This window comes from Sebastes fasciatus, chromosome 7 (assembly GCF_043250625.1).
Source record: "Sebastes fasciatus isolate fSebFas1 chromosome 7, fSebFas1.pri, whole genome shotgun sequence".
NCBI classification, from domain to species: Eukaryota; Metazoa; Chordata; class Actinopteri; order Perciformes; family Sebastidae; genus Sebastes; species Sebastes fasciatus.
In genome coordinates, this window is record NC_133801.1 from 29,650,951 (window position 1) to 29,777,108 (window position 126,158).

General features: G+C 40.9%; 4 protein-coding genes across 6 annotated transcripts; all 4 read left to right on the forward strand.

Moving 5' to 3' along the window:
* Positions 1 to 901: 901 nt before the first annotated feature.
* poldip2 (polymerase (DNA-directed), delta interacting protein 2) lies at positions 902 to 16,875 on the forward strand. 2 transcript variants are annotated; one of them, XM_074640245.1, is made up of 11 exons: positions 902 to 1,140; positions 8,768 to 8,849; positions 10,190 to 10,287; positions 10,399 to 10,498; positions 11,804 to 11,879; positions 12,183 to 12,290; positions 13,095 to 13,231; positions 13,401 to 13,427; positions 13,611 to 13,736; positions 14,100 to 14,179; positions 14,381 to 16,875. In XM_074640245.1, the coding sequence occupies exons 1-11, from the start codon at positions 956 to 958 to the stop codon at positions 14,493 to 14,495; spliced, it is 1,134 nt and encodes a 377-aa protein (XP_074496346.1). In that variant the 5' UTR covers positions 902 to 955; the 3' UTR covers positions 14,496 to 16,875. The 2 variants fall into 2 exon arrangements, with proteins under 2 accessions (XP_074496346.1, XP_074496347.1); XM_074640246.1 differs by having other exon boundaries at positions 903 to 1,140; positions 8,774 to 8,849.
* Positions 16,876 to 19,645: 2,770 nt separating this feature from the next.
* lrrc75a (leucine rich repeat containing 75A) lies at positions 19,646 to 84,144 on the forward strand. The gene is made up of 6 exons (XM_074640242.1): positions 19,646 to 20,022; positions 20,360 to 20,952; positions 34,512 to 34,640; positions 50,673 to 50,785; positions 76,404 to 76,677; positions 77,514 to 84,144. Exons 2-6 carry the CDS (start codon positions 20,701 to 20,703, stop codon positions 78,138 to 78,140), a joined length of 1,395 nt encoding a protein of 464 aa, XP_074496343.1. The 5' UTR covers positions 19,646 to 20,022; positions 20,360 to 20,700; the 3' UTR covers positions 78,141 to 84,144.
* A 3,438-nt stretch (positions 84,145 to 87,582) lies between these two features.
* On the forward strand, positions 87,583 to 100,343 carry crk (v-crk avian sarcoma virus CT10 oncogene homolog). Its single transcript, XM_074640182.1, has 3 exons — positions 87,583 to 88,168; positions 90,066 to 90,652; positions 95,983 to 100,343. Exons 1-3 carry the CDS (start codon positions 87,949 to 87,951, stop codon positions 96,118 to 96,120), a joined length of 945 nt encoding a protein of 314 aa, XP_074496283.1. The 5' UTR covers positions 87,583 to 87,948; the 3' UTR covers positions 96,121 to 100,343.
* Positions 100,344 to 103,141: 2,798 nt separating this feature from the next.
* ywhae1 (tyrosine 3-monooxygenase/tryptophan 5-monooxygenase activation protein, epsilon polypeptide 1) lies at positions 103,142 to 115,894 on the forward strand. 2 transcript variants are annotated; one of them, XR_012594587.1, is made up of 6 exons: positions 103,142 to 103,439; positions 106,302 to 106,501; positions 107,178 to 107,284; positions 108,295 to 108,501; positions 109,792 to 111,595; positions 111,809 to 113,464. XR_012594587.1 is itself a non-coding variant. In XM_074640183.1 (6 exons), the coding sequence occupies exons 1-6, from the start codon at positions 103,376 to 103,378 to the stop codon at positions 114,675 to 114,677; spliced, it is 774 nt and encodes a 257-aa protein (XP_074496284.1). In that variant the 5' UTR covers positions 103,142 to 103,375; the 3' UTR covers positions 114,678 to 115,894. The 2 variants fall into 2 exon arrangements, 1 of the variants encoding a protein (XP_074496284.1); XM_074640183.1 differs by lacking the exon at positions 111,809 to 113,464 and adding an exon at positions 114,619 to 115,894 and having other exon boundaries at positions 109,792 to 109,928.
* Positions 115,895 to 126,158: the final 10,264 nt, after the last annotated feature.

The window sequence follows — 126,158 nt, forward strand, 5'->3', positions numbered from 1 at the left end:
ACAATTTACATATGAAAGAGAAAGCACATCTGTTTTAAAGGTCCCATATTGTAAAAAGTGAGACTTCCAGGTCTTCTCCATTATAAAGCAGGTTTAAGTGCTTTATAAATACTGTTAAACTATCAAAATGCTCAATATACGGAGAAATACACACAGCCCGTATCTAGAAATTGTGCGTTTGAAACACGCCGTTAGGATTTCTGTCCATTTGTGATGTCACAAATATACATATTTAGACTTTTACGCGGTTTAAAACGTAAACATTCTAAATGAGTCCCAGTTTATTTCCTGTTGCAGTGTATGTGAATGACATCAGCTGACAGGAAGCAAACATGGACCCAAGCTGTTGCCTAGCAACACAATTCTGTTGCAATTCCATTGAAACGCACTAAAACGGAGCGTTTCAGACAGAGCATGAATACAGGTATATTCAGACAGACAGTATGAGGAAAATAATGTGTTTTTTGAACATTACAGCATGTAAACATGTTCTATTAGAAGATTCAAGATTCAAGATTCAAGAATTTGATTTGCCATTTGCACCTATAAGTACATTGGAATTCAGTTTTAAGAAAAGAAAAAAGGTAGAAAAGGCACAAGGTAATTACAGTGCAAAATAAGTAGCACATTCAACTCAACACAATAAATAAATAAATTATTAAAATATAAAATGCCCTCAGTGTAGTCAATAAATAAACTAAACCTCTGCATAGGAACGATACCCCCAGAGTACAAATATACAGTGTATATGCTCCATGACCATGTTAAAATAACTTGTAAAAGAAACACAAAATACAAGAATGAACCTGACAATGAGCACGATATGGGACCTTTAAAAGAAAAAAAAATGCAATTTTGGCATACAGATCTCGTAAATACGACTCTCTAATCGTCCCCTGAAGGCATCACCCCGTCCCCTGCTGTAGCTGCGTAGAGGAGCGTGCTGTCTGTAGAGATGGCGGCCTGTGCGTTGCGCCGCGGCTTGCTGAGCTCCGTCACCAAATACAACAAGAAACACGCTCACAGGATACTCAGCGTGGTGGACAGCAGCAGCGGCTTGGAGCTGTTCAGACCGCGGGTTCAATGCCGGAGCTGCGGGCTGCCCAGCGGCGTCCAGCAGAGGAGGTTCATGTCCTCACGGTAAGAGACGGAGACACTGTCCTCCTCTGTGTCAAAGCTAACATGCTAACATGCTAAAGACTTTAGCTCAGTAGGAGCTCTTCAAGATGGCTCTATAGCGACACAGGCCACGTTGTTGTTGTTGTTGAGTGGACAGCTGCCTCGACGTGGTGCCAGCTTCATGAGCGTGGTGTGTAAACATGAGGGGACACTTAGAGACAGAGAATTAGAGAAAAGGACAGTTGTCCTCTGCTGCTCGTTAGCTAATGTTAGCATGGTAGCCTGCCAGCATGGGTTGAGCAACACCTGACAGTCTGATCTGATCTGACCTGACCTGACTGCCTCCAACCTGCTCAGGCCATCTGTGTGTTAAATCACACAATGTGGAAGATTCTTCTGTAATGATATTTGGCATGTTTAAGAAATATGAACAACAGTGGAGTTATTATAATCTGAGAGGAGTGATGCAACAGTCTGTACATTATCTAACTATACTGGTGTACACTATATCTGTATCTTATCTAACGGTGTCTAAATGAATGCATTGTTTATTGGATGTTCTTACTTTTGTCTAATGTTGTAGAGTTTAATCACTTATTGTTTACACTGCTAGATGACATGACCAGTACATGTCAACTAGTGTACTGGTCATGTCTTGCTGGGCTTTTATCAAGCCCAGCAATTTTACTGCAACAACTCTGCTAATGGGAATCTGTTATTATAAAATTCAATATTAGATAATGAGATACTTTGTTCCCCCCCCCACACACACACACTTGAAAAAGTAAACAAAAGAGCACATCATTAAGATAATCTCACTGTGCTCACCGATCTACAATATCACATGATCTCTGTATTTAATACACTGATCCAATAATATGAAATATTAACAAAGAAAGATTGAAATGTGTGTCGAGCTGAACCCATGAAACTTACTTCCTACCACTCGTGCATCTACTGATTATCACTGATTTTTCTATTAAAACTTGTTGATTTCAGTGTTAAACAACACAGTCATTGATACATCTGTGGCATGACTCTGATGGTTGAGGTTGTAGAAAATATTATTTCCCTGTCAGACTCTAACAATAATTGGCCTCAGATTCAGCAAAGCCCAGGGCCCCATTTCAGAAAACAGGTTTAACAAACTCTGAGCCTGAACTCTGAGTTGATTAACCCTGAGGTGGAACAGCTGATCAGAGTCAGTTCATCAACTCTGAGTAGGTTGAACATGAACATAAAAAGCCATCATCAATAGAGCTCTGATAATACGATTCACCATGGCAGAGCCTCCATTTTAATCCAGTGGATGTAGAGATATGAATGCATGTAGATGTGGACTGCACACACTAAACATTTATCTTTAAAAAAAGATCGAAGCAGGGAAGTTTTATTCAGTGTGGTCCATTAATGCATCTTTTACCAGACTGATATTTCTTTAATGGATGATAAAGTGGTGGAGTCTGACTGTGTATTAGGCTGTAGCCTACATTACATTTTAAATATATTTGTTCAGCTCTGATGGGGACAAAACACAGGAGCAGCAACTGAAGATGAAAAATATAAAATATATAGATCAAAGACATAGAGACATTGAGACATGACTGAAAGCAGTCTGATCCAGTAATAATGTGTTTGTGGATTTCAAGGTTAAATAGAGTAGATTTTAAAATATAGACATCTATTTTGATCTTGGCTCAACAGCATTCAGTGGCTTTATTTCAGGTACTTCAACAAATGTAGTACATTTAAACACGTCACTGAAATACTGCTAAAACACATTCAGACAATACGCAGCCTATTTAAAAAAAACTCACTTTCTAACTCCATTCGGCAGCTGCTCAATGATCCTGCTCACTCAGAAATATTAATATGTAATCTACAATATTATTATTTTCCATCAGTGCGACCAGTCACATCATGAGTGATAGAGGTCTTTATTCATTGATCCTATGTGTCCAAGCTTCATACTGATTTTTAGTATTTAAACTGAGATTACACATTATGTGCAATACATTTTAGTGGAACTGCTCTAACAAACTGACTGTCTCAGTCTCTGTGTTATAAAAAGTGAACTTTGATAAAAGAAGGGCATGCAGAGCTTTTATTTTGAGCTGAGGATGACTTGATGCAGTGTAATATTTGAATATTCACAGAAATGATTGACAGCGCATAAAAACGGTAACTCTAGATAGTCCGGAGTAACAAACTAATACCTTTTTTAAATTGTGACGCGAACCTTCGCTAATTAATGTGCTCCAATGCGTGTTTTGATGCAAACTGAGTGAATGCAGAAATCAAGCAGCGTGTCTGACCCAGAGTTTAAATTACCTCTCTATCTGGAACTAAAAATCCAGAGTTCCTCTCATCTCAGGCTTAACTAACTCAGAGTTTTCACTAATCAATCAATTATTAATAAAGCAGATTTTTATACATCATATCCTGCTGGTAAAGAAGAGAAGAAACTAATTATAACCCATGCTTGTTCTAATCAACAAAGCAACTTTAAGAATATATTTTGTGCGATGAAAAATTCTTATCGGTCAGATTTTCAGTAACATTATTTCTGTTTTCTAATACTCCCATTAAATGTCCCTGCCCTCTGTCCCAAGATGTCATTACACAGGCTGAGTGATTGGCTTAAGATTTGCAGCATCATTTTGTTAATATCTATTTAACCCATCTGTTGATTTTCAGTAAACTTTGTGACTTGTTCCCTACAAAAGGGCTGGTTAACAGGCAAAAGTGTACTTTAAGTAAATGCTACACAAATATTTGGTCAGTTGCTCGCAAAGAGGTTATGGGAACTTTAAAGCTCTGTGTGTTGACTTTTTCGTTGTAAAATATTCACATAGAAATGTTTTTTGTTTTTTTTTTATTTACAAATACTGTACTTGACTCCTACAGGACGTAACAAAGCATTTTACTTAACATAATTCCCACTAGGATGGACCTTTTTCATGACAGACATTATGACTTGTCAAAGTAGGAGAAGCACTGGTGTAATTGATGACTGTGAATCATTTCGGTGTCCCTTTTGAGTCATTATTGAATTGGGGTGGGAGATATTAATATCTTCTGATGTAATTTTATATCACTATATATCGATACATATTGTGATATAGTAAATATTCCGTTAATAGACAACTGGAATGTCTGTTTTTATTTAATCCAGTAAATTTGATACCTGAGAAATGAAGGTACTTCATCACATAGATGCAACAATCCCATATAAAGCACTCCTGCTCATTGACTTGCAACATTCCTTGCAATAGTCTAATATGACTAGAGATATTAGCGGGAGAGCTGCTTGGTATAAACGGTACAGCAAAACTATATATCGTCATATTGCCCAGCTTTACCAGTGTACCAGCTTGCACAATACTAGGATCCTGGAACTGGAACACCTACATGTAATGCTGCCCTTATTAATCTTTTTGGCTACACTTATGTGTGTTTGGCAAGACACAATTACACAAATTAGTTTTTTTTCTTGACAAAGTGCAACAGACTTGTGGTAGGTCATTGTGGGATGTTGTTTTTGCTAGCCATTTCTACAATCGGCACAAACACCAATGTTGTAGTATTGACTGAGACCACTGCATGAATGAAACCTAACTCACACACCATGACCAAGCTGTTTTTCTGCTTCACTCAGCCTGGACATGTGATTGGAGTTAACAGATTTAGTGCTGTAATCTTTAGTAACACGGGGACAGTCATGGTGACTCTGCACACTGATGATAATTTAGTCATTTAGCCCAGACATTTTTTAGATTATCCGTCATTTCTTTGTTGTTATGTGGGTGGTGGTGGTGGTGGTGGTGCAGCAATGTATGTTGGCTACACTGGAATAAAATGATCTTGGCTGTGGTCCAGTGCAGAGAGAAACCAGTGGGTCTTGTTGTTTCTGTAGCTGCCTCCATCTGATCAACCAGAAAAAAAAGTTGCTGTAAGAAATCTGGTTGGATCATGACAGAAAGTTTTCTTGTAAAATGTGAGAGAAAGTTAAGGTGGGTGACTGAGTGCCCCCTCAGTGGTTGGAATAGCAGCAGTGATTCACCACCAGCTTGTATCTCTCGCTTTAGTTTACGTAACCTTTTCATTATGTAATCATATCTCCTGTCGTGTTGCTGTCGTTGCCAACCTTTCCCCGACATGATGACAGCTCAGTGGCACAATGACCTGGCTTCACTCCCCAGTACAGAATGAAAAGGGTGATATGAAAGGGTGAGTTTCTGTGCTTATTGGCAGGGCAAGTTGTTGACCAGCGTTAGCTGTTGGCTGAGGCTGGTTCCAGGGTTTGCAATGGGTTGGCTATATTTAGATCTGATTATGTCTGGCCACACAGTGTATTGACATTTCTCCGATTGTTGCCGAGGTAGAAGCAACAGAAGAGTGAGTTCATGTTAAAATGAGCTGAAGGGACGCCCCGATAGCTCAGTTGTTGACAGACAGTGTTACTGTTATAATCAGCAGTCGACCATTTGTCATTCACAACACCCATTGACATTTATCGTTTATAGCACACAATTTTTATTACTTCTGCCCAAAATGTCAATCAAAAACCACGGCAACCGACTACCGTGCAGGCGAATGTCTGCACAAAGTCAAGAGTGTTTGATAGGGTGGAAGTAATAAAAATAGCTTGGTCATTTTGAGTTATATCTCTAGGCAATCTCGTTTTTTTTATTGCCATAATTCTGAGATGTGTTGCATCAAACAAAGCTTTCCTAATTTCTCTTTAGGTTGCATCAACACTGTCTATATTCAGTGCAATGGAAGGGATTCATAGTGCCACCTCAGGGGAGCTCAGTCAGTGTTACTTGACATCCTATGAATAAACACATACAGTAGATGCAATGCTGCATTCAAGAAATGTTGGAAACCCTTGATTCATTTCAGAAGAACTGCAATAATACAGAAATGCAAGTAGGAAACGGGCACGATCTTTCAGCCCCATAAATATTTGACAGCTGTTATCTGCCATCTTATCAACAATGTTCCTTTTAACTAGGGCTGTCAATCTAACTAAATATTAATCATGATTAATCGCATGATTGTCCATAGTTAATTGTGATTAATCGCAAATTAATTGCACATTTTTATCTGTTCAGAATGTACCTTAAAAGGAGATTTATCAAGTATTTAATACTCTTATCAACATGGGAGTGGACAAATATGCTTGCTTTATGTAAATGTACTTATATATTTATTATTGTAAATCATTGAACAATGACAAATATTGTCCAGAAACCCTCACAGGTACTGCATTTAGCATAAAAAATATGCTCAAATCATAACATGGCAAACTGCAGCCCAACAAGCAACAACAGCTGTCAGTGTGTCAGTGTGCTGACTTGACTATGACTTGCCCCAAACTGCATGTGATTATCATAAAGTGGGCATGTCTGTGAAGGGGAGACTCGTGGGTACCCATAGAACCCATTTTCATTCACATATCTTGAGGTCAGAGGTCAAGGGACCCCTTTGAAAATGGGTTGCCAGTTTTTCCTCACCAAAATTTAGCGCAAGTTTGGAGCGTTATTTAGCCTTTTTAACAAATTTGCGTTATCGCGTTAAGTTTGACAGCCCTACTTTTAACATGTTTACAAAACTCAGAGAAAACTTGGTGTACAGAATTTTATAATGTTAAGTTTTCCACACCTTTGTAGTAATTTAAATGATTAAACATATACATACCCTGAGGGGGGTCTGTTTGACCAAAAGATTTCAACTAGACTTTTGCCCAGTGGAGTATTTTTTTGTACCTCTAAAAGCCCTATGAAGCCATGTTTGAGCGAGAGGATCCCCATTTTGTTCGTATCGTGCAGAGGCACCAGGATTGAGGATTCACATCCTGCTTTCCGTTTTGCTGATTGACAGTTGGTGGAAGTAATGCACCAACAAACATCGCGATGCGCCAATAAAGGCAGTAAAGAAGACGACTGCTAGCAAGGAAACATGGATGTGAAGACTGCATGATGGAAAATATTTTTAAACATCAGCTTTGCAAATGTTTTTATTTATGGTGATTGGCTGTATCGAAATATGGTCTCCATCTGCATTGACCTGACGTTATTCTGACAAATCACCGCAAAACTATGGGCCGCAATCATGAAACGAAAAAAGATGAAATACAAAACTTTTTCCCTCCTGGTTGTTACTGATTGTCCTGAACACAGGACAAGTGATTTACAGAAGAGATATAAATGCTGTAGCAGACAAACAAAAATGCAATTTGATTTCAGTTGGACTTAAACCATATTTCTCGTAGTCAGGTTACCTCAGGTTATGTGATTATTCTTGCGCAATACCCCCATGATACGCAAATAACCTGAAAGCAACCTACAGTGTAATATTAAATCCCACTGTCCATAGATCCACCTCATTAATCCCCACTCTTCATCTCTGTTGTGAAGATTAGCTTTGCAGGGAGCCCAGAAGTATGCGTGTTATTTATTTGAAGAGACCAGCTGTTGTTGTCAGCGGTGATATCTACTGTAAGTCTGTGTGTGTGTTATGAGGCTGCAGGCGAGGACATAGAGATTAGAATGGTTTTCCTGTTTGTTGACATCTGACAAGTCGAGGTGTTTTATTCAATCTTGTCAAAGTTGTGATTGGGATTACGACTGTTGAAGGGAGGCAGCAGGATTTTCCCTATAGGGATCAATGTAATTCGCCTCCATAGGAAGGAAAATCCTGAAGTCTGTGGGATTTCCTGTCGGGGCTCCTCTGGAACTTAAAGACTGTTTGTGTTTGTTCATATAGGATGTTGTTTTGATCTCTGTCCCCATGTTTTGTATACCAGCCCAGTCGCACAGCAGTTCGTGAAATAGTCACAATCGTTAATCTATTGATTCGTGTACATAGACACAGGCTTATTACACGGCTACTTACTTCTTTCACAACAAGGACCTGCTAAATGTACATAATACCGCTTATTACACTGCTACTAACTTAAGAACGGTCCGCCAGAGTCCGACATCAGAACTGCGCCCATAGCAACGGTCTGCTATAAAGAAATAACAGACCGTAAAACGCCGTGTTTGACCAATCAATATCAAGTATTCAACACAGCCGTGTAATAAGATTGAGATCGGGGTGGATGGTTGGGTCAAAAAACACACGACTTTCGGAGACCAGTGTTCGTGTCCCGTGTGAAACCGCAAGTCAAAGTTGATTTATTTGTCACGCAAGTTCTGTACTTAAGTTACAGCACTTCTGGTGTTTAACCCAAACCGCAATCTTTTCCGAAGCCTAACTAAGTAGTTTGTTGCCTAAGCCTAACCAAGTCGATCTATTTCTAAACCTAAGTAGTTTTATTTTGAAAACACTAGAGCGGAAATTGACACGTGCGTCACGTGTTGCTGGACATTTGTAGGAAAACGCATGAAAAATACGTTGTTGAAAGTCGTGCTGAGCGTCATCAAAAAAGGGGAAATTTGTGTCTATGTACACGAATCAAATACATTAAATTTTGTGACTATTTCACAAACTGTCGTGAGACTGTGTTGCGTATACAGATCTGTATGTTAGTTTGTGGTCATATGTTTTTCTTTTAATGGCTAAAGTTGGTTACACATGCACACACATGCACACACATGCACAGGGTCCAGTGTGTAATGGTGTTGCCTGTTTTTGGCAGGAGCAGGCCTGAAGGGAAGATCCTGGAGACAGTGGGAGTGTTTGAGGCTGTGAAGCAGCACGGCAAATATGAAACCGGACAGGTAAGTCACTTTCAGTCACCAAACACACGCACGCACACACACCATCACAGATGGGCCTTCTCCCCCATTAGAATATTTAGACTTATTTTTGAATATTACTGCACTGTCCTGCATGGGGCTGTACCGAATGTCATTTTTTTTTTTTTTTTTACATTTGCAGCTTCTATTGAGGTTTTGAAATTAAGCTTGAAATGTCTGTTGTCATATTTTATGACATCAAAGGATTTTTTGTTATTGTGGTTATATAAATGTAATTCATGGTACTGGTAGATTGCTGCTAGACAGCGCCGTTAATGCAGGTGCGTGCCTCCCTTTGTGTGCGGCGAGCGGGAGAGCAAACTGTTTTTGACAGCATTGAAAATGTTGTTTTTGAAAAGCTAAACACCAATTAATATGAATTGAAGCAGAATATTTTGTTAGATAAAAGCATGTTGTGAATTTTGTGAGGACTGACCCAAATGCTTCGAAACTTCGACCATTGCCATGGTAATCGACCTCCAAATCAGTATCGAATGCTTTGGTTTTTATTTTGATTTAAGTATGTTATAATAATGTATAAATCCCCAAATAGCCCATGAAATCAGGAAGAATCCCAAAACATCATTCATTATTCATATTCAACATGAATTATTATTAGTTATTCTCAGATGGATATTGCTGTTTGTTGTGTGTACAAGTGCGTGTGTGTACAGTAGTGTGGCACCGTCACAGGCACTGAAACAGGGGAGATGGGGACAGACAGACAGACATGCTTCGAATACCTTTGAACATTTCTCACCAAAGCCTCGAAGCTCAAAATATGGTCTTCGGGACAGCCCTCAATTTTGGAAATTATTTCATATTTATTTTTTAATAAATTTTGGCTTTTTGATTTTACAACGCTCTGGAGTTATTGGAAATGTTTGTATCACACGAGTCAGAACAATCCTACACCGCCACCACTGGAATCTAATTCTACAAATAGTATATTAATGATATTAGCGTAGCCTCACCTTTATCTGCAACTGTGCAGAAATACCAGCCTTAAATACAATGAGTACATGTGCAAAAAAACAAAAGAAGCTGCACATCATTGGTATGTTAATTTAGAATTTGAATATCAACGTTATGAATGAAACTTCCAACTATTTGGTACAGCCCCAGGCCTACGTTATCTGGTCTGTTTTTAAGTTTTGATAAATCCGTAACTTTGTATTGTTATGATAGCACACTCACAAGAGCACTTGCCTGATCCTGTCAAGTGAATGTAATCCCATCTAATTTATGCTTTATTAAACCTCCTACAGATATAATCTCACAGCAACTCATCCAATGTTTTCTTGTTGTTGTGCTCTCCTCAGCTGTTTCTCCACAGCGTGTTTGGTTACAGAGGCATCGTCTTGTTTCCCTGGCACGCCCGACTCTATGACAGAGACATCACCCCTCCCATGTCTGAAAGGTAAACCTCCGTCTCTGGCTGCAGACTGCACCAAACAGGCTTGCTGGCGTGTTTTGTGGGTGAGACTTGTATAACTGAGTTCCTTTTGTCTCTCTCCCTTTCTTCCTCCAGCAAACCTGAGCCTCCAGGAGCCCACGGCTCCAAGGAGGTCAAGGGGAAGACTCACACCTACTACCAAGTCCTGATTGACACTAGGGACTGCCCTCACATAGTAAGTCACCGTACACACAGTATGCTTTTGCTTTAGGACCACCAACTACCTTATACTTCACATACATCTTTATTGCCCTAGAGATTTTTAGAGGGAGTCCAGACAGTCAAGCATCTTTAGATGATGTTGTGTTGAAGCTTAATAACAACAGATCATTTTGTAATTTCAGTAATGAGTCATTTTGCTGTTATTTAGTATATTTACTGCATAGTTTTAAATGCCAAACAATGTTGTTCATGACAGGATGAAAATGCCTCTGAATCATCACTTTCACCATGGAACACTAATACTAACACTAGAATAAACTCCAAACAGGAGTCCTTTAGGTTGTTACTAGGGATGGGTACCAAGTCTTAAATTGGTACTTGTTTCTGATTGGTCAGAACAGTACCGAGCCGCTACTGCAGCCGTCAGTACCGCTTTTTGAACGTAATTTTTCCGTTCTTTTAACGATCAGCAGCAGTCCGTTGATAATAATGCAGTTCTTGGCGTTGTGCAACTGCCTCGTTGGTGTGTTTACAATCTGATGTTACCTGTTTTTGAAGTAACTAACTACCTGTGCACATATATTGAGTCACGTCTTTCAACATATGAGCCTCCATCCAGAGGAGAAGACTTGTTGTTTTTCTTGTATAAACCATGAGTAAGTTAGACATCCAGTCACCAGTCCAGATCTCACACACTTGTCACAAGAACCTGATGAGCAGGTTGGCACAATTGTCCCTCGTGGTGAACAATTAACAGTAAGCCAAAATCACTTTGCCAAAAAATTCAATCTAAATAATGGGCACATTGATCACACATTCTGGTATCGATGAAATCCTAATTATTTAATTCCTAGTTGTTGCACTGTCACTCACACAGGCCAGTGGGACGGATATTTGCTAAGAGCATGTGACTGGTCTTTGGGTTAATACCCAATAGAGGTTGTAATACACCTTAAACAGGAATACATATTTTTTCCTCTTACTTGTTGTGCTATTTATCAATCTAGATTTCTTGTGACAGCGCAAGATGTAAACATTAATGGTGTCCTCCTCAGCTGAGCTGTAATGTTAGCTAACTCAGTGGTGCTAGGTGAGCTAGCAGTGTCGGTTAGCTATAAACTATAAACAGAAGCCTCTCGTCAATGGGTAAATGCACACTTCCTTCTGTGTGGTGATACGGTTGGCGGGTGTAGTTCGGTATAAAGTAGTTCCTACATGAAACTGCTCACAACAAGGTCTGTGGATTATCTAGCTCTGGTTGTTCCTTCGTGTCTGAGTCACCAGCTGTGTGACTGTTGGTATGTGTTGTGTTTGACAGTCTCAGAGGTCCCAGACAGAGGCAGTGACGTTTCTGGCCAACCATGATGACAGCAGAGCCCTGTACGCTATCCCAGGTATGTAAACTGGTCAGGACGCCAGACTTCATTGATGCATTACTGACATTATGTTGGCCACATAATATCATTGGTGGTCCCTGTATATATCCTGAAAAAAACTGAAATGGAAGAAAGATGGAAGCTATTACAATCCTACTGAAGATATGGTCCAGCTCAGCACCTTATTCCACTTCAGGATAAAACATTCAGATTCTCGTTTTCTGAAAACAGTTCAGTTCCCCAAACTTCCCATTTGAGGTGGATATAATTGTTCTCTGTCTCATCCCCATGTGACCGTGTGACTGCACTTCTCCCCTTCAGGTCTGGACTATGTGAGCCATGAAGACATCCTGCCCTATAACTCTGCAGAGCAGATCCCCATCCAGCACGAGCTGTTTGAGCGCTTCCTCATGTTCAACCCTGCCAAAAGTAAACACTCTTCTACACTGTCCGCTTCAGCTTTCAGCATCATTCGTCACTCAAACCTTTTACAATGCCCAGAGGTTCACTTCAGTGATTGTGTATATACACAGCCATGTTCCTACTATAATTATCATAATGTATTTCATCCTGCACTATAGGGGTGGGGAAAACATCTTTTACGATTTTTAATGCCGGAATCAATATATTTGCTTCATTTGAGTCTATGCGGAGGTAAAAGGAAGTTACCGCTAGAGCTAGACATCACGGCTAAAGCTGCATGCTAACTCTGTCATGGACAGGAAACGTTATCGTATTGCGGTAACGTGCGGTCAAGCCAGCCGCCACTCTCCGTGGTCAAATCGGCCGACGCTACGACTGTAGAGCACCCATATACTTTTTCCCATGATCTAGAAAAGAAAAAAAAAGCGGTAAATCGTAAAATAGAATTGCAATACTTAAAAATCGCAATACATATCAAATCGGCACCAAGTATCGTGATAGTATCGTATCGGGAGATAGGTGTATCGTCCCAGCCCTACTGCACTAATGTCATTGCTATTTCATATGGTCCAAACAGTATTTTATTCCAAGTTGAATATTGGTATTATAAGTAGTTAATAATACATTTCTGTAAAGATTGCATCATGTAGATCTTCCATGCAGTTTGATGTAAGTAGAGCTGTTACTCATTTCTGTATTTTCACAGTGATTAATATCTGTGCTAGCTGGTTGTGTAGCTGAATGTTTTTAGATTTTGTATTTGTTTTTTTATAAGCATAAATATTGATGTGCTTTGTCGTCCTCCTGTAGCTCCTCCGTTCACATCCAGAGACACGCTGAAGGCGTGGCAGGAGAAGAACCACCCCTGGCTGGAGCTCTCAGACGTCCACAGGGAGACCACCGAGAACATCCGGGTCACCGTCATCCCCTTCTACATGGGCATGAGGGTAAATGAGCAGCGCTACTCTTACATAAAAACAGTATAAAGCTTGTCTACGTTGCATTGGCGCCATTTTGGGTCTGCCAATCAAAACCCTGGTCTGCAGGCTTCTTGTAGCTTTTTTTCTGTTTTGTTTGGTTCTGTAAATGCTAATGGAAATTCTTTCTTGTTCTCAGGAGGCCCAGAACTCCCATGTTTACTGGGTGAGTAGCAGATTTTTCTTACCTGTGGGGAACATCATGTGGAGTGGCCCACAAGGACAGTCACTGTGGGAAATTAACACCAGCTGCAAGCCAGGCACTGGTATACTTCATGGTGACTATTAGCCTTACCTGTGCCAGCAGATTTAGTATATTAACATGTTTGTGTGTGTTATCTTCCTGCAGTGGCGCTACTGTATCCGTCTGGAGAACATGGGTAACGAGGTGGTTCAGCTGAGAGAGCGTCACTGGAGGATCTTCAGCCTGTCAGGAACCCTGGAGACGGTCCGTGGACGAGGAGTCGTAGGCAGGGTTAGTACACCACACACACACATATGCAGTATCCAAGATGGCGACCATCTGGAGACCGTGTCAGTTTACCTTTTTTACAAAGTAAAAAAAGTATAAAAATATATTGTTTAAAAGTCTTTAAATATTACACATTTAACAGAACACATAAAAATACTGTTAAAGTTGTTAGCTGTGGGGCGCCGCGGTAGCTCACTGATCTAGTGGGCGCCCCATGTACCAAAGGCTGAGTCCTCCAATCACCATTCATTTAATGACATATTTATTTACTTATTGAGTCATTTATTTTTTATTTTGGCAGGTTCCGTCCTCCATAGCGTGTGTGTAACCTGGTCAAATTGTATTTGTCTTTGTGTGTGGTCACAGGAGCCGGTGTTGTCTAAAGAACAGCCAGCCTTTCAGTACAGCAGCCATGTGTCTCTACAAGCCCCCAGTGGTCACATGTGGTGAGTTGGCTCTTTCTGACATCAGTTAACTGTTACACAAATCACATCACTGCTACATATTCTACTGTTTAGTACATCCTCCAGAGGCCTATTTGACTGGCTGGTTGTGTCATTTTTAAATGTGAACAGTATTCACCAGTCTTTTTGTTGTCACTTATTTACTGCTCACAATTTTGAACTCTTTCTATTATTTGTGTTTAGGGGGACGTTTCGTATTGAAAGGACTGATGGCTCCCACTTCGACGTTCGCATTCCTCCTTTCTCCCTGGAGAGCAACAAAGACGACAAGGCGCCCCCCGCTGGCTACACATTCTAACTGCGAGTAGTCACTTCCCACCTGCGAGGCCCCGGACACGCCGTCAGTCCTGGTCCTGTCTGGGTTGTCTAGAATTGTCCTCCCCCTGTTAAATTGCTTCAGCCTTCAGCACAAGAATAGCGCGAGTCAGGTTATACAAAGGGGAAATATAGCCTTTTCTAGATCATCCAAACGCAGGCCCACCTTGGCCTTTTCCTGAGAGTGCATCAACAGCAGTATGTCATTGATTAAATCCTATAGAGATATTATTGGCTGTCCCGTGCGTCTTCGCTCCATGTTGTGTTTGAAGAGACATGCACAGTCAAGCGGAAGAGCGTTGGGAGGTAGGGAGGGGAGTCAATGTTGCCGAGCTGAGCTGGACATGCTGTGCATCCAGTAGCTGAAATATTGAGCAGGTTGTTTTTAATGTATTTCCTGCTGAGCTTTGGGTTCATGAACAGAACAACAACTCCAGCTGACCTTCATACTGAGGCCTCAGTCGGACACTTCAAGTCAACAAGTAAGCCGTCACTTAAACTACAAACTCCTCCTTGATTATTTTTGTTTGAATTTACGAAAACATGACTCATGACTTTTATCCCGCGCTCTATTTTTCTGTTTTTAAGTATAATACTGCCCTTTCACAGTTCAGTTATGTCAGACCTCTCTGGGCTGGTTATAGTGCTGAAGTTACAGAGTTTTATAACATTGAAGCACAGTGGATGGAATCGGGCTGTTTGACACAGATCAACAGAAAAAAAGACTTTAATGTGAAAATTAAATCAAATGTCTACAAAGGATTTTAAGTAAAAATGTAAAACAGTATTTTTTATATTCCTCTTCACGTAATTTAGTAGATGCACCTTTGACAGTGATTATAACTGGCTAAAGTGTCCTACAGTACATGCACTTCTTAGTAAACAGTCTCACGTCTCTTAGTTCCTTTCTCACATGGATACGCAGTTTTTGAAGACGGCTCGCCTTAGACACATTTACAGCGGCGTCCCTATGTCAAATCATCGGGTGCTTGAGCGCTCTCTCGCATCGACATTTTGAGCACTTTCCGTAAGTCCACATTTCTGCAGACTTTGCCTGAGGGTATTACCTACAATTCATAGCGCTGTGATGTTACACACACGGTTACCAGGGGAAGCCCGGAGGCGTAAAAAAAAACGATAAATAAGGAGGACGGCACACGGGTGTTCAGCCAGGCATATTTAAACTTATACAGAAACATTAACATTAAGGACTTAAGATGGTACATAAAAACACATTCGACTATATTACATACCTGGTTTATTCATCAACCACTTCTTTTAATTTGGTTTAATGAAGTTACCTCTAATCTCGTAAGGCAAGAGCTTGAAAGACGTTCAAATAGGCAGTAAAAAATGTAAAATTAAAAACCCACAATTGGCATTGTCGCCGCAAAGTGCTGTCCCATTTATATTTGTACCATTTCAATCTTTTGCAGCCTCTCGCACTCGACCTTTACCAGGTGACGTCAGTCAAGTTCCTGAGGGTTCAGGGCTGAAGGCCTTAGGGGGGGGACATCAAGATTGGGCCTCTCTGGTATCGTTCCTCTGAGTGGTCATTTTTGATGCCCCAGGGAAAGAGAAAAACAAGCACTTGTCTCATCTTGAATGCAAACGGATCTCTATTTAAAGGATAATGCATCTTATAAAACAGTTAGCTGCTCCAGATATAATTTAGGTGTGACACTTTTAAAGAGAGTGAATACTTACACCATCAATTATATGTAATTATAATGTTTATATTTGTATATGAGTTAGATCATGTTTGAAGAGATCTGGTTCCTCTTTGACATTTAAAGTCCTGTTCTCTTGATCAGCGCTTCAAAACTCGTAATTCCATGCACTGTGATTCAATGTTGTAAAAGATCAAACTAAAAGAGTCAAGGGAGGTGGGGGGCTGAATACTTTTTATAAGCAGTGAACTGTACGTGTTGACAGCCAAAAAGGAATCCCTCCTTTGCTGGAAAGGAGGTGAGTCAGGTCTTAGTTGTCTTTGAATAACAAATGCAGCACATCATAAAGTAATTAAACCAAGCCCTTGGCAGCCAGCGCTGTGGCTAACAGGAGAGGAGAGTGTGTGTTTTCTTCTCTGCTCTCTGTAAAAACCAGAATGAAGTCTTCATCCTCTACACACATGCTGGATGTCGTTCGTTAAGGCTGACTGTTTGACTTTGCGAGCGAGCTCTGTGTCAATAAAAGTTAAGATGAGCCTAGAATTTCTCTCTGGTAAAGTGAGGAAAGAAACTAACATATTTGTTTTAATAAGTGATTTGAAGCAACTATAATGGTTGAAATACTACTGTAAATAGAGATGTAATTAAAGGCAAAACAAATAAATAAATAAATGATACCTTTTTTGAAAAGTACATTTTGGCATTTATTTTGTACGTTTTTTTTTTTTTATTCGTGTAGCTGTCAGTCTCCAACATACTCCTGTAAGGTCTAAACAGGTGTTTTGTCTGATCATGCAAAAAAGTAGAAAATGTGTTTGTTTTTTTATCTGTTGAATGAGCTTTAAAGGAGACAAAATTACGAAAATCTCCCTTTTTCAGTGCTTGTGAACATCCATTTGGGGATCTGGAGTGCCTACCAACCCACAAACTGTGAAATAAGACAACCCAGACAGTTTATTGTGGGCTGCCTAGATCAGAAATCGTGTGATTAAACAAGCCGTTAGGTTCTTTCGAGATGAGCCCAGGCCTACACAGAATTGATCGTCGCACCTTGCATGCCTGTTAGATTTGTGTCCGATTTGATCCTGACTTGATCTGTCGTCATGCACGCGTAGGCAACGATAACCTCACGAGATCGAGGCGGCCGCCACAGTTGCTCTCCACCGACTGCAAGACCCAGGGCATTATGGAAAACGCCTGGCTGTCGCCTGATCAAAGAGCTGATTGGCTCGTGTTGTAGAAAGTCCGAACACTTTGTGTCATATGTATCGCTAGGCTATTAGTTTCATGTTGTGCAATGAAGGTTTAATCTGTTAAACATATCTGTGTGGTTGATATTGATAATAATAATGAAGGTTATAGCACTTATCAAAATGAGCTCATTACAAAGTGCTTTACAAGGCAGACATAAACATAATAAAGGATAGGATCCAATGCCAGATATACGCACATTTCCACATGAATTTACAAAAAAATATAGATAAATCCAAACGTGCTCTGCAAACTACAAGTATCCTACAGATCAGATCAAGCAGGATGTAACTTGCTTTGGCTTCCTGTAAATTCTTTGAAGGCCGCTGGAAACTGTCCGACTTGACCGCAGCTTTTTTGTCACCGCCCCCCCCTGCTGTTGCCGCCACCTGATCTCGTCGAAGGATCCTATTCACATGCAGGCTCATCAGAATATACCGCCCACAGCTTGAGAACTACCTTTGCAAAGGTGCACCATATTTCTCTCACAAGCCAATCAGAGCAGACTGGTTTTTTTCAGGAGGGGGTCTTAAAGAGACAGGCGCTAAAACGGAGCATTTCAGACAGGTGCGTTTCAGACAGGTGAGTACAGGTATATTCAGACAGACAGTATGAGAAAATTAATGTGTTTTTTGAACATTACAGCATGTAAACATGTTCTAGTAGAAACCCCAAATACAAGTATGAACCTTAAAATGAGCATGATATGTCCCCTTTAATCAAAGCTGGCAGATTTTTTTGACTTTGACTTTTTTTTTAACATTGAAAGCTCAAAAGCAAAAAAAAACAAAGAATGTACATCTTCTTCCTCTTTATACTGTAATACTACTACTACAAATTATAGCTATTGTGTGTGTGTTACAACACCCACATTATAATTTATGAATTCCAAAGAGCCACCACCAGAGGTCAGTGCAGTCCTTTCCTTGGTCACTGACTACATCTAGATCAGTAGTGTATGAACCATGTGATCACATTTACTGCACTGAATGCTGATGACATGGAAATAACTCCCAAGTTTATCTCCTTTATAAAATGGACTCGTCCACATGCATGTTTCAGTGTAAGTGGAAATTAAAGGCTACTATAAAAAAAAAATTCAGGTGCCTATAGGTAAAGCATACACAGGTAAAACTGCATTATATAGTAGACTTATATGATAATATATTATTATTAATAATAATATTATTAATAATAATAATAATAATAATAATAATAAGCCTACTTTATTCTAATTCATGTTAGCCTTTTAAATGAATATATAAGTCTGACACTGCCTTGTTTCTTCTATCCTATATGCAAAACACCAAACTAGATAGGAAAAGCTGCCTGTTTAAAAGTAATGCTATCTTGCTTTATGGGAAAGACAGAATAAGACTCCTGTCCATTTATAAATAACTAAATTAACATATTGCTTCTAGTTTTCTATGCGGTAGAATCCATTGTACAGTATTGCACCTACTTTATTAAAATACTAACTTTTAAGGTCTGGTTGTAGAGGTTATGTGACCTACTTCTGCCTCAATGTGCTATAGCCAGCATGAATCAAATAGCTAATTTATATTGTGTTTTTAATTATCATTTATTGATGCTTTGACAATCAACTACATTTTATAATACTACAGTGGATCAGTGATAAGAAACCCTCTGTCCAAGGCTGGCGTAAAGTCATATTTGAGATGGTCCCTTTGGAATATCTCACAAATATTCTACAAGCCAAAGTAGATCAGTTCTACAATATTTGGCAGCCCTATCTGAATTATATTGGACCTGATCTCTCCATTATCTCACAAGGAGTCTCTTGAACATGAACTCATATATCCTGGGACTTCCCTGCACTATGGACTATTTCCTATGACCTCCTTCCTATATATATTTGTCTGATCTGTGCTGTACCAGTGTTTGTTTGTTTGTTTGTTGTTTTGTTTTTATTCTTATTGTGTTTGTGAAAATAAGAAAACCCAATAAACATATTATAAATAAAATAAAAAACTACATGCCGAATTTTCTATTAGACCACACATGACTGTAAAAGATATGAGTCATTTTGACCAGACACATATATGTGTTGAAAGGAGCAACCATTCATTAAAATGACCCGTTCATTAATGGAGACTGGCACGTCTGCTTTCCCCTTGGAGAGCTAAAGAAACTGCAAACTTTGGCAGTGCTCGTGCTCTCCTCTCGCCCTTCCCTTGTGCTCACGTGCACTCGCTGCGCGCCCCCATTCAGTGTAACAGAGGGTGCAATACATAATTCAGTCCCAGTAAAGGAACACCTCAGTTCAGCCTCTCTCCTCCTGCAGCCCTTCACACAGCCGGTGACGGGCTCCTGAGACGCCGCTGCGGCTGCTTCCTGCTCCGGAGCGGATGGAGCAGCAACCTTGGGAAGAAGAGAAGGACGAATGCGGGGTTTGGTCCACCTTATACTGCGAGGAAGGAGGACAGGGCAGAGCGAGGAGCGCTGCTGAGCTGCAGGAGACGTAAACATTGCCATGCCCTGCTTCATGCACCACCTCCTCCTCCTCTGGGCTCAGTTTTAGAGGATAACAGCAGAGGAGAGGAAGACAGCATCACGCTGTTGTCGAAGGTAAATATTGTGGTGAAGTTGTGTTTGGGATAGGAGGCTGCGGCGGGCCACTCTGGTTCTCTCCTGCATCCTGACTCTGGTTCTCCTGCATCCTGACTCTGGTTCTCTCCTGCATCCTGACTCTGGTTCTCCTGCATCCTGACTCTGGTTCTCTCCTGCATCCTGACTCTGGTTCTCCTGCATCCTGACTCTGGTTCTCTCCTGCATCCTGACTCTGGTTCTCCTGCATCCTGACTCTGGTTCTCCTGCATCCTGACACTGGTTCTCTCCTGCATCCTGACTCTGGTTCTCCTACATCCTGACTTTGCTGTGTCCATGTTTTGCGGCCATGCTGCAGGCAGCATCATCCGACCTGTTCCCGACCTGAGCTGCACTCTCTGGGATTAACAAGTTCCCAAAAGCAGGCAACTCCACTTCTTCCTGTTTTGGAGTATTATTTTGTACTCTGTGTAACTGGGTGATAAGGAACATTCTTCATGAGCAGTTTGGAGGTGTTTTGCTCACAGTGCCTCACACATCATCAGCCCCAGTTAGAAAGATGTGATGAGCTGCAGACACTTTGATGAGCAAAAGTAAAGTCTCCAACATTAATTATCAGACCTTGCCTCTGCATGACCGGTGGATCGGTGGGACCGGTCTTGTTGTTGTTATCACAGTTCACGTTAAACGCAGCACACCATGGGTGCCAAGCAGACCAAAGGCCAGGAGGCCGGAGGAGCCAGCCCCCAGCACGGCTGGAAGCGAACGCCCACCAAGGAGCGGGGCGACATCCTGGCTTCCCTCATGCTGAAGTCAGGGGACCGGCTGAGCCGTGGCGGGACACCTCCGCCGCCCTACCAGCGGCGCATCGGCATGATCCAGGAGATGATGCTGATGGCCAAGCAGGGCAAGCAGGACGAGGCCACGGAGATGCTGAAGACGCTCCGACAGGTAGCGGCTTTGTGTGTGTGTGTGTGTGTGTGTGTGTGTGTGTGTTGGAGAGTGAGTGAAGCTCTCAGGGGTCAGAAGGTCACATTTCTAAAGCTAGGGAGTGGACACACCAAGCCGACGTCAAAGAACTAGCGGCGACGAAGGCCACCAGTTGTGAGAGTCGCCTCACGTCGCCTTTAGTCTCGGCCAAAAAGTTGCACTCGAACACGCCACAAAGACGGCAGCTGACGGCCAACTACCACGTACCTTCTGCACCTGCGTGAGAGGAAATAACTCTCCAGACCAGCAGGCGGCGGTAATCCGTATTCGTCATTAAAAAAGGGAAACCGGAAGACCGAGGATGGTAGATATACAAACCGTTGGTATGATGCGTACATGAAACGTTCAACATGCTGAATCAGCCGAAAAAAACTCAGACACGGGCAGATTAGAGCCGACGGGCCCTGGCACACCAAGCCGACGGTCGGCCAGTTTGGGGCCGTCGGTGAGCGGCTGACGGCCTAGTTTTTGCGGTGTGTCGCGCACCGTCTGCTCTAATCTGCCCGCGTCAAAGTTTTTCCGGTAACGAGTAAAGTCAAGAGGACGCACACAGAATGCTCTTCTCACTTTTCATCTTCGTCTCATCTGATCATTCCAACGACATGGATATTGGCACAGCGACATGGCCGTCTGGAGTGAAGCTAAGTGGTGAGTGAGAGTGGTGTGAAAATGGTCGGCAGACACCGCTTTGTTTCGTGTATGCATCATAACAACGGCTTGTATATTCGCCGTCCTCGGTCTTCCGGTTTCCCTTTTTTGAATGACGATTACAGACTACCGCCACCTGCTGTTGTGGCGTTATTATGTGTCTCTGATGGGTTGGTGTGTCTGGGTCTTAACAAACCACAACATCTCTGCTTGGCTTGCTTTTCTTTTTTCCTTCCTCTATTCATTTCTCTCTGTGTAAGCATGTTGGTTGATGTCATCACTGATGCTGAAACAGAAGCCAGGCTCAGACCGACTGACCGTTGACACATAAACTGATTCAGCAATTGACTGCGTATATTACTGATGAATAGAGCGCCTCTCTGCCTGTGTGACTGAACATGAGCCCCCTGGCTGGCTGGCTGGCTGGCTGGCTGGCTGGACCTGTTGTGCTCAGCCTGGCTCTGCTGTGCTAGTACAGTGTGGAGATTTACAGCCTCTCTTATGATTTTCAAGACATTTGCAGCGCTTGGCTGGCTGCTTGCTGCTGCTGCTGCTGCTGCTGCTGCTGCTGCTGCTGTTGCTACAGACAGAATGGAAAGCCCAGCAGCAGACTGAAAGAATCTGGTGTGGTGGTGAGAAACAAAAGAGAAGCAGGAAAATGAAAACACCACCACTTGAATTGGAGGATTTGGAGAGCTGCAAAGAAAGGGAGGATCTGAGCCAAAGTTAATCTAATACATGTTAATCATTGTGATGAGAAGGGACTGGAGAGAGGCTAGAGAAGATAGTGTTGGGAGAAACAGACGTAACGTAAGCTCTCATCCCTGTAGACAGCACTGCACACAATCCATATGCTGCTAGTGTTCACTGTTTATCCCCCTATGACTCAACCACAGGGAACAGAGCCTCCCGCTTATACGCACACACTGCTCTCACAGTTTATTGTTCGGGCTTTGGAGATTTCCATCAGCTCCTTTGTGTTACTATTTACAGTTTCCTGATCAAACCCATTTAGATTGTTAATCCTTGAATCAATGGAAAACAGCGGAGCAAAGCAAACAGGCTTAAAGACGGAGGACACCTCTCCATCCATCATCGTTAAGAACGGGGGATTACCATCTCTGACACTGCTTGGTTAAGCTATGATACCCCAGAGGAGAGTGGTCTCTAGTCTGACAGTGAAGGCACCAACAACACAGCAGTGTGGTTCTGGTCCTTCCTAGTAAGCACTGATTCTGTGATGTGCAGGGTAAAATACACCCATGTTAAAACTGGACTCAATTTGGTTGAAAAAGGAAGTTCTTGGGGTTCTGACACTGACGTAATTCACGTATCAGATATTGGCCTGAGGTTATCGGTCCACGTACCGGTCCACATAAATTAGGGCTGTCAATAGATTAAAATATTGAATTGCAAATGAATCACATTTTTGTATCTGTTCAAAATGTACCTTAAAGGGAGATTTGTCAGGTATTTAATACTCTTATCAACATGGGAGTGGGCAAATATGCTGCTTTATGCAAATGTATGTATATATTTATTATTGGAAATCAATTAACAACACAAAACAATGACGAATATTGTCCAGAAACCCTCACAGGTACTGCAATTAGCATAAAAAATATGCTCAAATCATAACATGGCAAACTGCAGCCCAACAGGAGGCAACAGCTGTCAGTATGTCAGTGTGCTGACTTGACTATGTGATAAATGCAAATGCAGATCCCACTGTTCTGACTGCTGAAAAAAGTAAACTGTTTTTACTCAGATTTTATGCATATGACAGTGTGATCTTTATACTGACAGTTTTCCTAAAATTAGATTTTTTTTAAATCGCAATATATCGTCTTACTTACAGTATCGCAATATATTGAATCGTAACCCCTGTACCATGATGCTTATTGTATCACCAGATTCTTGCCAGTACACAGCCCTAGTGTTGTTGTTTCATAAATGTAGGCGCAACTCAACCCATTCCGCACAATGTGATTGGTTGATGCCTTTATTCGTGGTGCAAAAGCTAAAAGAAATCTCCCTTGTTCTGGAGAAAAATTGTATTAGATTAGATTTTTCGCTGCGTAATATTTGCATTCTGTGTGTAAGTATTCATGGCAAAAACAACAGCTTGAAAAAATATATTGATGTGTGAATTAATCGCACAAAATAAAACATGTGTAATTTTTACTTTTATTCCACTGGTATAGCTCATCTGAAGAGAGCAGTTTAAATTGTCAGTATCTGGCCTCAGTGTAACACATTTAAGCATTATTTGCAAACAGCCACTCTCCATTGGACCTCCATTATGGCCCCAGATAGAGCTGCTGGGAGATTTGTGGTGAACTATGAAGCCTCTATCGGCACTTAGTGGACTACTTCTCCTGTCGTTACACAACTGGTGCACAATTTACAACTTAGGATATTTCCTTATCTCATCAGTGCGTCCATTCTTCATAATGATGAAATTCACTCTGTTGAGTGTTGCTTGTGCTGTAGTATCAATAGCAAGGAGAAGGTAGAGCTGTGTAAACAGCAGGCCGCATGGCCTCGCTTTGATCCAGTTGGTGATGGCTTGAGGTCAGGATCTTCTGACCTCTGAAGGATTTTTTCCCTGCTGCTGTTTGTGGAGCTGGGGATTAGGGAAAAGGAAACGTCCACAAGCACGACGCACTCCAACTGGGTCAAAGTTAACGATATGGACAGACACGATATTTCAGATTGAAGGATGTGTCATTTCTTTTTTTATCAGCAGAGAGGCCTAGAGGAGGCTGAAGGAAGAAAACAACAGGTTTTCATGTTGGGTCATGACATAACCATCAGTCAGCTTCATATTCTGGGGTTGGGGGGGGGGGGGGGGGGTTGTGCTCTGGTAGAACAGTACATGACGGACAGATCACACAATGAATTGGATAAAGACAATTACTGAGGATAAAGAGAGCAGAGAGGGGAAAAACACCATGAGGGTGAAACTGCAACAGACACTGATGAAGAATAAGAGAGGCAGCGGCGGTGAGTGATTATAGAGACATTAGAAGATACTTAGAAAAAGAAAGAGAGGAAGAAAAAGAGAGGAGAGAGCTTGTTTGTGAGGAGAGTCACTCTTCTACGGTTACCAGGTTCTCCTCCACGTTGCCCGGAAACCACGGCGATGGCCGGAGGGCTCGGACTAAATAGACATTGATTAATCAAGCGGGCGCTCTGTTAAGAGCTAATGAGGAGGCCACCTTCTTAATCACCGCCCTTCAATTAAGTTGACACCCAGGCCAGCGTCTCCTCACCACTTCCCCCCTGGGCTGCCTCCAAGCTGATCGCTAAACTATAACCAACATCGTCTGTGGAAACCAACACGGGCTCTAAATGTATCCTCGGCGGTTCAGTGTGTGGGGTTGTTAACTCCTCTTCTGGTATGTGACCAGTGTTTTGTCAGATAATGAGAGGCTGTTGTGTTGTGGTCGCCATTAATATTTTAAAAGCGAAGCTGCAAGCCGTGATGATGATGGTATGGTCAACGGAATATATATTTTGCATGAAGTTTGTTTTAGTTATACATTTTTGTCCCATTATCATTTGTGCCCATTATCTTTGTTTTCAAGCTCAAAACCTCTGCGTGCTGCACTCTGTGTTGATTAAACTATTAAAGGTCCAGTGTGTAGGATCTGGCGGTATCTAGAGCTGAGGTGAGGAGATTGCAACCAACTGAAACCTCTAGCGTGCACCAAGCGTGTTGGAGAGGTACGGTGGCCGACACCAAAAAGCCCTCTCTAGAGCCAGTTGTTGTAAGAGTAGCATTGGTCATTTTGAGCAGAGCCAGTGCGTAGAGTATGTGTGTATGTGGGAAGTGAGTGGTGAAGCAAGAGAGAGAGAGAGAGAGTGGCAACGACAGGAGTGAGTAACGTTATCGACTCCAGCACAAGCAGGAAAAGTTAACAGTTTGGTTTGTCCGTTCTGGGCTACTGTAGAAAACATGGCGTTGCAACATGGCGGACTCCATGAAGAGGACCCGCTCCCTATGTAGATATAAATTAAGGCTGTCAATCGATTCAAATATTTAGTCACGATTAATCTCATGATTGTTCATAGTTAATCGCGATTAATCCCAAATTAATCACACATTTTTTTATCTGTTCAATATGTACCTTAAAGGGAGATTTTTCAAGTATTTAGAAGAGGTGCTGCAGCACAGCCGGTATGAGGAAAGTAAAATGTCTTTTTAACATTAAAGAATGTAAACATGTTCTGGTAGAAACCTAAAATACAAGTTTTGCACCTGAAAATAAGCACAATATGTGCTCTTTAAAATCTCTCTTGTTGAAATTTATGGCGTAAAGGACAACAACCTTTTCCATACATTGTACTGCTAATTGCACATCCTCCTTTTTCTTTTTTCCTCCGGTCTTATCGGCGTCTGAAGGGCTGTGTCTCAACATGGTGCTGTTTGATTGATTCAGCCCTGTTTTGGCTGCACTTTGAATCACAGTGGTGCGAGTGCTGCCTGCCGTCTGTACAGTCTGTTCCATCGCCGGCTAATTTAAGTTCTTTCAAGTGCAGTTTTCACACAGAGATACATTCAACGTTGTGCCAGTTTCTGTATGCTGTCACGTTGACATGATGTTCAAATTACAGCAAAGATGTCAGCGCCATGTTATTAATGCAGCCACATGATTAGCACAACCTACTTTGCCACGTAAAAAATAGATTTGCCACCATTAGGTTTAAACACGGACGGGAAAATGCATTAGCTTCCTAGTCTTAATTCCAAGTCGTAAATATCAGGAATTTCTCACAGCTATGATATCTCCCCACTTAGCGAGAAGAGCAGTATCAATAAATCTGTGGAAAAGTGGCTGAAAGGCCGACGATTGCTCGCAGTTTCATCAAAATAATATTCCAAATCAACACTAATATAATCAATTTAGCTAATTAAAGGAATAGTTTGACATTTTGTGAATACACCTTTTCACATTCTTGCCAATAGTTAGATGAGAAGTCCGATACTGCTCCCATGTCTGTATGGTAACTATGATGCAAGGAGGTGATTAGCCTAGCTTAGCGTAAATACTGGAAGCAGAGGGAAACAGCTGGCATTGCTCTTTCCAAAGTTAAATAGAATCTCCCCACCAGCACCTCTGAAGCCCACTAATCAGCACATCATATCTTGTTTGGGGCGTTGACGATTAATCGCCGATCGATTAATTGATCGAGTACGTGACATTTAATCGGTCTACTATCAAATAAAGATCTGAAGTACAAACAACGTGTAGTTACATTCTAGATAGCGGTAGAATGGAGTATTTTTCAAAGCATGTGTCAAGGCCTCTATCTTTATATGTTTCATAGGCTATGCATTGCTGTCAGAGAATATGCAATACGTGACGGTGGAAATAAGGCTTTGACGCATTTGGTATTGTTTGGTACATGCACAATTTGTATGTTTTTTTAATTACGATTAATCGATCGTTAGTGTTACCAATGATCGATTAAGGAAAGTGCTTACAATTTGCATCCCTATATGTTGTATGTTTAATTTGTACAAAAAACAAAATGTAAAAATGACAATTTGTGGTTTTACAGGGCGTTACGTGCAGAAACAATTTATTGGCGTAAAACACAGTGATTGCTGTGCTGGTTACAAATGAGAAATAATGTGTTAATTAATGAGCTTTAGGTAAATAGATTGGCTTTATTGTCCACCACAGAGGAAATGTATCTTTGGCTTCTCCAAGTACAGCAAACATACGTACAATACACACAACACACCAATAAAAACATGCAAATATACAGTATACTATATACAGTATTGTGCAAATGGGAAGATTATATAAATAATATAAGCGAGCACATCTGATGCCCTTCCCTGATGCAGTCGTTCTGTGTTCAGTGCCTGTAGGGAATAAAAGACTTCTTATGTACAGAATGTTCTGGCTGGACCTTGGGATCCTATTGTGATGGCCAGACGGGAGCAGCTCAATCTCTGAGTGTGTAGTGGATGTGAGATATCTGCAGTTATATGTTTAGAGGGGCTGGTAGGAGGATTTGTTTTATAAAAAGCTATACACTACATTTATACATTTGTATCTGGTCACTTGTTAACAAACAGCTACAAAAGTGTAATATGATAAAAAAAAAAGAACAAATAGCTGTATCGGGTATCAATGGGTGACAATGGGGCCGATCTTATTCTATTCAATTGTATGTTTATATACTATATTCATATACTGGAATTTTAATTCCTGTTTAAGTTTTGAGCAATTTGTTGCTGCATTAAAAATGTTTAAACTTGAATGGTAATTCATTTTCAAGATTTTTTTACCAAATTATTGGTGTACGATTTATTATTTTAATAATTAATAATTATTCAGTGAATTTATATCGATGTATTTATTTGTTACATTTTGTTTTTTTCAAAATTAGTTCTCTGGGTACCCACAAGTTTTGCATAAAGCAGCATATTTGCCCACTCCCATGTTGATAAGAGTATTAAATACTTGACAAATCTCCCTTTAAAGGGACTATTTGTAACTTTGTACGCGCATAAATGTAGCGGGTCGTCACACAATGCGCATTCGCATATGCGCGCTCGCGTGTGGCTGGAGCCTCGTCTCCGCTGCATGCTCTCCTTCACTCAGAATGCGCGCGCGTCCTCGCTGTCTCGCTCCACCTCTAGACGTGAACGCGCGCTCACTCCACACTGCAGAAGAGTTTAGCCGACACTAGGATCAGATCTAAATCATGTTCATGGAGAGACCTTCGTCTGGTCAGCTAACATTACTGTCAAGCAGCTGAAATATAGAGTGATATTGTGGTTTTAGCTGACTTGTGTCGCCTCACTGTTTTGAGCGATGCTCGTTCAGGTATATTTAGAGCGAGCAAGCGCGAGCCCGACGCTGACTTTCGTTGATTTCACGGCCACAGGTGTCGCTGTTAAGAAGCATTTCTGAAAGTTACAAATAGTCCCTTTAAGGTACATTTTGAACAGATAAAACATGTGTGATTAATTTGTGATTAATCGCGATTAACTATGGACCATCAAATGATTAATCACCATTAAATATTTTAATTGATTGACAGACCAAATATACTGTATATATATATTAATATATTTTATTTGGACTATTCCTTACCTTTATTTGTTCAGCTTTGTTGTCATTGTTCCTAACTGTTACTTCTATTTTTGTATCAGTACATTGAGACAGATGCATAAAACAGGAGTCAAATTCCTTGTATGTATCTACTTGGCAATTCAATCTGATTCTGATTCTGAAATGAAAGCTTTCTTTTCCCATGATGCCATCTCAGTGTACTCAGTGTGCATGGCAGGCCCAGGGAAGGAGACGCTAAGGACCTTTTTCCTTGCAGCTCTTTTGATTTGTCATATTATGTGGAACTGATAACACTAATGATGGGTTAATTCCATCACTGTGAGTAGTGTGCCAACATGCAAAATACCAGGACCCCTGCACCTGGAATGCAGCCATCATTAATTTTATTAATTACACTATGACGTATCAAAATGTCAACCCGAGAAGAAGTCTTTAATATGGAACTATTAATAACCTTATTAATTCTTCAGCTACGGTCAGAGAGCCTCCGTCATGGCAGAGGTGGCCGACACTGTCGGGTCAGTATGTGATCTTTATTAAAGGTCAGTACCGGCTTCATATACGGGTCCTCCTGCCCCGGCTGCCATTTCCTCTCATTTACCCGAGAGCCTGCACTTGAGCCCTCCTGTTTCCCGCGTCTGTCTCCAGCTCCGTCTTTTTTCGTGTTCAGCTGGTTTCAGACCACTGCTCTGATGTTGACCGCCGCTAATTAGTGTGGGTGGTGCTTTCTAATGAAAGAAAAGCCCACACTGTTTTCCTCATAGCATAAATGGTTTATGTATGTGTGTGTGTGTGTGTGTGTGTGTGTGAGCTCAACACACTATGCCCTTAGAGTTCAAGGAAGTAGACAGTGCATTTTTATTATGTCCTCGTCATGTATATTTCATGAGGGGCCACTGTTAATAATGTATGGCTTTTCTGGAGAGTGAATTCCATTTATGTACATGAACACCTTGCAAACAAATGATTGCTATTGTTTCAATGTGTTCCACAATTTATTTTTAATTATTCTTTTTTTTTTTTGGCATTTTCAAACCTTTATTGATACGACAGCAGACTGTTTTTTTAGAAAGGGGGAGAGAGAGAGGTTAGGACTCAGCCTTGTTATATGGGCGCCCGCTCCACTAACTGAGCTATCGGGGCGCCCTGTTCTACAATTTTTTTACTTTTTACCACTGCAGACCTTCTTACTAAACGCACACACACATCGTCAGCTCTCTGTTGTGAATACAGTAATGGCTGCTTCGTAAACCTTCTTGTGTCTGGGTTCAGATTAGAGAGAGCTGGAAGATTCATTTCCATTCAGGGTTGATCTACAAGTATTTACATAGAGCCTCAAATCCTTATCACACTTATGAGGAAAGACACAATGTGTGCTCCTGTGACTCACCCTCACACACACACACACACACACACACACACACACACACACACACACACACACACACACACACACACACACACACACACACACACACACACACACACACACACACACACACTATAATTGGGTTTTTTGGTACCAGTGTGTTTTTCTAAGGCATGACAATTTATCAAAAAACATCCAAATGTTACATTTATATTGAACTTTGTGTCTCCTTTTGTATTAGACATATTTCCATTGAGGGAAGTATTGAATTGTCATCATTTGCCATTTCAGGGAATAGTTTGACATTTTGGGAAAAAGGTTATTCGCCTTCTTACCGAGAGACATGAGAAGATTGATATCACTCATCTCTACACATACTGTATGTATCTAGAGCCAGAAACTGGTTTGATTATTCTAGAGACTGTCCTCCTCCCCCCAAAAAATGACCCCATAGGTTGTTTGTACAAGCAGCTTATTACGACACATATTTACTAGGGCTGTCAATCGATTTAAATATTTAATCGCGATTAATTGCACATTTTTCATCTGTTCAAAATGTACCTTAAAGGAAGATTTGTCAAGTATTTAATACTCTTATCAACATGGGAGTGGGCAAATATGCTGCTTTATGCAAATATATGTATACATTTATTATTGTAAGTCAATTAACAACACAAAACAATGACAAATATTGTCCAGAAACCCTCACTGGTACTGCATTTAGCATAAAAAATATGCTCAAATCATAACATGGCAAACTGCAGCCCAACAGGCAACAACAGCTGTCAGTGTGTCAGTGTGCTGACTTGACTATGTCTTGCCCCAAACTGCATGTGATTATCATAAAGTGGGCATGTATGTAAAGGGGAGACTCGTGGGTACCCATAGAACCTATCTGGAGGTCAGAGGTCAAGGGACCCCTTTGAAAGTGGTCGTGCCAGTTTTTTCTCGCGTAAGTTTGGACCGTTATTTAGCCTCCTTCGACCTAGTATGACATGTTGGTACCAATGGATTCCTTTAGGTTTTCTAGTTTCATATGATGCCAGTATCTTCCCTCTAGCTTTAAAACTAAGCCCGTTATAACCTTTTAAAGATTAATTGCGTTAATGAGTTAAAGAAATTAGTGGTGTTAAAGCGAATTTGCGTTAACACGTTATTATGGCGTTAACTTTGACAGCCCTACTTGATACACTGTTTTTTTTTACCTTTTACAGAGCCAGGCTAACTGTTCCCCCCGTTTGTAGTCTTTAAGATAAACTAAGCTAATGCACAGGTATGAGTGGTATCTACTGTATCTTCTATGTTCCTTTAACTAACAAGCTTATTTTTAACATTGAAAGGGGTCAAACAGAGTATAAATGTATCCGATTATACGAATATATGTAGGCCAGAGATGAGATCTCTCATTTTTATCTGAATCCATCACCTTTTGGCAGCTTCATTTAGAGCTGTGTATTGGCAAGAATCTGGCAATACGATACGTATCATGATACAGGGGTTACGATTCAATATATTGCAATACTGTAAGCAAGGCGATATATTGTGTTTTTTTACTTTAATTTTAGGAAAACTGTCATAGTATAAAGAACACACCACCATATGTGTAAAATCTGAGTAAAAAAAAGTTTACTTTTCTTATCCAATCAGAACAGTGGGATCTGCATTTGCATTTATCACAGTAACTGTAACGTCTAACATCATAGTACTCTGAGAGGGCGCATCTCTTTGCAAATTCTTGACTGAGTTAATCTTTGCATGTTAACTATTAATTAAAAATGTATAGTGTTTTTGAGAATTGATACAATATCACAGACTATCGAGGTATTCAATGTTTTCGATATTTTCTTACACCCCTAGCTTCAATGCAAAAATGTCAATATCAGATTTCTAAAACTCCAATCTATCTGACTGTTCAGTGACACACCAAGATAACCTGGAAGAAAGTATGTCAAACACTACATCACCTGAGGTCACCCTGAATATTTGCACTTGAACACACTTCAGAAACTGCAGCTGATAGAATAATAATAAGTCTTCCATCATGGAGAGACTTTATTAAAAGACAATGCATCTCGTGTGATTGGGTGATCTCACCTGGAAACTGTGTGAGTGTGTGTATCCTGGTCACCAACAGGACATATCACAACATACACCTGTTGATGCACTAATCATAGGTTTCTCTCATGTGCTGTGTTGCTATTAATGTCGCTCTCATCTGAAAATACAGCAGCTGATTCATGTGTGTCATTCAGTCAGAGCGCCTGCCCCCTCCTACGCAAAACAATAGGCAGCATGGAAACCTCAGTGAGTCATACCGCTCTGCAGGAGAGCGATCTCTCTCTCTCTCTCTCTCTCTCTCTCCGAACATGGCCGGCCCTGTGCCACTTAACTGGTGAACTGTCTGCACAAACAAAAACCCAAACACACACAGAAATCTACCTGCAGACACAATGAGCCTGCACTTACCTGCAGACTAAAATACATTCACACACATGCTTCCAGACTGGCATTAGCAGTAACAACAGTGGTGGAGATAGAAAAGCAGACCCATTACAGTGTTGTGCCAGAGCCCTATACAGTACGAAGGATGAATACACCCGTTCATATGTGTGTCAATTACCCAACAGCTGGTCATAAACTCCATGGCTGTTGTCCTCATGATGGTTACTGAGACAAAAAAAGGCAAAAATCAAGAAAGCATGAGTCAGAATAGTATTATAATTAGGGCTGTCAATCGATTCAAATATTAATCTTGATTAATCGCAAATTAATCACACATTTATTTTACCCGTTCAAAATGTACCTTAAACCTTAATTATTAAATAGCCAGTAATCTTCTCTACGGGGAAAAGCCAACAACAATCCTTCCTCACGTGCATGATCCTGTTTTGGGTGTGCACGTAGTCAATGTGTTTGTTAGAGACATACAAAGCCCAAAGTCCACACCAAGGGGAGTTCCTCTCCCCCACAGAAACACTGCTCCTGAACTGCCTGAAACACCTCGCTTGAAGTCCCGCCTTTTCTTCTTGTAACGTGGTGATGTCGTCAAGTAACACGTTTGCATAACGGCTAGTTAGGCACGCCCTCAAACAAAGCTAGTTAGAGTGGAGCTGGAGGGGAGTTTAAAGAGTCATAACAGTGGGCCAAATCCTACACGCTGGTCCTTTAAACCCCCCAGCAGGTAAATGCCGATTATTTTGGTGACTCCAACTTTTTCTGTATCAAGCTAAATTTTCCACTTGTATTTTTAGAAATGTCAATATCAGATGAGCAGATTACCCAGACTTTTACTGACCACATTCATGCCCCACAGAGGATTGAACCTTTCCATTTTGCACACTGTGAACAAGGAGGATTTCTCATGATCTAATAGGGCGGCTGCCATGAAATGAGCACATTCATGCGACCAAGGGAGCCCATGACCTTTCCTTTTACTCCCACACTACGAGTACGGCTCTACGAACTGCCAAACTGCCTTGACATCACTCATTGTGTCCAGCACTTTCATATTGTGGTATGAAGGAACAGCTTTTACAGGGTGCTAATGGTGCTCTAGACTTTTAATCTTGTTCCCAAACAAAGTATGTTTTTTGGATGCCTATAATGGAGCATGATGGATAATCTAAATTATTAATGTCAAACAAATGGTGAATTTCTACAGACAGCACTTTGCTTTGACTTAGAGTCCATGACAGCAGCTTTGTTAGAGTTCTCAAAATGTCTAATCTTCTCCTGTGTATTTGTTTTGAAGCGGAGCTGTCATTCATGTTGACTTTTTAAGATTTACTTTAACAATACCGCTGTTCATGCGTGACGCTCTGCCAACAGGTCGATGATTCGTAAGCTTTGATGGTGCTCGAGATGTGACAAATTTTCATTTTCCCCCACCGGCAAGCAGACAGTCAGACAGCGGGAAGCGATGCAACAGGCTTTAATTTAATGCTTTAGGGGGTCAGTGAGTTCATGAAGCAGCATGGAAGATGTAAAAGCCTTGCACTTACAAGAGATTCACGTGTATGCTTGTATTCCCATGTGCATGAATGAATTTAAAACAGATACAAAATGTGTGATTAATTTGCGATTAACTATTTGAATCGATTGACAACCCAACTTTTTATGTTTGCTTATAAAGGAAAGCAAATGTAGTGTATGTGTGATCAATAATTATTATATCTGTATTGTGTATTTTATGTGCTTTCCTGTGTTTGAATGCTCTTTTCTTTTCTTTTTTTTGTTTTAATGTAAAGCCCACTGAGTTTTCCCATGTGTATGAAATCTAGTATATAAATAAATTTCCTTGCTTCGCTTTTATGAGTGTTGCCTACATAAGTACTGTATGGACAGTTGCATAAGGGAGAATATGATGGTCTTATTTAATGTATGTATGTGTTTGTGTGTGTGTGTAGGACCTGGGCATGGAGTCAACATCTCTGGATGACGTGTTGTACCGCTACGCCAGCTTCAGAAACCTGGTTGACCCCATCACGCATGACCTGATTATCAGCCTGGCACGATATGTCCACTGCCCCAAGACGGTAGGACACACACACACCCTCGCATACATAAAAATCATCTAACGTGAAACATACTTTGTAAATAGTGGCGATTACAGTAAACACATTTGTGCATGCTCACATACAGTACACACACACACACACACACACACACACAGACCGATATGAATCATTTTGTTGCTGCTATCAGATGATCTCCCGACTCATTTCGTCTGACACTATTAGGTTACGGAAGTGCTCTTAAGTGGTTGTGTGGCTCTGTGTGTCCTTGAGGGAAACGCAGCTCCTTGTGTTTGTTCATTCATGTAGTCCAGTATGTCATTGAGGGGAGAGAGAGAGAGGGGAAAGAAAGCGTGACAGCAGCCATACTGGATGAATCAATGGGGGAAGGGAGGACGAAGGAGTGATGGAGATGAAGATTGTAATTAAAAGGCCTGGTGTGTAATTGTAGCATGCTTTGTGCTGAAACACTGTTGCCCCAATGCTGGCTGCATTTTTAATCTATTTGAAAGTCATGTAGACCTGAGAAACAGCTATCGTATGATTTCTAGACCTCTGGATGACATCATTCCTCCCGCCTTGAGTGATGCAAGTACATTTCTGAGAGGATAAGCTAATTGTTCTAATCTGTGTCTATTACATTTTTCCCCTGACCTCGCCAAGACCTCATAAAAACACCATCTTGCCTCCTTAATTTGATGTATTTCCTGTGAAAACAGGATGCCGGAGAAATACAGTAAGGGATTTTTTAATAGGAATTTAAAGGACCAGTGTGTAACATTTAGGGGGTTCTATTGGAAGAAAATGGAATATAATAATAATTTTGTTTTCTTTAGTGTATAATCACCTGAAAATGAGAATTGTGTTTTCGTTACCTAAGAATGAGCAGTTTATATCTACATAGGGAGTTGGTCCTCTTCACGGAGCCGGCTGTCATGTTTCTACAGTAGCCCAGATTCGCGTTTTCATGTTTACGTGTCGGCCACCGTAGTTCTCCTACAAGCTTGGCACACAGGAGAAGTTTAAGTTAGTTGCAATCTGCAACCTCACCGCTGGATGCCTCCAGATCCTACACACTGTACCTTTAACCACTGACCATTCCACCCCTTTTCTTTAGAGGGGATGTTCAGGGTTAGACAAAGAGTCAACAGTAGATGTCACATAGAAGTGGTGTACATCATCTGATAGCTGGGAACCTGGAGATTAATTTGAGATGCAGCTCAGCACTGTCAAAAACAGAGTTGGGAGGCGCCCGCATCACCAGGTGAGCTACCGGGGCGCCCCCCAACTCTGTTTTTTTCAACCCTGTATCAAGGCTCAGTCCTTACCGCAGCGGCACTGGGTTCGAATCCGACCTGTGGCCCTTCGCTGCATGTCATACCCTCTCTCACTCCCCCTTTCTTTTACCACTCGAGAATTGATAAAAATGATCAATAATCCCTCCAAAATACCACATTAAGACACCAAGACCTTGAGGAACACCATAGAAAAAGCCATGCTCTGATTTGATATCAAAAACTTTTGACATTTTGGAGATTTCTGCAAGAATTGTATTTTTCGGCGATAGGATGGTGAGCGCTTCTGTTCTGGAAACTGCTCAGACACCCCCTTATTGTCAATCTAGCTAGGAAAGGCCTCCAAACTGAATACACAAGGACTCAAGCCAAGTCAAGAAGCAAAAAATCTGGGAGTGATTTTTGATTCTGATTTTAATGTCAAGGCTCATGTCCGCAGTATCACAAAAACAGCATTTTATCATCTGAAGAATATCTCCAGAGTGAGGCCATTTCTTTCTCGGAGCAACACAGAGAGACTGATGCATGCTTTTATAACTAGCAAGCTGGACTATTGTAACGCTACCAAAGAATACAATAAATCAGCTACAATTCATTCAAAATTCTGCTGCACGAGTGCTGACTAAAACCAAAAGGACAGCACACATTACGCCTATTTTAAAGTCTTTACACTGGTTATCTTTTAGTTTTCGTGTTGATTTTTAAATTATTTTATTAGTTTATAATAAGGCACTACATGGCCTTGCACCAGACTGCCTTGCAGAAATGCTTTTGGTTTATGAACCAGGACGGCCCCTCAGATCCTCCAGTTCTTCTCTTTTAGTTGTTCCGTAACGCAGAACACAAACATCTGGTGATGCTGCTTTCAGCCGTTACGCTCCCAGCCGCTGGAACAACCTTCCAGAGGAACTGAGAGGAGCTGAAAATATTGATATTTTTAAACATAAACTAAAAACCCATCTATTTAGGCTGGCTTTTGTGTAGTGTTTTATAGTTTTATATTTTTATGTTTTTTATTGTTAATACTTATTTTATTTATCATCATCATTATAGTGTTTATTTTACTATATTTTATTTAATCAACATTTTACTGCTGATCAATATTATCTCCTTTATTCTATTTTATTTTATTAGAATGTCATTATTTTAATACAATCTGCTTATTTTGTGTAGTTTCATAATTTGTATTTATTTATTTTTATTGTTTTTTTTATTTCCTTGTATTTTATTTATCTTTTAATGTCTTAAATACCCATCTTTTATTGCTTTCTTATTCAATGAACTTTTATATTGTGTGCATTAGTCTCTCAATCCATTTTTAACACTATATTTTTGTCAATCGTCTGTACGGCACTTTGAATTGCATATGACTTGTTGAAAGGTGCTATATAAATAAAGTCTGATTGATTGATTGTATTTTAGTGAACAGGTGAGTGAATACAGCTTCTGAAGGATCAAATGAGACTAAAGGTTCCACTAAGGAACACTAGATTAACATGTGTTCAGCTATTGTTGCCTAAAAAATCTTTTATTTTGATATTTTACGTCTGAAAATGCTGCATTCACTGAAAAATGATTTGTATGTATGTCGAATGCATCACGGGAGCTGAAAAATGCTTGTTATCGGTGTACAAGCCACATTCTGCGAGAGGCTCTTCAGACATGCTGATGCTGCAGAGGAAATAGAAGATAAGGGTTTTGTGTACAGTTCATGATAGGTGAACAGAGAGAGGCTGAGAAAGAGTATGATAGAAACACAAGGCGGGGTGTTGTTATGTGCAGAGAGAAAAGCAACAAGAGAGAGACAGAGGAGGTACAGGAGGAGACGTAGAGGTGTTATTTCCCCTCGTTCTGCTCCTTCCATCCCGTCTGACACATTTGATCGCTGTTCTGTTTTACTTTCCTGAACAAGGTATTTGAGGCTTCTCTTTTGATGGGCCTTCATAAAATGTTAATGCAGCATCTACGAATGTCTCTTTTCCCAAAGTACAATTTGTCCTGCAAAGATAATTTGGACACTTAAAATCTTTGTCACTGGTGAGATTATGTGGTAACATGTAGCTTCTCTGTGTCAGTTGTGGTGTGACAACGAATTATCTTCATTTAAATAAGAATATTACAACTTCTTATGAATAATATTTTCTTATCTCGCTGTGGAGAATTGAATTTAATTGAATTGAAGTCTCTTATAGACATGCTAAAATGATAAAACACAGAACCAGTCACACTTCAGTCTGTTGTCAGGAGATCAATCTACTTGATTTTTTTCTTGACGCAAGAATTGGTTAGGCTTTGTACTATGGGACATGTGCAAAATTATTATTTTTAATATTAAAGATACTGTTTGTAACGTCTTACAAACTTCGCTCGAGTGTGGCTACGCTGTTCAGACTCAGACTCCAACACAAACTACACGGAAGCACCAAAACCGAAAAGTTATATCTAGTGAAGCCCGTCTTGTAAAACATTGTCAACTCCTCCTGCTTCAGCCTCCCGACCGCGGTCAGAAGACACAGGGGAGACCGTAGATTTGATCTCCAGGGCCGGAGTCCATGCTGTACTCTGCTCCTCTGTCTACCTGCCTTCACTCACACACCGCGCTCGTTCTCACTCGCTTCACCTCTAACGTGCATGCGCGCACACTACACACTGTATCTCTTGAAACGTAATTGAGAATGCAGTTTAGTTGTATGGGAACAAGGGCTGTCAAAGTTAATGTGATAATGCATTAATGTAAATTTTAATTTTAAAGCCACTAATTTTTTTAACGCATTAACGCAACCTGAGATTTTTAGGTTGTAGCGGGCTCAGTTGTAAAGCTAGAGTGAAGATACTGGTATCATATGAAACTATAAAACCTAAAGAATCCATTGGTACCAACCATGTCATACTAGCTTGTCACAAAGGAGGCTAAATAATGCTCCAGACTTATGCTAAATTTTGGCGAGGAAAAACTGTCATGGCCATTTTCAAAGGGGTCCCTTGACCTCTGACCTCATGATATGTGAATGAAAATGGGTTCTATGGGTACCCACGAGTCTCCCCTTTACAGACCGGCTCACTTTATGATAATCAAAATCAATAAAGGGTTTGGGGCAAGTCATAGTCAAGTCAGCACACTGACACACTGACAGCTGTTGTTGCCTGTTGGGCTGCAGTTTGCCATGTTATGATTTGAGCATATTTTTTATGCTCAATGCAGTACCTGTGAGGGTTTCTGGACAATATTTGTCATTGTTTAGTGTTGTTAATTGATTTCCTCTCTTTGAGGTACATTTTGAACAGATACAAAAATATGCAATTAATTTGCGATTAATCGCATGATTGTCCATGTATAGTGGCAATTAAATATTTTAATCGATTGACAGCCCAAATTTATATAAATATATAATAGACTATAATTTACTTTACCTGCAGCAAAGGGAACATAATGACAAACATAAAATAACCAACAAAATATTTTTTTGTGCAAGCAAAATATTTCATGGTGTTTAACTACTACTAACATACAATTGAAATAAAGAAAAGGCAGTTCATAAGTCTAACAGCCTTGATGCAGTCAGTATAAATATAGAATATTCCCAGAATAAATATATACATATATTTGTATAAAGCAGCAGATTTGTCCACTCCCATGTTGATAAGTGTATTAGATACTAGACAAATCTCCCTTTAAGGTACATTTTGAAAAGATTAAAAAAAAAGTGTTATAAATTTGCGATTAATCATGATTAAATATTTTAATCGATTGACAGCCCTCCTCAAAATCAATTGATGATATAATAAAGTGATTGAACGTATAAATTACTGACCCAAAATAGTGGATTTAAGTTTCTAGAGGTACGTTACGCCTTCGATTTTACATCCCTACATCCTATTCATCCCTGCAGCCCAAAAGAGTGCAAAGCCATACCGGTTGACAATTTTCCTCCACAGAGGAAATTTCCATCAGGAGTATCATCAGAGACTCCTCATAGCCAGCACACACACAACCTGCTGTGCCTTCAGGCTGCTGACAACTTCAGTTGTGCAGAGGAAACATGTTTTAAGATTGCTGTTTTCCCCAACGCGACATTCACTGAGTGCTGGCCATTTTCTGCACAGTTGGCTTCACTTCCACCCACCTCTGTGTTATTTTATACAGCTGTGGTTGTGGAGATTGCTGTTGTAATGTTGTTGTTACGGTCTGTACTGAGAATGCATAGTGTGACTTGAAATGGATGTCCTCTTTCAGTCAGAGAACAGAGAACTAATTGAATGGACTGTACCCACTTCACAGCCTGATTCATCTGTCTGATTAATATAAACACAGCTAAACAGCTGGAGGATTATTAACACCTTTCTACAAATAAACAAAGGGACTGGAAACCTGTTAAGTCAAAAGACAGGATTAATAGATTGAGGTATTGTGGTGGTGCATGAATAGAAATATAATCATTAATTACATCAGTGTATAATCCTCTCTATGCATTTATAGATCATTCAGGGAGATAGGAGGAGACCCTGAAACAAGTAAGAAAAAGAGAATAAATCACTCAAAAAAGTCATTATATGCAACAAACAGCAGCAAAATATTCTATATTTCAATATCCACACAGTGTTTTATCCAAAGAATGCAGTGATTTCATTTAGGTTGCAGTATTACGCATACATCACACACACTCCAGTGAATGGATGATGCTGCTACTATCAATAATAAAACACACTCATGCACACTGGTGTGTAATTAGATTGCATTCAATCCAGTATGAGTTATTGTCATAGACAGCAGCCGGGGGTGTTATTGATCGATTTCCACAGTAAATATAAAATCAATCAAACTGCATCATATCCATCATCCAAATCAAATTAAAATAAGTGCCGTTTAATTAAATGTCAATATTGGGAAGTGAATATATTGGTCTTAATATAAAGCACTGTGTTGAGTTATTGGATTTAACTTACTTTCACATCATATCACAATAATGTAAAAAGAGAACACGGTTTGTGTGCATGTTATCCCTGATTTAGATTTAGATATTATTTGTTTACACATATAAAAAAAGGTACAAGTTGATGTTACATAAACAACAACAAATGTGATGGAGTGGTGCAAAAAACCCTCTGAAGGGCTTGATCCGGGCACTCTACTGTGCACACCTTAATCAATTATAAAATGTTAAAAAGGATGGTAAAGAGAGAGAGGAGAGGAAAAAAAGAAAAAGATGAGATTACACACACACAGAGACAAAGTGATGAAATAGAATTAAGATTCACATTATTATATCTTCAATGAATGCTCATTATTAAGCAACTGACAGAAATAATCCATAAGGAAAACATTGGGGAGATAAAAACAAACCTTTAACGGCTTTCATAAACTGTTCTGGTGCCAACTTGAACACATGAGATGGCAAAGCGTTCCATATCACTGAACCTCGGTAAATTAAACCAAACTGTGCCCGAGATGTTTGACACGTAGGAGGTCTGAGTTTGGAGTTATTTCGAGTCAAATGATTGTGGAATTGTTGATTAATTGAATACTGTTCATGGAAATATGAGGGAAGGGTCCTGTTCAAAGAGCTGTACACAAGTAAAGCGATCTGAAGTTGGTTAACTTGATAAACAACTGAGGATGCCGGACTGGGAAAAAAAAGGTCGAGATGAATGAGTTTGATGGACACAGTTAATAATGCTTATTACACGGCTGTGTTGAATACTCGATTCTGATTGGTCAATCACAGCGTACTGCGGTCTGTAATTTCTCTATAACAGACCGTTGCTATGTTTAACAGACCGTTGCTATGGGCGCAGCTCTGATGTCGGACTCTGGAGGACCGTTTTTGTGTCAAACTATTGATTTCTTCAGTAAGTAGCTGTGTAATAAGCGGGATAATGTACAGCTAGCAGGTCATTGTTGTGAAAGAAACCCCTTCAGGGCGATGAGAGACCAGTATCGCCCTGTCTGGGATTCTTTCACAACAATGACCTGCTCGCTGTACATTATTCATTACTTCATGCTTGTTTCAAGCGGTGACGTACCCGATCGTGGAATGCACATGACCAGTTCCTGGTTTTTCTGCTTTCCGTTTCAAACAGGAAACAACATGGCGGCCTGCTCGTAAACTTCCTGTTATTCCGTCTAAACAATCCACCAAAATCTATTTCTGAGATCATTTTAAGTGAGAAATAGGCGATGATGCCACGGCTGAATCTGGTTTCATTTTAGAACTAGATCGCCTAGTTTGACAGCTTGGTCCAAGTTTCGTGAGCTGGACGGGCTCATTTGCATAAAATTGGATTTTTCAACTTTAGGCAAATATAGACCCTCTCCAACTCGCCGCAACACTCCCACCAGTGCATACCAGTACATACTGCTTCTCCTGCTTGCCATATGAATTGAAAGGAAAGCGTTGAGACAAACTCCGTCACCGGATCTTGTGGAAATGCGCCGATAGAGGAGCACTCGTGACGATGAGTGGAACCGCTGACACGCTACTGCGCAGACTCTGGCTCCAAATGACGTCAAAATCTCAATATGGCGGCTCCGGTATCCGGGATATTTTGGCTTCACTTCTGTACAGTGGGAGGAAGTGGAGGCACGTCGTCCATCTTTCTATACAGTCTATGGCCCAGAGTAAATGGCAAAAGCCAACTCAGAGCTATCGTGGTTAGCTTCGGGAAAAGAATCTGAATTTCAGTTTAACACATCTTGTTAACTATCTAATCCTCACTCTGCTGGTTAAAAAAATGCTCACACACACTTCCTCACACTCGCTCATCCTCATTCTCCTCCTCGCTCTCACACAGCAGCCTCCATAGAGTGTGTTGAAAGGTCTATTCATTGCAGTGTGACTCCAGCTAAGCTTGTGAATCTCTTCCTTACAGCAGCTGAAAACGTCGCTGCTTTGTCACCGCAGCTGCTCTGATTCTCTCTCTCTTATTTTCTCTTTTACCTCCTTTATTCTTCCAATCTCACCTCACACCTCTTCTGTCTCCTCTCTGCAGGCTAAGTCATCTCTGTTTCCCACTTATCTTCTGTGTCGTTCCATCCATCCCTCCGTGTGAATCCAACAGCTCAGTGCTCAAAAGACAGTATTTGTGTCTGTGTGTGTATGTTTGACAGTACTGATATACTGACCGTTTATGACATGTCAGATATAAGCCAGTCAGCTCTGATATATGGTGTCTGATCTGTCACTGTGAAGGTCATGTGGCTCAAATGCCGCAGGGTCACGGGGTTTCTTTTACCAGTGTCAGCCCAGTGCCTCTCGGTGTGGAGGTCGCAGTGGTGGATGGTGTGTAGGATGTCAGACCAGAGTTTGAATCCTGTGATACTCTTGCAATTAACATTCCCCTTTTTATTACACTTTTTTTTTTAACGATTGCTTAGTCACGAGTTTAAAAACAGGGCGCATTTTGTCAAAACACTAAACACAATTGACACGACCACACACAAAAGTAGCAAAACACCTCAGATCTTTTACAAAATTAAACACTTCAGTCAAACTATAGGGCTGTCAATCGATTAAAATATTTACTCGCGATTAATCGCATGATTGTCCATGATTAATTGCACAGTTTTTATCTGTTCAAAATGTACCTTAAAGGGAGATTTGTCAAGTATTTAATACTCTTGTCGACATGGGAGTGAGCAAATATGCTGCTTTATGCAAATGCATGTATATATGTATTATTGGAAATCCATTAACATCACAAAACAATAAGAAATATTGTCCAGAAACCCTCACAGGTACTGCATTTAGCATAAAAATATGCTCAAATCATAACATGGCAAACTGCAGCCCAACAGGCAACAACAGCTGTCAGTGTGTCAGTGTGTCAGTGTGCTGACTTGACTATGACTTACCCCCAAACTGCATGTGATTATCATAAAGTGGGCATGTCTGTAAAGGGGAGACTCGTGGGTACCCATAGAACCCATTTTCATTCACATATCTTGAGGTCAGAGGTCAAGGAACCCCTTTGAAAATGTCCATGCAAGTTTTTCCTCACCAAAATTTAGCGTAAGTTTGGAGCGTTATTTAGCCTCCTTCACGACAAGCTAGTATGACATGGTTGGTACCGATGGATTCCTTATGTTTTTCTAATTGTATATGCTATTTGTACCTTCACTCTACAGCCTCTAAAAGACAGTAAAGCAGGTCTCAGGGGGTTAGGGGTGTCACGATGTTGATTCTAAATAGAACAATTTATCGAAATTACAGCCTTACACCCTTACGCTTTCGGATTTTAAGATGCATAATTGTTGTGAATTGTTGGCTGTTGTGTATGGTGTGTGTTGCCTTGTATGCCAGTGCCAAAGACAAATTTACATTTTATGCAAATCTGATGAACTATAAAGTAATCTGAATCTGAAATAAGATTTTGATTTCCACCTTTGGATCTTTTATTTTTATTTAGTGAGTGCAACAAACACTGAAATAGCTTTTAAAAAAATTCCACCCTGTGTGACTTTCAGTTGTAGAAGGTAACTCCCACTCGACCCCAAATTCCCTGTGAAATCTACGCTCCTGTAGAGCACATAAAGTGATCTGAGATCCGGCCACGATTGTGAGTCAGCTGTCAGCCAGGTCTTCCCCTGCACCTCCTGACCGCTGAAACAAGAGCAATAAGATTGAATTATCCAAACAATTCGTCTTCAGAATGGAGGAACAATTTTTGCAGTAATCTACCAGACCATGGCAGGGCATGCAGTGAAAAATAGGAGTAAAGTAATGGTTCTATTTGTACTGTGCAAAATAACTTCATCAGCAGGCTGGCCCTGAAGGGGAAGGAATAGAGATGGAGCAGACCGATAAATAAGACAGAGGGATGGAGACAGAGGAGAGGTCATCGGCTCTCTGGAGACTGGAAAGATTCATAGATGGGTTCTGTATCAATAATGTAACGAGAGAGAGGAGGGGAGGAAGAGAGAGGGAGGCGGGACAACCGAGGAAGACTAACAAAGGAGAAGAAGAGATGGGAATAGCAAAAGAGAAATAGGATGAGAGAGAGTGAGAGCTGGATGCAGTGAAATGTAAGAAAGGCCACAGTGAAACCACGAGGCTCCAACCGGATGCTGCAGCTGCTGTTGTCATCGACCCGAGCTCTCTCTCATTCACTTCAACACTATTCAATTCATGGAGCTTTATTGACATGATGAGACCTCTCTTTACTGTGCATTACTAAGAGTGTCGGTACAAAACAAAACATCAATACGTCTCAACTAAGACTACAGAGATAAGCACGGCGACTTAGGTCCACAATGTTTGTCTGAAAAATAGAATATTAGTTAGAGGTTATTGACCCTTAAAGGTGCGGTACCAACTGAGTACTCCTCCGCTCACTCCTTCCTTTCAAAAACTGTGGTAACGTGAGCTCTCGAGTGAAAATCGTGGTAACGCCGTTCGCCTCGCTCAGAGGCCGTCCTTATCATAATAACACTACTTTGGAAGTCAGGCGGCGGCTGGTGGTACCACGGTTTTGAACTCTGCGGCTCCGCTGTTTCACAAGTGTGTGGGAGAACTACGGTGGGCTTCAGGTAACGTAAGAACACTAAAGGCTCTCTCTAGAGCCAGTGTTTGGTTTGTCCGTTCTGAGCTACTGTAGAAACATGGCGGACTCCGTAAAGAGGACCCGCTCCCTATGTAGATATGAAGGGCTCATTCTAAGCTAACGAAAACACAACAATTCCTAGTTTCAGGTGATCATACACCGAAATTAAATTATATATATTATATATATATATATATATATATATATATATATATAACAATATATAAACTGGGGGAAAAAAGTTCGGAAACTTGTGATTGGTGGATTATTTCTCTGTTGTTACAATGCTAATTGGCATTGTATTTTACATGGTTGGAAAGCCTGTTTATTTACCTTTACAATGATGTCCAACTTGTAAGGATCATGCATTTGTGGGACGAGCAGCACAGCTGATTATGTGGGTAGCGCCCAAGAAAAATTTGCCAAAATGCTCTGCCAATGGTAAACAGTGTATTCTCATAAGGCTACCAGGAAGCCTGCAATGACTGCCCTTCACTGTCAGGCCCATTTGCGCTGGTGTCAACAACACAGACAATGGAACCTGAACATGTGGGGGAATGTCATGTTCAGTGATGAGTCCAGGATCTGTCTGCGAAAGTTGGATGGCAGGGTCAAAGTATGGAGACGACGCGGAGAACGCTATGCTGATTGTTGCACCGATGGAGTAGCAGCTTTTGGTGGTCGGCATCTCCCTCACTGGCAAAACAAGGCTTGTCATCATTGAAGGCCATCTCAATGCAGTGGGATATCGGGATGAGATTCTGCAGCCAGTGGCGATCCCATATCTCCACAATCTGGCACCTAACTTCAGCCTCCAAGATGACAACGCTCACCCCCACAGAGCCAAGGTTATCACAGACTACCTCCACAATGTGGGAGTAGAGAGAATGGAACGGCCTACCAAGAGTCTAGACCTCAACCCAACTGAACACTTGTGGGATCAGCTTGGGCGTGCTGTACGTGTTAGAGTGACCAACACAACCACGCTGGCTGACCTGCAACGAATCCTGGTTGAGGAATGGAACGCCATCCCACAGCAACGTGTGACCAGGTTGGTGACCAGCATGAGGAGGAGGTGCCAGGCTGTTGTGGCTGCGTATGGATCTTCCACCCACTACTGAGGCTCCTGACGGTGTATTAAATGAATAAAGTGTAAAATAACCAATATGTCTTGTTTGTTCCTTGTTACTGATAGAGAGTTCAATCATCCAATCCACCAAACAACTCAAAATAAGAGTCAATTCCAGCAGGAGAATACACTGTTTACCATTAGAAGAGCATTTTGGCAAATTTTCCTTGGGCACTACCCACATAATCAGCTGTGCTGCTCATCCCACAAATGAATGATCCTTACAAGTTGGACATCATTGTGAAGGTAAATAAACAGGCTTTCCAACGATGTAAAATACAATGACCATTAGCATTGTAACAACAGAGAAATAATCCACCAAACACAAGTTTCCAAACTTTTTTTCCCCAGTTTATATATATATATATATATATATATATATATATATATATATATATATTTGGAAATGCCTGGATCCCTGGAGTCACAAACAATCCTACGCAGCCACCACTGGAATCGAATTCTATAAATAGTATAATACTAATAATATTAGTGTAGCCTGAACGTTATCTGTAACTGTGCAGAAATACTGGGTTTAAACAGAATGTGGCCTATTAAGTGGCAAAAAACATATTTACTTTACTATACTTTACTAGTTCAGAGCGGACAAATCCTGGCGCACTCCCTGCAATCATTGGCGCGGCACCCGGGTTGGGAACCACTGCATTATCAGGAATTAATGGACACCCTGCAGTCAATCAGAATTGAGTAGTCACCGTGTTAGAAGGAAGGACAAGGTGTCCATTATGAGGAATTAATAGATGGAGGCACCGACTAAGGAAAAGAAGCCGTTACAGTTAGCTGAGCAGCAGAGCTGAGTAGAGACGAGGCAATATGAAAAATTATGAAAATGAGTTCTTTCACTGTGAATCTAAAAATATGAATTTACACAATAAATACAAAGTGTCCTCAACAACGTCTGACCACAGAGACACATTTACGAGGACATCTTCACAGTTTCTCTACGGGGATCATTATCGCTTCATTTCATTTGAAAGATGAGAACGGCAGCCAAAGAAGTGGAAGAACTTGTTCTCTGCTTCCCTCCGGGCATCAATTCATTCACTTTCACAAAGGCTGTCTGCTAGAAAATAGTTTTTTTCTGCTTAACTATTCAAATTCTGCCCTTCAGTATTTTACCAAACAAAACATACACACACACACACACACGCACACACGCACGCACACACACACACACACACACACACACACACACACACACACACACACACAGACATGAACAACAATGTGGTACCTCACAGTTTAGGGAACTGAGTGTCTTTGTTGATATCACTTCTTCCCCTCACCATCTGTTTTAGATTGGATACTGGGGACCTCGCAAACCTGACTCACCACCTGAATAAATGCATTTCAATATACTCACACACATATGCAGTTATGCTACTGTGGAGGGTTGTGGTGGTGATGGGTAGAAAGGAAGCGGTGCGTCAGTAACTCGGTAGCTGAAATTGCTTCCTTGTTTACTATTCTCCACATGATGAAAACCCCGAAGGGTTCATTACATCCAGCAGTAAATTTAGATGTCGGACGTTTGAGATTTCATCGTTATTTTGCGTCGCAACCAACAAATGTAGTTTCACGTGACTGTAATTTACATGCCAGTCATCTGAGATGCTGAGGAGAATCACTTCATCGTTGTAAAGTCGTGTACTTGCTTTGTTCAGAACATTTTCTATTTCATCTTTAATCACGTTTAAGTGCACTACATGGAGCAGAAACATACAATTCAGACACTTAATGGCACAAAGTGAATGTAATGTAGCATACTGGGTAGCAACTAGGGAGTTGATTATGGACACAGCCAATCAATGCAGCATTGAATTCCCCAGCTTCACAGTGTGTGTGTGTGTGTGTGTGTGTGTGTGTGTGTGTGTGTGTGTGTGTGTGTGTGTGTGTGTGTGTGTGTGTGTGTGTGTGTGTGTGTGTGTGTGTGTGTGTGTTCTGTCAAATCAGACAATTAAGATAGACGGACGGTGTGTTTGCTAATTCTTTGCTCCAGTGGTCCTCAAATCCTCTAATGACATCCTCGTGTCTTTCTCCTGTCTGTTGCTGCATGTAACACTTCACTGCTCTGTCTTATTATTCTGTCATAATGTCGTGACCAACATGACATTTCCCCTCCCTCTCCCACTACCTCTGTATACCTGTTACATATACATACCTGTCACTTATTTCTGTTTTTAAACCAAGTACGCACCACTTGTTGCTCATTTACAGAAGAGTCTCTAGTCATTTTACAATAAAATATCTGAGGGAGGGATGACTGACAATACATCATAGACAATCATCAATTAAGATTTTACATGTCCGACTGAGGTGTTGTTATTTAATGTTCAAATCCCCACAAAGGTCTTCCAAACTAGGGCTGTAAACATTAACGCAATAACGCGTTAATGCCACTAATTTCTTTAACGCATTAATGCAATTTGTAATTTTTAGGTTGTAGCAGGCTCAGTTTTAAACGTAGTGAAGATACTGGTATTGTATGAAAACCCAAGGAATCCATTGGTACCAACCATGTCATACTAGCTTGTTGGGAAGAAGACTAAATAACGTTCAAAACGTACGCTAAACTTTGGCGAGGAATAAACCAATGTAAGTCTATGGGAAAAAAGTATTTTTGGGCCCAATGGCATCACGTGACGGACACAGAAGTTGTGGCATCGCCGTTAGGCCACTACGAAATTTGGGATCAACGACCGGCGCTCTTCCTGGGGGCTTGGAAAAACTGGCATGGCCATTTTCAAAGGGGTCCCTTGACCTCTGACCTCAAGATATGTGAATGAAAATGGGTTCTATGGGTACCCACGAGTCTCCCCTTTACAGACATGCCCACTTTATGATAATCACATGCAGTTTGGGGCAAGTCATAGTCAAGTCAGCACACTGACACACTGACAGCTGTTGTTGCCTGTTGGGCTGCAGTTTGCCATGTTATGATTTGAGCATATTTTTTATGCTAAATGCAGTACCTGTGAGGGTTTCTGGACAATATTTGACATTGTTTTGTGATGTTAATTGATTTACAATAATAAATATATACATACATTTGCTTAAAGCAAGCATTTGTCCACTCCCATGTTGATACGAGTATTAAATGCTTGACAAATCTTCCTTTAAGGTACAATTTGAACGGATAAGAAATGTGCGGTTAGTATGCTCAAATCATAACATGGCAAACTGCTGCCCAACAGGCAACAACAGCTGTCAGATGATATTGATGTTTCATATGATGCCATTATCTTCACTCTATCTTTAAAACTGAACTGAAAAAAAAATTCCGTCTGTCAGAGAGGAGATCGTAAACAACAATCTTTAGGATTTATCTGATAACACATTGGCAAAATAAAACGTACAACAGGTCTTACATGAGGATAAAGAACAAGGAATCCCGATGTCAGCATTATGTTCATAAAATAACACAGAAAGAACATGAAAATGCATATATGTAATCTTTCAAGACCTTTGCCTCACTCAGTGGCCATCCTTACCACGTTAACACTACTTTAGGTGCAACGAAATTCAAACGGCGTCTGGCATTACCACGGTTTGGCTCTCAGCGGCGTTACCGCAGTTTAACAGTGGCGTCTGTGGTCGTTCCATCCTTGTGATCCAAGTGAAGCGATGTAGTTTCTTGACCAAAAAACAAAATTTTTTTGTCGTAAATTTGTGTGTTTTTATTGCAAATTTATGACTCGGTAGTCTCAGAGAACAGTTTTTTTCTCGTAAATCTGCCACTTTAATCTCAGAGAATATTCAAGGTTTTCTTCGTGAATTTACGGTGTTAATCTCGGAAATTCAGAGTTTTCCTCAGGATCCTACCCCCCTCCCCCGGCTCCTTCATTTTTTTTTTAACCTACAATGTCCCTAATACACCGTCATAGGGAAATCCCTTTCACAGAAATGAATCGTGTCTATTTTGGTCTGTTGGAAGTTTAGATACAACCAGCTGTTCTGCTGTAGAGCTGAATCCCTCCAACATGGCCACAGGAAGTTTTTTTACACATCACCCGACAACCCTCTGTAATTGAGCTGATGGTTTGTTTGTCTCTGTCTCTGTGTGTCCAACAGGAGGGCGACTCTCTCGGGGCGATGGAGAAAGTTTGCCGTCAGCTGACCTACCATCTCAGCCCCCACTCTCAGTGGAGGAGACAGGGCCTGCTCAAGAGGAAACCTCAGGCCTGGTGAGTGGCTCTGAGTCTGTGTGTGTGTGTGTGTGTGGCTATGATACAGTATGTGTCTTCTGTTTCTGTTAACATCTCAGTGTGTCACCAATGTGTCATCATCTGCTGCCCCTTTGGGTGCCATGGAAAAATCCACTGATGTCTCTGTCGCTTTCATTTTCTCGCCGTCTCATGGAAACAGTCAGAGATGAAATCCTTCTGTGTCACCTTCAGTTTGCCTTTTTGTCTCCTTCTCACTGTCAAATAGTTTCCATATTTATGCATACATTATTGCCTACATTGTTTTTTCTATTTGCATTATGTTGTTTGGCTTTCAGTGTGACTTTCAGTACCAACCACACAGCTAAGTCTGCATTTGAAGTTGCACCTGTGGCTGTAATTTTTATTCACTATGCATAGCGGCAGTTAGCTTGCTTTCCTCTCTTCCTCTTTGCACCTGCATTATGCACAAACCTCATTTTGAAGGTCTGCAGCCAGAGGAAAGATTTGGAGGGATTTAATATATACAGCAGTATTACAAAATATGCAAATCAGTCCTGAAAAGCAACTATAAACTACTAATCCACATGTTTCCCCAGCTCTTTAAAGCACAGCCACCAAAGAATTATCTTTAGACTATTGAAAGCTGTTCTCACTATGAAATATTTTGCATATGCCAACCACTGTGTTCAACATTGAGTCCCAATTAAGATGCATTTTGGAAGCATCTGCCTCCTTAAGAACTGCTTTGTTGGAGCTGTGTGACGGCTGATGGATTACCTCAAGTGATGTCACCTGAGTCGGTGTCGATGCTGAAGAAAACAAACAAACCGGCAATGTGGCAGAGTTAGAATGAAGTGAGCTTACCAGACCTCTGTAGCCCGCTGCTCAGCGCTGCTCGAAGCTACATTAGCTGCTACTATCATAACACACCACCTCCACAAATCTCCAACCGAGATTCGACATTGATGAAGAATGCGTTGAATAATAAAAGACCATATTTCTGGTTCTGCTGCATCGATTTTTATCCTTTTTTTCTTTTTTTAATTGTCCATCATGAGTCCAACAATGCTATAGGAGTGCAATGATAAAATGGTGGAGAACTCTAAGGCTTACAGCTATACCAGCTACTATAGCCCCGTTTCCACTGCAGGAACTTTCTCCGGAAACTAAGAACCTTTTGAGGAACTCATTGTATTTCGACCACAGGGACCAGGGTCTAAATTAAGTCCTTTTTCCCCCTCAAAAAATGTCCTGGTCGGGGGGTAGTATTTTCTGAAAGTACCGGAAGTTTTGGGGTGGAGTTTGCAGGGATGACCGTCGCTGATTGGTCAAACACAAACACAGCACCGCTGCTTCGACTGTACCACTTCATTCATAAACAATGAAGTACTCTAGTATTGATTTAGGAGAATTTTAGGATGAGGGGCATTTCTCTTTGTTTGATACCATTAAAAGTAAAGTTAGGCTCTGCTGTCGGCTTCCTGACTCATTAAAAAACAGACAGAGAGAAAAAGAGAGAGGGATCATGCGAGCGAGCGGTAGAAGAGAGGGAGACGTAGCGCGGCGGTGCTGTGAGAGAGAAAGAAAAATGATTTTCTGATTGTTTCACGGCGGTTACGATCTAAAGCACAAATAAATAACCTTCAAACACTCAACAGATGATTTACTGTGGAGACAGACTCTTAGTTTCATTTTCCTCTGCTGCATTTCATTCATTACATCCAACTTCCATCAGTAAATATATACAGCAGTAAATATCGTTGCAGTGAGACGACCAGCGTGTTTTTAGATGAAACAGGCTTTTTCATATGTCGCAGAATAATTTGTCTAATATTCACAAGTCTTTAGACCGCGGTGAAAACGCAGACAACAGTGGGCTGAAGGAACCTTTTAGTCTCTTGAAAAGTAGTTCTAGGGACTAAAAGTCCGGGACTAAACAAGCACTGAGGAATTTATTGCTTCAATCGACTACATTTATCATCAACACTGATTGGACAACCACATAAAAGGTGGTGAATTTTCCCTTTAAGCCATGTTTGTTGACTGATATGTGGAGATAATCAAAATTTGAGTAAATACATAGGACTGTCAAAGATAATGTGATAACGCGTTAACGCAAATTCGTTTTAACGCCACTAATTTCTTTAACGCACTGTGATTTTTAGGTTGTACCTCAGTTTTAAAGCTAGAGTGAAGATACTGGCATCATATGAATCTAGAAAATCTAAGGAATTTATCGGTACCAACAATGTCATACTAGCTTGTCGCGCGAAGGAGTATAAAAAACGCTCCAAACTTACGCTAAATTTTGGCGAGGAAAAAACTGGCATGGCCATTTTCAAAGGGGTCCCTTGACCTCTGACCTCAAAATATGTGAATAAAAATGAGAGTACAGGGGGAGACGGAGAGGTGTTATTTCCCCTCGTTCTGCTCCTTCCATCCCGTCTGACACATTTGATCGCTGTTCTGTTTTACTTTCCTGAACAAGATATTTGAGGCTTCTCTTTTGATGGGCCTTCATAAAATATTAACGTATTATCTACGAATGTCTCTTTTCCCAAAGTACATTTTGTCCTGCTAACATAATTTGGACACTTAAAATCTTTGTTACTGGTGAGATTATGTGGTAACATGTAGCTTCTCTGTGTCAGTTGTGGTGTGACAACGAATTATCTTCATTAAAATAAGAATAATACAACTTCTTATGAATAATATTTTCTTATCTCGCTGTGGAGAATTTAATTGAATTGAATTGAAGTCTCTTATAGACATGCTAAAATGATAAAACACAGAACCAGTCACACTTCAGTCTGTTGTCAGGAGATCAATCTACTTGATTTTTTTCTTGACGCAAGAATTGATTAGGCTTTGTACTATGGAACATGTGCAAAATTATTATTTTTAATGTTAAAGATAAAAGATAAAATTACGTATAACGTAACGTATAAATCATTGTGGGTTGGTGTCCCATGTGCGCTCGCGTGTGGCTACGCTGTTCAGACTCAGACTCCAACACAAACTACACGGAAGCACCAAAACCGAAAAGTTATATCTAGTTAAGCCCGTCTTGCAAAACAGTGTTAACTCTTCCTGCTTCAGCCTCCCGACCGCGGTCAGAAGACACAGGGGAGACCGTAGCTTTGATCTCCAGGGCCGCAGTCAATGCTGCTCTGCTCCTCTGCTCCTCTGTCTGCCTGCCTTCACTCACACACCGCGCTCGTTCTTACTCGCTTCACCTCTATCGTGCATGCGCGCACACTACACACTGTATCTCTTGAAACGTATTTGAGAATGCAGTTTAGTTGTATGGGGTGCCAAGGGCTGTCAAAGTTAATGTGATAATACTTTTATAATACGTTTTAAAGCTAGAGTGAAGATACTGGCATCATATGAAACTATAAAACCTAAGGAATCCATTGGTACCAACCATGTCATACTTGCTTGTCTCGAAGGAGGCTAAATAACGCTCCAAACTTACACTACATTTTGGCGAGGAAAAAACTTGCATGACCATTTCCAAAGGGGTCCCTTGACCTCTGATCTCCAGATATGTGAATGAAAATGGGTTCTATGGGTACCCACGAGTCTCCCCTTTACAGACATGCCCACTTTATGATAATCACATGCAGTTTGGGGCAAGTCATAGTCAAGTCAGCACACTGACACACTGACAGCTGTTGTTGCATGTTGGGCTGCAGTTAGCCATGTTATGATTTGAGCATATTTTTTATGCTAGATGCAGTACCTGTGAGGGTTTCTGGACAATATCTGTCATTGTTTTGTGTTGTTAATTGATTTTCAATACCAAATATACATACATTTACATAAAGCAGCATATTTGCCCACTCCCATGTTGATAAGAGTATTAAATACTTGACAAATCTCCCTTTAGGGTACATTTTAAACTGATAAAAAATGTGCGATTCATTTGTGATTAATCGCGATTAACTATGGACAATCATGCAATTAATCACGATCAAATATTTGAATCGATTGACAGCCCTAGTAAATACATTTTACACGTGTAGACTTGGCCATCAAGTTTGACTTGTTGACCGTAAAAATACAATTATTTTTATCTTATTTTACGGGGTGTTAAATGAGAAATTGCTCCTTTAAAGATATCAACTATTTCAGTAACAACATGGTAAATAGTTATAATATAAACACATTTGTATCCATAATCGACAAAGTTTTATTCTAAAGGGATGAAAAGACTTCTTCTATTCCCCCGACTTGCCGTCACTGTAAACCTGATCACTGTGTGATGCTGCACAACCTAAACCTATAACATGCATCCTGCTGGGAGCAGATGGTACACAAATGACATTGGAGCAGGACACATTTGGAGAGAGGATTCCCACTGCTGTGTGAACGAAGGATCAGTAGGAAATGGAAATCTCTCCTCAGCTGTTATCATGAGCGCCAGGTGTCTCCTTCTCTATAAAACAGTTTGCAGACAAATGCACGAGTGTAGAGGGGGAAAATAACAACTCAATATGGACCGTAAGATTGGATCCCTGCTGACTGTGTTTGGGTGTGTGTCAGCGCCTCCACAGTCAACCCAAATGATTGGTTGCTTTTGTTTTCATCAAATAGCGAGCTCAAAAAGTTGCTGTTGAAGCAGGACCTCACCTATAATGGAATTAAACGATGGCTGGAGACGAAAATGGAAATGAGTTTGGTAATTATCGTAAGTAATTCTGGACTGGCGGAGGAGATTTAATCAACGCAGCGCTGCAGTCGGCACTTCAGGCTGTCATGAACTCCAGTCAGAGTGATTAGCCAGAGGAGAGACAGGCCCCATTTACTCTGAGTCTCAGGGTAACCGATGAGATTGAATCATCTTTTTGCATGGAACACACGCCATTAATGTCCTCCCTACATATACACACACACCTTAAGGCCCACACTAAAGGATTTTCAAAATCTTTATAGATTTTGAAAATGTGAGAGACCCCACACATAACGATATGTTGTGTTAAATCTAGGAACAAAACTGTTATGTTAACAGTTTTGTTCCTATAGTGTGTGGAGAGCAACGATTGGGCCAAAACAGCACACCACACACTAACAGATTCATTCATCAACAACAAGAGTCCCGACTACAAAAAAACGTAAATCTCGCGGAATATCTCGGGATCAAACGTGACTTTAGTGTAAACAAACATGGCGGACGACGGGCCTGAACACCAAATGTGCATCACTCAGGGTAAAATACCTGGTCACGCTGCTGCCGTGACGCTCCCATTGCAAAGAAAAAACTTGAACATTGCGGTCTTGGCGGTTGCTTGCCATCCCCTGCGGTTGACTTGTCAATAGCGCGGTATTGCAATATTGACGTTATTGCGACAGCCCTAGACGCGGGTAGCAATAAGATATATTCTTTAAATGAAATGGAGCGTGTTGTACAGATTTAAATAGTCATAAAGCTGAGATGTTAATGGCAGACAGGTTAAAGGGAGATTTTTAATTAAGCTTGCAGTAATTGAAACAGATATTGGCTCCCAGGAATATATCTCACTAATGTAAAGGTCTGACCTCCCACCACACACACTGCTGTAGCCTTCATGAATAATTTAAAACCCTAATGATAATGAAAATACCCCTCTCCCTGTATAAGTGCCAATATGTCGCCCAAAATCTGTATTTTGTTCATCATTGATGAATTGAATTTCCTGCAGAACTTATTTTTCATTGTTTGTCAATTTTTAATTATTCAGTCAGTAAATTCATGTCGTTGTCGTTTATATTTATTTCAGTGAGGAGAATTTATGATGTGGGTTTGGGATCATCTCTGTGTGACAGACCCATAGAAATAGAATATAGGAGTAGAACGGATATTCCCATTCAAATCAACTTAGCAGAATGGTCTGAGCGGCAGACATTTTTATGTGTACCGTTGCCATAGCGACCGTTGTAGTGGACCGACTCCTGCATAAACTAAATCGACTTGCGGTAAGTCGCGGACTCACTGAGGTGAAGGTTTTGCAGTAACGATGACTAAATGAGCAGTGGAGTGGTAACGTTATGGTAACGGACTGGTGGCCAGCGAACTGGTGGCCAATGGACTAGTGGCCAGGGGACTGGTGGCCAGCAGCTCTAAACGGTCCCTCCTTCTGGGAACAAGCTACCTAGCAAAATAGCCAGCCAGCTGTCTCTCTTCCTGTTTTTTCTCATTTACGAGGGTTCTGTTGTCACCATAACAACTAACAACAATAACCATTTTCTTTTGTACTAGTCAAATTACAACCGCAAACAGCTCGGTGACCCTTCAACTCCTATTCTATTTCTATGGACGGACGACATTCTCTTTGGCTCAATAGCATCTCTATCAGGCCAACATTGGAACCTTAATCAGTGTTTTTTTATTATATTATACCACAATTTGAGTTAAAACCACTAAATGTTACACAGCATGACTCTGATATTAGAAAAATAAAGATAAAGATGCAAACGCAGAAAGAGAAAATGACTAAATAGTTACTTACTTACTCTTATGCAAATGATTCATAGATTTGTTTTATCAGCAGTGAAATACGAGCAAAAGCAGAAGGAGTTGGAAAAGTTGGTGATCCTCCAGATTGGCGTCTTCTGCAAAACAAACAGCATTACAGTATAATTTGTCTCTTTTGGATGAAGCTCTCTGTTTGCTCTCAAACTCCCAGATTCTTACATCACTGACGGAGGCCTTGATCAGACCCAGCTGGGCCTGGCAGCTCCGGAGCTGATCTGATCTGAATTTTATCTCGAGATCAAAGTGATCAAAATCTGAAAATCATCATCATTGCCTTTAAGGAAGGAGCGTATATAACATGTAAATCAACTGGCCGGCAGTTTGTTATTGTCTATTCAACAAGAGTAGTTGTGGTTGTGAATCATGAAAACAAAGCAGGATTAACAAGGCTCACTGTTCGTTGTCTGGCTGCTCAACAACGGCTCCTTTCAGTGTGCTCAACAAGTCCACTCAGTGGTTTCAGATGAGGCAGCTGAACACGGCTGAATGTGTGGTGCAGCCAGCAGACCTGCTCTCCTCTCTGATTTACAACCAGCCTGAGACCCCCTGCAGAGAGAGCTGTGAGGTAAACAGTGTGACAGCATATATTCTCAGGGCCGGGTTACATTGAGGACGAGACATTTCTCCCTAAAGAGGAATTTGCTTTATTTGCCCGTCAGCTGTGTTTGATTGAAGTCCTACTCTGGGTATGAAGAGCGAGTCAGGAGACGGAGAAGCAGATGGAGACGAGAAAAACTCCCCAAATATAGGTCGTAAACAAGCCCCCAGGTTAGAGAAACGAGTCAGTGCAGCTTTAAAGTTACAGGTCAGCATCATTATGTTAGTCTGTATAGAGAGCTGCAGGGATGGCGTATTTTTGTAGGCCAACCCAGAAGTTGGCATCACACTGGTTCCCTCGACTAAAAGCCAATGGGATTGTTCCATTGGATTTTGGATTATAAATTCTGTGGCAAACAAACGTATATGATACTTACACGTTTTGTTCCGTCTAATCGTTTTTTGAAGTGTGAATGCCAATCGCCAGAAGTTAAAAGCTAACATTAGGCTATAAACAAACTACACCACGGGCGCATGAACACAGATATAAACACAATGAGACTGTCACGGCGGACGAGTCGGCGTGATGACGTTTAGTAGTCTCATTTAGCCACTTTCGCCTTTTTCAAGACACGAACAAGCTTCAAAATTCTCGAGTGGGATTTTTACTGGTCTCGCATAGCCAGACCTATCTCTACAGCGCTGTCTTAGCACTAAAGAAAGGCCTGGCTCATTATCATTTTGGTATAAGGGGAAAATTGCCGTCAAACGATTAAAATATTTAATCGGGATTAATCGCATGATTGTCCATAGTTAATCGCAAATTAATCGCACATTTTTTATCCGTTCAAAATGTAACTGTAGATTTGTCAAGTATAATACTCTTATCAACATGGGAGTATTGAGCATAAAAAAATATGCTCAAATCATAACATGGCAAACTGCAGCCCAACAGGCAACAACAGCTGTCAGGGTGTCAGGGTGTCAGACTTGACTATGACTTGCCCCAAACTGCATGTGATTATCATAAAGTGGGCATGTCTGTAAAGGGGAGACTCGTGGATACCCATAGAACCCATTTACATTCACATATCTTGAGGTCAGAGGTCAAGGGACCCCTTTGAAAATGGCCGTGCCAGTTTTTCCTCGCCAAAATGTAGTGTAAGTTTGGAGCGTTATTTAGCCTCCTTCTTCACTCTATCTTTAAAACTGAGCCCGCCACAACCTCCGAAATATCGATCGCGTTAATGCGTTAAAGAAATTAGTGGCATTAAAACAAATTTGCATTGGCACGTTAACTTTGACGGCCCTACCAAAAACCCATTGACTTCCAGACGAGGGAACCGGAAGTGCTAAAACTCATTTCTGGGTTTTAGGACTCATTCCTGCAGCACTCTATTGGATACAGGTGGCCACACCATGCTTTGTGAATGATGCAAAGTGAAGTGAAACACTGATAAAAAACCTTTCTGCTCCACAACATGTTTGGCTCCTCAATATGAAATAATCACTGGGTAGTTGAAACAATGTTGCCCCCCCCCCAGTTTTGCCCACCATGCTCTTACTGTTGGAAGTAAATCAAGTGGCTCGAGAGGGTCCAGCATATATCATCCACTGGCTTCTAGCAGCAGCAAGCCAGAAAGCTTCAGCAAGCAAGATGTTGACTGACAACCAGCGAGTAAACAACCGCCTGTCTGTCGACCGTTTGGCCCTAGACCTGAATCTGTCTGTCTGCCTGTCTGCCTCCTCTGGGTCTCACATCTTTGTGGGTTTTTTTTTCAAATGGCTCGTTTAATTTTCATGATGTTGGAAGGGGAAATAATGAGGTCTAGCTGAGGTTTTGCTTGACCACAACATTGTTTGCCATGGAAACTCATGACACACTGTTATATGCCTGCACTCACACACACACACGAACACACACACACACACACACATAGAAATGGTCACTAATAATGCATTTACCTTCTCGTGCTGTCTGCCTACCAATGTCTTGTTCTGTCTGTCTGCCGCCTGCTGATTGGCTGGCTGTGACCGCTGCACCGACAGATTTATTGGCTGCCTCCCACCTGTGCTCTGACAGCCGGCAGGGAGGGAAGTTGAGTGGATGTCTGTGCCTCGTCTGCTTCGTCTCACCAGCAGGCAAAACCAAGCGGGGAGGATATTAGCCCTGATATATATTTACATTTCTGTGTCAGGGAAGAATATGAAGAATTAAGCAGCCAGTTAATGGGAATATAGCGTTTAGCCCCTTTAATGTACTGCTCGACCATTTGGTAGAGCACATTTTGAGTCACTATATCTTATTGAAAAATGTGTTGAACTTAACTCAACCTGATTGAGCCGTCTCTACAACTCGGTTTAGGTATGTTATGCTGAAAAATTCCACTAGATGTCGCTGTGTCTTTAAATAGCCTTTTCATTACGCATCCTTACAGGAAGTTAGCAACAAAAAAGTCACTCCAGACATGAGGACTATTCTTGGTCTCATTTTCAAAGGTCGGCATATTCTTTCGACATATCATAGTTTCAGAGGTCTTACTGAACAGAATTATGGAACTTGATACTAAAATAAAAAGTCTAATAAGGGTCAAATAATTTTCTAAAAACATGCTCTACCAAACGGTTCAGTTGTCCTTTTATCGTAAAGCTAGTAAAGCTAATAATTAAAATGTACTATTTTCTACTAAATTAAACAATTTTGTATTATTCATTGTTGTTAATATGGTGCATTTAATGTTATTCCATTATATTTATGCAGAAATAATTTAATAAGTAGGATTTTTTTTATTGTCAAAACACATGCTCGACCAAACGGTTGAATTGTCCTGTACGGGTAAAAGTAGTGATTTTAAGGTAATAAATTTACAATTTTCATGAAATAAAAAACTTCAATGTTGTTAATAGATTTGTTAATATTATATGTTTAATGTTATTACTAGGGCTGAAAATATTTAATCGTGATTAATCTCAAGTTAATCACACATTTTTAATCTGTTCAAACATGGGAGTGGGGAAATAAGCTGCTTTATGCAAATGTATGTATATATTTATTATTGGAAATCAAATAACAACACAAAACAATGACAGATATTGTCCAGAAACCCTCACAGGTACTGCATTTAGCATAAAAAATATGCTCAAATCATAACATGGCAAACTGCAGCCCAACAGGTAACAACAGCTGTCAGTGTGTCAGTGTGCTGACTTGACTAGGACTTGCCCCAAACTGCATGTGATTATCATAAAGTGGGCATGTCTGTAAAGGGGAGACTCATGGGTACCCATAGAACCCATTTTCATTCCCATATCTGGAGGTCAGAAGTTAAGGGACCACCTTGAAAATGGCCATGCCAGTTTTTCCTCGCTAAAATTTAGCATAACTTTGGAGCGTTATTTAACCTCCTTTGCAACAAACTAGTATGACATGGTTGGTACCAATGGATTCATTCAGTTTTTTAGTTTCATATGATACCAGTATCTTCACTCTAGCTTTTAAAACGGAGCCCGCTACAACTTCTGAAAGATCGTTTGTATTAATGCGTTAAAATTAGTGGCTGTTGAAATTTGCATTGACGCGTTATTATCGCGTTATATAATTATATATATATATTTAGTTTTTCCCTATTTCTGAGATGTTTTCAAAGTAGCTTACTATAAATATGCTAAATATAAATGCATGGAAATAATACTAGTACTGGTAATACTAATTCCATGGTAAGAAATTGACATATGTTGGTATATTAACCTATTACTGCATAATAACAGTACATGGTTTGTATTTTTCTTTTACCATCAAGCGTCATCAACCACTTGGTAGAGGCCTATTTTAAAATCACTGTGGGGTGTGTGAAAAAAACAACAACACATTGATTGTTGTCATAATTGCCGCAAGGACATAAAAAACACAAAGAGAAAATGTTTCCATTGCTTTTTTCTTAGTGAGGACATTAAAGGGTTAATGTAAAGCATTTTCCTAAAGCCACTCATTAAGAACCTGCATGATTTAACAGAACCCCGTCAGACGGACAATCAGGCAAAAAGTAATTATTGGCAATGTTGCATTGCTAGTTTCTAACCTATTTTCCTGCCTGTAGGAAGTCATTGATTGGCCAGCTCGTACCCTGCTGCTTTTGTTGCGAACCTCTCACAAGCATTTGTTAATACCGATCGGCTCCTGGAGAAAGCTCTGACGGTAGAAGAAGTTTAGTATTATTTGTTGAAGAAAGCATGGTGAGGCAGTGGAAGTTACAAACCCTTACTGATGCAGAGCAGCTAAACACATTGGCTGTGGAAAGGAAAAGCTACTGTATAATACATAGTTTTATCCATTTTATAGGGTTTGAACTAGAGACGGGGCCGATCCGATCCAATATCGGTGTCGGGTTCTGACACTGACGTGATTCACCCATTGGATATCGGACTGACATCACCAATCCACGACCCATATGAAAATGTAATAATGGTGGAGAATGAAGCTAGTTAGTGCAAAGAAGCTAGTTAGCTACGCTAGCGTCTTTAGCACGGAGGTCGAGTGGCTGCTCCAAGCCCAGAACCTTGTGAGCACCCTTAATAATCTAGCTTTAAATTAAATGCAAAATTGCAGTAGAGTGCAAATTTTATGCAAAAAGAGCTCTGACATCGGTATCATTATCGGTAGGTATCAGAATGGGATTGGATCGGGGAGAAAAGTTGATCGTTGTATCTCGTTTCAACCACCAATTGAATTTCTGTTGATTATCAAAGTCATTAATTCAATTAATAAAATTCCCAGTTCTTTTTTTTTCATAAACATTTTGTGTGCCAATCTCGTATCTAAATCCTCCAATGACTAGTTTAAACCACACTACAAAAACTTACCAATTGGGGGCAGCAGAGACGAGCTGTAAACACAACATTGACATCATATTTTAAGTTGCATGTTAGCATATAGTTGCCTATTTACTCATCCAGCTAAAACGGAGCAACACTAGCATTCATTTGGAGTTGTGTTTCCATCCACTAGGTGAATGTAAGTAAGAATGTAAGTTCAATCACTCTCCTTTTAGCTCTGTTTTGGTCTCCACCAACATCTGAGGAAAATACATAATTTAGCTACTAAATGTTCCAATATGTTCACTAGCTAGTTCCTCACTATGTCCGTGTACCGTTTAGTGTTGGTTAGGTAGCGTACATTGTGTTTCACAGCGTTTGTTCACTGAAAAAATAGACAGGCACTAAAGACAGAGGGTTCAGTAAGACGGTATGAGAAAAAGAATGTGTTTTTCTTAACATTAAAGCATGTAAACATGTTCTAGTAGAAACCCAAAATACAACTTTGACCTGAAAATGGGCAAGATATGTGTCCTTTAAGAAAATAGCCCTTGCTATTTCTGTTTCCTGGTAATGTTTAAACTCCAGTGTTGCATTGCAAATACCTCGATGTCATGTCAGTTTTTCTGTGTTTGAATGCAGATAAGAAAAGTACAGTTAAAGCACAATGTATTCTTCTAGCAGGACCACAGCTCCCGTTTCCCTTTTGTCTTCCTCTCGTCCTTCTATTTCCCTGTGCTGCTGTTATCACTGTAAATCCCTCCTTATGGCTGATTGATTTGTGTCCTGTGGTGTTTAATATGTTGGCTTGCCGCGAGGCCCTTTTCTCCCTGGTATCCACAGAGCCAGTACACCTGTGTTATTGTGCATAAAAGAGGACTTCTCCCTTTTGTCTTGACACTATTTTCATTCCATTTTATTCGGCTTCACTTCTTGAATTCATTGCAAAGGTGTCAGTTCTGAATTTGAGCAGCCCCACATGCTCGCAGCTTTCAAAATGAGTTTGGAGTGGGAGCGTTAACTTCAGTCTTCAAATATTAATGCAGGCTATAACTTACACACTGGAGATAATGAAGTTTCAAAATTAATCTGAGCACTTCAAAAGCGCTTTGGATTCATTGTCTTTCTCTTCCTTTTCTCATTTTAATCCAAATCTTTTTTTTTTCTTTTTCCCTTGACTTGTCCTCTGAATCATTCTCCCTCTCTGTCTGCCCCCTGAATTGTCCACTTCTGCTTCCCCTCACTGAGCAGCGTAGTTACCCCGAGGCTGTCGCTGGCTTTACAATAACTCTGTGTTCATAGCACACTGGCAAAACAATGAAACACCCATCTCTAAAAATATATGAGATTATGACAGGACCGGTGGCGATGCTGTGTGAGGAAGGAAACAATAAAAGATACGGTAGAAGAGGTGATTCAGGCGGATTATGTTTTTGATAAATTTGAATGATCTGCTCTCACAGGGCTTAGAAGAAAAATCTATGAGTCCAGATGGTGCAGAGGAACATGTGTTTAATCCCAACACTTCCTTCTCACTTCAACGCGTCTCAAAACGCTCAAAAAGCTGTGGACTGTACCCTCTCGTGCACAAAACATATGCTTGTTTGAAACAAAAAGATACATTTCCTTGCATTATGCAGCACACAGTCATATAAAGTATTGTGGCGGAGCAGAGAAATTCAAATGTAACCTTTGCTGTGTGTGTCCATGATGCTGCACGGTGACACGGGGCCACACCAGTCATCTGCTTTGAATGCATTGGCTCGGCTGAATATGAATTCATAAGAGCGTTTGAATCAGATAAAGCAGGACCGATGGTTCGCCATCTCCAGCCTCCTCCACAATACAACACCGTCATTTGTTTGTGCCTCGCTGTGACTCATGTTTATTCCCAGCGCACCAGTGACCTCTTGTAGCTGTGTGAATAATGGTGGTATTACCCACTGAGCTCCACCGCTGCCTGACATTGATAAAGGCACTTTGTACAGAGACACTCTTGATTGTTCCCAGTATATTTTCTGGATGAATAATTGAATGGAAGCCAACTGTTTCAGTCACAGTTTCTTCTTCACGTTATTCAGCTAAAAGAGGAAGTTTCCGACAGCGTCAGAAAGTCTTTTCTTTGAGATAAAAGTTTGGTTTAAAGTAATTTTTACATGTATTTGATGTTCAAATATATGAAAAAGCTGCTCAGTTTCCTGCTCCTGGTGGACAGTAGACTCTGGTGGTGACGGCAGCTAAGTATTGAAAAACAGCAAATCATCACATTAGAGGAGCTAAAACCAGAGTGTTTTGCATTTTTGTTTGCTGAAATGATCAATCAATAAGAAAAGTAGTTACAGATTAATTTTCTGTCGATCAACTAATTGATTAGCCGAATAATAGTTAACAGCTCTAAACAGTACATTATTGTTTGCACTGTTTGAACTGTTGGCGCAGCTAGCACCATAAGCTGCTAGCCGCAGGCTCAGCCGTCGCCATGATGAGAGCCGTGTGGAGGCAATAAATAAACACAGTTTCTAATTTAGCACCTTTAATACAAAATATAACTCAACTAATAATTTATGATGTAATATTACAGAATATGCTATGCAGCAGTATATACAGTAGTTCAAATTAGCTCCACATTTACCAGCTACAACATCCAATGATATTATTTATATCATTCTGAAATGGGCCATTCTGTATAATGAGTACTTTAACTTTTGGTTCTTTTGTACTTTCACTTAAGTAAAATATTTTGAATGCAGTACTTTTACACTGTAGTATTGCTACTTTGACTCAAGTAAAAGATCTGAGTACTTCTTCCACCACTGCCAGACAGTTACTCATGGGTCACTTGGACAAGAGGGAACAATAGACATGATGTTGCTTCATCACGAGATGATGAGCAGGTGCCAAAATAAAAAAATAAATAAATTCTTTGATTGATAAATAAATATGTCATTAAATGTAGCAAAAATATTAAAAATAAATTTTGCCATTAATTAATTGATAAAATGTGACATAAATTGATTTATGTTTTAATTTGCTTCTTTATTTATTTATCTTTATATTAATTCCCTTATTTATTTTCTCTTCTGTTTAATTGACCCTTTTATTTATTTGAAGGGAAAATTGTGCATAAATAAATACACATTTAAAAATAAATAAAGAATAAATGCAAAATAGTCATTTTTATTTATTTTAATAAATAAAAAGGAAAATTAAAAAGAAGGGTAAATAAATAAGGGAATTAATACAAAGATAAATAAATAAAGAAGCAAATTAAAACAGAAATATCAATTTATGTCACATTTTATCAATTAATTAATGGCTACATTTAGTTTTAATATGATTTTTGCTGCATTTAATGACATTTATTTATTCATCGAGTCATTTATTTATTTATTCATTTATTTCTGATTTTGGCAGGTTCCGTCCTCCATATAGTGTCCAACCAGTGTCATGGAGAACAATGACGCCTTTGCTGGATCTTCTTCCACCTGAACACTCCAGCAGCTGATTTCCCAGACTCCTCCTCTCCAGTTGAAGTTGGTCTAATCAGTATAATCAGATGCTGGAGTGATTGCTTGGAATGTGACTCTGCATAAAATACAGCTCCTGGTGGCACATAACTAATTACTGGAGTCAGTGATGTCTCTTGAAATATGTCACAACTGTCCGTTCAGACGGAGAATAATCCATGTGACATGAAATGTTCCTCCTGCTTGTCTACTGTGGATAAGAAAAGTAACACAGTCAGGCAGACATAAACATAACCGCTGACACCTTCTCTGCTACCTGTGTGAAGCTTGTTGAACACAGGAGGAGAGGAAGGAGGAGGTGTGTTCTCGCCTTCTCTGTCACAGGAGAGGAGAGGAGAGGAAAGAGGAGGCAAAAAGAGCCCCGCTGTCTTCGGTGTGCGCACACACACCAGCTGACTGGGTGATAAATGATCTCTGGGGGGGGACAGAAACACAGGCATGCAGACAGGGAGAGAGGGGAACTAAGGACAGCATTTGGAGCCATATACTTCTAATTAAATGTATTATCTTAAAAACCACCTTCATTTATAGACATCCCATGTCTGAAGAGGATGCAGCTGGTGACATGTTGTCACTTTCACCTGGATTCACTGTGTGAGTCTGCTTCGGGAAACAAGTGGGTGGTTTCACATCTTTCAGAGGAAGAGATCAGGCAGAGAGGGGAGAACGTTGTGGATGTATGTGGCTGGACGGATCACATAGAGAGCTACGGGGACAGAGAGATGGAGGTGAAAGACAGTTAAGCCTCGTGCTGGTGACGCACCCAAGAAGAGCTGAGACAAAAGTGGCACTTTCAGAGATGCGATATGAGATCCAGGCCGTGACAAGCTCCCCGTGTCTTCATACAGACTACATTTCTTGGGATAACTGGAGGAGCAGCTTATGATTCACAAGATATTATTCTGTGAGTGTGATAATTAGAGGTACGGAGCTCATCAGGCTATCAGCATGGGAACGTTGGGCCTGGATAATCCCTTTTGGTTCCAAATATGAGAACATCTGGTCCATCTTTTCCCGCTATTATAAATACGTCAGTGTCATACTCAGCTAGGCCACCTTCTGCTTATGCTTAAGAAAGAAAGAGAAAAGTGACAAAAATGAAAATAATGATGTCACGCACCAACACAGTCTCACGCCAATTTGTGAAATAGTCACAAAATCGAATCTATTTGATTCATGCATAGATGCGAATTTCCCTTTTTTTAGTGATGCTCATACTTTAACAACTTATTTTTTGTGCGTTTTCCTACAAATGTCCAGCAACGCATGATGCATGTGTCAATTTCCGCTCCAGTCTTTTCAAAATAAAACTACTTAGTTAGGTTTAGGAAAAGATCAACTTGGTTAGGCTAAGGCAACAAACTACTTAGTTAAAACTATCACGGTTTGGGTTCAAATAACTCCAGAAGTGCTATAATTTAAGTACGTAATTACGTGACAAATAAATAAACTTTGACTTGTGATTTCACACGGAACACGAACACCGGTCTCCTGGGTGAAAGTTGTGTGTTTTTTGACCTACCCATCCACCCTGACCTCCTCCCTACGCGGCGTTCACTGCTCTCTATACTTCCCGGTTCCACATTATGTGGATTACACATACATTGATACATACGAATTGATTTTGTGCTGACAATCACGAAAAAAGTGTGAAATTTGTGTCTATGTACACAAATCGATACACAAAACATGAGTGATTGACAGCTGCCTCCCCATTGAATAAACAGCCAATAGGAACGCTCTCTCTCTCTGAAATGACCTGTGATTGGCCGAAGTGTCTCCCCCGTCACGGGCTAGATTTTCTAAAGCCTGAAAACAGAGCCATGAGGACTTGGACACTTGGATTGTAATATGCTAAAAGGTTATTATGGAATTTGTGCCCAATGATGCCAAAAAAATTCTTCTTGCTGAAGAGTGATTCTTAGCAGCAGCCACAACAGTTGTCAGCCTTTACTGACGCCGGCCTTTCCTTTACACTATTGACTCTCTTTATAGCCATCTGAAGGCTGCATGTAAGTGGTCGATCAGTCTCTAACTGGAGCAATGTTACACACTGTCACCGTCAAGCTTCGATTATACACAAAGCTTGACTAAGCTGCTAGTAAAAGGACCACAATGTTGTAAAATAAACAGAAACCTCCGTGCAGATCGACTGCAGTGTAAATCAACAGGTGTGCTGGAGATGTACGCATTGAAAACAGTTCTCACAGTCCCATTAAAAATCACAGATCTATTAAAACTTCTCTCAGTTAATTACTCCCTCTGGACCGTCTGCCCGTCCTCCCCCGGTGTCTCCGTCCATACCGCCTTGAGCTCCACGTTTTTAATTACAATACAGGTATGGCTGTGATGAGCAACGATGTGATAGAGACTGCTAGTTACATTTTATAGTGGTGTTGCAACAAACAACAGAGTGTTGTTTTCTAATTTATTCGTGAATCGTTACCAGGATCACGTTCATGTCGCAGTATGAAGATTAATGAGGCAACTATTTCTTCCTCAGATAGTCAGATTGTGCTGTGCTGGAATGGAAAGCCTGACAGGCATAGCAACAGTAACTAACTGTTCAACCTCTGATCATCTGAAAGTAACAATATACTATGAGTCACAGTTATGTATGTATGTTTGAGATGACATACCAGCCCTCCGTCCCACCACCCCGCTGGTTGTTGTCCAAACAGGGGTGGGTGACCTCAGTTCAGAGCGGGGGTGTGTCTCTCTCTCTTTAGCGTGGGATTCTGGTCCTAAGCCAAATACATCATGAGCTCTCTCAGCGTCTCATCTGCTTTTTATTTGCACACTGCTCTAGTCTTGCCTTGTCTTGTTTATTGCTTTAGATGAAGGAGGGCGGGGTGTTGTTGGGGTGAAGTGGTAGATTGTCTGGGTAAGGACAGAGGGACGGGGTGAAGCATGGGAAAGCAACATTTCCCCATGTTTGTGGCACATCAGACGAAGGTCGACGTGTGCGATGTTACTTTTCTGGAATCATCTGTCCCTGTTTTCCTGTTGAGTGCAGGCAAACACACACAGAGCATGGGGAGAGAATATGAGCCATCGCGATTAGATGGGTGGTCTCAAACCACGCGTCACGGACAGCCGGGGGCATTGCTGCACCAGCAGCTTTGTTAACTAATTAGCACGCGTTCACTCATGGGCTGCTGCGTAGAGTTGGGTTGGAGCGCAAACCTCCAGGGGCGTCTGTGGGAAGTGGTTATAGACTACTTAGCCAGACAGAGAGAGGTAGCCTCATTAGCCTCAAGGTGCTTTTTGCCAAAACAAAGAATAAATCAATAAATAAATAAATGACTCAATAAATAAATAAATATGTCATTAAATGAAGCAAACATAATAACAGCCATTGATTAATTGATAAAAGGTGACATAAATTGAAGTTTCTATTGTAATTTGTTTTAATTCCCGTATTTTTTTACTCTTCTGTTTAATTTTCCCTTTTATTTGTTTATGTATTTAGTTTCATTAATTTTTAAATGTATTTATTTATTTTTGCATTTACTTTTTATTTGTTTTGGGATTGTATTTATTTATATTTTATTTTATATTTATTTTTAAATGTATGTATTAATTTATGTTTTTATGCATTTATCTATTTATTTATTTATTTATTTATTTATGCATGATTTTCCCTTTGCATTTCACCCCTTGTTTATTTCCCCAAAGTTATTTATTTCTGTATTCTTTTCTTTATACATTTCTATTTACATGCCTTTACATTTCTGCCTCATTATGCCACTCAACGTGTGTCGTAGTGTATTTTTGCTACATTTAATGACATATTTATTTATTTATCGAGTCATTTATTTATTCATTTATTTATTCATTTTGGATTTTGGCAGATTCCGTCCTCCATTACAATTATGATACAGAGATGATAAGAGTTACATTCTGATTACATTAGTAAACTATTAGTTAGTTACTAACCCACAGATAATTATTACTCAACTCTGCAGATCCCCTCAGTTTGTTTTGCTTCCCTGAAGTGGCCAAAACATCAGTGAATGCAAGTATCTAACATACGTGGTTGTTTACTGTGTGTTTTGGTCCATGTAATGCTAATTACCTCCGCCAAGACCAAAGGCCTCGGAAGGAGGTTATGTTTTCACCGGCGTTGGTTTGTTGGTTTGTCTGTTAGCAGGATTACTCCAAAAGTCTGTGATAGATTTGAATGTACTCGGGCAGCTTGGCGGAGGTAGCGCTCTCTGAATGCCATTCTAGTTTTCATTTTGCTTCTGCTGAAATTGTGAGCACATCCAGCTGTGCTTGAATATCCAGGTTTCCCACAGGGAATGTGTTAGAGTGGTGATGGTGACAATGATGAAGGGGAAGCAACTGGAGCATGAATAGTATGTTTTGCAGCAGCTTGACATAAATAATTTGAGGTACTTTAACAGAAATATGGATCAATGTTTACTCTATTTCCTGCCTTGATCATAAAGTGCTGTAGGAGCCAGAGTTTTGTTTTGGTCACATTTGAACTGGAGATGTAAGTGACTGCTAAAGAAACTGCAGTGACATGTTGAGGTCTCTTGAGATCACTGACTGTGTACATCACGAGAGACTTTTTCAAATCCCATCACAGAGAGGAATGTTCATAATAGAAAAACAAAAAAAAGGTTATGTGAAAGGGGCATAAACCACATGAGAACTATCCAGACTTCTAGCATGCTTTTAACATGATGTCACATGGACCACAGTTACTTGTAGTATGGAGAAAGTAATGTTTTCCATTGTAAACCCAAGCTGTGTCTCAGTACCTTGAGGATAAACCTGAGCTTCCAAATAAACTCAGTCACTAAAAGGTGTTAGAAATAACTAGGGCTGTCAATCGATTCAAATATTTAATCATGATTAATCACAAATTATTCGCACATTTATCTGTTTAAAATGTACCTTTAAGGGAGATTTTAAAAGGATATTTAATACCCTTATCAACATGGGAGTGGCCAAATATGCTGCTTTATGCAAGTGTATGTATATATTTGTTACTGAAAATCAATTAACAACACAAAACTAAGACAAATATTGTCCAGAAACCCTCACAGGTACTGCATTTAGAATAAAAAATATGCTCAAATCATAACATGGCAAACTGCAGACCAACGGGCAACAACAGCTGTCAGTGTGTCAGTGTGCTGACTTGACTATGACTTGCCCCAAACTGCATGTGATTATCATAAAGTGGGCATGTCTGTAAAGGGGAGACTCCTGGGTACCCAGAGAACCCATTTTCATTCACATATCTTGAGGTCAGAGGTCAAGGGACCCCTTTGAAAATGGCCATGACAGTTTTTCCCAAGCCCCCAGGAAGAGCGCCGGTCGTTGATCCCAATTTTCGTAGTGTCCAAACGGTGGTGCTACAACATCTGTGTCTGTCACGTGATGCCATTGGGCCCAAAAAGACTTTCCCATAGACTTACATTGGGAAAGAGACGTCTGTAAAATGTCCACGCCAAAATATAGCGCAAGTTTGGAGCGACTATGCAATAATGACTATGTAATAATGAAGTGGTAGTTACGTAACTGTGTTTTAAAAAAAAAAGAAGTTAGCACAAACGTGAAGAGTTCCTGTCGAGAAGCAGTTGTACTTGACATGTATTTATAAAACAGGAAGAGACTGTGCCTAAAACTCTCGGTTGTAAATGGATTGTTTCTCTTTGCTTTTAATTCTCTTTTATAAACACATGCCTTGTCTGTGGCTCATTGATATAAATGTATGAATGCGTGTGTGTGTATGTGAGAGAGTGTGTAGTTTATCACAGCAAAATGTGTTCTTATGCAGTGGTTTGTAGAGCATTAGAGCAAGCGCCAGTGAACCACACTTACAATGCCAAATGTGTTTATTTCTGTACATATCTGCCACAGAAGTGTCTTGTATTTAACACTATTATTTAAGCTTAATTAATCACTGAGATTGATATTGGTGGGTAACAATGGATTCCTCAGGTTTTCTAGTTTCATATGCCAGTATCTTCACTCTAGCTTTAAAACTGAGCCCGCTACAACCTAAAAATCGCAAGTTGCGTTAATTCGAGTGGCGTTAAAACGAATTTGCGTTAACACGTTATCATTGCGTCAACTTTGACAGCCCTAGAAATAACACCAAACTACAGTATGTTGCCACTTGTCTGTATGTTAGTTTTGATGTTGAAGATCTCATATGAGGTATGATGAGGTGGTGTGGTTGTCCAACAGTCTGTAATGTCATATAGAACTTTCATAAATGAATTACTAGCATGAAGTATCCACTAAATATACAGTATACACTTACTGCAGGAAGTGATGAGATTTATTCAAGTCATTTTTCAAGAAAAATTACAAAAATTCTCTAGTTCCATCCTCTCAAAAGTGAGTGATGTAAATGTCATTATGAATTGATAATTGCTACTTTCAGCCTAATTAAGACTTGGATTTTTCTTGTAGCATGCACGTTGTCTTGAGATGACCTCTCAGACCTCTTATAGTGGTTGGAACGTCTCTAGGCCAAGTAACCACAAGACTCAACAGGATTAAAACAGGGTTTATTTGGACAGGATCAGGTTTGGCAACAGGTAGGCAGACAGGACTGGCAAACAAGCCAGGCAGCCCATAAACAGGCCCTTTGTGCACGCAGGCAGACAGAGAAACAGAAGGCTGGAAGGTTGTGACGCACAATTTGCGATCTGGCAGAGAACTCGGACTAGAGGGCAGGTGTATCTCTGGGGGATAATCCACCTGGCTGCAGGTGTGCAGGCAGGTTGGGAGTCAGGTGACTGGCAGAAGGCAGGGACACACTGCCGACACTGAATATATTTGGGATTTGGACTGCTGGTTAAGAAACAGTCTCAATGTAATACTGATGAATCTATATGACTTACATAAGTTAACAAACCCATCAGTGAGATGATTGGCTATTTCTATGAAGTTATTCTTAATGCTCGTCATCTGTGCCTCCGGGTTGGATTCATGCAGGTTCAAGAGAAGTTCTTTCAATTCAAACTCCAGCGGGGCCTCCGGCAGCAGCAGCCCACCACGGACAGACCCAGATCCGGCTTCGCTGCAGTCAGAGCTCCAGCAGGAGGTGGAGAGCTTGGCGCCCGGCGGCAGCAGCAGCAGCTCCTCCTCCGGCCAGGAGCAGAGCTTCTGCTTGCTGCTCCGCCGGTCCTTGCTAGGAGCTCACACCACGCTGCTGGAGGCCCAGGCCATATTGCTGGGCTTGCTGGAGGGAAGAGAGGCACGGGTGAACCAGAACCAGGACTGCACGGGGCAGACTGTCAGACGCTGCTGCAGTAAAATGAGAGGTTTTCTAAAAGGGAATCTGGTGCTTGGAAACACTACCGCTTTTGTCCACAAGGACCACCAAAATCAACACAAAACAAACACTGAAAAACCAAAGTATTGGACAAATTAAAAGTTTGACATGATGATGCCGCTAGATGAAAATGTCAGAGGATCCCCAAAGTCAGTAGGATTCATCCTCTGGAAACCATGAATGTTTGTAAAAAATTCCATGCCAATCCATCCAGTAAAGATACTTTTACTTAAAAAAATCATTCAACTTTTTCTCAGCCATCCAATCCCAAATGATGTTGGTAGATTGACAGCTGGTTTCATGTTTTGCCCCCAACAATCAAACCAAAAATACAACACAGTGACAGATCGCTCTGTGTAACCCTCGGGAGAGTGAGTAAAACACTTTTGGAGGGCTAAATTTGACCCACGCTCACCGCTTTGCTTTGGGCTGCTCTGGCCTAGATTCCACTGAAGTCTGTCTGGTACGTGAATAGATACACAACACAACATATTCAGCTGTTAACTGATGATAATAGTTGAATCCCGCTCTTTGTTTGGCCAGCTTTGTGCTGATCAGACCTGTAGGTCTCTGCTGCAGCTCATGTTCTGTCAATGTACAGCAGAAGCAGATTTACTGCCAGCGGGTTAATCCTAAATGAAGAACTACACTGAGTGTGTGTGTGTGTGTGTGTGTCCCTAAACCTCACTTGCGTGAGTATTATTTGTGGGCGATCATCGCCATTGGCCCTCATGTCCAGTGTGAATTACAAGTATTGTTTTCATTTGTAAGCTGGAAAAATTGGTCTTTTTATGGCCCAGACCCCAGATCAGTCCTTTGTGCTCCACTCACTTAATTCTCTGCCAAATCCAGGCGCCCCACTGGGTTTATTTTTAGTTCGGACCATGTGGTTGGAGAGTATAGCTTTAAGTGTTTCGCAGCCATTTCTCATTCCCCAAACTTCAGTTTCTTAAGCCCTACAGTAAACCCCCTCAGTATCTCTGTCTTTGCCTGTGTGTCTCCAGAGCTGCAGTGTTTGTGTGGTTTATGTAGTTTCCATTAGATGTCAGGTACAATGCATACTTTCTGTGCACATTACCTCATGCAGTGTGGACTTTCCTTCATTTTCTCTCTGTCTTTGCAATCATTACTCCACAGTAGGGTTCACCACGGGGCTTTAATGAACAGATGCAGCTGGCATTACTTTTGGATATTGGTTTGAAGTCGTGCTGATACCTGAAGTTTCCACCTAAAGGAACAATTTGACATTTTGGGTAATACGCTTTCTTGCCGAAAGTCAGATGAAAAGATCAATATCACACAAACATGTTAATTAGTGAGCTTTAGAAGATTTTTTTTTTACTTTGGACAGAGCCAGGCTAGCTGTTTCCCCGTTTCCAGTCTTTGTGCTAAGCTAAGCTAACTAGGGATGTCACAAGAACCGATACTTGCGGGCGGCAGTAGCTCAGTCTGTGGGGACTTGGCTTGGGAGCAATGTGTGACAATAAAATTGGATTTACATTTTTACATTTACATTTTTTACTTCAGTACCAATTGATGCCAAAATTCGTAAAATGTGACGGTACTCGGTACTTTTTCTACAGTAGGCTACCATTCTGAAGTACCTTTAGGGCTCGGGACTAACACATTCCCGTTGTCCTGGCGACGATAGAAAAATGTGTTTGGGGCCTGAGTAAACTCACTATCGATGCACACAATTTTTTTCCCTGATAATGCTACATCGCGAACAACAAATCTGTGCTGAAATCGGCAGGATGAGAGCTAGTTAACGTTAACGATTTCAACATGCGAGGTGCCGTTGATTTACATTAGGATGCGTTCAGTTCTCTATTCGGTAAAAATGAGTATTGGGCGAAGGTAAATTCTAACGTTATCATGATGCGTTCAAATGTAATCTTGTAAAATTTAGTTTTTGATGAGAAACTTGAATAAATCCAGTTGTTTGAAGGAGATGTTTTCAAAGCAAGATAAAATAGATATCAGAGAGGGAATTATGACCTGTTTAACTTCATAATAAACACCAGTATGCAAATGGTAATAAAGGAGTGGATGTTGATGGTATTTATTGTTTTACTTTTGTTTTTTACCGTGTTATCAAATTAGTATCGAGAATCGTGGAGTTTCACTGGTATTGATATCGACTACTAAATTTCTGTTATCATGACTTCCCTAAAGCTAACGGCTGCTGGCTCCAGCTACATTTTGAACAAACAGATATGAGAGTGATATTGATCTTCTCATCTAACGCTCGGCAGGAAAGCCTATTTTCCAAAATGTCAAACTATTCCTCCAATTGTGGTTCTACATCCTGTCTGCATGGCCGACCAGCGCCCAAATGTTCTCACCAAAAAACAGCGTTTTATTGGTGGATATTGCCAGTTGCAACTATTTGTCGGGTCAGGGTGTAACATTAAGAGGGTCTGCTCAAAACCCGGGCGCATAAACAAGAACAAACATTCAAAGAAAGAAGCAGTGAAGTCCATTACAGTTAACGAAGCAACCTATTGTCTAATGCAAAGGGTTCTTCTCAGTGAATTAATTACAGGCTATAGGACGCAAACATGGAAATGGAAACAATACCATGTTGCCATGCTGTCACTTGTGTGCCGTGAAGTATGAAGTGGCAGGTTTTATGTGATTAAGGGAGGTGGATAAATGTGTGATGTTGTTGTATATAATTATAATGTGCATCTACTGGTATGGAATGAAAATGGTTACAAGTGCAGTACAAAAATGCAATATAATGAAAGATAATGCGCTCTTGGCATTTATTGGTAAATAGATGAACAGTACAAAGAATTACCTTAAGATTGGAAGAAAAAAATCAACTTAATCAGATGCATAATTGGCACAAAATATTAGCTACAAACCAACAATCTCTCTGCGGGCCCTTATCAGCACATTGGCTCTAATATTTGCTCATGTGTCCATCTCCAGTTTGAAGGCGGTGCTGTCGGCCCCTCTGTCCAGTGGGGCGTTGGATCTGTCCGGTATCCCTCTGGCGGTTCGGGACATGGAGCGTCTGTGTGCACATCTGCAGCGCCATGCGTCCATCGTGGTCAGCCTGGAGCTGGGCTTCAGCGAGCTGACGGACGAGGCCTTCCTCCTGCTCCTGCCCACGCTGGCCGCCCTGCCACACCTGGAGACCCTGGCGCTGAACGGGAACAGGCTGACCAGAGCTGTTCTGAAGGAGGTGACCGACGCCCTGAAGGTCAGCATAGCGCATATCTTTTGAATATTTTCATATATTTGTCAAATAAACAATAATTACAATATACCAGCATAGTATCAGTATTAGTGTAGTTTAACGAGATTCCTTCCTTTCTGTTGCAAAGAAAAAACACATTAGTCTGATAGCAGATTAAAAATGATGGCCATGTTTGGGATGCAATTTTTTTACACTGGGGAAACAGCAACATAGAGTCATGATGCTGTTCTTTATATTTACTGTTGTGACTCTGATGTCTTAATGGATGTAATGACTGGATGTAAAGGAGACACACTGTACAGAGGTGCTGCACAAGCTTTGTTTGACCAATCGCAATCCTTACCCCAGTTGTTCCTGAACCACCAGAGGGTACTACCCCCAGATTAAGGTTTTTTTTGGCATGTGAAACTCGAGGTGCTGCTGGTTTAGTTCCAGCTGGAGGAGCTAAATTTAGTTCCTGGTTCCTCTGATCAAAACACAGGTAAAGTTGCTGAGTTTTCTCAAAATGTTCTTGGCTCCCGAGGAAATGCCCTAAAAACATTTCTTTCTTTGGCACCGCCTGGTGATAGTAACAAGATTCACACTGTAGCAACAACAACAACAACAACAATGCTGGCCACAGTTTAAGAACATTTTAAAAAATGAACACATGATGACTTAAACTATTGAGATCATCATTTCTGCATCATTTCACTCTTTCTGCATTGCAAGTGTGTGTGAAGGCTGGTAGATGTGGACACTTGTTTTGTCAGTGATTTCATTAGCTTGCAGTAATTTACTTAAAATAAAATGTGATGATAATATTTGAATACAGTATATGTTGATATTTTCTACCCCAGGATCCTGGCAGTTTCCCCAGCGTGACATGGATTGACCTCGGCAACAACGTGGACATCTTCTCCCTGCCGCAGCCCTTCCTGGTCAGCCTGAGAAAGCGCTGTCCCAAGCAGGGAAACTTGCCCACCATCCTGGAGTTCGGAGAGAGTCAGGCCAGCGACGCCCCCGAGAGGCTGAGGGGGCTCGGGGAAGAGGAGGAGACGGACGACACCAACCGAACCGAGAGCCTGGGCGAGCTCCGGTCGGAGGTGGAGGAGGAGCTGGACGGAGAGATGGAGATAGAGGAGATGATGGAGGAGCTGCTGGACTTCGACAGGGAGGTTGCAGGGAGGGAGGACGAGGACGAGAGTATGTGGACGGTGGAGGAGCAGAGGAAAGGGGGAAGGAGGAGGGGGTGGAGAGGGGAGGAGGAGGAGGAGGTGGAGAGGGCGGAGAAAGAGAAGGAGGCGCAGAGGAAAGAGCTGCGGCCAGGCAGGAGGGCGGCGATGGCGGACGATGGCGACGACACGCACAGCCGCTCCTCCCACCTGTCCTGCTCCAGCCAGTCACAACACTCCTCTGGAGCCGCTGAGCCAATGAGAGTGGAGAACTTAGATGAGGTGACGGGCCAATCAGACCACTTGACCTGATTGCTGCTCCTTGCCCCGCTCTGCTTATGTTTCCCTTTCTGTGTCGAGTCCTGTGTGGAAGGAGGAGAGAGAAGACTTTGTCTCCTGCAGAGGATAACTGACTCAAAGTCAAACGGGCTGTAATCCATATGAACACGCTACTGGATGCTCCATCTACTGATCTGATTTGTGACCAGCCACCGGAGCGCTCGGATACTGGCAGAGTGACAGCTGGACCTAGGTGACTCTTGGTGACTGGAACATGAGAAGACAATCCGCAACAGGACGTCTGTTTTATCGTAACTGTCTGTTTTTTCAAAGTACCAATAGACGCTAAGATGCTAATGCATAGAATAGACTGATTATATCACAATGAGGCTTTTATGTATAGAATATTAATCTTTATTCAGGTCCTTTCCTCCCGGTAACCCTGGTGATACCTACATGTGCCTGTGACCCGTCCCGTTACTGGTTAAGAGTGTGTGTTTATGATAAACAAGAGACCAGAAAATATAAAAGCAGAGATACACACAAACTAGTCAGGGCCCTTAAACCTTTTGAAAATGTTTTTGCCAAAAAGCTAGAAGTGGAAAATGTTTCCCTCCCACATACGTCCACAGCTAGCCAGATGGATCGGAAGACAGACGGGAATCAAGAGTCAAGCCGACTGCGTCGTGGAAGTCGGTTGCTTCTTAACGAATGAACAGATGCACCGTGCTTTAGTGGAAGAGCAGTGCACTGAAGATGAAATTAGTCAGCTGAAACCAAAAGAGATAAACAAGTGATAAAGAAAAGGACACAGTAAAGGCCTGATGACTGTAGTGGTACGTGTCCACAGCCTCCGTCCTTTCCACGCTTCCCATTCATTGTATCCATGTAAGCAGCCGTTCAATGCATTCTGGTAGCGTGGCGGCGCAATTCGAGAGACGGGGTGTCACGTCGGCCGCTCCTCGTTTGCATAAAGTTGAGGTCTCGGCTACTTTATGCAAATCAGGGGGCGTACGGCGCAACTCGCCGCTTATGGAAACTCCCTCGAAACTTTTAAACTAACCGTTGTTGATCCAAAATAAAGACAGATTCAGCAACTGCATGGCTTATTTCTTGCATAAAATGTTTTCAGAAACACATTTCGTGATATTCACCTCATGCTGCCCTGCCTATTTTTTCACTTCTGGTTCGAACGCAATTGCGTTAGTTCTTCCGGTTAAGTGCCAGCAGTGCTATTAAGCAGCTACATTTCGACGATCGGATGCTTTTACCAGAGACGGTTTTACAATACTACATCCATCAGCCATCATTGACTGGGAGGACGATGTAATTTAACTGTATTATTATTGTTTTTAGTACCCAATGGTTAAACCTGCAGTGTGGACCTGTGTCTACCTCTTCTAGCAGTGAGAGTAATTACAAAAACACTGTTGACATGTGCTTATGTGCGCTGACCAACTGGTCTCACACAGCCAGCAGCTCCGAAAACATAATTAATTCATTTCCAAATGTATTTGGTTAAACTGATCACATATTGGTAATCTAAATGGTTACTTTATCGCCTAAAAGAACATAACAACAGCTTGTTTAAGGCTTAAAAACTGCTTTTTGGCAAGTAAAAGATGATGAACCATGGATGTGTTACCACTATGCTAGCAACGCTAAGCAAATAATGGCACTTCCGCTGTGAACACAACATGACGCAATGCAGAAGCAGCCTAGTTTAGGCAAAGAATAAGGTGAATAAGAGAAGAAAGTAAGAAAGAACTGAGCAGCCGTCTTCGTTCCGATTTGAAAGATGGGAGCAGCAGCCCACGAAGGAAAGCGTTCGTCTAATCAGGCACCTAGTGCCTTGTGTCTAGTGGAGCCCATCAAGCGTCCCATGCTGGGAAGCGAGGCGATCCCTCGCGATAAAAAACGCCCCTTGTGGACATGTACCATAAGGAAAGCAGTAAAAAGGTGTCCCGTTTTGGAAGGACGAGGGCTTGCTGTGGTGTCCATGTCCGGTGGATAGATGTGATAATCGTATTGCCATGTGTCCCAATGCAAAGTGCTGGGGTATCGAGTTGAAATATTGAGTAGCCTTTCTCTCATAATCCAGGTCATGTTTCACTCCACGGTACCGCACGCTAGAGTGCGTCACATGCTTACAGTGCTGTGTTTATATATAGGCCGCAGCTATGACCACATTCACGTATGCTGCCCGCTGGGTTACAACAGATTATATCCTTATGCAGTATGTAGCTCTCACCCGGCCTGTGCTTTCCATTCCATGTGTCACTTATAGTCCAATGCAAAGCTTTAAGAAATATTTTTGGATGTACAGTATATACATGTTTTTATCTGTGCAGGGGCAATTATGTAGATTGTAGATTAGCTATTTAAAGAGGAATGCCACTCAATTCAATGATTCATGCATGTTATTTTTGTGGTCTGGGATAGTTCAAGCTATATTCATGAATAATACTTCAAAGCTGGGAAAAAGGGGAACCAGTTTCTTAATTTGGGATATTATAAAAAGGCACTCATTGGAAATGCTATTTTGAAATGGAAATGAGGAGAATATTAACACGTATAGAAAAAAAACCTTCATCCTAACGCAGTTAGAAAATGAATAAATGCTTTATACTTTTCCCCAAGACAGCTGCCACTACATTCACCTTTGCAGCTGTTAACGTGTGTGGCATAAAAAATGAAGGCCTTTAATGACATGCTGATATTTGCAGTTGCAACACATCGTCAGGCAGATCTCATATACATAGACAAGCATGTTTGTCTGCGCACCTGTCACGTAGACGTTTTAGTGAGCAAGAACTTCTTTGAAATTGCGCTCTGCTGGAGTCCCCCTTTACAATACAGTAGTTGTTGCTTGTTTATGCAGAATCCCACCAACAGACGCTGGATGGGATCCATGTTTTCATTTCATTATGTCTTTCTGCTAGCAGGATATATTACCTCTGAAAGTATTGGCATAAGACTTTATGGAAAGGTCAGTGGGTGAACGTGGCGAGAATCCAACATGTCGAACTAGAATATCTTGACAATTGTATAGCATTGGCAGAGGTACTGTACTGAATGAAATATTTTATGGAAACCATATTCTGATAAGCAAGAAATAATCTCTAGAAACTGAAATTAAATGTCTGAAAAGGAGAATTTAAAGTAAAATACCTGATCAGATCGTATCAGCATAAATAACTTTATGTGAGTTGATTGAATTTTATTTCAAAGGCTGACTTACAAATAAGGCATGGTGTCATTAAAATGAATGGATACCATTTACATTTAGAGACGCTAAAAGCAAAGCAAGCATTCATTTAAAGGTGCAGTGTGTAGGATTTGGCAACATCTAGCAGTGAGGTTGCAGATTGCAACCAACCAAACTTCTCCTGTGTGCCAAGCGTGCAGGAGAACTACGGTGGCCAACGCAAAAACGCAAATGGCCCTATCTAGAGCCAGTGTTTGGTTTGTCCATTCTGGGCTACTGTAGAAACACGGTGGCCGGCTCCTTGAAGAGGACCCGAAGAACGTATATTGCTAAGAAGTGAAAGTCAATTGTTCGTTCCATTGCAGCGTCAGCGCCCAGCAGCAGAGCTACGCCTCCGCCATTTTGGACTGAAAGCGACTACCAGTCGCCAGTAAAACGTCCACCTACAAAGTGCCGTACAAAAGTAAAACAAAAATATTTCTATCCTATTGTCATAATTTAATGTCTCAACCAAAATATCCTGTGTTGAACAATGAAAATATCATAAATATGCATACTATTATAACTATTTACTTACTTATTTATTTATCAAACTATTTGCCCGGCCGCTTCCCAGAGGAGCATAAATAGAAGTTAGAAAAATCCAACACACAGATTTTGAGAGCAACCTCAATCTTTTTCATGTCAAAGACCTCCAAAATCCATGTCCAATAGACCACAGACCAATGATGTATAAGAGGTTGTGTCCTGTGCTTTTGCCCTGCGTGTTAGTAAATAGCCTACATTATGTCGTGCTACTAGCACTACTAGCTACTGGCCGATAGCCGGTTGTTTGGGAACAGAGACGTTAATACATCCACCATTGTACAGGCTTACAGCATACAGCCCATGGGTGTATTAATAAGATCATAAAAGTGATGAATTACACTATATATATATATTATTACAGGCGCATACAGCTAGCAGGAAGCCGGCAGAACCGGATATGTCCTATGAGCCTGCAGGGCGGTGCAGTCCCGTGGGTCTGATGCGCTTTCATTATGCCGAGGAAAATAACTCTGGATACAGCTATTAGTTCATTTTACAACCTTTAGGACATTATGATTTAAATGAGGGATGTTTAAGTGTTCGTACTGGGAAGTTGATTTACCTAAAAAAAAAATTATCCTGTGATTTACAGACATCTCTTTATACATCCATGGCCACGGACTCATTGGCGGTTTCAGTCCCAAATGGCGGCAGCGCTACCGCAGCGCCATCTAGTGGCTGTTGTCAATAAAGCACCAGAGTTTCGTCTCTGTGCTTCTATATTCTTTGGAGCAAACCCCTCATTTTCAGGTGAATATACACTAAAGACAACATACTCATTAATATTATATTCCATTTCTGCCAATAGATCCCCTTAAATGTTACACACTGGCCCTTTAAAAGTTATCCTATACATTTCAAATAGCAATCCAGCAACTTCAGCAATTTAGCATGTGCAATTTTGAAAACAACTAAATGAAGCATTTAGCTAATACTTTTTTACATATTCATATTTAATAATATTAATATAAATTGTTGCCCAGGACAACCCTATAAAGCCACTTAAAGTCACAGTCTGTATTAACCTACTCTGTATTGCATCTGTTTATCAGTGAACAAGGGATAACTTATGTCTTTTGCGGGTGTGGTCAGTGGCAACAACGTGACTGTGGATCCTGTAGATGCCACCTGAAAGCTCTCCATGCAGCAAACAGTTCCCTCGCACCTCATCAATACAAACTAGCCTGAAACAATTCAGTGGCATTGCACTTGAAGCTGATTACAAAGAGAAATTTCCCTTTAAGCTACCTTTACGATAAGCTATTATTGCATTGTCCCTGCAAAATCAATTTTTACAAACATCTCAGTACGACGAACCCTTTAAACAGAGGCAGACGGGCAGCGGGCAGGTCAGCTGAGTCAGCTGAGATTGTCCTTGAAAACCACTGAAAAACACAAGCCATTGTGTGGATTCACATCAAATTGTGATCGCTATAGTGAGTTCAAATTGTGACGTGAATGTTTGTATACCATAAACTATTGGTCAGTGTGGATCACTGCGCATTAGATCCAGTATACAGTCAGTGGTCGGACCCGATGCTCAGGGTCAAACTGACTCACTATTCTCAGGTTTACTGTGGTTTCCTGCCTGCTACTGAAATACAACTCCTGACTGCAGACAGAGAGAGAGAGAGAGAGAGAGAGAGTTGTACAGTGGAGATCAGAGTCATGTTTATAATGCGCTGAAGCCATGCTCTTGTCTGCTTTTATGTTAAGGTCACTGCAAATCAAAGCAAAGAGATCACAACTGGAATCAGACTAATACATCAACATGGATGTGGGCTTCTAATTTGAAACCTTTCGTTCCCACAGTGTCATCCACCTTTGATATGAAGGATTCAGTGCAGTTTGATCTCAAACTGATTGGAAGACATTAACCTGAACCGATGCTGCACTTTGATCTGATTCCACACAAGAATGCAGGTTTCTTGAAATCGTCTCAAGAGTTGTCCATCCTAACAAGAATCAAGTGTGTTTGCAACACGGAATAACTTGCTTGAACATAAAGATATGTCATTCAAATTGTAATTTTGTGCTCTGTATGTTTGTTTCACCATTGGCTCTTTGTACAGAGGTCAGGGACAATGACTGAAGCGTCTCTCTGCTCGTCACTACAGGCAGAATGACTAATCCTTTCATACGTTGCAGTAAAATGTGACATGATCGTTGTGTTTACCTTGGACTCGTAGAGCAGGAGGAGCTATGAATACTATAGATGTGAAGATGCAAATGTATGTGTTGCTCAAAGACTCTGCTGATATACAGTATGTAAAAAGAAACATGGTAATGTGAATCTGAAGGCATGAGTGTCTGTAGCCTTGGGTCTTTTCTCTCTCAATGAGTCTTTCTTCAATATATATTTCTCAATCTACAGTACACTTGTGTATTGTTCTCTATACAGTGTCTTCTTCTTTCCCCAAAGCTCTTTTATTTCCATGCCACTTTATCAAGAGGATCCTTTGAAAAGAATGCGCCGTGCATTAATTTACAATGAAATTGTAAAACGTATCATTTTCTGTTATGCCATGGATCCCAATAAATTCTATGATACAAAAACAAATACATTTTCTCACTTTTATGTTTGAATATTATGACTGCTTATACTTCATGGATTGTAGGTGTCAGCTGCATCCAGTGTTCGGGCCCAGAGAACAGCAGACTACACAGACCTCGAAGTGGAGGAGCATCCATCAACCACGCTGATTCAGCATCCATCTGTTCAGCTGGTGGTAGCTGTGGCTAGTGGTACATACTGAAAAGAGTAGTATGTGTTTTACTTATTCCAATACCTGGTAGTAACTTACAATGGGCGTATTTATGCATCCTTTTTGGAAAATCTATTATTTGATTTTTATCTGTAGACTTGATGGTTATAGACAGTTATAAACCATCTAGTCTGCAATTATAAATGTTGTTAAGTCATTAATAAACAGTTATAAACCATCTAGTCTGCAGTTATAAATGTTGTTAAGTCATTAATAAACAGTTATAAACCATCTAGTCTGCAATTATAAATGTTGTTAAGTCATTAATAAACAGTTATAAACCATCTAGTCTGCAGTTATAAATGTTGGTAAGCCATTAATAAACAGTTATAAAACACTGAGTCTCCAGTTTTACAGTAAATGCCAGTAAGTCATTAATAAACAGTTATAACCCATCTACTCTGCAATCATAAATGTTAGTAAGTCATTAATAAACAGTTTTAAACCATCTAGTCTGCAATTATAAATGTTAGTTAGTCATTAATAAACAGTTATAAACCATCTAGTCTGCAGTTATAAATGTTAGTAAGTCATTAATAAACAGTTTTAAACCATCTAGTCTGCAGTTATAAATGTTGGTAAGCCATTAATAAACAGTTATAAAACACTGAGTCTCCAGTTTTACAGTAAATGCCAGTAAGTCATTAATAAACAGTTATAAACCATCTAGTCTGCAGTTATAAATGTTAGTAAGTCATTGATAAACAGTTATAAACCGTTATTTTACTACGATGTCCTGCTGCTTTCATGTTTAATCCTCTCAGATAGATGCTTGAGATCCTAAAAGCCTGCTCTTCTTCTCTGACTCTAACAAGCAAGCAGCTAGTCTTAGAATAATGATAAATAACAGAGGGTTGCACTGTAAAGGACAGAGGGTGTCCTTGTACATGATCGTAAAGCCCCCTGAGGCAAATTTATGATTTTGGGCTATACAGATAAAATTGACTTGACCACTAAAACCACTCTTTTTTCTGTTGCAAGCATTGGCTTTGCCCCACTAGTCCTACTTGCCCCACAAGACCTGTTGCCTCTAAATGTAGTTTATACAGTATGTTGGTGGTGTTAGTTCAGTGAATAGTGCCTTAATTGGTTTCTGTCTGTAACAAGAAAAAGGTTTGTATTTGTGTTTTTCTTCTTCTTCTTTTTTAAAGTTAATCCTTTATTAGTTCTATTATTTATGGAGGACAAAGGTTCTGATGGTGGATATCAAACCACAACAGTGTTAGTATAACAATATGGATATTTTAGTATTTGGCTGACATCTAGAGGCTAAGCTTACAAATTGCAACCAAGCCTCTATTTACCGGGTAAAATGTGCTAGATATATTTTTGAGACCTTCTAAATGCTTGTGGGAACAAAACATGAAGTGTGTGTGTCCGCAGTGTATTACAGCACACTGAGGCTGATCTGGTGCAATAAAGAGGCAAAGCTTCAGCTTTCCCAACAACCCACCAGCATGAAGGACAGGGCTGTCAAGTTACACGGAGTCAACCCACAAACAGGAAGAGCACCTCGCTTCAAAATAAGAGCTTACAAATGTGTCACTTTAAAAAAATAAAATATACACCTAAATGTTTCATGGTAAGTTTATAATAGAATATACACCAAATGGTATTGTTATATTTATACTTTATCTGATAATTATAAGCTTGTGTGATTATTGTGCGGCTCAAAGCGGAAGTGTTATTTTTTTGTTTTTGTTTTTTTTACTATTTCAAAATGACAGTATCCATAGTAACAGCAGAAAACATTAAAAACATTTACATACAAAAGAAGCATAGCAAAAACGTAAACAAAGAGCTGTGCCAAACATAAAAGGACAACAGAAATTAAATAAAACCAACATAAAATTAAAAAAAACAATAAAAATAAATAAATAAATAGATAATAAAAAAAGACCACGCGAGAGTATGACAATAATTTCACTTAAAAACTTTAAAGATATTGCATACATTCATTGTTTTCATTGCTTTTTGTTTTGTGAGGAAGAAATTGTTGACAGAACTAATTCCATTTCTTTTATAAATACAAAGAAGTTAGGCTTTTTTGGGGGGTAAATTTACACTTTTACACACATTAAAATTGAATTAATAAGAAAAAATGCATTGGTGTCTTTGTCACTGTAATCATAGCAACCAAATATATTATTTCTATAGTAAAGTGCAAAATCTGAGAAAATGTTAACAAGTATAAAATTATTGACATCTTTCCATAATTCACATGTAAATTTACAGGACCAGAATAAATGAGAGCAAGTTTCAGGATGTGATTCGCAGAAGGAACTGTTATGTTTTTATTTTTTATTTTATTTTGTTTTTTTTTATTGCCTTTATTTCACAAACTGGTCATACAGGTTCAAATACAAAGACGTGCAAAACTGTAAAAGGAACATCAAGACAGAATAACAGATGCCAGGGGATAAACAGCTTACAACTTACAAGTACAAAGCCAGGGAAAATAAGCATTTAGATAAATATATTAAAGGAGGTGCATAAAGTTACCGTCTTAATAGCTTTTTTTGTTTTCGGAGGAGAGAATCAATTTAATGTATTGTTTGGTTTCATGTTCAAATACAAAAAAAATGAAGGTTTAGATTTACTAAATTTGGATTTATGTATATGAAATTTAGCTATAAGAGAATAATCAGATTAATAATATAATGTTCTTTGATTTTACTGTTACCCTTATGGAAACCAAACAAAACATTCTCTAGACATAGAATAAAACCAGGGTCAATATTATCAATAATGAATCTACTCAAGTCCTTCCTCAGCATGTTTCAGTTTCTGGGAGTACATCACAGAAAGAACAGTTTACATTGATGTCCTGTTTAAACCTAACAGATAATGACTTGCAGGAAGTGTTGCGTTACTCTCTTATATTCTCACGAGCTTCACACTGGTGCGTCTGGTGCACATAGTTACTACGTCACATCCGGTGAGTGGGGTCTTTTTTTGTGTTCCCGTATCCGCCATTTCAGTTTTTGAAGTTAGTTGTCATCGGTCGCTGGATTGTAGCTGGAATTCAGTCTCTAAAACGCATTAATATGACTAGTGGAGCTTAATACCGCTCATAAACCAAACAGCAGTGCTTTTTATGTGGTGGTTGTGGCTCTATCTCGGTGTATTGATGTCTAAACAGCCGGCTGCTGGAGCTCTAGTGTTTACTAAACGTGCTCTAGGCGCTAAAGTTTGTGTATGAGTTGAAGGCTCTGCTGGAGGATAACGGGAGGGAGACACGGGAAGGCCCCGGTGAAGCCTCGGCTCTGGACTGGTTACCATGGCCGGCAATTTTGACGCGGAGGACCGAGGCAGCTGGTACTGGGGCCGGCTGAGCCGTCAGGAGGCTGTGTCTCTGCTGCAGGGGCAGCGGCACGGCGTGTTTCTGGTCCGGGACTCCATCACCAGCCCCGGAGACTACGTGCTCTCCGTGTCCGAGAACTCCAAAGTCTCGCATTACATCATTAACAGCATCAGCAACAACCGACAGTCCGGTCCAGGTGAGATAACGGGAGTGGGTTCAGCGGTGGCTCGGTGTTGTTATGGAGATGCTGATGTGACCGTTCTTGCATGACTTGCACCAAAGAGGGATGCGCAATAGTACATGTTCCTATCGGTTGTGTGGAGAGGCCAGACTCCCTGAAACATGTGGGGTTGTATATATATACACCTCTGGTGAATACACCTCTGGTACATACACCTCTGGTGAATACACCTCTGGTACATACACCTCTGGTACATACACCTCTGGTACATATACCTCTGGTGCATATACCTCTGGTGCATACACCTCTGGTACATACACCTCTGGTGAATACACCTCTGGTACATACACCTCTGGTACATACACCTCTGGTGCATATACCTCTGGTGCATATACCTCTGGTACATACACCTCTGGTACATACACCTCTGGTGCATATACCTCTGGTGAATACACCTCTGGTACATACACCTCTGGTGCATACACCTCTGGTACATACACCTCTGGTACATACACCTCTGGTGCATATACCTCTGGTGCATATACCTCTGGTGCATATACCTCTGGTGAATACACCTCTGGTACATACACCTCTGGTACATACACCTCTGGTACATACACCTCTGGTGCATATACCTCTGGTGCATATACCTCTGGTGAATACACCTCTGGTACATATACCTCTGGTGCATATACCTCTGGTGCATATACCTCTGGTGAATATACCTCTGGTGAATACACCTCTGGTACATACACCTCTGGTACATATACCTCTGGTGAATACACCTCTGGTGAATACACCTCTGGTGAATACACCTCTGGTGCATACACCTCTGGTGCATACACCTCTGGTGCGTACATACACCTCTGGTGCGTACATACACCTCTGGTACATATACCTCTGGTGCATACACCTCTGGTGCATACACCTCTGGTGCATACACTTCTGGTACATACACCTCTGGTACATACACCTCTGGTACATACACCTCTGGTACATACACCTCTGGTACATACACCTCTGGTACATACACCTCTGGTGCATATACCTCTGGTGCGTACACCTCTGGTGCGTACACCTCTGGTGCATACACCTCTGGTACATACACCTCTGGTACATATACCTCTGGTACATACACCTCTGGTACATACACCTCTGGTACATACACCTCTGGTACATACACCTCTGGTACATACACCTCTGGTACATACACCTCTGGTACATACACCTCTGGTACATACACCTCTGGTACATATACCTCTGGTACATATACCTCTGGTGAATATACCTCTGGTACATACACCTCTGGTGAATATACCTCTGGTACATACACCTCTGGTCATGGTTTCAGACCTTGTGTGAGTACTCAGACAGACAACTCACTGGAGATTATGCAACACATTGATTCAGTAAATGCTAGATTGGTGTCACTTAAATCCATCGTGGTGGGTGGTGTTTTCAAATGGCATTGAGTTCTGTCCCTGTGCACCTTTTTAAAATGAGCCTAATTTACCAGCTGACCCCGAGAGAGTTGTAAATGTTCAAAAGTCTGTCATAATGCCAGGTTTTATTACACTTTGACCAGATGTTGTCCGCTGCCTCTGCTGGGGGTTTTCCTGGGAAGGCAATGCAGGAGAATATTTGTTGTATTTCCTCATGCCTTTTTCAAAAATACATACATGTTGTCAGAAGGAACAAAATCCAATATGACAGAGAGAAAGAAATGAGAAATAAGGAAACAAAAATCCTTCCTGGCTGGTCATTCTGGAAAGCACCTCCATCATCATGCTTTGTTACATAAATAGATCAGCTTCACATCTGCCAGATTTGAACATGCAAGAGCAGGTAGTGTGTTGGATAAGAAGTCATATCACTTTCTGACTCCTCTTCCATCCTCCCTCATTCTCACCAGGTTTGGCCCATCCGAGGTTCCGTATCGGTGACCAGGAGTTCGACGCTCTCCCCGCTTTGCTAGAGTTCTATAAAATCCACTACTTGGACACCACCACCTTAATAGAACCCATCAACAAGTCCAAACACACCTCCTTCATCAGCGTCGGCCCCGGCGGCCCCCCGCCGCGCCTGGAAGACGAGTATGTTCGAGCACTTTTCGATTTCCCTGGCAATGACGAGGAGGATCTCCCGTTTAGGAAGGGTGATATTCTCCGAGTTCTGGAGAAGCCAGAGGAGCAGTGGTGGAACGCCCAGAACTCTGAAGGCCGGGCGGGGATGATCCCAGTGCCGTACGTTGAGAAGTACCGACCGGCGTCTCCGAGTTCGGGGGCGGGGCCCGGCGTGCCTGGGGGACCGCCGGGAGGAATGCCGATGCTAGGGAACTCTGACGGCTCTGCAGCCCAATCCGGCGCTCCGCTGCTGGGAGACCCCAGCCAGTACGCCCAGCCCACCCCCCTCCCAAATCTCCAGAATGGACCTGTCTATGCTAGGGCCATACAGAAGAGGGTGCCCAATGCATACGACAAGACAGCCCTGGCTTTAGAGGTAAATATAAACGTGTGTATTGTGTTTTGTCTTGATTTCATGCATCCTCTTAACGTGCTGGAGGAAAGGAGACGGTTAGTGAAGAAGAATATAGGACCAGCCCTTTTAAGCTTATCAAGACTGAGCTCACATTCTTTCGCTTTCTTCCCTATTGTGCTTTTGACTATTTCTTCCTCACTATGTGTTGAGCAGGGTGAAGCGGAATCAAGGTCAGAGAGTGCTCAGCCAGCTCTCTGTGTAGTTTTCTAGATAATCTGGTCATTTAATATCTCTTCTGCAGAGATCAGTCCAGTGACATTATAAAGTCTGCCCAAAATGTGTACTAACTCACTGGCGTTCTCTTTCTGGACTAGAAAAGAAAGATAATTTCAGTCTAATAGGGTACCCCAATATGAAAACTGCCATTAAGTTCTGCTCCTTGCTCGCGGTGGCTGGGCTGTTAAACTGTCCGGAAGCGAGAGCGGGGCTCCCACGGAGCAGGTCGTTGGGGGAAGGAAATAGTTTGTGTTTGGGAACAGGACCATTTCCTCTGGTCTCTGTGAAGCCAGGAGTCAAGCTGAGCCAGGAGTGGGACTGCGAGGCAGGCTAGTCGGAGTATGCTCTTGTCTCTCCTGCCCTGCTGGACTGTAACGCTAAAGATACCAATACAGATCCATCCTTGGACTCCTCAAATCTGTACCCTTTTCTTGCTTTTTTTTTTGTGAAGTCAAACCTCAAGCCTGCTGCTGCTGGATGATTTGTCTTTCTCCAGCTTATTTGTCAGCTAGGGGAAACTTTGGTCTGTTTTAAGTTTGCTCAGTTACATATGACGGGTAGATCCTTTTGTATGAGTTGGTTTCTGGCACTCCCACCTGTGGTAGACCTGTCTGGCTTTGACCTATGTGAGGCTGCTTGTTTCCTCCACTCTAGTTGGGTAGTAGTGACTCAGCAACGCGGCACTGGACAGTTAATAATTAGCTAACATTTCCTTGTTCTTTATCTTCAGTAAATGAAACCAACTAACTCCTAAATCACATATTAGTTTAATTTCATTGTATATACCAGCTGCATCTGTGTCTTCATAACATTTTCATGTCCATAATGCTGTTACTTGTTTTCTAAATTCTGAGACACAGAAAAGATTTCAGCATCATAAAGTTGTGGCAGTGGTTACAGGCTATTACAACATTGGACCTAAACTGTATTTTCGCTCTTTGTGAAGATTCCAGTCCGTGCATATAGTTGATAAAGATAAAGGCATAGGACATAATAACATCCCTGCAATTTTAATCAGTCCACTTCAATAGCCATCAAGCAAAGTAGGGGGGCTATTAACATAACTTTTTTTCATTAGCGATGAATCTGCAGATTATTTTCTCGATTAACGGGTAATTGTTTGTTTTATGAAATGTCAATTAAGTTCTAAAAATGATCCATCACACTTTCCTAAAGCCTAAGGTGAAGTCTTCAAACTAGGGCTTCCTCGACCAAAGAAATTCTTAGTTGACAAACACTCATACGACTTTGTCGACTAATCAATTAGTTGATTTAATCAACAGATCTATAAAACTGAGTTTCTCCACAAAGAATCACACAAGAGCACTATTTTATATCTTGTGTTTACCAGAGATGTGCTCATGAGTTTCTTGGAAATAAGTCATTCAGCATGACAAAAGCATAAAAACAACTGACTAAGACCAAAACGACAGATCAACTGGTCAACTAATCTTTTCTTTCCCCTTTTTTTTTTTTTTTTTGGTTTAAGTAATTGACTAAGAGGGGGCAGCCCTACTTCAAACCACAGTTTCTCTCCAGAGTCCAAAACCCAAAGATATTGCTGATGATTTATTTATCATTGATTGAGTCAGCTCTAGCATACAGACTGAGGCTTATTCTGTTCAGTTTTTGTGTCAAAGAGGTATTTCTTCAACTGTGTGGTAATTTTGAGGCCAAAGCTTGTGGTGATGCTGTATTCAACTGCATCATATTGGTGTTTATGGCATTTTTCCCTATATACTCTATATAGGGATCCAAAATGGCACCAGATCCACTACATCAACAAATGGCTGTGACCAGTATGTGTCTGTGGCTTGTTACATAATAATGATAAAGTCTTCATACTTTTCACCATACAGACACATCAGCACCTCTATTTAAAGAATCCTCAATGTAATGCCTAAGGATGCCCTGAGTCGATACTAAGGTCTTTTTGAATGCTTTGGTACCTGCTGTATAAAGACTTATTCATTACTAATCCTTTGCTCGCTGTACTTCAGGTAAATTTTTTGTGGAAAAACGCCACAGTTTGCTCCGTTAAAACATTGTTTCCTAACGCTAACAGAGTTGCGAACGAGTGACCCGCAAAACACACATAGCTAAGCAAAGTCACTTTGAGTTGATGCTGTTTTTTTTAAAGTTTTGAAGTCATGTTTGAAGCAAAGATGCCCAATATTCCCTCAAATGTAGGGATGCACCAATCCGACTTTTTCAGTCCCGATATTAGGGCTGTCTATTGGCAAGAATCTGTCGATACGATACGAATCATGATACAGGGGTAACGATTCAATATATTGAGATATATCGTGATTTAAAAAAAAAAAAAACACCAGTGTTTAATTAATAAGCTGTATGCCTCACTGTGTGGAAGTGACTAGGATCATTCTATTATGTGTAAGGCAACATCAGGCTTCACTTAAACATTGATATCCTAAATTTGTAAAACAAAACATGACAAATAAATACATAGATATACATTTACTGAATTGTAATTTATCATTAAAATAATAAATCGCACACCAGCAACTTGGTAAAAAAAATCTTCAAAATTGGTCAAAACTTAAACAGCAATTCAAATTCCAGTAAATAATGTATATAGTGTATAAACATAGAGTTGAATTGAATAGATCGGCCCCATTGTCACCGATACCCGATCCAGCTATATAAGTCACTATCAGTTCGATATCTGATCCGGTATCGGTGCATCCCTACTCAAATGTGAGAGTTGATGCTCTTTGTCTGACGTGATTTCAAACTAAATATGTTTGGGTTTTGGACTATTAGACAGACATCAAAATGTAAAAGACTTTGCACAACTCTTCTCCAGTACACTATGTACACTTTATTCAAACATGTCAAGCTGTCTCCTTCAGAGTGGTGTCTGAGATTGTTTCCGGTTTCCTTATATACAGCCCATTGATCAGTTCTGTGACTTATGAATCACCATACCTAGGAAGTATACATAACAACATTATCATCATCTTTTTAAAAATACCATATTAAGTCCTAGTGGATTCTCAAAAATTCCTGTTCTTTGATTGGAAATATAATCTAGTGGTGGGACAAAACAAAGCTATTTGAAGACGTCACCTTCGACATTTTTCACTATTTTTTACAATTTGATAGAATAAATGATTAATCAAAAAGACTGTGGGTTAGTCGACAATGAAAACATTTTCTAGTTGCATATAAAACAATTTAGGACTATACAAAATACTAAAGGAAATCATTGAAGGAAATGCAGAGCCCTTTAACTGTCGAACATACCTAAATGACTTCTCTGATTTCATTTTAAGTGTGCACTGTGCAGCTGCATTAGGTGGGAAAAAAAGAATACAAAAAAATCAAAGCTCTTGCATCAGCAGCAGAAAAAAACCCTCAGTTGAGTCATGCTGCCAGTTACACATTTAACACAAGGAAGATTAAGTCTTAACTGGTAACGGGTCATCAAACTGATACTGAGCCCTGGAGGAGTGTCAGAGTGTAAGCTTTGAGCGTGCCCTCACAGCCTTAACCCCTGACTAGTCAGTCGTCAGTCACATCGACATGAACTTTGGAACTGTCTGTTAGTCCTTGTTTGCTCAGGTTCAGTGACACAGGAACAGCCACTCCTCTGCCTGTCCAGGTCAACTGTAATCACGCATGCTAGCACCTGACAGTAGGGCTGCAACTAACGTTACATTTTCTGGGGTTTATTTCTCATTTAATTTCCATTAATCATTTAGTCTATAGAATGTCAGAAAATAGTGAAAAATGCCTTGTAGTTAGTGTCCTCTGACCATCAGTCCCTAAACCAAAACATATTCTATTTACAGTAGGGCTGTCAATCCATTAAAATATTTAATTGCAATTAATTGCATGATTGTCCATAGTCAAAATGTACCTTAAAGGGAGATATGTCAAGTATTTAATACTCTTATCAACATGGGAGTGAGCAAATATGCTGCTTCATGCAAATGCATGTATGTATTTATTATTGGAAGTGAATAAACAACACAGAACAATGATGAATTTTGTCCAGAAACCCTCACAGGTACTGCATTTAGCATAGAAAATATGCTCAAATCATAACATGGCAAACTGCAGCCCAACAGGCAACAACCGTTCTGTGTGCTGACTTGACTATGGTTGCATCCGAAATTCCATACTAACATGCCATTTAGTAAAAAACAGCATTTGAGATATTTTAGTATGTCCGAAACCTTAGTATGAAACCAATAATACGCGGATTGCATACTATTTTCGGTGAATTATTACAGTATGTAACGCTGGACACTATGGCAGCATAAATGTCCCACAATGCAATGCGTCAGTAACGACAACGTTCATGACGGACGTTGACAGACAGCTCTATCACGTCAATAACGCTTCAATTTAACTGTAAGTGTAAGATTTCACTTTGCTTGGCGTAATATATATATATTAGATTAGTTCAGACTTTGATTCTGAAAAAAACAGTAGTTTTCATCACGACGTTGGTACGGGTTACCATGGTTACACGTCTGCAACCGGCAAGGAGGCTCTCAGGAAGTGACGACGTAAATTACTACTAAGTCCGTCCGAAAAGATAAAAACTACAGTTTATTCACACAAAAGTATGTTGAACGATAGTACACCTATTGAGTATGTAGTGCATAGTATGTGATTTTGGACGAAGCCTATGACTTGCCCCAAACTGCATGTGATTATCACAAAGTGGGCATGTCTGTAAAGGGGAGACTCGTGGGTACCCATAGAACCCATTTACATTCACATATCTTGTGGTCAGAGGTCAAGAGACCCCTTTGAAAATGGCAATGCCAGTTTTTCCTCGCAAGTATGCTAGCTAGTATGACATGCCAGTATCTATATAATTTCTGAGGAACTAGACCCTGTGGAGATTTGCCGCTTTTGTTTGATAAATGACTGAAACAATAAATGAATGATAATTTTCTGTTGATCCAATAATTGTTTCAGCTCTCTGGCAACAATGGATTCGAGAGGATTAAAGGATTATCTGTTCTTAATGATAATAATAAATCTTGTCGCTTTGTCTGTCACATAATCACGCTGAACTCTCTCCCCTCCCTCCCCAGGTGGGCGATATGGTGAAGGTGACCAAAATAAACGTGAACGGCCAGTGGGAAGGTGAATGTAAAGGCAAGCGCGGCCACTTTCCCTTCACGCACGTCAAACTGCTGGACCAGCACAACGCAGAGGATGAACTGAGCTGAGGGCGGACGGCCAGGCCGCAACCTGGACACTAGTATTAGACCCTTCCTCACCGTTCCCTACCTCCCTTCCTTCCCATTCCACACGCTCACTGGCTCCCCCCCTCCCTCACGTCTGTTCCAGGTTTTACCTGCACCAAGTACAGTTTCAGAGAATCACTGAGAACAAAGCAAACAGGCCCTCGTTGGACCCTTGTAATGCGCACACACACCCTCCGTTTCTACCCCTCTGAATAATCATGCCCGCCCTTCTCCTGCTCTGACTGACTGACTGATGTACTCTACAGTGGAACTGTAAACTGAATCTCCGTTCCATGGAAGTGGCAACACCCTTTAGATCCTCCCCTCGTCTTGCCGTGGACACATTATCAACACTCACTCCTCAGGAGACTCTTCGCCGCAGAGTTCAACCACTTCCTCTTCCTGTGTTGGAGCCAGGAGATAACTGCTCAGCGCTGTGTCATTTTTCATCCTCATCCGTCACCATGGTTACAGCGCTGTAGGATCACTCGTGCTGCATTCATGTCAGATGGGAATACAGTAACAAGTTGAAGGGTAACAACACAGTTTTCATGTGTTCTGTCTTGTTTAAAGCTGTTTTGGTGCCATTATTGATTTTTTTGACAGTCTTTGTTAAAAACAATAGTTTGACATTTTTAGAAAATTCTTATTCATTTTCTTGCCAAGAGTTAGATTAGAGCATTGATACTACTCTGAGTCTGCACGGTAGAAATGAAGCCACCGCCAGCAGCCGATTAGCGTAGCATAGCTTAGCATAAAGACTGGAAGCAGGGGGAAACTGCTAGCCTAGCTCTGGGCTAACGTAACAAAATCCACTTACCAGCACCTCTAAAGGTCACTAATTAAAGCGTTCTATCTTGTTTTGTTTAAACCGTAGAAAAAACAAAAGTTTAAAAAGACAGTTCAGTTTTATGGAGATTATGTCCTGGACTATTTCTTGGCTGACACCAGTTGCAAAAAAATAGTCCAGTACATAATCTTCATCTTTACGTTTGCTGTAACTCAAATAGTAACTCACATTTGGACAGATGGTGCCTTCAAATGAAACTCGCGAGCTCGTGTTTACAACATGGGAAGTCGTGCACACAATATGCTTGGCGTCCAAGTGGTTCATTTGTGAGAACGCCGCTGCTAAGCAACGGCAATATTAACGTTACTGTCGGCGTCTAGAAGCCACGAGGGCTAACAACTTAGCGAGCTAACAAGCGGGTAACATAATGCAGTAAATGCAAAGGTATAATGAAAAAGGATTGAGTCGTTGGGAATATCAACATTTTTCCTCAGACATATTGTACCCCGCCTTCGCCCAATGTCGGCTGGGATCGGCTCCAGCCCCCCCGCGACCCCTAACGGGATAAGCGGTTGTAGATGGATGGATGGATATTGTAAAATTACAAAGAAAAACAATACACGGCTAAAATTACAATATATTCATTTTTTATGCACCGAAAAATTGACTTTCGCCATTTCTGACAACGTCAACAAACACGGCACAACTTGTGAACTCTGAGCTTTCAGAAACTTTCCACTTACGAGGTTGTGAATACCACAAGAGGAGGGGGGGGGGGCGTTCATATGGACACGGTAAACACGACCCCATTTGAAGGCACCAAGAGCCAGGCTAAGCTAAGCTATTATAGTTACTATATAAACATGAGAATCACACTGATCTTCTCATCTAACTCTGCAAGAAAGTGACTATATCCCAACTATTCTTTCAATCATGATCTGCTTGTTTCACACTTACGATGCATGCATGTAGTGAGTGATGAATTTGAGCACAAACCTGCAAAGTCGGCCACACAGACGATTCACTTTGATTCAGTTCGACAATTGATTCGCTCAAACCTGCCATGGCAGCATTATTTTTTTTCTACATTTGCCCTTCATTTGTCCAAACTGGTATCTTCTTGGTGTTGATGTCTTCATTCACTTCAAATTAAAGACTAATATTTAATTCTAAAAATGTTGTTGTTGAAGGAATTGGACATTTACGTACATCTCCACAACTGGACTTAACGATATTCTCTGGCAGTGTTTACCACCTACCTAAGTTGAGGTTAAGGGTATTTTGTAGTTTAAAAGTTTGCATCTACCATTGTTCGTATCGGACATGAATGCAGCATTATTTTAGGGTAACCCCAGACAGCGAGTGACGAGAGCAGCGAGGCTCAAATACAGACGCAGAATTTTATCACTATGAAGATTTAACAGAGGAATGTTGTGTCTCAGAAAGAAATGAAAGAGCTAAGTCAACTGGAGGTGTACAGTTCTCCTCAAGGAGCAGACCAAGGACCAGTCCAGCACCCCCGCCCCCCATTTACCAAATACCATATGGAGAAAACAAAAACTGAGTGGAGACCAGCAGCTAGGAGCGACTTCATGTAGTTGTAGCCGTAGAGCAGACCCCAGCAGTGAAGTTGACAAACTTCAAGACTATTGTTGAGGTGGAGATAAAGGTAACACTACATTCAACCTCTCCACACCTCCCACCTTGGCTCACCTCTGCCCCATCCACCCATCACCTACAACCAAGTAGTCTTTTGTAAGAAAAAAGAACATATTGTTATGAAATGATGTACTATGTGATTATCATTACATGCTCAAATGTTGTTTTTTTTGTTATCTTTGTAGTTTTCTTCATAGCTGATTTTTGTCCGGGAGGAAACTGTTTCGACGTACACTTTTTACTGCTGCATGTTGGGAGCGAGCGATGAGTCGCTGGTGCAAAATGGATAAACTGACTCAAGGGGGTGGGGGGGGGGCACATCTGTTGCCCCCCCCACCCCAGCTCTCACAAGGCCACATGTGTTCTCATTCTGAATCTGAATGAAGTTGAACGGAGTGAATGTAGGCTGTCCACCATGTTAGTTAGTACTGTCTTCTCATGTTTGTGCTCTCCATTCAGTTCATTGAATATACCTTTAGAAAAACCAACTGCTCCGTGTTCAAATGTGTCCAAGAAAGTGGTATTATTTGGTATCTGCCCTTTTGTTTTTAACCTTTTAATAATCTTGTTGCCACCTTGCACCGTTTTGTTCTTTTAATCCTCTGGTTTGTCAGCTTTCTTTTGTGCTTCCTCACTTAATCCTCTGCCACTCTTTTTTTTATTATTATTATTTAAAGCCTTGTCCATTTATGATGCACAAGTCAACATGGACTTTTTATGTCACCTCTACCTTCTGTCATGTCTGCATTGCCAAGAGATCCGGCAAATAGAACAGCAAATTATGTTGTAGTCCAGATTGTCGTCGTCGTCCCCCAAGAGGTTTGTTTTCTGTTGAGATTGAATCAATCTATTTGTTGACACCTGACAATCATCCCCCTCGTGTATCATAATGCAGACTGGTTTGGATTGAAGCAGGCTGGGTGTGTGGTGTAGACCGTTGCCAGAGTTGGGCCACTTTGAATTTGAGCTGTGAGAACTCGCCGTCTCTTCCAAGCGAGGACTTTCCTCTCAGATGTCATGGTACAATACTTCTGGCCAGCACACCGTGTCACCTTTAGGTGGCACTATAACAGCACTCAGAGAGATGGGGTCCTCCTGAAAGGATATTCTGCCAGTGCTTATGAGATTAAAGGAGATGACATTTGATTTTTAACAGAATGCATTTACTGCTTTTAAACTGACCTTCTTTTTTTTTTTTTTTAGGGTTTTTAATTATCCTTGATTGCTCCAACAACACATTAATTTCCAGGATCTTATAGCTTTGCCTGACGAGCTCTGTCCTGCTTTCACATTTCATTTTTTATGTTGGCCATCATTCAAACCGATGTAATAATATTTACTATTTAAAAAATATGTGGTTGACTTCTTGGACAAATCTGGCCAAGGAAAGTAACATTTGTGTACTGCCAGCTTTTGACATTTCTATCTGTAGTTTTGATTAAATCAAGCCACTCACACTGCACATGGCAGGTGCTTAGCTACATAAATCATTATCTTATAAATCGCGTTGCCAATGAAAACCACCAAGAAGTATTTTTTTTTTTTTTTTTTTTTAGTAGCCCTGCATGTAGTCATTCATTTCCTTTCATAAAAAAGGAAGGGGGTGGCAAAATGCCAGTGGAAACTGTTAATATCAAAATGTGCCATTTTATTATAACACTATATTCTTTCAAGACAATTGAAATTACCTTTTTATTTTCTGTAGCATGTAATGTGTTAATATACTAGTAAATAAAGTCAAACCCATGACAACTGATTTGTTTTATGTATTGACTTTTTTTTGTTAAAACGAGTATCAGGAAAACTTAACTCAGCATTTCATATTAACCACAACATGACTTTAAAGATATTGTGAGTCTAACAAATATTTGAATGCTCGTTGTTTTAACTGTACAATTCATGACCAAAAAACCTTTTTCATTCATGCTGCACATGGCAGTTGCCTAGCTACAGAAATGATTGCCATTCATATTACCAGGGGGTATTTTTAGTAACACAGTATGACGTTGGGTAACTGTAGCGTCAATGTACAGTAGGAATGTATCCAAACAAGTTTTAACAGTATGTGCATCATATAGCTAGTATGGACTCCCTTATACACCGCACATACAGTGCAGCCAGCAAGAAAACTGCTATAAAATATGGTCTATCCGTTCCTAACAGCATTGTCTCCCATATTGACAATCACAAACAAAATGACTTTTAACATACAGTAAAAGGATATTACTACAGGAATTCAAATTAAATTGAAAAGACACAGCTAAATTATAGAGGAAATTAATTGGCTTTTGTTTATTTGTTATGCTAATTTCATGATAAGTAACTAATTGGCAGTGAAAACATTTGTTTTAACATGTTTGTTTTTTTTCAGTCGCCTTGCCTTTTACTTTAATGTTCTGTTATTAATTGACTAGTGTTTTGTCATGAGAGAAATGTGCTAAAATAAAGAATTTTAGATTAAATTAAAGAACACTCAAAAAGTAAATAATAAGGTCGCCTATTGATAAATATTTGAGAAAGTAATGATAGAAACATCAACCAATAATGGAGCTAAATAGGATTTAAAATGTGCCGCTTAAAGCAGTGAAGACATTTCAAAGCTTTTTTCCCATAAACATGTCCTTTGCTGTTCAATTTTTCAACTATTCTTTTCACTACTGTGAGCTCCACAGTTGCATCACATTGCCTTGTACTTTGGGGACATCACTTTAGTTATTCAGTTGATTCTGGTAAAAGTCTATCAGAATTAACTGATTAATAATAATAACTGAATAATATAATGACTGTAAAGTGTGTATTTAATGTTTTCTACCCTATTGGAGCTAAATAGGATTTAATATGAATGATTTAATAAAGCAGTGAAGGGTGACATCTCAAAATTTTCCCATAAACATGTCCTTTGCTGTTACATTTTTCAACTATTATTTTCACTACTTTGAGCTCCACAGTTGCATCACATTGTACTTTGGGGACATCACGTTCAGTTGTTTCTGGACAAAGTCTATATCAGAATGAACTGATAGAAAAATATAATGACTGTAAAGTAGAAAACAAAATGAAATACACACTTAATGTTGTTGTATCTAGGGTAGAAAACAACATTAAATACACACTTAATGTTGTATTTAGGGTAGAAAACAACATTAAATACACACTTAATGTTGTTGTATTTAGGGTAGAAAACATTAAATACACACTTAATGTTGTTGTATTTAGGGTAGAAAACAACATTAAATACACACTTAATGTTGTATTTAGGGTAGAAAACAACATTAAATACACACTTAATGTTGTTGTATTTAGGGTAGAAAACATTAAATACACACTTAGTGTTGTTGTATTTAGAGTAGAAAACAACATTAAATACACACTAAATGTTGTTGTATCTAGGGTAGAAAACAACATTAAATACACACTTAGTGTTGTTGTATTTAGAGTAGAAAACAACATTAAATACACACTAAATGTTGTTGTATTTAGGGTAGAAAACAACATTAAATACACACTTAATGTTGTTGTATCTAGGGTAGAAAACAACATTAAATACACACTTAATGTTGTTGTATTTAGGGTAGAAAACAACATTAAATACACACTTAGTGTTGTTGTATTTAGGGTAGAAAACAACATTAAATACACACTTAGTGTTGTTGTATTTAGAGTAGAAAACAACATTAAATACACACTAAATGTTGTTGTATTTAGGGTAGAAAACAACATTAAATACACACTTAGTGTTGTTGTATCTAGGGTAGAAAACAACATTAAATACACACTTAATGTTGTTGTATTTTGGGTAGAAAACAACATTAAATACACACTTAATGTTGTTGTATTTAGGGTAGAAAACAACATTAAATACACACTTAATGTTGTTGTATTTAGGGTAGAAAACAACATTAAATACACACTTAGTGTTGTTGTATTTAGAGTAGAAAACAACATTAAATACACACTAAATGTTGTTGTATTTAGGGTAGAAAACAACATTAAATACACTTAGTGTTGTTGTATCTAGGGTAGAAAACAACATTAAATACACACTTAGTGTTGTTGTATTTAGGGTAGAAAACAACATTAAATACACACTTAGTGTTGTTGTATTTAGGGTAGAAAACAACATTAAATACACACTTAGTGTTGTTGTATCTAGGGTAGAAAACAACATTAAATACACACTTAATGTTGTTGTATTTTGGGTAGAAAACAACATTAAATACACACTTAATGTTGTTGTATTTAGGGTAGAAAACAACATTAAATACACACTTAATGTTGTTGTATTTTGGGTAGAAAACAACATTAAATACACACTTAATGTTGTTGTATTTAGGGTAGAAAACAACATTAAATACACACTTAGTGTTGTTGTATTTAGGGTAGAAAACAACATTAAATACAATGTGTATTTAATGTTGTTTTCCACCCTAAATACAACATTAAGTGTGTATTTCATGTTGTTTTCTACCCTAAATAAGCTTGCATAGGTTCTAATTGCTGTTCTGTCTTTACAACAGAAACACGTATCGGTGGGAGGTGACCGAGCTGGTGATTCATGTGCGTATGTGCAGTAGGCAGTACTCCGGCTGGTCGCCATCTTTACTCCATCCCTGCTCACATCGCTACCGGTGGGGCGGAACACACTCAGCCTTCATCATCATCATCACCGACCCGGTAGATCTCTAGGAACCACTGACACACAGACCTGGCAACCCAACACTGTGTTGTTCAGTACAGATACAGTCAGTGTTTGATTAGTTCTCCTCTGTAGCTGCATCTCGACACACAATGGCAGATCGAGAAGGCCTAGTTTACCAGGCGAAACTCGCCGAGCAAGCAGAGCGATATGACGGTAAGACCCTCTTGTTCTGTACGGAGAGCTGCTGGTTCTGAGTGGTTCTGAGCGGTTCTGAGCGGTTCTGAGTGCAGACATGTTCACCGCAGCAGGGAGGCTTTTCTACTGCGAGCTGAGCGAGCTCACGTTGCTAGGTAGCGCAATGTTAGCCGTGGCTAACTGTGGAGCTAACGCGGCCGTCGTCGTCTTTTAGGCTAACTATTCACTGACATGGCAAATGTGTTGGTTAAAACTAGCTAGTGTGATATTTAAACACGACTAAATGTCATAAAGTGCCTGTGTTTTTAGGTAAAATGGTAGAAATGTGAGTGACGGTGGCTAACGGCTAGCGGAGGGGCCACAACAAAATGGCGGACAACTGGAGCTGTCAGGAGTCGCCTCCCATGCTAGTGCAGCATGCTAACGGTGCTAGCTCCACACTGGAGATACTGGTGCAGTTAGCTAACTATAAGCAACATAAACTGTCATGGTACTGTCTTTGTAAACGCATAATAACGCATTACAGTGTGTGTGCGTGCTTCTGTTACCGATGCTATCCGCCGTAAGCATTATCTAGGCGTTAGCTGCATCGCAAGGTTAGCTACTTGAAGCTAGCTGTGTGCAAGGCCTATAGAAGGAGGTTAGGACACGCGTCATCAAGACGTCATAGATCCGCGGTACCACACATGCGCAGTAGAATCTGGTCTGCAATTGAGCCGATCGAAACGCACGACCGCAGTTTCAGTTACACTGCGCATGCGTTATACCCTCACACCCAAGACCCGTGTCTAAACCTCCCTCCACGGGCCTTGGCTGTGTGTTAGCAGTGAGTGGGAGTGGGAGGGCAGCTGTTCACTTGGTGGGGTTGTTCCACTGCAAGCAGGCTAATACGGATCGATTGGCGAGAATCACTCCCTCTTCCTCTCTCTCTCTCTCTCTCTCTCTCTCTCTGTGGTGCTGCACTCCCGTCAGACTGTCATACCATTACAGGCCTTTGCAGATGCTGTTTTTAGACGGCTGCCTTTGCACACTGGTCATATGTTGCCCGGTAATGTTAAGTGAATGTGCCATGAGTCATTCACAGGATTGGGACCGAGAGTGTATTTACGGAGTGATTGATGGTTTACTGGGTAAATGGTAACCTTGCTGTAGTCCAATTCATATTGTTATTCTGCAAATAGGTTATCAAATGTTAACATACCTTTTTTAAAGGTGAATCTTTAAAGTGCTTCATAGCTTTGCCTGGGAGAAGTCATACATTAGCTATTTATATATCAGCCTGATTCTAATCTAGCCTGCACGTTTTAACCATTTAACCCACAAAGTTAGTCGTTATCTTAAAGTGATACCATACAATTCAAATACACTTTAACCGGAGAAGTACAATAGCTACATATCAATGAAGTGAGAAAAACCCACAGCATGATATTTAAACCAAATTGTACTGTTGTGCAAAAGACTCATAATTCCCTTGCACCATTGTTAGAATCACATCTTTAACAGCACCATATGACCTTTGGTCAGCGAAACAATATGACTGTATGAAAACAGCAATATTTAGACATGTAAGGAGCTTTTGCCATCGGTATAACTACACTTTTTTTGTGCTTTGTCTTTTATAATAAAGACATCTCACATTTTCAAGGGCATTTACCACAAATCCACTTCGAGAGAAGCTGGGCCCTTGATTTCTCTGTTCCAAAGACAACTTACAAGTACATAACATGTACAAAAGAAAACATTTAACAAAAAAAAAAGAGAACCAGTGTAATTACTCTGACAGCTCAGAGTTGTCACTCAGGACAAACGCACATATTTTAAGTGCTGCCGATGGTTAAGCTGCATTTGAATTATATTTTGTTCATGCCACGGAGGCTGTCTGTATCCGGTCCAAACCTTTCTGCCACAGCAGATCAATAGGCCTACAGGACACTGCACAGCATATTATAGGAAACCATCTGGAAAGCATGCACTGATTGCAATAATTAAAACAAAAGATATCAGAGATGACAGATACCAGTAGAGGTGGGGCGTGATGTGACAGGGAAGAAAACAATGCACATAATATACCTTGGCTACCTGAGGGTGGGGCATTGCTGCAGAACCCTTTCCTTCCCGCGGCTGTGTGTTTGAGGGCGACACTTTGTGTGGAATGTCCTCTGGACCAGCTGTGCCTTACTTACCGTACATTGTGCATCAATCAACACTTGTTAATAAAAACTCTCACAATAAATTTTCACACATTGCTGTGGATGCAGCCGTTGTTAATCAGTCAAGTTGTTTCTTTTTACTTGAAAATTCGTTTTTTGGAGGTTGAAGTGTGGGCCATGGGCGGGCGACGGCGTCAATGCCCCTCCTTAGCGACGGGCCATGTGCATGTATTTTTGATTGTTGCCAGAGAATAGATGGAGGTTTGATGCTGGTAAAGAAGCCGCCTTAACATGTACTCTTAACACCCTCTGTCCTGTAATGATTAAACCTGACTTGCATATTCTGTAAGCTTGAACGCTTCATCTATAATGCAAGTTTTTGCCCAACCAAAAACTCATGGATTTGTAAATCTCATTTATTTGCCTTCAGTTCTTTAATGCATATTTTCAAATTAAAATATTTTAAAGTATGTGGAAATGGCATAATATTGGTAGTAACCCGAATACATCTGAATCTCTGTTTGCTAGTTTGAGATGTTATGTCACAGCATAATAATGGAATTGATGCTATAGATTGAAGAGATCAGACATCAAATCTCACGTTTTTAGACACATTAGTCAGACAACATGATGAGAAGATGGCAACAGCTAGTTGTTAGGTGTAGTCACTCTCAAGATGTAAGGTTGATGAGAAGTTCTTAAAGGAGTGTTACATGTGTCTCCTCAACAGAGATGGTGAACTCTATGAAGGACGTGGCAGGCATGGACGTGGAGCTCACAGTGGAGGAGAGGAACCTATTATCGGTGGCCTACAAGAATGTGATTGGAGCTCGGAGAGCCTCCTGGAGGATAATCAGCAGTATCGAATCGAGGGGAGGTGACAAGGGCGGGGACCAGAAGGCAAAGATGATCCAGGAATACAGGCAAACGGTAAGCAAACAAGCTTAGCATTTGTATTTAGACAGTGTGAGTCAGGAGCACGTACATGGATTCACCATGTCCCATTGTCCCAAATATGTTTCAAAGAATCTCAGATTTGCTGTGCTAATGTGAGATCACTAGCTCATATTAATAATACACACTATGAGCAGCTACTGGACAGACTGCATCTGAGTCATAGTTGGCAAAGCCCCCACTCTCTCTTGCCTTTTATGAAGGGTAATAAGAGCTGGCTATTAATCTGGGAGGGGCCAGAGTGTGTCAGAGAGATGGGAGAGGCGGTTGGGCTGTAGTCAATGATCTAATGGGATTCAGAGATGGGTAATCCTGTTGTTGTACCTTCATTTCTTTTGTCGTTCTCAAACTCCCCTGGGGGACACAATTGTTACAGGTTGATAGCATGGGGTATAAAAGGGCAGATATAGTCCCAAAAAGGACACGGGCAGCTACAGTGGGTGTCACAAATGTTTGTCAGCACATACACAGTCATACGTTTGGTCCTCATAAACATGTGCAAATAACTAAATTTACTTTACATGGACCCCGGAACCAACACAGAGGCGGAAAGTATAATTTGGACTTGGGGGAGGGCTTCAGTGGAAAATAATCAAAATGTTTTTTCTGATTTGAAATATCATATTAATTTGGTTTGTTTGTTTGGTGGCAGGTTGAGACGGAGCTGAAGTCAATCTGTGAAGACATTCTGACTGCACTGGACAAGCACCTAATCCCCTCTGCTGGCATAGGAGAGTCTAGGGTCTTCTACCACAAAATGTAAGTGCTTTGGGGTCTGAATGTAAATTAGTAGAGGAATAGATGAACCGTCTCCAGTCCTTGCACTGAACGATGAGTATGTTTTTGTGCTTGAGCATTATTTGACATATTCATAAGGTTAAAAATGGAATATTGACTGGCAAATTCGAGACAGCAAAGGTCTGGAAATTTGACAAAGTATCTGTGGAAACCATGGCCATATCAGGGAGGTTCACAAATGGGACACTTTAGGAATATCTTGCAGTGTATATAAAGTGAAGTAGGTATGTCTGAGATCCAATACTTTGCTCAAGACTAACGGCGTCCCGGGGACAATAGAAAATGGGTTTGGGACACAGTAAACTCATTACCAATGCATCCAGGGGACGCACCCTATTCTTATCCTGATACTACATTGTGATCAACAAATCCAGGTTGAAATTGGCACGACAAGAGCTAGTTAATGTTAGCTGTTAGCAGTAAGCAGCGCAGTCCTGCACGGAGCTAACACCTAATGTTAATGGGATGTGCCATTACATTTACATTATAAGGCGTTCAAGCTCTATTCAGTAAAAAAATATATAAATGATTATTGGGCGAAGGTAAATTATAACGGTATCATGTGTTCAACTTAGGGCTGTCAATCGATTTGAATATTCAATCATGATTAATTGCATGATTGTCCATAGTTAATTGCAAATGAATCGCACAAGTCGCAGGACCTGTTTGTCTTCCTAACAAAAACCAGTATGCAAACGGTAATAATGGAGTATATGTTGAAGTACATGGGATTTATTGTTTTACTTTTGTTTTTGCCGTGGAATCGAATTAGTATCGAGGATCTTGGACTTGAGGTATTGTCTACTACATTTCTGGCATGGTGACATCCCTAATGTGAAGGCTTGTGTAATAAGTTGCACAGCTAGCTCCATCAAGACCATAAACAGCACAACAATGAACTTCCATCCAAAGAAAACACTATAATTGTGAAAGCTAATTTTGTGGCCATTTGTTTTTTTCCCAAATTGCAGGAAGGGTGACTACCACAGGTACCTGGCAGAGTTTGCCACTGGCAACGAAAGAAAAGCGGCAGCAGAGAACAGCCTGGTGGCCTACAAATCTGCCACCGACATAGCCATGTCGGAGCTGCAACCCACGCATCCCATCCGCCTCGGCCTTGCCCTCAACTTCTCCGTGTTCTACTATGAGATCCTAAACTCTCCTGACCGCGCTTGCAGGTTACTGTTTCTGCAGTACTTTTTTTCTGTTTGTCTTTAGTTTCATCAACAAAGGTAAAGCGGAGTATAATCTTTTATGTACATAGCACCTTCCAGAACATGATCAGACTTTTTTTGTTTTTTTAAAGATTCAAAGTGTAGGAGCTCTGAGTCGATGAAGAACCTCAGTGCCATCTTTCGTTTTTAGTCCACCTTCACTACTCTTTCGCGGTTGCCATCCGTAACTACTCCATACTACTACAACTTTACATTTATTTAACTAAATAAAACAAACCTCTACAGATTGACCTAAATTAAGTGCAAGTCTGTAACACAAAATGGTTAATAATATTCACCCACCTCAGTATTTAGGCGTGGCACCTTTGTACACTGCAATTTTTCATTGCTATAATGGCCAGTACACACCAAACCGTCATCAAAGAACTAGCGGTGATGAAGGACGACTGTTGCGTCGCCTTTGTCGTCTTTCTTTCGGCCAAAAAGTTGCATTTGAACACGCCGCAAAGACTACAACTGACGGCCAGTTAGCATGTACGTTCTGCGCCTGCATGAGAGGAAATAACTCTCCACACCAGCAGGTGGCGGTAGCCTGTATTCGTCATTCAAAAAGGGAAACCAGAAGACCAAGGACTGCAGATATACAAGCCGTTTTTATGATACTTGCATGAAACAAAGCAGCGTTTTGCCGACCGTTTTCACACCGCTCTCACTCACCACTTAGCTTCATTCCAGATGGCCGTGTTGTTGTGAAAATATCCGTCTGTTGGAATGATCAGATGAGATGAAGATGAAAAATGAGAAGAGCCTTTTGTGTGTGCGCTCTTGACTTTACTCATTGGCTTTTCTCACTTCCGTTTCTCACTTCCGTTTCTCTTCTCGTGCACTAATTCCTATAAGCTGAACAGCCAATCAAGAGTGATTTCTCTCACCGATGTGTTAACCTTAGACACGGGAAGACTAGAGCCGAAGATGCGGGACACACCGCAAAAAGTAGGCCGTCAGACGCTCACAGACAGCGCCGAACTGTCCAGGTTGCATGCTAATAGTGATTGAACGGCAAGTTCCAACTCCTGCCTATTCTGAATTGGATTGAGAGCTAGACCTCGACTTTGCCACATTAACATTGTTGTGTTTAAGCCATTCCTGTGTAGCTTTTGTGTTCACATATACATATGACACAGACGGTTACCATGGCAGCTTGAAAAACAACCAGTAAAATGTTAAGTGTGAGTACATGTTCTGATGCAGTTAAAGTATGAAGTGATTCCAACACAAGTATGTTTTGCTCAGGTTGGCAAAGGCTGCGTTTGATGACGCCATCGCAGAACTGGACACACTGAATGAAGACAGCTACAAGGACTCCACACTTATCATGCAGTTGTTACGTGACAACCTGACACTATGGACTTCAGATATGCAGGGAGACGGTAAGAGCCTCATCTCACGGTGCCCCCATTCATAATACTAATCTAGGGCATTGCGCTGTGTCTGCAATCTACCCGTTTGTCACTGCAGAACCTTTTCTTCCAGAACTAGATGCTGATACACTGATGAACTAACTCACTCATCTTACCTGCCTAAAAACCTTTTTACACTGAATTTATAACATGTGTTAATACTGTGAGCAGCTTGATTGATGTAATGTTGTCCAGTCATTACCAGTGCAAAACACACTGATTGGTAGCATGCTTTTACATGGCAAAGTAAGCTTTACATTGAATTGCTGATTGTAGCTTTAAGACATTAGGGGTGCACAATTAATCGAATATTAGTTGCGATCACAATTTTGGCTTCCCACCATTAAATGAACATGATCGACTACGATATTGACGTTTTAAAATGTGTGCTCCGTTCATAGAAAACTGCTGCATAAATCAAGCGCTTCCTAAACTAACAGCTAGAGATGCACCGTCAGTCAGCAGCCGATCGAAGACGGACGGTTTTCAGCAGTCTCGTATATCAGATTTTTTTGACGGTCACACACACACACACACACACACACACGTGCGGCCGCCACATGATGGTTTTATGTTGGCACACACAGCAGCACAGTCTGTAGCGCACACACACACACACACACACACACACACACACACGTCGTCAGTGTGGAAGTTCTTCAGTGTGAATGAAGATGACACAAAGCTGCAATTTGGCACAACTGTAAGTCCAAAATAAGCCGGGGAGGAGCAACCTTAAAACATTTGGAACAACTAACTTAATCAGGCACTTGTATTGTAATTCATTCCCAGGATGCTGCTCATAGTAATCACTGAGGTTCCATTATTATGGTGCGTTCATGCTCTACTCAGTACAAATGAGTATTGGGCAATGGTAAATTATAACACTGTCATGATGCGTTCAAATGTAATCTTGTAAAATGCATTTTTTGGCGAGAAACTTGAATAAATCCAGTTGATTAAAGGAGATGTTTTCACAGCAAGAAAAGATTGTTATTAGAGAGAGAATAATGACCTGTTTAACTTCATAACACTAGCTCTAAGCAGCTTATAATACATAATTAGAATGCCAATATTTAAATAAAAATACAATTATTTATTTTCTAATCATTTGAATTCTGTTTTTATGCAAATAACCACTATAGATGACAATAACAAAGTAAAAGGATAACATTTGGGGTTTTTGACTGTTGGAATGTAGCACCACATGGAAGTGAAAGCAGCGCTCTGTTTATTTAAAGGTGAAAAAAATATTTTGTCCCTAATCCTATAAAGAATCGTGATCTTCGAACTCGGTCTTCATTTTGATCTCAACTAAACTAACTAAAGTTTCATGACTGCATCTTGAACGGTGACAAAATCTGTCCACAGACAGATAGAAAGAAATATGGTGTCCCCGCTACAGTAGGTTTTGCCATCATCATGGCCACATTTTGCTGTGATGACTCACACACAGACTCACAAGGTGAAAACAATACCAGCCACATCTGTCACGGCTGGTAATAACTACAGCAATCAGCCAAATAGGAAATCAAAATTATCATGTTGCGTTCGTTACCACTGTGCCCGCAGGTTTGGTTTCTAATCTGGTTCTATACACAGCTTTGTGTATTGGACCCCAGTACAACTGGATAACAGCCATAAGTAATTGTTACATTGCTACATGATTCCAATTTCAAGGGCTGTACCAAATAGTCTGAAGCTTCAAAGTTTCATTCATAACATTGACATTTGAATTCTAAAATCAACATTTGAATGCTGCGCAGCTTTTTTTCTCTTTATTTAGCGTTTTCTATTCATTCAGCTACAATGGCCACAGAGGATCTGCTCCTGTCCGATAGCGATCCAAGTGAAGGCAATGTGATTTTGCCTGATCTTCAGATGTATGTTTGACAATACTTGCAACAAGGAAATCTGGTTATTGAAGGTCAGAGACGGTGAAAAGTTAAGCCATGACTTAAAAAGCCAGCTTTGGTATCGGCTTAAGCTTTCAGGACCTGATCCTGCTGCTCACAGTGTGCATGCCCGGGTTCGAAGTTGGTCTGTTACAGAAGTTCTGTTCTGTCTTACTGGTGTCCATGTGGCCGAGCTGAAAGTCGACCTTCTAGAGCTAAAAGTCATAACCATCCTACCTAACAAAGATCACCTGCTTTTCCACCTTGAAGCATTTGATTCCAGACTGAACAATTTGAGGAAAATATCTAACCAATTTCCCTGACCAATATTGTGTTTTAAATTGCCGTAGATTAAACTACACAGAATAAACTACTAAACTACAGATGGAGAAATACAGTTGATTGTTAGGCAGGGCTCCAGACTCACTTTTTACATTGGTTGCACTGGTGCACCTAACTTTTACATTCACCCAGCCTTTTGGTACCACAATAATAATTTTTTTAGCATTACCTTTGTTGTCAGTTCCCATACATGTTGGTAATTTCTCAACACATTATGTAAAGGATTGTAAGCAGGAATAAAGGTGCAGTGTTTTTTGAGTCTGATGAGGCCATCTCCACCATCTTGGATCAGAATGGCATTGGAAGTAGGGGGTCCAAGGGTCCCGTTCTGAATGAGAGCAGATGAAGGAAACGTGTCAAATGCCACGCCACGCTTTGATGCTCACATTACTGCTGTGTGAAAATGGCCAAGGCTGTGTTTAAGTGCTATCCACTTGTTTACATATTGTGTTGGTATACAGTAAGAGAAGCGTAATGTGTGCACGAGTGTGCTGTCGAGTGACAGAGAGAGAGATGTGCTCAGAGCAGATCAGCTGTTTGGCGATCATCAGAGCAGAGAAGAAATAAGTGGTTAGACAGGTGGGTTCACAGTTAACCTCCCGCCGATGAGGTCGGGTCTGGGCTGGACCGTTCAGGGCCCTGGGGACCGCAGCATTTTTCTTGACAGAAAAACAAGTGAAGGTTGTGATGTCGCTCGAGGAGGACAGAAAGTGTCATAATGACAAATGCCGGTTTAAGCTCGTACACTGGACTGGGCCTCTAGCGCTGCTGTTGACAGCTCTGCACTTAAGCTGCTTGAGCTAACGTTTGCTTTACAGACCGACAGGACGAGCTGCTTCACAGCTCTGAATACTGGTGGTCCTGATTTTTGAGCTTTAATGTTTGCACTCGACAACTGCCAAGCTACCTGAAGTTATGTAGAAAAAGTCTCACCACACTTGGTTCTTCTTATAAACAGCAAAAAGACAACAGTCACTATATCTCACTGAATAAACATTGAGCTACAGCTTGTTACACTGGAAAGTCCCAAAACCTGTAGTTTTATTTTACATAATTAAGATTTCAATGTAAAACCACTCAACCTTTCAGCTTCGTTTTTCACTTTCTATTCCTTCATGGTTTGCATTGGCTGTGTTGCAGGCCGTCCACCGGCACCTTTTTATTTCTCCGTGACTCGTCACTCTTACTACTCTTATTACTCTTTTTGTGTTTTTCCTCATTCCCTCTGCTCTAGAGACCTAAAGGAAACTAACCTGACTGTTCATTTCCCATGTTAACTGTACTTTGTAAGTGTTGCTCACCCAAGCCTTGCTGTGTGTCATGGTTTAATAATTCATCCCACTCACCTGTTGCTTCGTCACACTCATTCTGTTGGATTCTGTATTAACTAACTGTATTAACTCTGTAAGAGGCTGCACCACAGCCAGTTCAAACAGGGTTTCTCGATCGTGGTAGTGTGTGTTTTCACGCGATGTTAACTTACGTCAAACCCAGATTAGCTATCAAGAAACCCTGTGAACGTAGGCCCTGTTCAGACCTGGTATTAATGCGTCCTCAGTGATCTGATCACAAGTGGACAGCTCCCTGAACAGGCCACCTTAAGAGTGTCTGAGCCGGCGTTGCAAGATACAGCTGACCATCATACATGCATAACGGGTACTTTCACTTCTGATCATTTTAAGTATTAAAATTAGGGCTGTCAGTCGATTAAAAATATTTAATCGCATGATTGTCCATAGTTAATCGTGATTAATCGCAAATAAATCACACTTTTTTTTTTAATCTTTTCAAAATGTACTTTAATTGGAGATTTGTCAAGTATTCTCTTATCAACATGGAAGTGGGCAAATATGCTGCTTTATGCAAATGTATGTATATATTTATTATTGGAAATCAATTAACAAAACTGAGCCCGCTACAACCTAAAAGTTGCGTTAAAGAAATTAGTGGTCGTTAAAACAAATTTGCGTTGACATGACAGCCCTACTATTAAAGTACATTTGATAATACTTTTGCACTTTTGCTTTAGCATAATTTTGAAATGCAGGACTTTTCCTTAAGGAGTACTTTGTACTTTTGTGTTGCTACTTTTACTCCAATAAAAGGCTCTGAATACTCGTTCCACCACTGTTCACCAGTCACATTAAACAAGATCCTCTTACAGCAAAGATGGCTCAGAAAATGCAGCTCCTAATAGAAAATGAAGACAGAAAGGGGGGGGGGGGGAATAGAAATGAAGGGCTGAATTAGGTCAAGCCCTTTTATTATTGTTGATTTTCTCTTTCACCTACTTTTTGATATTAATTCTAGTATTTTGTTATTTATAAAAATGGAAAATAATGGCCCACGGTTTGTTCTTGGCAGTCCTGGAGACAGTTTGAAAAAAAACAAAAAACACTGACCATATCTTTTCTCTTGACCAGGTGACGAGACAACCACCGGACCAGAGCAACAAGTGCAAGACGTTGAGGCTGATGACTAGTGAGACGACGCCACCAACAGCCAACAACTTGAGACCCTCCCCCTCCACCCCCCCACCTCCTCACACTCCTCGTCCCTCCACCTGCAGCCTGCTCCAACCCCACCCCTTTCTCCCTCCAACTCTTCTTCCCTTTCTGCCAGTCCCCTTCCTCTTCCTCCTCTCCCTTCCCTTCCCTTTCCTTTCTTCCACCTCTGCAGCTCCGTGACCCAGCAGGGCCAAGGAGTTAACAAGTTTATTTTTCTCTTTCTCTTCTTTTTTATTTTTATATTAGCCCTTACATCATTCAAGTAAATAGCACTTAATTGAGACAGGAAATACAATGTTAGAAAGACAAAGATAAAGAGAGTCCCTGGGTTGTTTTTGTGTTTTTTGTCCTGGTACAAGCGGTTCTGAAATGTTATCTTTGTTTTCATTATTGTATTTTTGTTCTGTTTTTTGCTTTTTCCTCAATATTTTTATCAGTTGCTGGATGTATTGAGAATTTTTTTTCTTAATGTAATTAAAGAAATTAACTTTTATTACTGATAATGTTGACTATTAGTTATGGGAGCTATTTTATCTCTGTTTTTAGTGAAACGTCATGCGATCATTTTACCTTTATATGGGCAATTTGGAAAAACTACAAGTGCCCTTTTTGTTAACTTAGGTTTTCAGAGGAAGTTGGCAAAATTCGCGATATCCACGTGGAGCAAAGAAGTGCTTAACTTTTACACCATAGTGATTCTGTTGTCATGTTTTTGTAGTTGTCCTTGGACTGTATTTGTGCTGAAATACTGTAACTGTGCACACATGCTGAATCTCTGAAGGTTGACTTATAGCTAGGTGGTGGTTGTAATTTAAAAAACATTAAAAAAAACGAGAGAAAAAAAACAACTTGGGAGATTTCACACTTAAGTAAAAGACAAGTCTCAATTTGGCCCCGCTCCTCGACAGAGAGCCCTAAAATGGAAAGGATTGTCGGTGCTTGCATGAGTTAAAAACATATTCTCTTCTGCTGCTTCTCCCCTACTTTTTACTAAAGCTCCTCTTGGTTTCGGAGGTTTTCTTTCTTCGCTGTTTTCCTTCGTTTCTCTTCTTGTTTTGCTTCATTATGTGTAACTTGGAGCTGATTTGTACTACTGGATATCTGACTGGAGCCACAGACAGGGAATCTGTATTGTTCTTACTGAAACACAGCATGGAATTAACATTAAACAATCTAAATTAAACATTACAAACTGACTCGTGTTTATGATTTCATTTGCTTTTAGAAGACGGCTTCTTATCTTAGGCTCAGTGTTAAGTAAACAAATTAGTGCTGTCAAATTTAACCCGATAAACGCGCGTTAACGCAAATTTGTTTTAACGCCATCAAACTAGAGGGAAGATACTGGCATCATATGAAACTAGAAAACCTAAGGAATCCATTGATACCAGCCATGTCATACTAGCTTAGCGAATGAGACTAAATAACGCTCCAAACTTAGCTAAATTTTGGCAACGAAAAACTGTCATGGCCATTTTCAAAGGAGTCTCTTGACCTCTGACCTCAAGATATGTGAATGAAAATGGGTTCTATGGGTACCCACAAGTCTCCCCTTTACAGACATGCCCACTTTATGATAATTACATGCAGTTTGGGGCAAGTCATAGTCAAGTCAGCACACTGACAGCTGCTGTCTGTTGGGCTGCAGTTTGCCATGTTATGATTTTGAGCATATTTTTTATGCTAAATGCAGTACCTGTGAGGGTTTCTGGACAATATTTGTGATTGCTTTGTGTTCTTAATTGATTTCCAATAATAACTAGATACATACATTTGCATAAAGCAGCATATTTGTCCTCTCCCATATTGATAATATTCAATTTTAAATACTTGACAAATCTCCCTTCAAGGTACATTTTGAACAGATAAAATATGTGCGATTAATCACGATTAACTATTTTAATCAATTGACAGCTGTTGAACAAATACAATCCATGATGGGACTGTTCAAACTAGATAATGAATAAGATAAGATAAGATCTTCTTGTGAGTCCTGGTGTGTTGTAACTACTGCAGCACATCCAAACCTGCACTACAGCCTTGTCATAATCAGTTGTATTGTACATTAGCACAGGTGTTTTTTCAGAAATGAAAATTCACTCGTCTATACTGGCTTTCCAAAATCGGATGAACCGCAGCACAGTGCTGCCACACAGAGCAGATGTTGCTGCTGGAGTCTGGAGTTGGCAACTGTGAGCGTAATCATAAATTTATATGTTCTATTTATAGTGTTTGAGAGACAAATGCAATCTTAATGCCTGCTGTGGTTCTGCTGTGACCGTGTAGCTGCTGAAGGAAGCGGCAGACGTCTGGTGACATTTACGGAGGAATCGTCAACGCTTTCACACAAATGTCTCTCTGTGAGACAAAGATGGTGTATTTTGTGTTGCCGCCGTGATTTATCACCGATTAGTGACTAATACATGCCATTATCTTGACTGTGTGTTCGTAAAACCAACCTTTACCTCTTAACACGGTTTATTTTTCAAGCGCTCACACATACGTATGTGTGCATTGTGGGAGGACCCTGAAGCCTTAACCTTTTGCCTCACTAGGTTTCAGTTGCTTGTAACCTCTGTAGCAGATGCAACCTATGCTACTGTTACATCACCCATAATAACAGCCGGAGCTCAGTGGCTGGCCTAAATTTAGACTCGCAGGTGAAAGTGGAGGAGTCGCCCTGGCAGAAAGTGGGCAGCGTGCAAGACGTGATCAGAATGTCTCTCTTTGGGCCATGACAAGGTACAATAACCCCTTAAAGCTGCAGTAGGCAAGATCGGAGCAAAAATGATTAAAAATTAATTTTTTTCAGGTAACCTGAAAATAATGATGTGCCTCTGTGTCCTCCGGTGCTCCTAACGTCATCTGCAAGATTTCACAGACCGGAGGAAAACAAGCAGTAAGAGCTGATCTGAGGTCTGCTGTCCATCTGCTGTCTATGAGAGCCAGCTGTCAATCACTCGCAAACTCCGACCAAACGGTCAAACTAGGCAGCGCTGATCAAATATGAATCAATATTCTGTTACGTTAATGTAAACTGGTCGCATATGAAACTAGAAAAACCTAAGGAATCCATTGGTACCAACCATGTCATGCTAGCGTGTCGGAAAGAACGCTACAAAGTTACGCTAAATTTTGGTAAAGAAAAACTGGCAAGGCCATTTTCGTTACGGCTTGCTAGCTCCGCTTCCCGGCCCTCGCTCCAGCTCTCGGTCTGGGTCTCATTCACGTGAACGGAGGAAGGGAAATAACTCTGGATTCAGCTTTTAGTGCATTTTACAACTTTTAGGACCTAATTATTTAAATAAGGGCTATTAGAGTGTTTGTACTGGGAAGGTGATTCACCTAAAAAAAAAAATTCGGCTGAGTGACAAGCGTCTCTTTTCCAATGTAAGGGAAAGTCTCTGGGCCCGATGGTGGCCCGATGGCGTCACGTGACGGACACAGAAGTTGCAGTACCACCGTTTGGCCACTACCAAAATTAGTATTAACGACCGGCGCTCTTCCTGGGGGCTTGCTCGATACGCGCTTCACTGAAAACTTCCCTGAAAACTTCCCTGATTACTTGAGGCACGCTCCCAAGCCTCGGCAGCACAGCACGTAACATCTCTACTGAGAGGCCCGGAGACGGGAATGGCCTCATCTGACTCAAAGAAAACAAAAAACTTTTATCTGTACCTTTAATCCTGTTTTCAATCATTTACATAATGTGTCAAAAACACTTAACATGTATTATTGCAGCAAAAAGGAGTGGTGAAAAAATGTGGGTGCACCTAAATGAAAGAGTTAGTGTGGAGCCCTGAGGTAGGCCTGAGGCAGGAGGGCTGATGGAAGAGATCCTGGTGGATAAGATAATGGAAGAGAAAATGCAGTGAAGAGAGCAGAGGGTCTGTTTCTAACATCTTTCTAAAGGCAGATTTCTGACACTTTGATATAGGGGTCTGTATATAGAGGGTTTCCCCCTTTTTAATTCATTTACTATGATTTAACATCCATCTTGTCCCTACTAACTCAGTGTACTGTAACAAGGGTGGGGGTTAAATAATAGTGACAGCATACCTGCACACAGAAGAGCCTATGATCTGAGACAATGAGACAGTTTATTATATATTGTATATATATCTTTTCTTATTTAGCTATGGGAGGGAACTTCATACTCTGACTAGACGGTTGTGCAGCAGCTCCTGCAGTGCCCTCTGCAGGTCACATCTGACACAACAAGAAAGAGGACGTTGGGGCCAATGATGAGATGATTGGGAGCACAAATGATATTGAACATTTGCTGCTGGCAATGTTCCCATTAAGTGCTGTGCACATAACAGAGAACCAGGAACCAACCAGTACTACTATACTGGAATTACCAGGATTTACCCAGGATATCTTTGGTGTCAGTTAGTTGGTGGAAATTTTATGAAACACAACTTTACTTTAAAATAAAATTAAAATAATTAAAGCTGCAGTGGGTAGAAATGGAGCAAATATGATTAAAAAAAGTTATTTCACTATATCCTGACAGTAGTGCATGAGACAGGTAATCTGAAAAAAATAATGTGCCTCTGTGTCCTCCGGTGCTCCTAACAGCATCTGCAAGATTTCACAGACCGGAGGAAAACAACCAGTCAGAAGAGCTGGAGCCAGTCGGCGCCCTTTCCAGGACGTCAGCCAGAGACTCCAAGAAGGCCGGGCACTCTGAGCTGCCGTTTGGTGCATAAGCACAAACGACAGTCAGAGACTTCCTCTCAGGGACTCGCAGCTACAGAGAGGTGACCCTCTCATTCTCCGGGGAGAACTCCAACACAGCAGCGCTCAGCCGGGGGCTCGTGAGTATCCCCACACCCGCCCGGTGCCTCTCTCACCCTGGGTGACTCCAGAAAAGGCGAGAATCCAGCCCCTCTCCAGGAGTTTGGTTCCAGAACCAGAGCTATGCGTGGAGGTGAGCCTTGGTACTGCTCCACCTCCCGCACCAGCTCCGGTTCCCACCCGCCAGAGAGGTGACGTTCCACGTGCCAAGAGCCAGTCTGCGATGCCTTCGCTTGCCGCCCGGCTGGCACTGCACCCGACCCCGATGCCTATCCCTGTAGGTGGTGGGCCCACAGGGTGGCAGCTCCATGTAGCTGTTTCGGGCTGTGCCCGGCCGGGCCCCATGGGCCAAGGCCCGGCCACCAGACGCTCGCCGGCGAGCTCCCCTCTCAGGTCTGGCTCCAGGAGGGGACCCCGGTTTCCCTAGTCTGGGGGAGGTCACACTAGTCTGTCCAGTCCGTATCATCAGGGGTCTTTGAATCGCTCTTGGTCTGGTCCTTCGCCTGGGAACACTTTGCCTTGGGAGACCCTACCAGGAGCTAATGCCCCGACAACACAGCTCCCAGGATCACTGGGGCACACAAACCCCTCCACCACGTTAAGGTGGCGATTCATTGGAGAGGGTGTAATGACTATTTCTCTCCTCAAATGTTTTCAGAAACATCTTGTAGTGTCCTGTTTATCTGTAAAATGAGGAAGTTTGTGACACGGCAGCCATGTTGAGATGATGAAAAAATACCAAGCACCGCCCACCAGCCGGAGCACAGCCAATAGGAACGCTCTCTCTCTCTGAAATGACCTGTGATTGGCCAAAGTCTCCCGTCACGGACTAGATATTTTAAAGCCTGAAAACAGAGCCATGAGGAGGTGCAGAAGTCTAGTTTGCTCTCAGAACACTTGAATTACAATATGCTGAAAGGTTATTATGGATTTTTTTGCCCAATGACGCCCAAAAACATTCTGCCTACTGACACTTTCTTGCTTTTGCCCTTGTGGTGATATTACTTATCTGCAGTATTTTATAGATTGTCAGATGGTTCTTTACAACGCCATCTAGATCTACAATGCAATACAACACTCTTTTGGGAGCCTTTTATTGCAGGGTTCTTCAGTATTTATCCATAGTTTTTGCTCAGTCAGGTTATGCTGCAGAACTTCTCAGTCGGTGATGTTAAACTAAACTGCTGTCACACAAACAGACCGTCATGATGAGGGGATTGTGTACAGTCAGGTTACCATGGCACCTTATGGTTTCTCCTCCACTGAGCAGCTTGTTGTAACATGAAACCTCAAGAGGGCAGCAAGTTCCAGCTAATCTGACAATACATCACTCAGCCTAAAATCATTTCCATATTTCCACCAGAGGATGGATGGTGGATGTGCTCCGAGGGAACATAACAAAGTGCAACAGTTTCTCCGACTGTGCGACTTTTCTCCAGAGGGTGTGTTCTGGTTGGAGAGTCGGTGGCCTCCACTACTCCATCCGCAGCCTAATCGGCGTCCTCTAGCTTCCTCTGCCTTCCTGTGGAAATTGGAAACTGCCACGGTGTTCTGTTGTCGGAGCGAGATTACTGCTCGCAGAGTGCGACCCAGGGAACAAACGTCAATGAAATATTATGAACTTCCTCCTCTGCTGCAGAGACAGCAGTTATAAATAGCCGGGGTTATTTTCAGGCAACACTTGTGAGATTTACTCTGGCCTGGTCTGATCTGGTCTGGGCTGAGCCTCCATGTGGGATCTGGTTGCAGGACTGTACCACAAATACACAGCAGGATGAGCCTGTGAACTACAGCTTGCTCTCAAACTACCCTGCAGTGCCCTCTGTCCATAGAACAGACACATACTGTACAATGAAGTGTGCTTCAGTGTACCTGTGCATTATGAGCATGCAGTTATGCTCCCACAATCCATCTCTCTCCAGAGCAGACAGGATTGATTGCAGGAAAGGTGTGTGGGTTAAACCAATGTACTGGCTCCTTGTTAAAAATCTGATACTGTATCTGTGTACAGAGGTCACAGAGGGAATGGATCTGGTTCCCAGCATTTATAGTCAGATGTATCCCCACAGAACTCAAGTGACCCTTCATCGACACAGTTAATAGGTGTTACAACTGACTTATATTTTGGGATTCATTTTAATGGCACTAATTTCTTTAACACATTAACACAACTTGCGATTTTTAGGTTGTAGCGGGCTCAGTTTTAAAGCTAGAGTTAAGATACTGGCATCATATGAAACTAGAAAAACATAAGGAATCCATTGGTACCAACCATGTCATACTAGCTTGTAGCGAAGGAGGATAAATAACGCTCCAAACTTATGCTAAATTGTGGCGAGGAAAAACTGCCATGGCCATTTTCAAAGGGGTCCCTTGACCTCTGACCTCAAGATATGTGAATGAAAATGGGTTCTATGGGTAAAATGATAAAACCAGATTTTCACAAAAACGCGAATGGCCCTCTCTAGAGCCAGTTGTTATAAGAGTAGGTAATTTGGACCAGAGCCAGTGCGTAGAGTGTGTGTTTTTGTGGGAAGTGAATGATGAATCAAGAGAGAGAGAGTGGCGGCGACTGGAGTGAGTAACGTTATCGACTCCAGCCCAAGCAGGAAAAGTTAACAGAGTTTGTCCGTTCTGTAGAAACATGGCAGACTCCATGGAGAGAGGATCCGCTCCCTATGTAGATATAAACGGCTCATTCTAAGATAGCGAAAACACAATGATTCTTATTATCAGGCGATTAAACACTAAAGAAAACATACTTATTGATATTATATTCCATTTCTGCCAATAGATCACCCTGATTGTTACACACTGGTCCTTTAATCCTGAGAGGTTTGCGGGGAGATTCCATTTGAGTCAATTCAAGTTAAACTCTCCCACGGTTTACTGGATGGTTATAATCTTGGTAATCAATCTGATTATTATGGAATTAAAATGGCCTAATTGTTGTTAGATTATTGTTGTTTTCACAGCTGTTGGTGGTGTGAATCAGATCATTCTGTATGGGCCTTGAAAATCCCATATCAGTTTGTGTGTGTGTGTTTGTGTGTTGACACTGGCAGGTTGATCCCAGAGTCCCTGGCAGGATCTTCCTCTGTCTTCTCATCGTGACTCATCTTCAATCCGTTGAAGCAAAGGAAACACACGTTGACACACACACACACACACACACACACACACACACACACACACACACACACACACACACACTATACACGCAAAGTAAATAGAAGACTGTAACCCCTCCAATATTTCTCAAAGGAAATAGAAAGGAAAGGAAGTGTAATCTCCACAGTTTTAGTAGAACAACAGATGTGATGGTCCGGGCAGGAAAGTAGGAAAACAAGTGCTTTTACAAGCGCTCTGTGACATGAATTTACTGTAACTGTAAAGGAAGCTACAGCCTGATCATTAAGATTGTTTTTTGGCACCAGGTGCAGTAGATGGTATTCATCTCTGTAATCTCTCCTTATTATTTCATCACAAATGACCTTTGTTTGTGATCACTGCGTTGTTTCATTTCACTTTCATTCTACGTGAAGCAACAGTAGTGTGTTTATCTTGGAAGTCAGTCGCTTCCAAACTATGTGTTCTTATTTTAGAATAAAACTGGGCAAAGCAGTGTGTGTGTGTGTGTGTGTGTGTGTGTGTGTGTGTGTGTGTGTGTGTGTGTGTGTGTGTGTCAAGGCCACAGATTTCCTGTTGATGCCAGACTTTCAGGAATGCCTCCAGCCGGGGTCAGAGGTCAAAGGATGTGTGTCACTGTCACTTCCCCCCCTCTCACCAGCAGCCTGCGATGCCCCTCCACACAAAACAGAGCACACGGTGAAATCCTGTTTAAACCTTGACTTGTTTAAGCAAAGAAAGCTCATCATTAACGTTGGGGACAGACTAGACATGTCAGGAGTGCGATGCGTCTCGCGTGGCGGCTCGCGTGGTGCTGCCTCAACGGTGGCTGCGTGATTCACGCATCGGGTGTTCACACCAGCTGCGTATCTGCTGCGTTTCTGCTGCGTTTCTGCTGCTGCCAGCCTTTTATTTCTATATAGAGTTTGCCTTTCATAATGGCCATTCAATTTCATTATAAATGTAATTTATATTTATTTTAGACAGAGAAAGGTTAAGAAACGTGTTGTAATTTGTAAATAATAGCAATAATCCACCATTAAAACCCTGTGCTATATTCATTCATGGAGCTCTACAAGTCACTGCATGTTCTACAACACTGTCCTGCATATACTTCAGAATAAAAGCCTCGTGATAACAAATGAAGGAATTCTGTCTACAGAAAAAAGGAAGTGTTGATTTAAATATAAATCTTTACTTTTTTTCATGTCCATAACATATTCTACAGATGTCTAGACATCGAAAACTGTAGTTATGTTGCTGGTAGGATGTTAATATACAATCAATAGATCACTTTCACTGTATGTTGCTGCTTTGAACCGCACGCGGCTCGAGTCAAAAGTAGGCAAGACCTTGAATCTACCTTGAATCTTGATCTTGAATCCCGAGCTGCGCGTGAGATGCTTTAAGGCTTGGCAGCTGCAAGATAAATCTCCCAGCAACCACATCTGGCAACACCAGGGAGGTGTTGCCAGATGTGGTGTCTTCATTAGAATGGAATATACCGATGAGCCAGACTGGATTCCTTTTCTTTTTTTAAAGATTTTTTTTTTTTTTTTGACAGATACAGACAGAAAATGTTTGGGAAGAGAGAGGAGTGGGTATAATATGCAGCAAAGGTCTCCAGCCAGAATCGAACCATGGACATTGCAGTGACAGGTGGCAGGGACACCCATCATCAGATTTTTTTTCATGGGGATTAATTGTGACACAGTAAATTAGAATAGAGGTTCTCAAAATTTTTGGGGCCAGGGACCCCTTACAGGAGAGAAAATAATCGGGCACGGATCATGTGTACTCGGGTACGGTTCGCATCAGGTGTGAAAGCCAACCGTACCGAAACACGGAAGTGGACTGCTATTAAACGCGAGTAACGTTAGCAGTCAGCGAGTAGTTTGGAAAGGGCAGGCTCCGGTCTCCTCCGAAATCTGTATACATATAAAACTGTTTCATATCTATATGTCTGTATATGCGCGCATTATGCGCCGATCTCATCCTAGGTGATAAAGCAGGAAGGCAGGCGAGAGGGTCCTTAATATATAGACAATAGCAGGCATTGGGGGGATTGTTGGAAAGACTAACGACAACGGTTTTGGTGAGTTATATTTTGTTTCTCAGCCCCATTCTTCTGGATTCCTCGTCTGTAGGTCGGCGATGGAAACTGTTGTTTGTTTGTTTTTTACGTTTTTGATTTTTTTACCCAATTAAAGAAATTATGTGTGTATTGGACCTTTCATCACATGTTGCATTTGTTCAACAGAAAGAAAAAAAAGCAATTCTACCCTGAATACATTTTGCTGCTTTCCTATCCCGTTAATCATTTGGCAACTTTAGCTGGCTTATTGCGAAGTCAGGCCACATTTCATCCCCAAAAAATATGATGAAATGTTCAAAAAAGGCACATTGCATAATGTGCACGAGTAGCTGGATGTGTCTCTCAGTGCTGACAGTGAGCAAACAGGAATGCAGGGAGAGGTCTGGAGTCATCAGACGGGTCAGGAAGGTCATCTAAATGATGTATGTTTATCTACCAGAGTGAAGCTGTTTATATTTCTCTGTCACAATGACAGAACATTATGGCCACAGTGTCAAATTTTACCCCGTCACCCCTCTATCAATATGGTGTGTGTGTGTTTGAATCAGTATGTGTGTGTTGAGTGTCAAGAGGCTCTGGTCCGTCTAGTCCTTGGGGACAGGATGTGCACCGCTACGAGAGCACAAGTCCCTTATTTGTTGTTAGAAAGTGTGTGCATACGCGTGCCTCTTGCTTGTATATCCACGGGGAAGCAGTGGGTTCCGTCATGCACACACACTAACACACACATACGTCACACACACACTCAATCTACTGGGCGGGTACTGGGAATGTTTGAGGCAGGATGCTAGGTGGAGGAAACCCTGTTCAGCCCAGCCCCGTGTGTGTGTGTGTGTGTGTGTGTGTGTGTGTGTGTGTGTGTGTGTGTGTGTGTGTGTGTCAGTGTGTCAGTGTGTGTTCGTGCCTTGCTAAAGTTGGACACAGTGTCATCAATTATCACATAGGAGCTGAGGGAAAACAACAAGATTAAATAGACTGGTGACTCCTAACCAGGGGTATTTGTACCTCAGGGGGTTCTTCTGCAGTTGCCAGGCGGTATGTGGAATAGATATCCACATATTGAATCAGTTATCACATTAAATAGTTGAAATGTTAGCTAAAAGTTGTGAATAAACAGCTGAAATAGATGGCCAGCTAATTGGTAATGGATAAATGGTTTAACAAGTAAGCTAAAAGTAAAACCTAAACATTGACAGTTCAATTGAATGTAAAATAAATAATGTAGCAATAGGTCCTATCCACTTTAATAGAATTAATAATGTTAAATAAAATCCAGTTTAACATCAATTCAAATGAACACATTTGGAACATGATGGCTGGTGTCGAGGAATGAGTACTTGTGTTCATCTGACAGAGCGTGAGGGGTACATCAGACAACAAAAGGTTGTGAATAACTGAACTAGACATCTCCTTTTGTTAGAGTTCTGGGATT

Excerpts from the sequence above, each read along its gene's own strand:
- poldip2 (XM_074640245.1), top strand. The coding sequence starts at position 956 with ATGGCGGCCTGTGCGTTGCGCCGCGGCTTGCTGAGCTCCGTCACCAAA. Across the intron at positions 11,880-12,182 it reads AGCCCTGTACGCTATCCCAG|GTCTGGACTATGTGAGCCAT; the intron begins GTATGTAAACTG and ends TCTCCCCTTCAG. Across the intron at positions 14,180-14,380 it reads GCCCCCAGTGGTCACATGTG|GGGGACGTTTCGTATTGAAA; the intron begins GTGAGTTGGCTC and ends ATTTGTGTTTAG.
- crk (XM_074640182.1), top strand. The coding sequence starts at position 87,949 with ATGGCCGGCAATTTTGACGCGGAGGACCGAGGCAGCTGGTACTGGGGC. Across the intron at positions 88,169-90,065 it reads CAACCGACAGTCCGGTCCAG|GTTTGGCCCATCCGAGGTTC; the intron begins GTGAGATAACGG and ends CATTCTCACCAG. Across the intron at positions 90,653-95,982 it reads AGACAGCCCTGGCTTTAGAG|GTGGGCGATATGGTGAAGGT; the intron begins GTAAATATAAAC and ends CTCCCTCCCCAG.
- lrrc75a (XM_074640242.1), top strand. The coding sequence starts at position 20,701 with ATGGGTGCCAAGCAGACCAAAGGCCAGGAGGCCGGAGGAGCCAGCCCC. Across the intron at positions 50,786-76,403 it reads AAGAGGAAACCTCAGGCCTG|TTTGAAGGCGGTGCTGTCGG; the intron begins GTGAGTGGCTCT and ends GTCCATCTCCAG. Across the intron at positions 76,678-77,513 it reads AGGTGACCGACGCCCTGAAG|GATCCTGGCAGTTTCCCCAG; the intron begins GTCAGCATAGCG and ends TTTCTACCCCAG.
- ywhae1 (XM_074640183.1), top strand. The coding sequence starts at position 103,376 with ATGGCAGATCGAGAAGGCCTAGTTTACCAGGCGAAACTCGCCGAGCAA. Across the intron at positions 106,502-107,177 it reads TCCAGGAATACAGGCAAACG|GTTGAGACGGAGCTGAAGTC; the intron begins GTAAGCAAACAA and ends GTTTGGTGGCAG. Across the intron at positions 108,502-109,791 it reads TCTCCTGACCGCGCTTGCAG|GTTGGCAAAGGCTGCGTTTG; the intron begins GTTACTGTTTCT and ends TGTTTTGCTCAG.